This window comes from Jaculus jaculus, chromosome 2 (assembly GCF_020740685.1).
Source record: "Jaculus jaculus isolate mJacJac1 chromosome 2, mJacJac1.mat.Y.cur, whole genome shotgun sequence".
NCBI lineage: Eukaryota > Metazoa > Chordata > Mammalia > Rodentia > Dipodidae > Jaculus > Jaculus jaculus.
In genome coordinates this window covers 133,145,968-133,290,146 of record NC_059103.1, presented here as the reverse complement: position 1 = coordinate 133,290,146, position 144,179 = coordinate 133,145,968, and the positions used below count along the sequence as shown (strand labels likewise).

Here is a 144,179-nt window from a genome sequence, read left to right as displayed (position 1 = left end):
GGCACATCCGTTCTCTCTGTCTCTCTCTCTCTCTCTGCTTCCTTCTTTCTATCTGTTGCTCTCAAATAAATAAATAAACAACAACAACAACAAAATTTAAACTCAAAAAAAAATTAGGTCCATTAACTTTCCCTCATGGGGGAGGGCTCAAAACTCCCCACTTCCCCGAGGATAGATAGACAGTACATAGTGGTTGGGAGAGAGACATTTCCTTCAGAGGCATGGCTGCTCATAAATTTGTCTGTATTTCAGTAAATAACCTCTCACCCACGTACATAGAAGTAACCCCAATTAAACTAATTGGGTCACTAAAGTAGACTTGAATGAAATCATTTTTTGGTCAGTCACTGGTGCCTTTTCTGAAATGAATAGACATTTGTTCATGTCTCCTCAGTAGAAGTTCACAAACTAACTCCACATCAGACCCTTAAGACTCTGAATCCTGGAACAGCCACTTAGCAGCTGATGTGAGTTATTTAGTGCCTTTGATTGGCTTCCCAATCTAGAAACACTATCTGGTAATGAACTACCTCATTGTGTGATGTAGAGAAAACCTACACATAGAAAATGATCACCATACTCACTAGAACATGTGTTCAACCTTGTCAGATCTTAGGTGATGGTGGGAGGTAGGGGTGGAAGTTGATAGTGACATGCTACCATGTGTGCAATGACTCTTAAGGATACATTGCCTGTGTGGACCCCAAAATGACTGACAGAAAATCATTTTTATGACAGACAGGCTGTGGAGTCATAGAACAGGAACCTATATTTTAGCAACATGGCAACTATGAAATCTCCCATCACTCTGGTGTTGTTTGAGATAGTGTCTCATATAGCCTCAGTCTGGCCTTGAACTCACTACCTAGCAAACACTGGCCATTAAACCCTCTGCTGAATAAGACTGTTGATGAGATTTCTCCCTCAGTAGCATTCATAGCACTTTCCTTTACTGTGATAGCTAGATAGCAGGGAAAAGGCTTCCTGCTCAATTACAGTTTGATTTCTTAGTGTCCTGCAACTGACACATGTGTGTCTTCAGAAATACTAGTAATAAATGATAGGTAATAAACAGATTATTCATTTATTTAAATACTTGAAAATTGCACTAAAATTATTTACTTTTGGCTCCATAAACTAAGCTTAGATTAGCTCTCATCACTATTCAACAATTTAAAATCAAATCTCTGGTTAGTCAATTTTTTTCTTGACAGAATCTTATTCTGTGGTCCAGAGACCAGGACCCCTAGAACTCACTAAATAGACCAGGCTGGCCTTTAGTTCATGGCAGTCCACCTATCTGAACTTCTCAAGTGCTGCATATGGCATATGAGATTGTACTTGTGACCCACCATGCCTGGTTAAGCATGTTTTTCTTCTCTACACCAGTTTAATGTCCACTGCTCTTCAGAACTTAATTAACTGGGGCTGGAGAGATGGCTTAGCAGTTAAGTGCTTGCCTGTGAAGCCTAAGGACCCTGGTTCGAGGCTCGGTTCCCCAGGTCCCACGTTAGCCAGATGCATAAGGGGGCGGACGCGTCTGGAGTTCGTTTGCAGTGGCTGGAAGCCCTGGTGCGCCCATTCTCTCTCTCTCCCTCTATCTGTCTTTCTCTCTGTGTCTGTCGCTCTCAAATAAATAAAAAATTTTAAAAAAAAGAACTTAACTGGTGGGTTCTGTACCAAGACTTTCATTATCCAGGTACAATTACCTGCTCCACTAAGAGGATAAAACTCCCATCCATCCATATGCACAGTGAACCAGCATGTGACTCACCACACTGTATTTCAATAACCATTTGTAAATACAGAGAGAGAAGAATTACAATACTCTCCATACTATTCCATAAGATAGAAGAAAGAAACACTATCAAATTCATTTTATGTACCAAGACCAAATTAGGATAGCATAAAAAAAGCAGTACTAATTTTACTGATAAACATAGATGCAAATTTTCATAATAAAATGCTTGCAAATTGAATTCAACAATGCATTAAAAATGAAACTATTTCTTCTAAAATTTGAAATGTATATTTTGATCATAATCCTCTCCTACTCCTTAGTTTTGTCCCTCTTTCCCTTCCTCTGAGCCCTTTCTTCTTTCTAACTAGTTCTTCTATTTTTTTTATTTTTATTAATTTGACAGAGAGAGAGAGAGAGAGAGAATGGGCACACCAGGGCCTCCAGCCACTGCAAATGAACTCCAGATGCGAGCATCCCCTTGTGCATCTGGCTAACATGGGTCCTGAGGAATTGAACCTGGGACCTTTGGCTTTGCAGACAAGTGCCTTAACCACTAAGCTATCCCTCCAGCTCCAAGTTCTATTTTAATATCTATTTTATGTAGTTATGTATGTATTTATCATCTTTCATGATCCATGACAACAGCTGCTATGAGGTCATGAATGCAACGTTTCAAAGGACTCTTCCCCATCCTTTGGCTCTTACATCTTTCCACCACCTATTCTGCAATGTTTCCTGAGCTTTGGAGGATGTGATGGAGAAGATTTTAGCACTGTCATTCTCAGCACTTTGATGAGTTTTTTAGTTTCCCTAGCAGTAACTACCATCTGCAAAATGAAGTTTCTCTGACCAAAAGTATGAGTAGCACTTATCTCTTGGCACAAACATCAATATTTACAGGGAAAAATTGCACAACATACCCATTTAGGCAAGTAACACTATTAGCTTCTGCCCTAGGGCCTATGATCTCCCAATCCGTAGGTTTTTGACTTGGTTTTCAGTTGTAAGCATGAATTCCGTCCTGTGGAGGGGTCCTCAAATCCATTCAGAGAGCAATTGGTTAGAAATACAAACCTTAATGAGATAGATGAGGATGTGTGGTAGTTTTAATGGATGTCTCCCCCAGTAGATTCAGAAATTTATTAAAGCTTTAGATCTCCAGCCACCTGGCTGAAGGAGATTGTCATTGTGGGTGAATCCTAGGGTCCAGCCCTAAGATATGCTTGGGGTCAGATGGTGGAATTCCAGTCTGAGGCATACAGAGTGTTTGAGCTTGGCCTGGGTGGTCCCTGAAATGCATTTTCTTATGGTGCTAGTGGTGATATTTCTCTCTGTGTTGACCTGTGAAAAGGGGTTACCTTCTTCTGCCATGATGGAACTTTCCCGGATATGTTAGCTTAAATAAATCCCTTCCTCACATAACTTGTGTCCAGTTTAGAAGTTCATCCCAGCAACCTAAAGCTGACTGCAACAGAACTGAGTGGGATATTATTGCACAATGAATCTTACCACTTTGATTTTGGGTTTTGTTTGTTTGTTTGTTTGTTTTTCAAGGTAGGGTCTCACTCTAGCCAAGGCTGACCTGGAATTCATTCTGTATTCTCAGGGTGGCCTGGAACTCATGGCAAACCTCCTACTTCTGCCTCCAGAATGCTGGAATTAAAGGTGTGCACCACTATGCCTGGAGATTTTGGTCTTTTGAAACTTTTGTTTTGGAGAAATGGGCATTAACTTAGTACTTGCAAATAAAGACAGCTTATAGAGGGATAAGCAAAGTCTTATAGACTATTCTGGTGAGGATTTTAAGATACTAATTACAGAGAAAATTGTATTTGGCAGCTTTACTTATGAACTTTCTAAAGGAAAGGAAAGACTACAGAGAACTTTGTTGGAATTGGGCTACTGGCATAAGGGCTGTATTCATTCTGCTGCCCATGCCCAGTGAGTTTGATCAAGGTTAAACGTGTGATTGGACTAATGTGCTTGGCTAAAGATATGAAAATTAAAATTTTAAGTTTTGTTGTTGTTGTTGATTTGAGGTAGGGTCTCACTTTAGCCCAGGCTGACCTGGAATTCACTATGGAGTTTCTGGGTGGCCTTGAACTCATGGCAATCCTCCTACCTTGGCCTCCCGAGTGCTGGGATTAAAGGCGTGTGCCACCACATCCAGTGGTTAAAAATTTGAGTTTTAAGAAATTTAAGGTTACTCTCTTTGAAACTAGTTGCTGAAGCTGCTACTGTTAAGGAGATATTGTCATAAATGAGGATGGCCCAACTGCTTAACACTGAAACAGTTTAAAAGAGGTCTGAAAAAAGATGAAGTGGTAAAAGTACAAACACTTCTTTTTTTTTTTCTTTCGAGGTAGAGTCTCACTGTAGCTCAGGCTGACCTGGAATTCACTTTGCATCCTCAGGGTGGCCTCAAACTCATGGCGATCCTGCTATCTCTGCCTCCCAAGTGCTGGGATTAAAGGCACGTGCCACCATGCCCAGCCCCAAACACTTTTGTTTTTTTGGTTTTTTTTTTTTTTGATTTTTCGAGGTAGGGTCTCACTTTGGCCCAGGCTGACCTGGAATTAACTCTGTAGTCTCAGGGTGGCCTTGAACTCATGGTGATCCTCCTACCTCTGCCTCCCAAGTGCTGGGATTAAAGGCGTGCGCCACCACACCCGGGCCAAACACTTTTGAAAGGAGTTGACTGAAAGAAAAAATAAAACTGCTCTTAAAGCTCACAATTTATTTGGTCCCTAAATTAAAAATATGGCTGTGTCCTACACACCTGGTATTGGTTTTAGAAACATAAAAGGTGCATAAAGTGGGTCATAAAGTAGGCACAGTTCCAGGATACACTGCTTAGATGCAACAAGTAAAGCAGGACATGATGACCGTGATAGGCTAGTGAAGCCACTAGAAGATGAATCATAGTTTACAATGGAGACCAAAGAATGTTTATATATACCAGGATGGTACAAGGGCTATCATGGAGCACTGTTGGCCCAGTATGGAAGCTTTCTTTTGCTACTTGGCCTAATTGGAGGGGCAGAATTAAAATATCAGGGAACTGTTAGTCATTGGCTATGATATCTGAATTAAACGACAGAGGTTTGATGTTTGTTTAATGGCTATTAAGTTTACATTGGTCCAGTATTTCCTGGTTATACCTTAAACAGTTGGAAATGATTACTCTGTGCCTTTATATGTTAAAAATGTATAACTTGTTTTGATTTAACAAGACTCACAGCTAAGAGACAATCTTAAATATCAAGATAAGACTTGAGACTTTGAAACTATTTTAAGTTGATAATACTATGAGAACTTTGAATTTGGACTAAAATCATTATACAATTTACAATGTAAGATAGTTATAAGTCTGTGGGGGGCCAAGGGTAGAATGTGGTAGTTTGAATGGATGTCCCCTAATAGGCTCAGGAGTTTATTAAAGCTTTAGATTTCCATCCACCTGGCTGGAGCAGGGGCCACTGGGGCAGATCCTAGGGTCCAGCCCTAAGGTGTGTTTGGGGGAAGATACGGAATTCTAGCCTAAGGTATATAGAATGCTTGATCTCAGCATGGGCATTCCTGGGGTGTGCTTGCTTATGGTGCTGCTGGTGGTATTCCTGTCTGCATGGATCTGGTAAAGATGACCAGCTTCTTTCACCATTATGGAACTTCCCCTGGAGCTGTAAGCTCCAATAAATCCCTTCCTCCCATAACTTGTGCCCAGTTTGGAAGTTTATCCCAGCAAGTATGGCAGTATGGCTTATATTTTTTTCAGTTAGCCCATGTTTCCATGGATAAACACTATTCTTTGCCATAATGAGACAGAGTTCCAACAAAATTATATTTGTTTTTATTTCCAAACATGTATGTTCACATACATAAGCAGATAGGAATGGAAGTATTTTATTAGAGAAATAGACCTGAGGCCTATGAACATTTTCTAAATTAATCTCTAAAAGTGTCACTCAGTGAAATATTTAAAATTCCTTTTAAATGATTCATCAAGTAAAAAGCCATTGAAGGTCTCTTTCAAATTCTGTAAAAAGCAAGAATTTTAAAACATCTAATTTGCAATATGGATCTTTACTCAATCATCCTTATTCTCAGTTATTGGTATTTACACCAAAAAGTCTTCACAAGATGTGTTGAGTGACTATATGGCATCTGTCTCTTGTTCTTTCACTTTTATAAACAACAGAGTTGTTTGTTTGTTTTTTTTTTATATAAGAGCCATTCTAACCAGGGTGAGATCTCAAAGTTGTTTTAATTTGCATTTTCCTGATGAGTAAAGATGTCAGACATTTTTTAAACATTAGTTGGCTCTTTGTCTTTCCTTTTTTGAGTTCTCCATTCACTGCCTTACCCCAGTTTTCTATTGGTTTCATGCATTCTTTTATGGCTTAGTTTTTTGAGTTATTTGTTTATTCAAGATATTAATCCATTATTATATGTATAGCTGGCAATGAATTGCTCTCATTCTCCAAGCTGTCTCTTCACTTGGTTGGCAGTTTCCTTAGCTGTAAAATAGTGTTTTAGTTCCATTAGGTCCCATTTGTTGATTGTCTTATTTTCTGGGCTACTGAAGTCCTATTCAGAAAGTCCTTCACCTATATCTTCAAGTGTTCTCCATACTTTTCCTTTTTCTTCTCATCGTTCAATGGTTTTAGGAATTATATTGAAGGCTTTGATCCATTTGGGGTTGATTCTTGTGCAGGGCAGGATAGAAAATTAGATTTGTTGTTCTACATGTTGAAATCAAATTTTTCTGCACCTATTTTGAAAATGCTGTTTTCTCTACAATGTGTATTTTTGGACTCTTTGCCAAAAATCAGGTAGCTGTAGTTACTGGAACTTATACTTGGATCTTCTATTCTATCAATCCATGTGTCGATTTCTGTGCCAATACCATGCAATTTTTATTACTATGGGTCTGTAGCATTGAAATCAGGTATAGTGATACCACCAGCTGTATTAGTTTGAGGACATTTTTGTTTATCAAAGGACTTTTGTGCTTCCACATGAATGCTAATTTTTTCTATTTCTATGAAGAATGCAGCTGGAATTCTGATTGGGATTACACTAAATCTTTAACATAATTGTGGTAGGATGGCCATTTTTAAGATAATAACTCTTCCAATCCATGTGCTTGGGAGATCATTCCACCTTCTGATGTCTATCCTCCATTCTTTCTTCATGTCTTTTATTTCCCTTGTTAAGGATATTTGGTGTGTGTGTGTGTATTGTGAATGGGACTGTTTCCCTGATTTCTTTTCCAGCATATTTGTCATTGGTATATAGGAAGGATACTGTTTTTTTATGTCAATTTTGTATCCTTACCCTTTTCTGACAGTGTTTGTGTTGCAGCCACTATAGAAATCAGTAAAGAAGTTCCTCAGAAAACTAAAAACAGATCCATCACAGGACCCAGCTATACCACTCCTAGGCATACATCCTAAGGACTCTACAGGTCACTCTAAAGATACTTTCTCTAATCGCAATAGCTTAGAAAGGGAAATCATTTGGCATGCCCAGCAACTGATGAATGGATTATGAAGACGCAGTCATATACAATTGTAGTTGTGTTCAGCTGTGAAGAAAAATGAGATTTTGAAATTCACAGAAATTTGGATAGATCTGGGGCTGGAGATATGGTTTTAGCAGTTGAGGTGTTTGCCTGCAAAGCCTGCATACCCAGGTTCAGTTCCCCAGAACCCACATCAGCCACATACACATGGTGACATATGCATCTGGAGTTTGTTTTCAATGGCTAGAGGCCTTAGCATGTCCATTATAGCATGCCCATTATCTCTCTCTCTCTCTCTCTAATAAAAAAATAAGTAAAAAAAATATTAAAAATTAAAATGGGTAGATCTGGAAAAAGTGTTTTAAGCAAGATAATTTGGGCCAAGAAAGACAAATACCACATGTTCTTATTCACTCATATTCAGACCTTAATTTTGAATATTTCAAAGGGATACACAAATTGAAGGTGTTATTAATAAGTCACATAGAAACCTACTTCTTTGTTAGTTAATTCAGGATATAATTTTAAAGAGAAAGTGAGTTAGAGCTAGGGTATAGAAAGCTGCTTTACCCTGAAACCATTAGTTGATGCAAGTAAATTACAGGTTCAAGAATGGGCTAACCCCTCCAACACACTCCCACATACCTGATTAATGAGATCTTGCTACAAGAGGTCAGTGAGGCCCCCAAAACAATGTAGGCTATTGCCAAAGCTCTTGATTACGCACAAAAACTAGATGGTAAAGCCCAACTGCTTAAGACACTGACTGCATGCTGTTTTCACAGGACATTAAAAAACAACCTGAACCTGACCTGAAAGCCTCCTTCCTGATGGCTAGCTGCCACATCTGGAAAGTGTTGCATAGGCTGCTGGGGGAGAAATGTTATCAAGTCTTTACATGCAGTGGGTATTACAGGCTATACACTCAACTAGTCAGGTAACATGACCCATTGTTGCAATAGTGACATAAAAGTTTTGGGGGTAACCCAATACTCAGTGAATTTGAGGCCTGATCAAGTGGGAGAGAATTTTTGCCTGGTACAGGAAACCAAGTCAAAAGCTTATGGCATAGAAGTACATAGGCCCTAGAGGGAAGCTACCACTGTTCTTTGGCTAAATGGAGATGTTCAGCTCATCAAATTCCTTTCCAAATGAATAGGTTTAAGTCCATTGATTAACATTGTTCTCACATTTTGTAAGAGAAGCTTATTTTGCTAGATTCAGGCAAATACTGGAGATACCAAAGACTCATTGTGGTGAAGTGTTTAGCATTGGACAAGACATCTCTATCACACCCGCCAAGATTCAGGGAACACTCCAGAGGAGTTGGCAGGAAAAATATGAGTGATGCTCTCACTGCTAGGCAGAGAAAGTTCTCTATGGAAATGGTGGTAGACACAGAAGAAACTCAAAATTCATCAAAGCTGAAAATAAGTGTTGAGAGCTCAACACGAAACAAGACATCTCTATCACATCCCCCATATTGAAGAAGAAGAAGTGGTAAGAAGGTAAGAGCCACAGCATGGGGAGGAGTACTTTGGGGCACTTTCTTCTGGACATGAATTTACTGGGGTATTCATGACCTTCCAGTGGTTGTTGTTACCCTCACAAAATCTGAACACACCTTAGCCCATCAGCATTTGAACATGGAGGACAGAGGAGGACAAAAAGAAAGAGACATCAAGATGGAAAAAGAAAGGTTACTTGGAAAAAGAAAGGGGGTCAGTGGAACAGGGGTGAGGAAAGGGAACAGAAGAGAGTAACGAACACGAATATGATCAAATTATAGTGTGCTCACATGTTGAAGTTCTCAATAAAATGTTACAAAAAAAAGAAACAGCAAAGAATTTGGTTAGCAAAGGCACAAACAAGTTTAAGAAGAATCTGATTTCACTCCCTAGGATCATGTTATATCTTGGATCTCAAATATCCCCCTAAGGTTCACATGTTTAAGGGTTGTTCTCAAACTTGTGGTGTTATGAAGATATGATAGAACTTTTAAGAACTGTAGTCTAGTGGAAGAAAGTTAAGTTACTGGGGATGCACACCCATGAGGAGAAACTGGACACTAAATCCTCCTTTCATTCTCTTCTCTTTGTGACTGCCTTGAGATGAGAAGCCTTTCTTTACCACATGCTGATGTCACATCATGATGCTCTGTCCAGCCACAGGCTCAAATAGTAGGAGCAGCCCACCAGAGACTGAAGTCTCTGAGAACCCACCCCCAAAAAACATTTCCTTCTGTAAGTTGATGGGTGCTGGTATTTTGTCATGATGATAAAAAATGGTTTAACACAGATGGCTACTGTGTAACCTTTAAATGTACTTTAAATGTAAAGACCCAAGCATTGTAGGTTGCAATTGTTCCCCAACCAACCAAAAACCAGATATACAGAGAAAACAGCTGTTTCTTTTATTATACATTCAATGCCAAGCAAACATTCAGACACAGTGTAACCATAAGATCTATGTTCAACTAGAATGAGAAGTAGTTTTCCTCAGAATGGCAACAAAAATAGTAGTAAAAATGCCTTCCACATCCCTCAAAACTTAAAAGAAAAAAAAAATAAGAAGAATTAACTAGCCAATAGGTTAATATGAAAGCTCAGTAGCAAGCAAATATCGGACCAGGAACAAGCCATCAGGAATTGCATAGGAACTGTTATTGTTTCAGCTTCCACATGTCCTGAGAGGCCACATAGCTAGAACCAAAGCCCACTGTATACTGCCTGTACCAAACATGACCTCCCTTCATTACCTGCTATGCAAAACCAGATCTGGATCCTTTCCTTTGCCAGGTTGTGCAGTAGTTAACTTTCTCAGTAAGATCCTGTGGAGCGACCTCACAAGAAGTGCTTTTCTCTCCTGGTTGGGGCATGCTTGTTCAAAAGGCTCTAGGAGCACAGCTGGCTCCCAGCACCTGGCAGCTGCAGCATCTTTAGGCTGGATTCATGAGGTGGTCAGTTGTGCCATGGCTACCCCTGCAGCAAAAGGTCTTGGGGAGGCTGGGGCCTTTGTAGTATACTTCCTCCTGTCCTCTAAGATGCTTCCCTCTCAAGAGCTTCCTTGGGGATCAAAGAGCAAATCTCTAACAACCTTCTCCACAGAAAGACTACAGCCACTTCCCCACCACTCAGTGTCCCTCGGCCACACCTCCTTTGTTCTGTTCGCAGGCCAGGGTGGAGGGCCTTCTCTGGGGACTCTTTCTCTGTCCTGAGGGGCATGCTGTTCCACAGATCTGCCATTCCTCTACGTTTGGTGATTTTCTTACTTCTTTCTAGCTAATCCATTAAAATTCTAAATCCTTGTGATAATGAATAATTCTTTAAACTTTACCTGTTGAAAATTTCTGTGTTGTTCCTCTCCTGATAAGACCTAAGTGCAGCTCTAAAATCAGACACTTCCAAAGGGACTTCCCTTAGCTCAGCTACACTAGGCTTTTCAGTTTAAAGGGAACGAAAAGATGCTGTAGTTTCTCTTTTTAAAATATCACTTTGTCTAAGACAAATTAATATTATTTTTAGCAAATTCCCTTATGATTCCAAATGAATTATTCCAATCCACTTAACCTTTCCTCACAAGCTCTTATTCGAATTATTCAGCACTTTCCATTGGCCTTTGGGGATCTCCTAAATGTGATAAGGGGCTGCGTGATTTCAGACAGACTCCAGACATGCTGCTGCACTAACTGCTCTAACAGCTGCATTCTCACAAATTATCAAAAGTGAGAAACATGCTGACAAAGGTGAGATTAGTTTAGCAGGTAGAACATGTACTCATTCTTTCATCTTTATTAAAAAGGGAGGCATGAGAGAGACCACAAATAGGAAAGAAGCTGGAAATGCCCAAACAAAGAAATGCCAACATAGAATTGAGATAAAGGGCTGCATGAAGCTTTGAGATAGAAACTGATTTTTTAAGCATTTCTATTAGCCTTTGAAACTATGTGACACACAGACCCCAAAGTACATATTAACCCATCGTATGAATTAATCCTGTTTTTGTTTTTGTCTTTATTTCCAGCCCAGATAATTCAGTGCATCAAGGTCATTTTCTGTGATAAGGGCAAGAGAATGCTGCAGTCAACGTAAGTCGACTCAGCTGTAATAACAAGAAGCCATCTGCAGCCCTGCATTTAGTATGCAAATGAGAGAAAGCAAAGGTCCCACATTAGCTGCAATATCTTAAATTCTGTACTTCCCTCTTGTTGTTTACCTCTGGTACCATCTGACTCATTCATTCTCTGTCAAATGCATGGTTACTGAGTTTCTGAGTATACAGATGTAAAATGCAATCATAGGCAGAACCAGCTCTAACCACCTGACTCCTATTCCTTTAACCTATCATTCCTGCTTAGATTTACTTGTGTTCCTAAAGAAAAAAAAAAAAAAAAAAAGAACAGATTTATCCAGTTGATTCCTTTATCCCTCAGGCCTCTAAATACTGTGACTATCTCCAAGTGGCCTCTATCCATTCCTATGCTAGCCCATGACTATGTTAGCCTGTGCCACCCATGACTTAATCCAATTTGGCAGAAGCCAGTGGCCATAGAGCATTATAACTGTTACCTTCTTTCCTCTTTGGTGGTTCATCCTGATTTGGCCCCTTTATTCCCTCAACCTCCTCCTTATCTAATCAATGACATATCATAGAAGACCATTCAGAAGTTCTTTAGGAGAATTCCTAATATTGTCCAGGTTTACTGTGTGCATCTTGATGCCTTCCCCCAGTCAGCTCTTCTTGGAGTGATGGCAGTATGTGTTGTAGTCAGGTTCTGTATCACTGGAAGAAATCACCCATCCAAGAGCAGCTTGTGGGAAAAAAGGGTTTATTTTGGCTTACAGACTCAAGGGAAAGCTCCATGATGGTAGGATAAATGATGACATGAGCAGAGAGTGGACATCACCTCCTCACCAACATCAGATGGACAACAGCAACTGGATTGTGTGCCAAATACTGGCAAGGGGAAATTGGCTATAATACCCATAAGCCCACCCTCAACAATACACTGCCTTCAGAAGGCTTTAATTTCAAATTTTTCAACAGCTGAGGACATAGCACTCAGAACACCTAAGTTTATGGGGGCATCTGAATCAAATCACCACAGTATATTCACTGATGTCATCTCATATTGCTCAATGACCTAAGTTGCTAGTAACAGAATCTCCACATCCTGGAGAGCTCACAGAATCTGAGAAAATGCTAGTCATACAACTCTAGAGCTATGTCAGAAAATGCCCAGGTATTTCTCAGAGACTGCTCAGTAAGTAATTGCATACCACCAACCCTGGCAATGAGAAGAGTGGAGAGTGAGGGTCTCATCACCACCCTTGGCACCTGGGAGGATAGAAAGCGAACACTGGGCACCCTGCTGCTGCTTCCAAAAAATCAAATATTGCTGTACTTGTCATCAAAGTAGCTCCCCAACACTCCTCTTATTGCCCAATTTCAAATCCATGTCCAGTACAGATACAGATAAATGTTAAAACTGAAATCATGTGCCTGGACTTTGCCTTCAGGCGAGCCTAGGAATGTGGGTATCCTGAACTCAAGTTCAGGAAGGTTAAATTCCTCAAACTGGGTGAATACAACTATTTTGATCAAAAACAATTAAGCATACCCCTTTAATCCATCTTTCAATAAGGAATGAATTTGTCTCATTCATACTTTAAAAATCACTTCACTGGTTCCCTAACACCTAGAGATTCATAGAAGCTTCTAAAGGGTCATATTAAGCACACTGCTTATCTCTGTCTTCTTTTCAGTTATTATTTTGCACTTGTAGAAAACTCAAGCATGACAAGATTTAAACAAAACAGAATAGAAACTTTAGGGGTCCAGAACTGTTTTTGAATGTGCTTTTCTTTCTATATACTGTTCTTTCCTCTTTCCTCCTTCTAATCCCTATTCAAGGTGCATGTTGCTTCCCAAATCAATGAGTGTCCACAAGAAAAGCAAGATGTCTCATAGGAGGTAGCAGAGTGACAGAGATGCACAAGCAGGCAGGATCAAAGCACAGGGCCACTGTGGGCAGAGACTGGTGCTGCCTGGCATACTGAAGGATCCCATCCCAAGAGTCACGTGGACCCAAATAGGGGGTTAATCACTTATGCTCCAGACTTCTGGGACAGAATCCAAAAGGGCATGACAGGATAACATCTTCAAATATCTGTTCTTGGAGTGGTTTAATGGTTTTGCCCCCTGATGTTTCCCTACCATGCTTCTCCTTTGAAGCAAAGCGCATATGCATTATGGGTTTACTTGCTCAAAATTCTAAACCTTTAGAACTCCCATCATAAGCAAGCCATCAATAGCACATATAAAGTCTACTAACACAATCTGTTTGGTTCAAACACCATGTATTACTTTGGGATTACTTGTTACTATTTTAAAAGTGGCAACTTCATACAAGAATTTCAGTTTTTAACATCTTTTGGAGAACCTGGGGTTTAGCAAATGTCCACATGCTGCAGGGCATCGGTAAGCTACAGCTTGGCAGTGGCTATCTCTGTAAATAGAACCAGACACACCTGCTTCAGTTCTTCATACGCCCTCACCCTGAACACACGTGAATTTTCAGAACATGCCATAGAACAACTTGAGTGATTTCAGAGGAATTATATGGGAAACCAAATTATAGATGAATGTGCAAATTAATATATGCAAATTATGGCTTTTGACCCCATCATAGAAACAAGTCCTCCCTAGCTATGAGGGCAACAGAGGAACAATGAAGACACAGGGACAGCAAGAATGCAGTGCATCTGAATGATCATAGAGATGCTATGAAGCCCTCCATGTAGAAAAGAATGGCTGTGATTCCAGAGTCAGGAAGAATTGAGGACCTGACTAATACCTCCACACCCCAGCAATCACAGAAGCATCAGATAGCTGCTAGACCTGTAGGACCTGTGAGGAAAAAAGTATAGGTGCTTGCCAGAAACTGACAGTAACCCATCATGCCATAGTATAGATTCCTTCCTGGGTCCTTTGACTTTGTAGGCAAGTCCCTTAACCACTAAACCATCTCTCCAGCCCTGCTTTCTTTTTTGACTCCAAGATAGCTTATAGCTGGGTTCCCACAACAAGGAAATACAGACAGAAATTGCCTGGAAGTGCGCAGAAGAAAAAAAAATAGTGAAAATACTTGTTAATATGAGTTTGTGAGCCGTTAAAAAATGTCATAGAGGATATATTAATAGATATTCACTTTGGAACCCAAAAGGGAACAGGTCACTAAATCATAAGCATTGTGCATTTATAGGAGGGCCAGAGGTTTATGTGGTCTAGGGGTCAAGAGGAAGCAGGGACTAAGCGTACAAAGAGAAAAGTATTCAAGAACCTGATCATGGGAGACAGAAAAAGAATGAAGTTTATTCACAGTCAAGAAAAACAATGGTCCCAGCACTTGGGAGGCAGAAGTAGGAGGATTGCCATGAGTTCGAGGCCACCCTGAGACTCCATAGTGAATTCCAGGTCAGCCTGGGCTAGATACCCTACCTCGAAAAGCCAAAAAAAAAAAAAAAAAAAAAGAAGAAGAAAGAAGAAAGAAAGAGAGAGAGAGAGAGAAAGAAAGAACAACAATGAAACAAAAACCTAGGTATTCCACAAGTTAGAGTAAGTGGGAAGGGTATGGCAAATTCAATTTTGGACATACTGACTTTGAGATCTCCAAGTGGCTATGCTACAGAAAATGGGTAAATAAGTATGAAACACAAGAAGAAAATCTGGTTCATCAGTGCACACACACACACACACACACACACACACACACACACACACATGGAGCCATCAACCTACATATAATTGAAGCCATGGCATGGGATTCAATCATTGTTCTATATGTGAAGGTGAGGACATAAGAAAAACCAACACTTAATGATGGTCAAAGAAGAAGAAAATTGTAAAGAGATTGAGAAGGAATGTCTAGAGTAGAAAAGGAAAAGAAGACTTCACCTTGGAAAATCAGAGAAGAGATTTTTCTCACGAAGAGGTTAAAAAAAAAAAAAAAGATGAAGAGCACAGAAAATATGTGTTCTGGGTTTGATGAAATGACTGTATAGTTTTCATAGAAATACCATTAAAATGGATGGACTGTGGGACAGCCACCATAATGCTGTGCACTGAGGAGTGAGTAGACCTTGACAGACTATGTAGACCTGTGTAAATAACTTCAAAGAATTATTGTAGGCATTTGAAGGAGAAAAGAAATGGGTCTTCTGGGCTGGAGACATGGCTTAGTGGTTAAGTGCTTGCCTGTAAAGCCTAAGGACCCCGGTTCAAGGCTCAATTCCCCAGAACCCACGTTAGCCAGATGGACAAGGGGCACATGCATCTGGAGTTCGTTTGCAGTGGCCGGAAGCCCTGGCATGCCCATTCTCTCTCTCCCTCCTTCTCTCTCTATCACTCTTAAATTAATTAATTAATTAATTAAACAAACAAATAAAGGTGTGCACCAACACACCTGGCTTTTAAAATAGGAAAGAAAATAAAAGAGAAGAGAAGAAAAGAAAAGAAAAGAAAAGAAAAGAAAAGAAAAGAAAAGAAAAGAAAAGAAAAGAAAAGAAAAGAAAAGGGTCTTCTAAACCCTGGAGGAGTTTGAGAGTCAATGAAGAAAGCTGATGAAAGCATTGATTAGGGTTGCCTTTACTCCAGCTGCATTGTCTGAATAGAAAAGTGCAAAATAAAAATGTGTGGCTCCTTTCCCAAAAACCAAGAAGAAAAGACCACTAAAGATGGTAAAATTTATCTTTTCTTCCTGCTATCGCCTCTCCCTTGGCTTGTCCTCGTATATGTTTATTTCAGTAAGTATAAACTTTGTATGAGCACATCATGTGTTGGTACCATCATTTCCCTCCTCCCTGTCTCTATTCCACTGAGGGCCCTGCTCAGTGGGATTGCTGGTGTTCACCATGGGGTCATGGGTTATGAGTTAGAGAAGCAGTCACTCACTGTGGGCAGCAATGACTCTGGACATTCCTTCCCACCCTGTGGCTCTTACAATCTTTTTGCCCCCTCTTCTGAAAATTTCTCTGAACCTTGGTGGGTGTGTTTTAAGGTTTACTTTAGTGTTGAGCTCTCAGCAGCTTCTGGATTTCTGCTTTTGTGTGCTTTGAGCATCTTCAGTGTCTGTCTCTATCACCGTGGCACAGGTTGTCAGGCTCACTATGGAAGCAGCACTCTTGGTCACCTTGCCAGGTCCTCTGTGGTTTCTCCTGGGCCCTGGCTGCTGTGCTAGGGGTGGTTCATCTCCCACCAGGGTGTCAACTATATTTTCTTGTCTTATTGATAGATTTTGGTTGTCTTTGGTTCTTTCTGTATTTTGAAAAAGAAAAGCAGATTCTCCAACGAAGATTGAGGTCATCGTAGGCAAAAGGGGATATTCATTGTTAATTAAGAGAAATTCTGACAGTGTAGACTTTCTTTTGGCAAAAGACTAATTGAAGATTTTCACTGGAGTCCATAATCTTGGTATCCATAGGACTCTGACTTCTTTCCCTGTTCTAGCTATGGGTTCCTTTCCACTGAGTGGATCTCTTAGCCAAATCAAAGAGCCATTATCATCAATAGACAGATCATCCAAGCAGAAAACTAACAGGGAAATAATAGATCTTGAGAACATCATAGATCAATTAGGCCTTGTAGCCATATATACAACATTCCACCCCAATTCCACAGAATACGCATTCTTCGTTGCAGCCCACAGAACTCTCTTCAAAACAGATCATATACTAGAGCATAAAGCATGCCTCCATCGATTCAGAAAAACTGGAGTAACTTCCTGTATCATATCAGACCGTAATGAATTAAAGATACAAATTAACAAAAGAAACAACAGAAAAATACACTAGCTCCTGGAGACTGAAAAACATGATAATAAACAATGAATGGGTAATGGAAGAAATCAAAAAGGAAATTGTAAAATTTCTAGAACTGAATGATAACGAAAACACAACATACCAAAACTTATGGGACACAGTGAAGGCAATCCTAAGGTGAAAATTCATAGTATTAAATGTCCTCATAATAAAGACAGAGAGATTTCAAATTTATAACCCATCTAAAGGTGCTGGAAAGCAAGAACAATCCAACTCTAAGAGTTAGTAACAAAGGCCAGTAAGCAAGAAAAGAGATATAAAGGGAAGAGAAAGGAAGGGAGGGGGGTACTTAATAGGATGGCATTATATATGTAAGTAGAAGAATAGATTAACGGGGGTGAAAAGGCCCAAAGTGAGGTCAGGAGAAGAGATTGAGTAAAGGAAAGGTGGAGGTAGGGCTAATCAAAATCTAAGAGGGTGCAAATAAATCATATGGAACCCTCCAGTTTGGGACAATGGAACACTCAGTAGCCATAGATTGCTGTTAGAAAATTTTCAGTGCCAGGAATGGGATACCTCTGGTGAGTTGTTGGCCAGGGAGGTCCCTGATGCCCCAAAAACATTATAGGCCATTGCCAAGGCCCTTGGTTTCCCACCAGTAATAGATGGCAAGACCCTATTGCTGAAGATTCCACATACTTGGGCTGCAAGGCAACTGAGAAATCCTGCTGGATCTGAGCTGATAACCTCCTCCATGTAGACCAGCTGACAGAAAGCTGGAAGAAGCCATTCTACCTGCAGTTCAATGGGAGAAAGAGAAATCACCAGTGAAGATTCTCAACAGTGGACACTGCAAATCAGCCAGGCCAAATGAGCTAAGGGGTGCAATAGTGGCACGTCTGTCATGGTGGAAACCAACTGCCCTCTAATTGGACTGGAGGTCTGCTCCATGAGAGGGAATACATTCCTGATACTGTAAACTTAAAACAGGGTAGTCATGAGCCCTAGGGGTGTAAAATCTGCTGCTGCCTGGCTAAATATATATATTATGCTTATCAAACTGCTCAGTAAGTACTTCTCTTAATGCTCATACCCCTACACTAATGCTACTCTCACTTTTGGTAGAGAATCTTCTCTTTTCAGATGGCAGTGACCTTGGGATGACTCAGAAGGCATCATGGTACTGGTGAAGAAGTGACAGGAGCGCTCAGTACTACAATATCTCTATCATACCTTCCAAGGCTCAGGTTCTATTGCAAAAGAGGTGGCGGAAAGAATGTAAGATCCAAAGGAAGGGTGGGACTCCTTACAGCGCGCTCCCCCAGACACAAAATGGCCTGGATATCCATGACCTCACAGTGCCTGACACTACCTACACAAGACCATCATAATAGGAGGAAAAGATCATGACATCAAAATAAAAGAGAGACTGATTGAAAAGGGGAGGGGATATGATGGAGAATGGAGTTTCAAAGGGGAAAGTAGGAAGAGGGAGAGCATTACCATGGGATATTTTTTTATAATCATGGAAGTTGTTAATAAAAAAAATTGAAAAGAAAAAAAGTGTTATAGAAGGAAAGAAATAATTAAGATCAAGGAAGAAATTAATGAATTGGAAATGAAGAAAACATTTAAGAAATTGGTGAAATGAAAAGCCAGTTCTTTGAAAAAATAAACAAGATTACACACCTAGCCAATATTCTCCAAGAAAAGAAGGAAGTCTAAAAACAAAATTAGAAATAAAAAGGGAATGGTCACAACAGACATCAAGGAAATTGGAAGACTCATATGGATATATTTTCAAAACCACTACTCCACAAAATTAGATAATCTGTAAGAAACCCATAAGCCCCTAGATATATACCATCTACCAAAACTAAACCCAGAGCAGATAAATATCCTTTTAAAAAAACCTATTACATCCATCAAGATTTAAAATGTATTCAAAAACCTCCCCAAAAGGAAAATGTCCTGGTATTTTTTATTTTTATTGATGTCTTATGTCACTGTTTCTGGGCCATGAGAGCACAGAATGAGTAAAACAAATTTACCATGGCCCAGCACTCCAGTGTCCTATCTTAGCATATGTGTGTGGTAACACAGAGCCATGGGACTGAGTTCCCTTCCTGCCAGGCACATAGAGGAGATGGATGACCCCTGTGATTGACCTGGCAGCAGTGGAAGCACAAAATCGCACCAATCACTAGCCAAATGTGCTCTAGCACTACCCACACCCACCTCAAGAAGAGGGAAGACACAGCTACACCTAGGATTTGTGCCTGATCTCTAAGGAAGAGAAGGAGAGAAAGGAGGGTAGGTAGGGTGGAGTGAGAAATGGGAGGAGTGTGAGATGAGAAGCACTAAGGGTGCCATATCAGACCAAGACTCCAAGGTCTAGTATGTTCCCTGTGCCTTTTCTTTAAAAAAATAAATAAATAAAAGGTTTTTTTTGTTTGTTTATTTTGTTGAGAGAAAGAGAGAGAGAAAGAGAGAATGGCCATACCAGAGTCTGCAGCTGCTACAAACTCAGATGGTTGTGCCCCCTTGTGCATCTGACTTATTGTGGGTATTGGGGAATCAAACCTGAGTGCTTTGACTTTGCAGGCAAGTGCCTTAACCACTAAGCAATCTCTCCATTCCTGCTTTCTCTTTTGATATGCATAGTTGAAGGGGTGCCAGTGAGGAAAAGACATATAGACTTGCTAAACCTCAGGACTGTTTCTGAAAATTGAGATCTTTTTTACAATAATTTAGCCTTCATAGAAGAGCTAAAAGGATAAGACATACAGTGAGAAGAAAAATCAATTTTGTATATATCCATCTCTGTCGGATTTTGTCTCTTAGCATGTGCTTCTTTGCCATTTTCAAATTTAAAAAATAAAGCAAAAAAGCCAATTGTGGTGGCACATGCCTATCTATAATGTTAGCACTTGGGAGAGGGAGGCCAGAAGATTGTGGAGTTTGAGACCTGCCTGTGCCAAGTAGAGAGGTCATGTCTAAATGCATACATATATACATGTAAGTCGCTAAAGGAATAGACAAGTTAGTGGCAGGTGAGAAAATTTTCTATAGCTTAAGAAAATTAAGTCCTGTAGTCTCCACTTATCTTCAATTAATACTTTCTGAAGTTTGATTTCTCTGAACCATCAGCTCCCTAAAAGTATTAAATGAGAAACGCTGTAAGTAAACAAGTCATGTGTTTTAAATTGTGCAAAATCTGAGTAGTAAGAAGAAAGCTTGTGCCATCTGCCCTGTTATACCTGGATGTGAGTTGTACCTTTGTCTATGTGTGTAGCACTATATAGTCATGTATCCATTAGTCATAGTAACCATGTCAGTTATCAGATCAACTCTCATGATAGCATACTGCCTGTATTCATGTAAACCTTACTTTACTAAACAATGTACCCCAAACACAGGAATCATAATACAAAAGAGACACCAGCCATAAAACATGGAAAGACAGACTAACTTTGATCCTGTGTGGCAATGCTGCAGGCCATGCAGGAAGTGAAATGTACAAATGCTCAGCACCACCATTGTTGCAAGTCATGCACTGGGAGCTTTGAAATAAGGGGGGAATATAACAGTATAACCTTTAAAATAAAATTTAATTAAAAATAAAATAAATTTTAAAAAGAAGAAAGAAGAGGAATCCACTGTGGCGTTTGCCTGAATTATGTGTGAAGTATACCAGAAACGTGTATAGAACATTGCATCCACTCAGAGTCTTACATCATACCCAGAACTCTGAGCTCATCCTCAGGGAGAAGTGGATTGGCAGAGGTCATGGGCCATGTACATAGCCAGTTTCCATCCCCCCTGGCCAGGCCAGCAGTCCTTTCAAATGAAAGATTATGACAAAGCTCAGTGACAGTTTACTTATCTAGTATGGTAGTTTGATTCAGGTATCCCCCATAAACTTAGGTGTTCTGAATTCTAGGTTCCCAGCTGATGGAAATTTGAGAATTAATGCCTTCTGGAGGCAATGTATTGTTGGGAGCGGGCTTATGGGCTTTATAGCCAGTTTCCCCATGCCAGTGTTTGGCACACTCTCCTGTTGCTATTGTCCACCTTATGTTGGCCAGAGGGTGATGTCCACCCTGCTCATGCCATCATTTCCTCTGCCATAGTGGAGCTTCCCCTTGAGCCTGTAAGCCAAAATCAACCGTTTTCCCACAAGCTGCTCTTGGTTGGGCAATTTCTACCAGCAATGAGAACCTAACTGCAACAGTAAAGTGGTAGGGAGGAGTGAGATTGCTGCTAGACACCTGACTGTGTGGCTTTGGCCTTTTGGAGATGATTTTCAAGAGAAATGTGGAAGAATTTGAAACCTTGGCCTAAGAGATGCCTTGCAGTGCTGTAAGGACAGCTTGATGGACTATTCTGGTCAGAGTTGAAAGACCTGAATGCAGTGAGAACTATGGACTGTGAGGTTTGGTTTATGAGGGTGAGAAACAGCTTTGCTTGGACTAGACTAGCAATTTGTGTGAAAATCTTGCTGTTATGACCATGTCCTGAGAAGTTGTGCAGGGATGTTTTGCAAAGAAATGAACTGGTGTGAGCAGAGGGATATGTCACAGAACGAAAAATCTTTGTGTGAATTGCTGACTGTTCAACTGCAATTGAGAGACTGCAACCTTTGAGATTGGGCCAGCTGACCTGCATTGGGGCAACTCTTTTGAAGGGGTTTGAATGCTCAAGGAGTGTCCTGTTCTTCAAAGTCTGCTTTATTCCCCCCTGGATTAACAAATTGGCACTCTACCTGGTATTATGGAGTATAAGAAATGCAAGAAAGAGAGGGTAATTGAGTTTGCAACATGGTCTTGTGTTTTGGAATTGGCCATGGGCAGTGTGAAGCAGGTTTGCTGGTTGCCTGCATGGAGACCCCATGGGGCCATGAGGATGAACTGTGGCTTGCAGTGGAGACCCAGTGGAGATGCCAGGGACCACGAGATGGCGATAAGGAAAGCTGCCAGCCCCAGATGAAGTTTTCCAAGACTGTGAGTAGCCTTGCTGGAGGGGCGGAATCAGAATTCCAGAGACTTGTTGCTGGTTAGGATAATCAAACTTGGAGACTTGTTACTGACTAGAGTTATTGTACTTGAAGCTACATAGCTTGATGTTTGCCCTGGTTGTTTTAAATCATATATTAGCTGAATTTTTTTTTTTTTCTTTGCTATGCCCAACGCCATCTTCTGCAGTATAAATGTTTATTCTATGCCATCATGGGTTTTTTTGAGGTTATTTGTCTTGGTATTATGGCTCAGTTAAAATATCTTGGACTATGGGTGTGGTGGTTTGATTCAGGTGCCCCCATAAACTTAGGTGTTCTGAATTCTCGGTTCCCAGCTGATGGAAATTTGAGAATTAACGCCTTCTGGAGGCAATGTATTTTTGGGAGTGGGTTTATGGATGTTATAGCCAGTTTCCCCATGCCAGTGTTTGGCACACTCTCTTGTTGCTATGGTCCACCTTATGTTGGCCAGAGGGTAATGCCCACCCTCTGCTCATTCCATCATTTTCCCCTGCCATAATGGAGCTTCCCCTCTAGCATGTAAGCCAAAATAAACCTCTTTTTCCCACAAGCTGCTCTTGGTTGGGTGATTTCTACCAGCAATGCGAACCTGACTGCAACACCTAGTATGTATGGAACTGTAGGTTCAATCCTTAGTATTCCTAAAAAAGGAAGAAAGGGGAGGGGAGGGGAGGGGAGGAGAGGGGAGGGGAGGAGAGGGGAGGGAAGTGAGAGCAAAGAGTGAGAGAGAGGGAGAGAAGGGGGATACAGAGAAAGAGGAAAGAAAGCAAGAAAGAAAACATGAGTACACTGAAGGTATTTGCCTCTGTGGGGGCATAATAACAAACAGAGCAATGATTATTGTGGTATATCAGAGTAACCTCTCAGTAAGCAGGCTTTGACATTCAATCCACCTGAATTAAATCATGTTCCATCTTCCCTGCTTGATAATTCACTCCACTTAGGCCCTAGGGTTTCCTTCATCAAGATGAGTACCCCACAGAAATCCCATACTCTGGAAACACATGGCTGTTCAAGATCAAATGTCAGCAGAACATACATCGAATCCTGCAGCTCTGTATCTGGCATCTGAGACTGGTGATATAGTCCTCTGGTTCTAAAAGGATGTTCTACTTTGTTTCTTGTTTTCCAGGCAGACCCTGCCACCACTACAAGCCAGAGTGGGTAGCTTTCTTTGGCAGCCATTCTGTTATAGGAAATAATTAAGTCAGTGAGCAAAATCAGGCAAAGATTCACTTCAGAGAGAGGGAATGAGCCTTTATTCACACACAAACTTCTGCTAGCTAACACCATAAAGACATACATAAGTCCTTAACTCAGACTGTACTGGAGTTATATACTTTTTATAATCCTTTGAATTTTCCCATGATGAGAGGTGAGAGAGATTTACATCCATGAAGGTAGGGTTTTGCCAAATCAGGTTAAGTACAGGCTGCTATCTTCTGAGATAAGGTAGTTACCTACTGTCCTAAGGGGTCAGGTTCAGAGTCACAGAATTCTTATTAGCTACCATCAGAGGAATCCCCCCCCCCCCATTGCAGTTTCAGAGGACAAAGTGCAACATCTATTCCTTCACTGAAAGGCATAGGCACATTTATATTTCTTTTAAATACATTGATTATATTCCACCTAACAAATATAAGCTAGAAATATTAGAAATATGGTACTTCTTGATTAATCTCAGCATGTCCAAGATTTTTGAATCTCCTTTGTAAATTATGGTTCATCTTTATAGCTCCATGCCATGGTTTTATGGGCCTCCGTGATGGAACATGCATCCTTCATCATATTGTTGCCTCTTAGCAGTTCCTGGAACCATGTGTACTTCATGACCCTCTTTCCTGAATTTCTCGTACTTTCAGTGTTGCATAAATTTGGGGTTAAGTCACCAAGAAAGCCAAGCGCCACTCAGAGAAATGGAGAGCACAAGAATTTATTATTATGGTATTGGGCTACAGGGATGTTTGTGATTCAAAAATATCTCAAGTGCCTGAGACTGGGTCACTATATGTTTTTAGGCAGTTTTATAGAGCTACTTGACTTAGGATGAGTATGGAACCATATGGCACCCTGGGCCAAAGAACAAGCTTGTAAAATGAAGAGGGAGCTGTTCAACCTTACACAGCATATACATAATTGCATGGAGAGGAGGCCTCAGAGTTGTGGTTTTCTCTAGTGTGGATTGGCATAATAGTAGACTGATACAACTCAGGATATGTCTCCTTCTGCTTCCTCCCCTATGACTTTTGAAGGCATAGCAACTTTTGTGTGTCCCTAAGCTCACAGCATAGGAAGGAGATCAGAGTCAGGTCTCTAACTCACAATGTATACTTAATTATCAATTTTTCATCATCAAAACCAGTAACAGGTGAACAACATAGCCAATGTTGTAAATCCAGAGGGAATTTATTCCCCCTTGACCTTGAGGAACAGAAACTTCTTCAGCATTCTTCCCTTAGAATCCCTCCTTTCCAAAGAATTTACATTCTAAGCCAGGCATGGTGGCGAATGCCTTTAATCTCAGCACTTGGGAGGCAGAGGTAGGAGGATTGCCATGAGTTCAAGGCTACCCTGAGACTACACAGTGAATTCCAGGTCATCCTTGGCTAGAGTGAAACCCTACCTCAAAAAACTAAAACAAGAAAGAAAGAAAGAGAGAGAGAGAAAGAATAATTTACATTCTTACTAGTTTGAGCTTTCAGAGGGTCAGGGTTTGCCCTCAGGGCATCATTGCCATTCTTCCAATGCAGAACAGCTAGGCCATCTTCTTTTATTATTGTTTTGTTTTTTATTTATTTGACAGAGAAAGAAGGAGACAGAGTGAGAGAGAGAGAGAGGATGGGTATACGAGGGCCTTCAGCCACTGCTAGTGAACTCCAGATGCTTGTGTCCCCTTGTGCAACTGGCTAATGTGGGTCCTGGGGAATTGAACATGAGTCCTTCAGCTTTGCAGGCTAAAGCCTTAGTTGCTAAGCCATCCCTGCAGCCCCAGCTAGGCCATCTTTAATGGTGGTAATCTCTTTACAAATTGTACCTTAAGTGATATAAATCCAGACTATACGCCTGCAATTTTAAACTTATTTAATTTCTTCTGTGGCAAGCTTTATTTTTCTTTTAAAAAATATTTAATTTGCTTATCTGGCAGAAAGAAAGATGGAAAGAGAGAGAGTGAAAGAGAATGGGTATGCCAGGGTCTCCACCTGCTGCAAATGGACTCCAGATGCATGTGTCACCTTGGGCATCTGGCTTATGAGGATCCTGGGTAATTGAGCCTAAGTCTTTTAGCTTTGCAGGCAATCACCTTAACCACTAAGCAATCCCTCCAGCCCCAAACTATTTTTCAGATCTTTCTGTTTCCTACTTTCTTCCACCAAGTACACCAGTCCAAACTTAACTTTGCAGTCCGGTTCGCATTGCTGGTAGAAATCACCCAACAAAGAGTAACTTCTAGGAAAAAGAGATTTATTTTGGCTTACAGGCTTGAGGGGAAGCTCCACGATGGCAGGGGAAAAAGATGGCATGAGCAGAGGGTGGACATCACCCCCTGGCCAACATAAGGAAGACCACAGCAGCAGGGGGTGTGCCTAACACTGGCATGGGGAAACTGGCTATAAAACCCATAAGCCCGCCCCCAACAATTCACTCCCTCCAGGAGGCATTAACTCCCAAATATCCATCAACTGGGGACCTAGCATTCAGAACACCTAAGTTTATGGGGGACACCTGAATAAAACCACCACACTCAAATTCTCAGGACATGGGCAGAATGAAGGCAGCCTCTCCACAAGTATACCAGTTCCAACAATGCCCTTTCTTTGCCCTCTGAAATCTGCTCATGAGACAAGACTTCACAGACTAGATTTCTTTCTGCATTTAGGTCTTTAAAACTCTCACCAGAATGTTTCATCAAGCTCTGCTTACAACACTGCAAGGCATTTCTAGTCCAAGGTATCAATTATTTCCATTTTCCTCCTGTAAACAAGTCCAAGTTCCAAAAGAATAAAAACCCACTGTAAGGTTCATGAATGACCAGACAATGCATGACCACTGAGGCAGGAGAAAACAGCTTTTTATCCAGGATCTGAGCTACCACACTCTTTCACAGGAAGGGGCAAGAGAGAACAGCTGATGTGAGTCTGGCAAGTTGAGGTTTTATAGAGTTTTCCTTTTTGAGAGGGGGACACAGAAGAGAATAAGACTGAAGAATTCAGGGGAGAGCAGGGACCAAGCTGAGGAAGTAATCAATCAGAAATGGATTGCCATCAGAAGAGAAGCCAGGTTGTCTCATCAGGAAAACTGTGGCTGAGGGCATGGGTAGGTCAGGAAGTAAGGGTTAGGCAATGTAAACATCTTAAGTTGCATTAATCAGGTTGCTGTTATTCTCCTCCTTCATATCAACTCCACCTACTTAACATTCCAGAATTTTATTAAGGGTGGGGGTGGGGTTTCTCATTACCACTCCTGCTGTGAGGGGCCAGGATCAGGTGTCTTAGGGGATGCTGGTATCAGCAGCTGGCAAGTTCCTTTGGAGCAGGTGATGGGGAGCCAAGTCTGATGAGGCTAAAAGTTGGTACTGAGTGGAAGAGGAATAGTTTAGTAGAAGTTGGTTAAATGAGTGATGTGTAAGATTACGTACCTGTTTTGGATGCATTTCCAAATACAGGGTGATATCAAAAGAAATATCCCCATTAATGGCCCAAGTAATGGTAGTAGCCAAGGCCAAATTATTCCAAAGACAGTAGGGCATCAGGATAGTCTATTGGCCAGAGTTTGAATTTTTCATCTCTAATTCTACTTTACCCAATTGGTTTTTATAATAGCAACATTCCTCATTTAGGAAGAGGCAGGTTCTTTCCTTTTTGGCAATGATAAGGATTACTGGTGCCAATGCAGTGAGCTCTGCTTCAGCAGGTGAAGGTCTGTAGCAGATTCCTTAATGGCTGTACTCAGTTCTGGGGAAAGCTTTTGATAAGCGATTAGGCTGTTTCCCAGCCCACCTGCAGCCAGGCCTGTAGCTGCTATAAAGGAGGCAAGGCGTAGTCACATTAGTATAGGTAAATGGACCGTGAATAGCTCAGCCTTCTGGGATGTACGTTTCTTAGGCAACAGACCAGTCTTTATTATTTGGTCATCTGAAACAACAGCATATTTTGTTATTCAGGACCCCTGTGGGTGGCAGAAGAGTTTTAATCTATATATACCATGTGTGGTCAGGGTCAAGCAGGGGAGACAGTGAAATTCTGGGATTGTGGTAGATAAGCTCTTCTAAAGTCTCTAAACAGGAGTGTGTAAGTTGTTTAGGTAGAGATAAAAGGGTAGCTGGGATAAGCAAGGGGCAGGAGTCTAAAGCAATATTTGTGTTGTCTAGGAAAGTAACATGAAAAAGTCAGATGTTAGGGTTGAAGTAGCTTCCACTCGAACCCAGGGTTCTCATTAGTATTTCAGGTCTTACAAGGCAACCCAAGAGACCCATGTAGATGGAATTGGATTGTCACAGAAACATCTGAGTGTGTGCTATCTATATATGACAGGATACAAGGTTAAGATTGTAGTTAAATGCCCAATGTCCCAAAATTAGTGGAATTATTACCAGAAATGATAGCATAATCATAATGAAGATCTAGAAGTTTATCAAATGATGTGGTGTATACCTGTTCTTGTCACAATGAACATGTCTATCTAAAGTTGCAGTCTGTGCTGTGATGATTAAATTTCTAAACTATATCTGACTTTTTAGCTGTGTTTTTCTATTGAATGTTTAAGACCAAGTAGATGGCCAAAGTTTAATTTTATATTGTAATCTTGAAGGACAGTTGTGGCTCTTTAAGGGAGACTTTTAAGGACCTGGAAGGAGCTTTATAGCTCTCTCAGCATTTGTGCCATCTGCTGAGATGAGTCAGAACCAGGCTGACCATGTGGCTTCCCTTCCCTTGGGTTAAGGGTTTTCCCCTCTGTTTTGACTTTCCTTCTACAGACAGGAAATAGATTGGAATCCATTTTTGGCAGGGAGCGGGGGGGGGGTCTCCATGTCTTCCCTGATCAAGAAGATAGGTGACTTACCAAGAACTTTAGGATCCTCTGGAGAAAGGAATGTCCTGTTATCTCTTGAGCCCTTTTGACCTGGAGGAGCTAGGACCAAAATGTTGGGTACCCTTTTAATCCCAAAGTCTTCATTGGTTTTGACTGCTACATTTGATTGTTAAGCACCCTGGGGAAAAATTATAATATAGAGTATGTTTGTATCTTTTTAACAAAATAGATCTAGTTAAAACATGGTACAAAAAAAAAAAAAAACAACATTTTGTTGTTCCAACATTTAACTTATGTTGTCTGATGACATGGTAAGCCATAGCTGAAAGATAGGACGTATGTATGTATGTATGTATGTATGTGTGTGTGTGTGTGTGTGTGTATATATATATATATATATATATATATATATATATATATATATATATAATTTAACATTTGTAAGCACAAAGCATGTTAACAGTCCTGAAGACAATTTTTATTAACAAAAATATAAATATTAACTCTGACTTTTATTTAGTTTTAGTTCCCCGGTGAGAATCATCAGTTTTGTTCCTATACTAGATGATCTAAACTTGAATATGACACAAATAGTAATGGATTTTGTCATTACCAGTAAACCTTTATCAGTGTAATTTTTATAACCATTTCATGTTGTTCTGTCAAAAAATTCAAATGAAGCAATCTGTCAGAAATTAAGTTATTCTAATAAGCACTAAATCCATCTAAATTTTGACCTTTTCATTGAGTCTGTAAGGCAATCTAAAATCAGACTTGAACTTTGGAATTTTTTATACTTAAAAAACCTCTGGGGCTGGAGATATGGCTTAGCGGTTAAGCGCTTGCCTGTGAAGCCTAAGAACCCCGGTTCGAGGCTCGGTTCCCCAGGACCCACGTTAGCCAAATGCACAAGAGGGCACATGCATCTGGAGTTCATTTGCAGTGGCTGGAGGTCCTGGTGTGCCCATTCTCCCTCTCTCTCTCTCTCTCTCTCTCTCTCTCTCTCTCTCTCTGCCTCTTTCTCTCTCTGTCTGTTGCTCTCAAATAAATAAATAAAAATAAAAAATAAATTTAAAAAAAAACCTCTGTTTACTGTTGTAGCAGATATAAACAAGCATTTCTGGTTTTAAAGTTGAAAACCTAGAAATCTATCCTTAGTAATTTAGAATCTCCTTTAAGTATATCTATAGACCTGTGCACATTTTAGTGGCTTTAATCTTTCTGTCTAAACTGGATTAGACACAAACTTAATCCTGATAGAGAAATCTATTATAATCAATCTCATGCACCTTGTTTATGGTTACTTTGATTAACATAAACCAATTTTATGTCTCATTATTCTTGTTATCCATGACTATTAAATGAAGCTTTGACCATATTGATAGTTTATGTTTAAATTACATTGTTTGTATATAACTGGATTTAGCATTATCACTCATTTTGGCCCAAGAATTGTGAATGGAGCTTCTTAAAAATTGAGAAAGTACAGAGTTTACAGTTATCAGAATATGGGGAGACTTCCTATCTCCCTAAGAACAAAAGTTACAATGAATGAAGTTAGATTATATATATATATATATCATATTATATTAAAATATATATATTTTTTAAAGGCAAATGATAATGAAAGCAACAGTAACAGCTTTTTTTTTACATTTATTTATTTATTTATTTGAGAGTGAAAGAAACAGAGAGAAAGATAGATAGAGGGAGAGAGAGAGAATGGGTATGCCAGGGCTTCCAGCCTCTGCAAACGAACTCCACACGTGTGCACCCCCTTGTGCATCTGGCTAACATGGGACCTGGGGAACCGAGCCTCGAACCAGGGTCCTTAGGCTTCACAGGCAAGCGCATAACCGCTAAGCCATCTCTCCAGCCCTAGGTTATATTTTTTATAAAACCTGAGTTATAAACACAATGACTATTTAGTAGAATTAGTTTTATAAAAAATAATCAGTAAAAGATATATCTTTTTTTTAATTTTTTTGGTTTATTTTTATTTATTTATTTGAGAGCAACAGACAGAGAAAGAGACAGAAAGAGAGAGAGAGAGAATGGGCAGGCCAGGGCTCCCAGCCACTGCAGACGAACTCCAGATGTGAGCGCCCCCTTGGGCATCTTGGCTAACATGGGTCCTGGGGAGTCGATCCTCAAACTGGGGTCCTTAGGCTTCACAGGCAAGTGCTTAACCACTAAGCCATCTCATCAGCCCACAAAATATATCTTAATCTTACTAAGTTTCAGTTGTTTAGTAGCTAAAATTTGAACATAGAGTCATTGCCAACTTAAACAGTTTAAGACAGTTTTTTTAACTGTTACCATGAGCAAAACAATATCAGTGAATCAACTCTTAAATTTTATAACATGTTGATTTGAGAAATTTTTATAATCCTATGAAACACATTTTTGGATTTGTACATGTAGGTAAAACTTGATAATTGTCCTGAAGACAATGTAACACATCTGAAAATGGTTTGTTTAGTGCTTACAAATCTGAACTATATTTCTGATTTAACAAAGATTACCTGTTCATGTTGTTAAATCCTAAAATTCTAACTTGTAAAACCTAATTATACCTGGTTGTTGTTTGTTTGCTATGTTTATTTTAAGCCTTCAAATTGTATTCTAACAGGACTTAATAATCTTAGAAAACAGCGAAATTGAGATGGAAATGGAATTATATGCTGCTTGTCATTTTCCCTTTCCCCATCCAGAGGCAATAGGCCAATTTGCCTAAGGACAACATGTGGATGACACATGGTTTTAAATGTGATTGGGGTCTGAGTTTAGGGGGGGCCAACCTATTTCTCAAAATTCTTCTTACCATGAATTTAAATCACATATCACAAATAATATAATCCACATTACAGTGAAGTAGAAATAACCATTAACAAGTATCTTTAAACATTGAGCAAATTTACCAGTCCCTAGGTGTCTGGCTTTTAGCCTTTACCTAGCACACCTGACGTGGGGTCTCTATGTCACCAATCTGTTGTTGTCTGCCGTCTCGCATGGGTCATAGCCTTGCTGTGCTTGTGCATTCCACACACGGCATAGCCTCATACATGGAGTCCCACATGTAGGCTCATGTGCGTGACTGGGCATGTTGGAATCAGTGTCTCACAGCACTGCTGCAGACACAAATCAGCATAGCCAGAATCTGCATTTCCCACAGACTAGCACTGGTCATCAATGTCTGAAATTCAGGTTAATGGTCAATCTTACATTCACGCACAATCATTCAGAGTTTAAATCAATTGTTCCCTAGTTATTTTATTATTGTTTGTTTTATCTAAATAGGTCTAGTCTCACCTTGGCTAGAAGAATCTGGTGAGTAGGGCAAGCAGAGCACAGAGAAGGACAATTTTGTAGAGCAAAAAATATTTGAATATGGGAAATTTTGCATCATTTGCCTGTGCAGTGACAGAAGTTGTCTAAATCAGTAAGAATTTGTAAATCAAAAGTATCATTGTTAGGTCATGTGAATCCCATTGTCCAATTTATATTGAGGCCAGGTCATGCTGTAATAAAAGATTAGATGGTGAGGTTCAATATCATCCTGATGCCTTAATTTCTTTAAGTTTTGAAGAAGACAAGCTACGGGGTGATAGGGACAGTTCTGGAAGCCGTATTTCCCATTTCAGATGAGAGGGAGAAGGAGAGGTTGTAGGGGGAGGCTCTTATAAAGAGGAAAGAAGGAAAGGGAGAAATGAGAATAAGAAAAAAAAACAGAGCTCAAGCTGGTTTCACACAGAAAAACACCAATATGACCTCCTGGCCCATGGGGTAAATGGGTTCTTCACCTCCTACATAAGTAAAGGCTGCTCAGATCAGTCTGACAGCTGTTGAACCTCTTAATGGGGAAGGTAGGTGTCTGTGCTCCTGAAGGAGTAAGCAACTGGTGTGGGTTCCTGGGTCCTCTGGGGCCCAGCCATGGTTCTCCTGAAGGTGTTCTAGGTAACCATGCAGATCAAGGCTGTTTGCCCTGAGAAGAGAAAGAATCACTCCCAGGAGTCAGTTTAGGCGAACAGCTCTACATATATTGTCAGGGAAATGGATTTATAACTAGTTGAAGGCAGGAAGAGGACCCAAGGGAGACTGGTCAGTTCAAAGTTTGCTAGCCTATACCTAATATAGGGACATTCATTCCAGCAACTAGGCAATGGTAAAGGGAAGGTATTCAAGGGTGCTGGCCTATACCATATAAGGAGTTTCCTAGGCTACTGGCCAAAGGCCACAGGGTTATGGGCAAAGCCTAAGTCTTATCTGAATGTCCAGGTATCTCATGCTTGAAGAAGGAGTGGCCTTGCTTCCTACTGATCTCAGGGTCTGAGATTTTTGTCTGGGGTCCAGGCTCACTGTGACCCCCAAGAATAGGGGGAGGAGCTCCCCTGCCCATCCGGTCCTGAGATATGACCAGCTATAATTCAGGCTGCTGCAACCCCTCCATAGCCTAGGGCCTTCCAGGGCCCTGCCAATGCCCAACAAACTGGCAGTAAGTGAAGGATAAGATTTCAAAAGGAGAGGTGAGAAAAGGAAGGCATGCTTCCAAAAGAGTAATTAGCAGTGAAGGATGAGATTTCAGGAGGAGGAGGGAGAGAAGGAAGGTGGTGGCTTACATGTTTTTGCAGGGGGAGCAGCAGAGATGGCAGTAGCTGGGCCACAGGTTACAGATCAGAGCAGCCTGGGAGAACAAGCCAGGAGCATGTAAATCAGAGTGGTTAAGTGCCACTCATGCCTAAGGCAGGTGGGTGCTCAGAACTGAAGCCATTCGCAATATGAAGCAGCAACGAGCATGTATCCGGTGGCTGAGGGAGGTTGAGGAAGCTTGGCAGGGAGGAGGAGGGAGAGAAAGAAGAAGAATGTCAGCTCTTCTTCAAAAATGGATGAGGAGGTTCAGCAAGAAGGAGGAGGAGAGGGAAGGAGGAAAGTGTCCTGAAAACAGAAAACAGAGCTAAAAGGCACCCCTCAGGGCTCAGTGGGCCAGAGAGAGATAGTCAAGACCTGGGGAGCCCAGAAATAAGAGGAGTGGCCTGATGTACCAGTAGGTTTTAGACCAGATAGCAAGAAAGTATAGCAAGAGCAGGCCAGGTCATGAGGGACACTTACCAAGAAGGAGGACAGGAGAAGGGAAGGTGAAGTGAAGCTGAATTATGCTGGATGGGAAAGCTTGTAACTGGCAGGTGGTCCAAGGCCTTCAGAGAGTCAATGGCAGCTCAGATTCCTGTGGGGGGGGGGAGGGATAAGTGGGGGAGAAGGATGTCTGGCCACCCCAGAGGGCAATCAGGAGCCTCCTATCCAAGTCACAGCACCAGATGTAAGGTTCATGAATGAGCAGACCTTTCATAGCCTATCTGAGGCAGGAGAAAAGCTTTTTTATTGGGGCCCAAGCTGCTGGGCTATCTCACAGGAGGACAAGAAAGAGAAGAGCCAGCAACAAGTCTGGATAGTTTGGGTTTTTATAGAATTTTTCTTTTCAGGAGGGGGATACAGAAGGAAAAAAGACTGAGGAATTCAGGGTAGAGCAAAGATCAAGCTGAGGAGATAATCAATCAGAAAATGGATTGACATCACAAAAGGAGCCAAGTTATCTCATCAGGAAAACTGTGGCCGAAGGCATTGTTAGGTTAGCGGAGTAAGGGTTAGGCAATGTAAACATTTGAAGTTACATCAATCAGGCTTCTGTCATTCTCCTCCTTATCTCCACTCCATCTTAGGACTCTTGGGTCCTACCTAACACCCACAATGTCAGTTTTATTGCAGCAATAACCCTACTTATGATACTTTTTTTTTAAATTTTTATTTATTTATTTGAGAGCGACAGACACAGAGAGAAAGACAGACAGAGGGAGAGAGAGAGAATGGGCGCGCCAGGGCTTCCAGCCTCTGCAAACGAACTCCAGACTCGTGCGCCCCCTTGTGCATCTGGCTAACGTGGGACCTGGGGAACCGAGCCTCGAACCGGGGTCCTTAGGCATCACAGGCAAGCGCTTAACCGCTAAGCCATCTCTCCAGCCCACTTTTTTTTTTTTTTTTTGAGGTAGGGTCTCACTCTAGCCCAGGCTGACCTAGAATTCATTATGTAGTCTCAGGGTGGCCTCAAACTCACTGTGATCCTTCTACCTCTGCCTCCTGATACTGGGATTAAAGGCGTGCACCACCACACCCAGCTTTATACTAATTTTTCAAATGTAGTCACATTCTCATTGATGGATCAAAACATTTCATCAGAAGCAGCTTATGGCAGTAAAGGGTTTATTTCCAGCTTACAATCAAAAGGAAAGTGTCACATTGGTGGAGGAAGCTGATTCCTTCATCATACTTCTTAAGCAGAGAAAGAAAGATCAGTCTGAGTGAGCTAGATCTGAACATACACTGTGCTAGAATCAAGATCAACCCCGGTGACACACCTCCTCCATTAGAGCTCCACCTGCTAGGGAATAAGAAGGAACTTTAACCACAAACACTCCAGACTATGGGGGAAACTTACAGTCAAAGCACAATACCTGCAGCTCTTTGGAAGAACTACGGCTTAGGAAACTTTTCTTAATTCAACCCTTGCTACTTACTTCACATACTTGAGTAACATTTGGTCATGAAGTTGCTGACCATGTGGTCATTTATGTGGAAAATATAATAAGCCTCTGGATTATTTCCTGTAATCTCAGATTCTAACTAATCTACTTCTGTTAATTCATGTCTCAAGTTTGCCCCTGTGGAGTCCCTATCTTAATCTAACTGAATATTCTGATATAACCATAAAATCAGCTTTGATTCTCAGATAATTTTGATAAACTATTACTACTTCCAACCTAAATGTATCAAACTTCTAGAACATTTCCAAACCGTTCAGTTTACAGATTGTAATAACAAAGGGGTCATTGTTGAGAAGGGAATGTCTGATCCAATACTCCGAGAAGACTGTCCAATTTTCAAATCTGTTTGAAATATGAGGTGAAGATTGGAAAGCAGAAAGGCCACTCTGTCATCATTTCACCTCCCACTTTCTCCACATACTCTTAAAACAGATTTGAGAGGCTTAGGGCTGTTAACATTTCTCTTTGAAAATGGCAGGTAAAAATTAGTGATTATGCAATTTAAACAAAAATAGCTTTCAAAATCATAGACCTTTACAAAATTGATTGAATTTGTAGGAAAATGCATATCTCTGTATTATCTCTGAACTCAAGGAAACTGAACTGAATGAATGCCTACTTTGAACCAAGAATAGCAATCCATTACACTGTATGAAATAGTACTGATTCTCGTGACTCTTAATGAAAAAATCATTTCTCTCACTCTTAATCCCAAATCACATTCAATTCCCTTACTGTATAGAATGATTGCAACTTGAAGACCTTCATAATCTAAGTGTTTCTGATGACTTATGTGCTAAAATGCTGAACTGTCTCTTCCTTGAGAGAATTGGCATTGGGGTTAACCCAATTCATTCAAAGGCCTGATAACTCTTTCCCTCATCCAACATGCTTAATGCAGGCCATAGGTGGGTTTTTTTTTTCTCAGGACCTTTGAAGTGCACAAGGCTTTGGAGAGCAGCCAGAGCTGCAACACACTGCTTCAGGAATTCCACACATAGGCAAGTGGACAACCCTTTTTTCCAAATGCAAAATAAGGTACAGGAAGGCAACCTCAGTGAGTCACAAGTGCATGACTGGATGTATAGAAGTAGCAAGCTTCTATATCAGCAGGTAGGTATAAGAAATCGTTTGATTTTTGTCAAATAAAAGAAACAACACATGTTCATACTTGATTATCCAACTTTAAATACATTTTGGTCCAAGCCAACTCAGTTTATTATATAAGCATTATAGCTACATATATGTGTATGTATGTATATATATACATATATATAATATAATATATAACTACATGATATGTGTCACCTATTTCCCCTCATAAAAATGATATAAACTAGTGAGTTCACTCTAGTAGTTCTCAAAAGGAATAATAAAGAAGAAATGGCATGGTGGGGCATGTCTTTCATCCCAGCACTTAGGAAGTAGAAATAGGAGGATCACCGTAAGTTCAAAGCCAGCCTAGAACTACAGAGTGAGTTCAAGTTCCATGTCAGACTAGGCTAGTATGATAACTTTACTTGAAAAATTAAAACAGAGAGAGAGAGTGAGAGGGAGGGAGAGAAACAAAAGCCAAAAGCCACACAGCACACTTCAGGAACTCCAGGTGGAAGTAGGCACTTTGCATATCTTTAGATTGGAATTTCAAACCCACCACCACACCTTAAAATCCATCCACTGACACCTCCTCCTGCCAAGTGGCTGCTGATCCAAACTACTAGCTAATGAAACACTGAATATATTAGGGGTCATCTATTCAAACTACCACATGGTACATGTGTTTGGAGTGTGTTTGCAATGGCTGGATATACTAGTATGCCCATTCTATCTCTTGCTCTCACTCACTCTCTCTCCCCTTCCATCTCTTTCCTCTCTCTCTCTTTCTCTCCCTCTCTCTGCCACTATCTCTATCTCTCCCTTTCTCTCTCAAATAAATAAAAAAATATATTTTTTAAAAAAAACAAGCTCAAGGGCTGGAGAGATGGCTTAGTGGTTAAGCACTTGCCTGTGAAGCCTAAGGATCCTGGTTCGAGGCTCGATTCACCAGGACCCAAGTTAGCCAGATGCACAAGGGGGTGCACACATCTGGAGTTCCTTTGCAGTGGCTGGAGGCCCTGGCGCACCCATTGTCTCTCTCTCACTCTCTATCTGCCTCTTTATCTCTCTGTCTATCACTTTCAAATAAATAAATAAAACAATTAAAAAAAAAAAAAACAAGCTCAAGTTGGACCCAGTTGCTCTCTATACCTTAAATAGTGTTTTCATTTTACTTGCAGAAAACCCCATTTCCCTGGTTACTGCCCTGCCCATGTATAACCCTTCTTGCTGACTTTTACCCTCATCCTTCCTCAGCTTCTCACATTCTCCTGATCAAAATTTCCCAGGACTCTTTGCTGAACTGCTTACCTACTTGTTCCATCCTTGATTGCCCCCAAGCTTCTGGCTTCAATGCCATATATTAATTGATATTTCAAATTTATATCTCTCAAACATAACCCTGTCTGAACTTTAGGCTCTGGTATTCAACTAATACCTTGATATCGCCATCTAATCTTTGAATCTTAAATGGCCAACCAAGGCCACAAAACTTATTTGACCAGAAGTCTCTAACAGGCTTATGTGACAGCTTGTGGTGCTATTACAAAAGGGTGGAGTTTAATGGGAGAAAGTTAGGTCCTTAGGGGTATGCCTTGAAGGAAACATTGGGACCCTGACTCTTCTCCATCTTCTGCTTCCCAGTCACCAGGTTTCTCTAGGTACTTTTGCTATGATGTATGGCTGCACCACAGGCAAAAAGCAACAGGGCTAGGAGTCTATGGAGTCAAACCTTTAGACCTGTGAAGCAAAGTAAACTTTTCTTCCTAATAACTTTATCTTAAGTATGTTGTTACAGTAACAGAAAACTGTCTAACATAAACTGTGTACAAAGCATCTCAAATTTAACATAAACATGCTGGAAACTTGGAATTTCCTTCTTTTATAGCTAACTAGTTTAGTTATTATTTCATCCTTTGAAACACAAGGTAAAGACCCTTGGATTGTTTATGACTCCTGCTTCTAACACCTTGTAACTACCTTATCAACAAATTATTTATGTTTTTAATATTTTTTAAAGATTCTATTCATTTTTATTTATTTGAGAGTGACAGAGAGAGAAAGAGAGAGAGAGAGAGAGAGAGAGAGAGAATGGGTGCACCAGGGCCTCCAGCCACTGCAAACGAACTCCAGATGCATGCATCCCTTGTTCATCTGGCTAACGTGGGTCCTGAGGAATGGAGCCTCAAACCGGGGTCCTTAGGCTTCATAGGCAAGCACTTAACTGCTAAGCCATCTCTCCAACCTTCAACAAATTATTTTGACTAATCATCACAATAAAAACAGAATTCCACCATATCCTCTAGAAAGGTCTTCAGCTTTCTATCTGTTCCCAACACTGAAACCAAAGTGGTGGTTTTGGTTTGGTGACCTTGGCTGGTGTTTTGGTGGTCCCACTCTGTAGCCCATGCTGGCTTCAAAATCTTAATATTTATACATATTCCTCTCATGTGCTGGCATTACAGAGAAAACATCATGCTTTATCTAGTCATTCACATCTGTGACCCATGTATGACTGTGGCATCCTCCTCTACTCCAACAGAAGATTCGTCAAATGACTTTTCAGATCACAACACACTACTGCTCAGAACCCTCCAGTGTTTTCACAAATCAGTCAGTGGAACCTATTTGCTTTTGAAGCCTCATATGATCTGTCTGTACACAGGCACACAAGTGTGCACATGCAGATATATACACACTGATACAACACCATTACATCTCAGACCCTATGTTCAACTGCTCTTCTTTTTTTCTTCTACCCTCACCTATACTGGGCTCCTAGCTTCATGACAGACTCAAAAAATTCTCATGCATTCATGGAATCTTACTAGCTGTTCTTCTTGCTCTTCCCCAGATAATCATGGACTCACTCCCTCAATTCCTTTGCTGACTCCACTTTCCCACCAGCCCTGGTCACTATACTTATTGCCCCCCACCCAAAAAAAAAATAGCCTCCAACTCCCAGAACTCATAAGCCTGCTGCTGTGGTCTAAATGCTTGCATCCACTCACCCTTCATAGGTTGAAGCTGAATTCTCAAGGTAACAGTATTAGGACGTGGTGTGGTGGAAATGTAATTAGGGTAGAGACACTCTGACTGGTATAAATGCTTTATCATAAACAAAGACCTCAAAGAAATCCATTGTTCTTTCTTTATGTGAGGACCTGGCTAGATGGAAACATCTACTGTCCAGGAACTATGTAATCATGAACCTCGTATTTCTCACTTTCCAGAATGGTCTGGAATAAACTTCTGCTGTGTGTAAGCACAGTCTGCAGCATGTTGTTATACAGCATTTCAAGTTGTCCAAAGGCATCCTTGTTTTCATTTTTCTCTTAATTTATCAGTTTAAAATATATTTTATATGTTATATATTGAATTTTTTCTCTCTTTCCCACTAGAATGTACATTTCATGTGGGAAGAAGTTGAAGTTGTCAGTTTTTTACTTACATAGCCTCTGTATCTATAAATTCGACCTCTGTAGATTCAACCAAAAATGTTCTTTATAAAAGAAAAAGCTATCTATATGCTATCTACACACTATACAGGCATTTTATCATTATTATTTAAACTGGCAAAGAACTATTTACACAGTTCTTATATTCTAGCATGTACACATAATGTACACATAATTTAATGTATACAGAGGATTGCCACATGTTATACATTAACACTATGCCATTTTGTGCAAGGGTGTGAGGATCTGTGGGCTTTTCATGCAAGGAGATTCCTGGAACCACTGCCCTTGACCCTGAAGAGTGGTATCTTTTTTTGTTACTGAGGACAATGTCTAGCAGAACACAGTAAATTATTGCTAAAGCAAATTCAAATGTATTTCTTCATGTTCCTGGTATATGTGGCATGATGTGTGTGTGTGTGTGTGTGTGTGTTTGTGGTTTGTATGCACCTGTATGTGTCAATGGGATGTCAGCTTGCCTGTGGTATCTAGTGAAGATTATAAGTTGTCCCTCTTCATTATTCACCTTCCTGTCTTTACTTGAAATGGAGACTCTTACTGATTCCAGAGTTGGCTATTTCCTAACTTTAGTGATTATCTGATTTACATTACCCACAGGACTAAGGTTACAGATGTGCATGACTACACCTACCTATGTATGTAGAGATTTGAACTCAGGAAGTCTTAGGCCCCCTCAGTCCCTCATGCTTACACAAGAAAGCAACTTAACAACTGAGCCAACTTTTTAAACATATTTTATTGTTTATTTTTATTTATTTATTTGAGTAAGAGAGAGAAAGAAAGAAGCAGATAGTGAAAGAGAATGGTTTGGCAGGGTCTCCAGCCACTGCAAAGGAACTCCAGATGGGTGTGCCACCTTATGCATCTGGCTTATGTGGATCCTAGGGAGTTGAACCTGGCTCCTTTGGCTTTTCAGGCAAATGTGTTAAACATTAAACCATCCCTGCAGCACAAGTGTAAATTTTAAACAGTTAATATGGTAGTAAATAATTTGGGAAAAATTTTATTTTATCAAATTTGAATGTTTTAAAAGTTGTAATCTAGGGCTGGAGAGATGACTTAGCAGTTAAGCACTTGCCTGTGAAGCCTAAGGACCCCGGTTCGAGGCTCGGATCCCCAGGTCCCACGTTAGCCAGATGCACAAGGGGGCGCAGGCGTCTGGAGTTCATTTGCAAAGGCTGAAAGCCCTGGCGTGCCCATTCTCTCTCTCTCCCTCTATCTATCTTTCTCTCTGTGTCTGTCATTCTCAAATAAATAAATAAATAAAATTTAAAAAAGTTGTAATCTACTTTAATCAATTTTATACAAAGGCTTCTTTCAGTTACACATCAGAAAAAAACATAACTATATAACAAAGATTAGAGCTAAAAACAGTAATTATCCTTCATTTTCTTTGGCCTAATTTTGTATCTTTTTAGAAGTCAATACATTGATTTTTTTTTTATGACCTAAGACAGAATTTCATATATTAACTCCAAACATTTTTTGGCTTCAAAATGTCTCTTTCTCATTTAACAAAAGGCTATGAAAACCTAGAACCTCTTGCTCTCAAGCTATAACAATGGACAGTCATGAAGATTGATACAGTTAATAATAATTTAGTTTACTTGAAGACTGTTCCATAAATTTGTCTGCCAATCAACCTAATTGAATTATTGTTATGTAATTGAATGCATGTTGAATGCTGAGCTAAATACTCATAAAGCACTGTGCAATTATCTAAAAATCAATTACCAACTGTTTATTTATTATACTTACTGCCTGGATTGTGAAACCAAAATCACCAAGATTTTAGTCTGTCTCTCTCACATGTACACATACATGTACACCCAAGCATAAGCACAAAAGATTGAGAACTTTTACCAGAAAAGGGGAATATTTAACTCCATTTTGCAAGAGTTGATCATAAAAAATAAACTGAGTTCAAATTTAGAAGGGAAATTAAAGACATAATAGATCCTTTATCTGATTTTCAGCCTAATGTTCAGTCAGTCCATGACTAGAAAACATGTTTTTCTTTCAAGCATAATATAAATTAAAAGAGAAGACAATTATATCAAAGAGCCTTCCACACTGCCATTATTTCCCACTTACCCATAGGCACAGACACAGTGGCCATCAAAGTATAGAAAAGTAAAAACCCAAGTGACTACCTAGAGGAGAGTTTCTGAGGATTTCTAAATACCTAGATATGGAAAGTTGTATCTGAAACTTGTTCTAGGAAGTTTTGTTCCATAGATGCATAACTATAGGCTTGATAGTGTTTTAAATCTAAGACATCTTGCTAAAACATTCTGCAGATAAGGACTGATCTTTTTTTAAGTATATTTTTTATTTTATTTATTTATTTGAGAGAGAGAAAGAAGCAGAGAGAGAATGAGAATGGGCACTCCAGGTCCTCCAGCCACTGCAAATGAACTCTAGATGTATGTACCCCTTTGTGCATCTGGCTTACATGGGTCCTGGAGAGTTGAACTGGGATCCTCTGGTTTTGCGGGCAAATGCCTGAACCACTAAGCCATCTCTCCAGCCCAAGAGCTTTTCTTTTTAAACTACTACTGAGCTACAGAGATGACTCGGTGGTTAAGGCACTGGCTTGCAAAACATGATAGCCCAGTTCAATTCCTAAATACCCACATAAAGCCAGATGTACAAAATGGCACACACATCTGGAGTTTGTGGTGGCAGGAGGCCCTCGTGCTCCCATTCTCTTTCTTTTTCTCTCTCTCCTTGAAAATAAATAAATAAAAATATTATTGAAACAAAAAATACGATTACTTAGGCTGACAATTAACATGTCTACAAGGCACTCTATTGGGTCTCACCTTCTCTCCTGAGCACACAGGCTCCATCTCTATCAAGAGAGAGGAAGGGCTGGAGAGATGGCTTAGCGGTTAAGCGCTTGCCTGTGAAGCCTAAGGACCCCAGTTCGAGGCTCGATTCCCCAGGTCCCACATATGCCAGATGCACAAAGTGGTGCATGCATGTGGGGTTTGTTTGCAGTGGCTGGAGGCCCTTACATGCCCATTCTCTATCTGCCTCTTTCTCTCTGTGTCTGTTGCTGTCAAATAAATAAAAATAAACAACAACAAAAAAAAAGAGGGAGAGATCACAGACCACCTTCATCTTTCTGGTGGTGACCTGTGAAAAGGCTTATGGGAAACAGCAGGGCCTACTATTACACAGGCATGGCTGGTGACCTCCCAGCATTTACCACTTGAACCTTAAGCAAATATAGATAAAGTATCTCACAGGTCTCTGGAGTTACTATCCATATTTTTGAACAATGGAGGGGTGGTAGAGAATCCTTCAAAGCCAAGTAGGACAAGTTTAAAATAGCATGACTGACCATCAGACAATGCCAAAAGACAACCAAAGGTAGTCAGGATTGTTCCAATAAAGATAAAATAACAAACACTATTGTTATCTATAATTATTTTCCAGGGAATTATGCTTGAACATGTACTGCACCTATTCTGTACTTTTGTTTTTTCCTGAGGAAAACTTATTGTTGTTAATATTACTCAAATTTGATGACTTCTTTGGGAATGGTTAAGCTGTCCAGATGCTTTGTCAAAACACTTGCAATGTCCAGATTATAATACTAAAAATTGCCCTTTTTTTAAAGGATGCTATAGCCATGCTGGGGTACAGGGTATATCCTACACTCTAATCATTTTCCTAAAGTTCTCCTATGCCTCATAAAGAGCAAATTAAGCACATAGATCTTTTCTTTCAAGAAAAAATATAATTTAATAGCGTCAACAAACTGAGAAATCAACAGAATGTTTCGGTGTCCCACACAGAACTGACAAGTGTCACTAGAATGATTATACTACAGAAGGATGTTCTGTCTGTGACTCAAGAAGACCTGGACTCATTCTGCCAGTTGCTACCTGTTGGGCCCTGGTACCCTACTCCTTTTTCTGGATATCATCATCTTGATGATGCACAGGTCCATCCAAGTTCTAGGATCATGGAAAAAATACTCAAGATAAACTCAATCAAACAATGGGTGTGGTTGATTCAGGTGTCCCCCATAAACCTAGTTGTTCTGAATGCTAGGTTCCCAGCTGATGGAGATTTGGGAATTAATGCCTCCTGGAGGGAATGTATTGTTGGGGGTGGGCTTATGGGTATTAAAACCAGTTTTCCCTTGCCAGTGTTTGGCACACTCTTCTGTTGCTGTGGTCCATCTTATGTTGGCCAGGGGGTGATGTACACCCTCTGCTCATGCCATCATTTTCCCCTGCCATCGTAAAGCTTCCCCTCAAGCCTATAAGCCAAAATAAACCTCTTTTTCCCAGAAGCTACTCTTGGTTGGGTGATTTCTACCAGCAATGTGAACCGGACTGCAACAATGGGCATTCATGAATCTGGTGTGATACTGTGTCACTAGGTTCCAAGATCTGAAAGACAGAGTATATATTTTCATATACTCAAAAAAACTGCCTTTCAATTATCACAACTCATAATAATCAGTGCATAGTGGAAGTCCATGAGGCATCTTGGTTCTTGTATGTCAATATATAACAGGGGTCCATGGTTTGGATGGGGTTTGTTCCTCAACTCTTCAAATGTGTGTAGTTTCCATGTGGTGGTAATGGAGTACATCACCAGGTATCGCCTGGTGAAAAGTCACAGGGGTTGTTGCCCTCAGAAGGGATTAAAAGACCTCTTCTTGCTGGAGTGTTGTTATCTAGGGACAAGATGACCTGGGTATGATGATGTACCATTGTAATCCCATCACTTGGGAGATTGTGGCCAAAGATGCACAAGTTCAAGGCCTGCCTTGGGTATATAGAAGGACCCTGCCTTTTTTTTTTTTTTAAAGCAAGACTGTCCACTCTTCACTCTTCTCTCTAGATTCCTGCCTCACTCTGTGATCTCCCTCAGTCATCTCATCACTGTGATGACACTCACTATGAAGCAGCATACCAGGAGGGCCCCGGCAGATGGCTAGCACAGAAGTTTACCAGACCTCACAGGCTAAGTCTGAAACCATGAGCTAACTAACCCTTTTTCTCATATGCTATCTGCCCTCAAATACTTTGTTGTGCAACACAGAATGACATAGTATTTTAGAAAACCTTGAGCCCTGGCATTAGCATTATGTTCAGTGATCCACTACATAAAATATCCCAATAAGTGTTCTCCTTTTTTTTTTTTTTTAAATTTTATTTATTTATTTGAGAGCGACAGACACAGAGAGAAAGACAGATAGAGGAAGAGAGAGAGAATGGGCGCGCCAGGGCTTCCAGCCTCTGCAAATGAACTCCAGACGCATGCGCCCCCTTTTGCATCTGGCTAACGTGGGACCTGGGGAACCGAGCCTTGAACCGGGGTCCTTAGGCTTCACAGGCAAGCGCTTAACTGCTAAGCCATCTCTCCAGCCCAAGTGTTCTCCTTTTAATGAGATAAAAATATAAGATAAAAGTCTTGTTTGCCAGAAGAAGAATAAAAAACTTTCAAACCCTACAAAAGAAATATTCAAAACTCTCAGAAAGTGTACTCATGTACTCTCGTGAGATGCTACCATCAGAAGCTGAGCTAATTCTGTAAACACTTGAGAGCCCAGAGTTTGTGCATGTCTCCCTCTGCCATGGTGCACCGCAGACCAGGGATCTTCATGCTCTAAGCACAGGAATCCTGTCCCCATTCCCACCCGAAGCAGAGAAATATCACTAAGGAACAAGGCTGCTAAACCTGGAAACTGGTACAGCCTAAGCTGACTGCGGGAGTTATGTAATTATTTTTTCTGACTCTAAAAATAAAGCGCAGGGTAAAAATCCAGCTTGAGTCTTTTTATAACACCTCATAATGGAAGAAACATTTGAATTTTTTAGCTGGTGCACAAGTGAGAGGAAGAAAGCAAGATGGGTAGAGATTTAAATTCAATTCTTCTATTGTGTAAGACTACAGCATCAACAGCTGGCAATTGAGAGAAGAGATACATTATTATACTTATTTATAGCATTAACTATTTTACATTCATCCACAAAAGTAAAACTGTAAAAAAAAAAAATGATAAAGGGACTGTGCTTCTTTCATTAGCTTGTCTGTAATACGGATTGGTCCATAAATTAATGTGTATAAGAGGATGGGGTGGGGAGAATTCAGAGCTTTGCCGTTGTAATTATAGCTCTTTAAATATCAAAAGACACAAAGAAAGATTCCTTTTGAAAAGCCTACCAACTCTCTTGGCAAGACACTATTAATTACTTGCATAAATCTGCAGTTTGCACACCCAGAGCTATGGGTGACATTATTACATTATCCAAGCTTTTAACCACCCCCATTGGTCTCAGTGTGTTTCTTTGAAATTCTTGTTTACCAAGTGATCCCTCTGTCAACTTCAGCTTCTTGCTTGGAGAGGAGTAGAGCTCTGGGACAACAGGTAGCACTGAGTCCCTCACACAGTGTACAACTCACACGATTCAATTAGAGGACTGTACTGCATCATTTATTAAATTAGGCTGGAGATTGCCATGAGCAGTAATAATATCAGAAACTTATTTAAAAAACAAGACATAGAGCTTCTGTAAACAAAACCAAACCACATGGGCAAATAGAAAATATGAAATGGGCCTCCTATCTAAATTAATGCCTAAGCCCCCAAGAAAGAAGTACTTATTGCTTAGAAAAACATTTGCCTCCCAATTTTTTTTTTAATTTTTTTTTTTTTTATTTGAGAGCGACAGACACAGAGAGAAAGACAGATAGAGGGAGAGAGAGAGAATGGGCGCACCAGGGCTTCCAGCCTCTGCAAACGAACTCCAGACACGTGCGCCCCCTTGTGCATCTGGCTAACGTGGGACCTGGGGAACCGAGCCTCGAACCGGGGTTCTTAGGCTTCACAGGCAAGTGCTTAACCGCTAAGCCATCTCTCCAGCCCCCAAATTTTAGCTCTTATATGTGCACTCAGCCAATGGTTTTCTTTTGAACATCCATGGCACAGGCACGTTAGTAGAATTAAAATTTGTTCTGCCACTGCTTTTGTAATAAGTACAGACTCTATATTATTCAGGAGAAGAGAGAGGAGCATTTTGGTTGATAAAACGAAATCCTAAATTCAAAGCTGCTAATGTGTCCCCTGCTGTGCCAAAGTGCCAACTTGTGCAAATTTTTGAAAAATGAAAATGGATTTTTGACCAAGCTGAATCAGTCTGCATCATCTCTTTGGAGAGAGCAACGCAGCTGTAAGCAGGCAGCAGGTCAAAACCTAAACTTCCTGAGGCAGCGAAAGAAAACGGCGGGTGTTCGTGCTCACCGTCTACACAACACAAAGCCAAAGCTGAGACTTCGCTCAAGTCAGACCACTGTAAAGACTGTGCATAGGGAAGACTTAAGAACAGATCTGAGAGGTAACCTCACTCACCCAGCCATTAAACCTAATGTCACACCATTTAATAACTCAAGTTGTTGAATTACTTTTAATTAGCCAGCAAGCCAATTAATTACAAGTCTTGGCAAACAACCAGAGTCTATTGATACCTGGAAGCTGGATCATGCAACAGAGTACAGAGCTCCTACTATCATGTGAATGTCCTCACCAAAGCTGACGTTGTAGGGCATGAAAGAGGTGAGTCCAGGTGTGGCCTTAAAGAAGTGATCAATCCATAAAAGCTTTCTCATAGGAATGGATTGCCCATTCATGGACTAACAAATGGAATGTTTCTTGATGAGTCTATTCCAAAAGGTAGTTTGGCTCTGTTTTCCCTAGACACTCCCTCACCATGTGGTACTCGGCAGAGTATCCATCAGTGAGAAGACCTTTGCCAGATGCAACCTCCTAACTCTGACCTTCAAGCTTTTAGAATCATAAGCAGAAAAAAACCTTTATTTCTTATAAATTACTCAGTCTATAGTATTCAGTTATAGCAAAGAAAATGACCTACAGCACTCTTTTGCATTATCATCTTAAAATGCGCAGCCAAAAGGCTGACTTGTCCATACAAAGACTTTGTTCTGGGAAAAGCAGGGAACACGCTCTGGAATATATGGGCCAGGACAATTCATGAGCAGATCCTAGGAAGCAAACCAAGGTTAGGTTTGTTGTTGTTTTGGTTTTTTGAGGTAGAGTCTCACTATGGTTCAGGCTGACCTGGAATTCACTATGTAGTCTCAGGGTGGCCTCAAACTCACATCAATCCTCCTACCTCTGCCTCCCAAATGCTGGGATTAAAGGCATGTGCCACCACACCTGGCTAAGGCTAGGGTTTTTTACATATAAAACGAATAAAGTTATTTAACTTCTGTAACAATTGTGTTTGATTGCAAGGATTACTAACAAGATGATATGTGCATGTTTCTGGAACATTCAGTTACTGGCTGACATCCTTGTAGAAGTCAATTTTATGCAAGGTTGTGGTGAACTTCGTGCAAGGTTGTAACTCTAATGCATTACTAAAATAGCTGTCTTCACAGGCATGCATGTTTGAGGGTCCTCTTGCCTCCTCCTGTTTGCTAGATTTGACATAAGTGATTCCATTTTGGTATTGGTAACTTTTAAACCCTCTTGTGCTTCAGTGAGATATACATAAGCACAGGAATATTTTGAGATTTGGAGACATGAGAAAAGCCAACAGCATGCATGTACACGTGTCTCTAGACAAAGCCATGTGCATACAGACTAAGCCAGTAATAGAGATTATCAGATGAAAGTGAGGCTGTAAAGAACTTGCGATAAATATTCTAGTGCCTCCTGGAGAAACATTGCAAAATTTTTCACCTGATCAATATTTTGTCAAGGGTTCTGCAAATAGGAAGGATAAGTTGATAAATATTTTCCTCAAACCTAAACACTGGGGGAAGGAAGTGCCATCATAGCCATGGTCTAGCACAGAAAACATATAGATATATAAAAAAGAACTCAAAACTAAGCATGCAAGGATGCATATGGTGTAGGAGATGTAAAGAATAACAAGAAAAAATAGTAACACACAAAATAATTGTGGGTATAAAGTATAAGAACAAACTGGGAATGAAATATGGAAAAGAACTATGGGAATATTTCTTATGGCCCTTACAAATAACTATTTTGAGATCATTATTGTAAGATGCCAAATTCCTTATTTGTAACTTGCCCGAAGTTAATGTTACAACTATATAATCCATCTTCGTAAAGAAATGTGACTAAGGGCTGGAGAAATGGCTTAGCGGTTAAGCGCTCGCCTGTGAAGCCTATGGACCCCGGTTCAAGGCTCGGTTCCCCAGGTCCCACGTTAGCCAGATACACAAGGGGGCGCACGCGTCTGGAGTTCGTTTGCAGAGGCTGGAGGCCCTGGTGCACCCATTCGCTCTCTCTCCCTCTATCTGTCTTTCTCTATGTGACTGTTGCTCTCAAATAAATAAATAAAAAATGAACAAAAAATATTAAAAAAAAAAAAGAAAGAAAAAGAAATGTGACTAAGTTTCCTCTGCCTTGGTGGACCTTTAGCCTGAATAGCACAGACAACCAATATTGACAAGCAAGGTTTAGAGATGCTGACTGATTTGAAGCTATGCTCCTTGCCCAATTTCCTCAATGATTGTCCCTCCCTGGACATAAGATGATTGGGCTGAATTTCTGTCAAGTGCCCTCTCTAAGAAATGGGCCCTCTAGGTATTACCCAAACAGAAAACACAGCCCCCACGTCTAAATCCTGACAGATGCTCAGTCTTCCTACCGTGCTCCTGCTTGCTCCTCACCTTCAGTGTAAAGAGAGCTCTCCATGGGTTCATGTCCTCTTATGCTGCTCCACAAGCTGGGCTTGCTTCTCTCCTGTACACACACTGACACAGGAGGACGCAGGAGTGGGCAGAGTTGACTGCTTTGTCTTGCCAAACATGCATGTGAATTAAAACATTTAGACAACCATAGTAAGCTACCTAGTATAACAAAAAAATTGCTATTTATTTAAAGATATCATTAATTCTTAAACTAAGTATTTTATTTTTTATTTATTTGTTTACTCAGATCCTGGGGCTGGAGATTGTGTGTGTGTGTGTGTGTGTGTGTGTGTGTGTGTGTGTGTGTGTGTGTGTTGTTACAAAGAACATAAAAGCAAGATAGGAAAAAGTGATAAATGGACTGAGTTGAAGGTTGAAGGTAGGCAGGTCCCATAGGAATGTTTCCAGAGTGTCCTGTACATGAGGTAACTTTGAGAAAACACTCAAGAGGGAGCAATCCATGAAGCTATCTGTGGAAAATGACAATCACTCTCAGAGAATAAGAAGTCCAGGGCTGGAGAGATGGCTTAGTGGTTAAGCACTTGCCTGTGAAGCCTAAGGACCCCGGTTCGAGGCTCGGTTCCCCAGGTCCCACATTAGCCAGATGCACAAGGGGGCGCACGCGTCTGGAGTTCGTTTGCAGAGGCTGGAGGCCCTGGCGCGCCCATTCTCTCTCTCTCCCTCTATCTGTCTTTCTTTCTCTGTCTGTCGCTTTCAAATAAATAAATAAAAAATTAAAAAAAAAAAAGAAGTCCAATCGTGTGTCTGTGACATATCAACCATACTTCCTTGTTTTCTGTGTTCTATTATCCTGGCATTTGAGCCTGGCTAAGCCAGGAGAGACTACTCTTCCAAGGTTACCTTGTTTCTAGACACAGAATAGAAGCCTATCTTTGGACTTTACCATGCAAACCTACAAGAAAAAAAAGAAATATACTGTCACCTTCATCTTAGTCTTTGATAAAAATCATCCAAATTTCATAAATGAGATTTCCGTTAAGAAAGATACAATCCTACCTACAACTGCTTCTGGCAGTTGGTCATAAAATTTTAACACTGGAGAAGAATTTAGTGCTTTTTTAATTTCAAATATCTCTTTCCTAGGTGAACACAGCTGTGGTAGTTTGATTCAGGTATCCCCCATAAACTTTGGTGTTTTGGATGCTTGGGTTCCCCAGCTGACAGCAATTGGAAATTGAAGCCTGCTGGAGGCAGTGTATTGTTGGGGGCAGGCTTATGGGTATTATAACCAGTTTCCCCATGCCAGTGTTTGGCACACTCACCTGTTGCTATTGTCCACGTTTTGTTGGCCAGAGGGTGATGTCCACCCTCTGCTCCATGCCATCATTTTCCCTGCCATCATGGAGCTTCCCGCTCGAGCCTATAAGCCAAAATAAACCTTTTTTTTTTTTTTTCCCACAAGCTGATCTTGGGTGGGTGATTTCTACAAACAGTGTGAACCTGACTGCAACACCAGCTCACATGATAAGCTAAGAGAAGAATTAGACATCAGAATTAGACTGAAGCTTCCATCACATAATCTTGGGATTTTTTTCTCTTGTTTCATTTGCTTTCATATTCAATCAATATTTTAAGATACATATAGTATACAGAAAGCTGAAACAGCAGGCTGGATAGATGGTTTTGCAGTTAAGTGTGCTTCCTGCACAAGCATCAGGGTCTGAGACTATATGAGCTCAATTCTCCAAAACAGCTGAGTGTGGTCATGTGCATCTGTGACCCCAGTTATGTGGGACAGTGGAGACTGGAGAATTATTGGAGCTCACAAGCAGAAAGCTTCAGAATCGGTAAGAAACTCCATTGCAAGGAAGAACATGAGGATATGTGACAGCAGGTTTCACCCCGTGTTTTCCTCTGGCAGCTATAGGCCAGCCCTGATGGATGCTGCACCAGCACATACTCAGGCACACACCAATTACACATCACCCACCACACTTACTATGTACATGCAAAAAAGTGGAGCGATATTAATGTTACTTTTATGTTTTCACCCAAAATGTAAAGTCTTCTGATGCCATGGCCCGGAGGAATGACACCAAAGAGCGCTAGCAGGTGAACAAATGAGGTTCCATCATGAGTACTGAAGTGGCAGTAGTCAGACATGTTGGTACTTGACCAAGTATTTGACCTTGGTATAGAAGTAAAGAAGCCTGCCACAATGACCTAGCCCCTTACTAAGAAATGTTAGCAAGCCCTAGACCAATCTCACCTCCAGCCTCTTGCTTTTCCCATTCAAATGGAGTCATTAAAAATCTTGAAAGGTGAGCTGGAGAGATGGCTTAGTGGGTAAGCGCTTGCCTGTGAAGCCTAAGGACCCCAGTTCGAGGCTCGGTTCCCCAGGTCCCACGTTAGACAGATGCACAAGGGGGCGCACGCGTCTGGAGTTCGTTTGCAGTGGCTGGAAGCCCTGGCGCGCCCATTCCCTCTCTCTCCCTCTATCTGTCTTTCTCTCTGTGTCTGTCACTCTCAAATAAATAAATAAATAATGAACAAAAAATATTAAAAAATCTTGAAAGGTGAACTGGAGAGATGACTCAGCAGTTAAAGGTGCTTGCTTGCAAATCTCGCCCATCAGAGTTCAATTTCCAGTACCCAAGTAATGCCAACTGCATAAACTGAAACTTGTATCTGGAGTTCATTTGCAGTGGTAAAGGCTCTGGTGAGGTCATTCTCCCCATCCCTATTCTCTGTTTCTTTCTCTCACTGTCTCTCCAAATAAGTAAATAAAAATAGTTATGGGCTGGAGAGATGGTTTAGCGGTTAAGCGCTTGCCTGTGAAGCCTAAGGACCCCGGTTCAAGGCTCGGTTCCCCAGGTCCCACGTTAGCCAGATGCACAAGGGGGCGCACGCATCTGGAGTTCATTTGCAGAGGCTGGAAGCCCTGGCGCGCCCATTCTCTCTCTCTCCCTCTATCTGTCTTTCTCTCTGTGTCTGTCGCTCTCAAATAAATAAATAAAAATTAAAAAAAAATAGTTAAAGGAAATTCTCTGGGAGGTGGTGGAGGGTTTTGAGGTATGGTCTCATTCTAGCCCATGCTGAACTGGAATTCACTCTATACTGTCAGGTGGCCTTGAACTCACGGCAGTCCCCCTCCCATGTCTCCAAAGAGCTAGGATTAAAGAGTGTGCTACTACACCTGGCACCTTACTTACTTTTTTTTAACAGATTATACTCTTTTATTTCATCTTTCCTGTCTCCATTATCCTGGGGCCCTTCTCTGTAGGATTATGGGATTCACTGTGGGGTCATAAAGGCTTCAGTCAGTGCCAATGGAATAGTGGGGGGACTGTGCCTCAAGGTATTCCCTCCACTCCCAGAGCTCTTACAGTCTTTCCACCCCATCTTCTGCAAGGTTCTCTGAACGATGGCAGGCCTATTGGCATGGCAGTCTGATTTAGTATTGAGCTCTTTGTAGCCTCTGGATTTCTGCTTTGATAGGCTTTGCTTCATCACTGTGTCTGCCAGCATCATCCTGAAGCTGGTTGTCAGGCCAGCAGTAAGAGCAGTGTTCATGCCACCTCAAGTTCTCCAGGGTCCTGGCAAAGGTGGAAGTGGTGGCAAGTCTCCTGGTGGGCAGTCAGCTATCTTCTTGTCTTATTGTTGGATCTTGACTATCTGTTTTCTCTGCTATCTATAAAATAAACCGGGTTCTCAAACAGAGAGAGAGAACGAGAAAGAGAGAGAGAACAGCTTGGGTTAAGTGTGTATGTAATTAATTAATTATTTGAGAAATTTTTGGTGTGCCAGCCCACTCTCCTTCTCCAAAGAAAAGTGGGGGCTTCTCTCTGAAGTCTGAGTTTCCTGGCTGTCGAATTCTGACTTGGTTTCCAGTACCAGATATGAGTTCAATCCCATTGAGCAGGCCTCATTTTCAGAGAACAGTTGGTTACCCTCAGAGGCTGTGTGCCACTATGGCAGAATTGTGTACTTCTTGTCAAGCTGGTTGACTTTGTTGTCTGCAGGGTCCCTGCTTATTCGTGCTGATGGTGACCATTTTCTTCCAGCAGTTCCCTTCGTGCTTTCTGGCACTATGATGTCTAGCCATGGGGGATCTAATTTCTCTTCTGATTTCAGCATGAGATTCCAATGCCCTATGACCACACCCTGTGGTGTCTCCAGCAATAGCATCTGACCCTTTGGCTCTGTAAGGTAATCAAGTGTTTTGGCAATGGCCTAGATTGTTGGGGGGATGCCATGGGTCCTTCTGGCTAACAGCTTACTGTGGAGGGGGGACCTCAACTCTGGGCCTCAGAATTATAGGCCAGAGTTCATGGTTTTAATAAGGTTAAATGCTGTCCACCTTCTGTACACACCGCCCCCCCCTTTATTTGTGGTTATATCTTGTAGAATGCTAGGCAAAATTATATTAATATGGAACTGATTCAAGATCTCCTTACCTCTAATATCCTGCCCTCCCCAAACTTGTCAGGTAACTTCTCTCCACTCTCCCTAGTTCTTCTCTTTACTTGTTGCATTCTAGTTTTATGCCCATATTTCTAGTGCTAAGCTGATTATTATTTGCATTCATCTCTGATTGATTCCAGTTAGGAACAACCACAGATGAGAGGACATGTGGTGTTTGACTTTCTGTACCTGCATGACATCACTTAGCATGACTTTTTCCAAATCTGCACATCTGGAAATTTTATTATTTCATTTTTCTTTACAACTGAGTAGAATTCCATTGTGTATATGTACCACACCTTTATTACCCATTCATCAGTTGATAGGCATCTATCTGGATTGATTCCAGATTCTAGCTATTGTGAATAGAGCAACCACAAACATGGCTGAGCAGGTAAAGAGAGGGATCTTTAGGGTCTATGCCCAGATGTAGCTGGATCAAAAGGTACTTCTATTTTCATCTTTTTCAGGAGTCTCCACACTGATTTTCATAGTGACCATACAACTTTGCACTCCCACCAGCAGTCGGTTAGGGTTACTCTTTCACCACAGCCTTGCCAACATTTGTTGTCATTCAACTTTTTGATGAATGCCATCCTGATTGGAGTAAGGTAGAATCTCAGAGTTGTTTTGACCTGCATTTCTCTAATAATTAAGGATGTTGAACATCTCATTAAATGTGTAATGGCCATCTGTATTCCTTCTTATGAGAATTTTTGAAATCTCTACCTCTTTTTGATTGGGTTACTTGATTTCTTTTTATAGTTTAGTTTTTTTCAGTTCTTTGTAAATTTTATATTTAGACTTTTGTCAGAAGTATAGCTGGTGAAGATTTTCTCCCAGTCTCTGGGTTATCTACTGACTCTGTAAGTAGTACCTTTCTAGTTTCAAGAGGTCCCAGTGGCTGAATATTGATCTAATTTCCTGTACTACTGGGTCTTATTCATGAATCTTTCACTACTCCTATATTGTGGTGTGTGCTCCCTGTTTTTACTTCTAGTTGTTTTATAGTTTGAAGTTTCTATTGACGTCATTAGGCAATTTAGAGCTGAGTTTTGTGCAGGGTGAGAGAAGTAGGTCTAACTTCATCCTTGTACATGCATCCATCCAATTTTTCCAAGAGCATTTGTTGAAGATGCTGTCTTTTCTCCAGTGTGTATTTTTGGCCCCTTTGTCAAAGATGAGATATCTGTAGTTGCTTGAGTTTAGGGATGGGTTTTCTATTTTATTCCATTGGTCATAATATCTATTTTTGTGCCAGTACCATGCTTTTTAGTTGCTATGGCTTTATAGTATATCTTAAAATCAGGTATGGTGACACATGATATTTCTTCTGTTGAGGATATTTTTAGCTATCCAAGGCCTTCTGTTCTTCCATATGAATTGTCAGAATATTTTTTCTGTCTCTGTGAAGGACATTTCAGGAATTTTTATTGGAATTGCATTGAATTTAGATAATCATTTTGGTAGGATGGCAAATTTCACAAATTAATTCTTCTAGTCCATGAACATGGGAGGTCTTTCTATCTTCTTATATCCTCAATTTTTTTTCCTCAGTGTTTTTATGCTTTCATTATAGAGCATTTCCATTTCCTTGGTGAGGGATATGCCATGGTATTTATTTTTTTGTGGCTATTAAAAATAGGACAGTGTCACTTATTTCTTTCTCCATATGTTTATCTTTGGTGTATAGGAAAAATACTGATTTTTATGTATTGATTTTGTATCCTACCACTTTACCAAAAGAATTTATCACTTTTAGAAGTTTTTATGGTGGAGTCTTTTGGGTTACTTATATATAAAGTCATGCCATCTGCAAATAGGGATACTTTGAGTTCTTTCTTACCAACTTGTATTCCTTTTATTTGTTTCTCTTGTCTTACGGCTTGAGATAAAACTTCAAATACTATGTTGAAAAGCAATACTGAGATTGGGCACCTGCATCATTTTCCAGACGTTAATGGGGACATTTAAAGTTTTTCCCCATTTAGTGGGACCTGGGTCTTAGGTGCTTTATAAATAGCCTTTGTTATGTTGAGATATGGACCCTCCATACCAAGTCTCTCCAGTGTTTTGACCAGTAAGGGGTGTTGTATTTTGACAAAGGCTTTTTCTTCATCTATTGAAAATAATCGAGTGTGTGTGTGTGTGTGTGTGTGTGTGTTTAAGCTTATTTATGTGGGAAATTACATTAATTGATTTCCTTATGTTGAACCATCCCTGCATTCCTGGGATAAAACCTACTTGACTGAGGTGGATGATGCTTTTGATGTGTTCTTGAATTCAGTTTGCAAGGATTTTATTGACCATTTTTCTGTGTAAGTTCATTAGGGTTATTGGTCTATAATTTTCTATTTTTGTTTGGTCTCTGTCTGATTTAGGCATTAGAATAATGCTGGCTTCATAGTTTGGGAGCATTCCTGGTTTTTCAGTTGTGTGAAATAACTTGGGGGGAGAAGTGGTTTTAGTTCTTTTTTTTTTTTTTTTTTGGTTTTTTGAGGTAGAGTCTCACTCTGGTCCAGGCTGACCTGGAATTAACTCTGTAGTCTCAGGGTGGCCTTGAACTCAAGGCGATCCTCCTACCTCTGCCTTGGTTTTGGTTCTTGATTCAAGATTGGGTAGAACTCAATGGTGAATCTACCTACCAGCACCTGAACTTTTTTGGAGATTTCTAATTACTTTCCCATTCATTTAAAAGTAATCAGTTTTGTTAGGAAGTCTATCTGTTCTGGGTTTAGTTTTCAAAGGTGATAAGAGAAAAGGAATTTATCCATTCCTACCAAATTTTCTAATTTTGTGGAATATAAGTTCTTGACATATGTCCTAATGATTCTTCCAATTTCATTATTGTCAGTTTCATTTCTAATCTTGCTGATTTGAGTCATTCATTTCTTTTTCTTGTGATCAAATTGGCTAATGGTTTATCAATCTAGTTTATTTTTACAAAGAACCAGATCTTTGTTTCAGCAATTGTTTTAATTGTTTTATTTTCAATTCATTGATTTCTGCTTTGCTCATTTCTTTCCATCTAGCACTTTTGGGCTTAGACTGTTTTTGCCTTTCCAGTGCCTTAAAATGCATACTTAAGTTGTTTATTTGAGATCTTTCTGTTTTTGTAATGTAGGCATTTAGTGTTATGAACTTTCTTCTTAATATTACCCTCATTGAATCCCATAAGTTTGGGTACATTTTGTTTTCATTGTCATTCAGCTCAATTAATTTATGGATTCTTTCCTGGTTTCAACAACCCATTCATTGTCAGAGAGTTGTTCAGCCTCCAGGAGTTGGTGTGTTTTCTGTTGTTGCTGACTTCTAGGTTTAATGCATTGTGGTTGGATATAATATAGAGAATTATGACAATTTTTCTAAATTTGTGGAGAAATGCTTGATGCCATAATATATGGTCTATTTTGAGGAAGGTTCCATGTACTGCTGAGAATGTGTATTTAGTATTATTAGGGTTGAATGCTCTATAGATATCTGTTAAGTCAATTTGATCTATGGCATTGTTTATCTTTATTGTTTCTTTGTTTATTTTCTGCTTAGAGGATGGATCTACGGATGATAGTGGGGTGTTATAGTCTCTTACTATTAGTTTATTGGGATTTATATGTTTTATTATCTAGTAAATTTTGCTATGTAAAATGAGATACCCTTGTATTTGGTGCACATAAGCTTATGATCTTCATGTTGAATTGTTCCTTTAATGAGTATGAAGTAGCCTTCTTTTATCTCTTTAAATTACTTTTGATTTAAAGTCAATTTTGTCCAAAGTAAGTACAGCTACTTCTACTTGTTTCATATTTCCATTTGCTTGGAAAACCTTTTTCTACCCTTTCACCTAAGAAGGGCTTAATTGTAAGGTGGGTTTATCATAATTAGCAAATGGATGGATCCACCTTTCTTATACAGCTGGTTAACCTGTCTTTTATTTATTTATTTATTTATTTATTTTGGTTTTTTGAGGTAGGGTTTCACTCTGGTCCAGGCTGACCTGGAACTAACTATGGAGACTTAGGGTGGCCTCAAACTCATGGCAATCCTCCTACCTCTGCCTCCTGAGTGCTAGGATTAAAGGCGTGTGCCACTATGCCCGGCGTAACCTGTCTTTTGATTGGGGAATTGAGGCCACTTATGTCCAGAGTTACAATTGTGAGGTGTGAGTTAATCCCTGTCATGTTGATGGTTTGGTGGAGTTTGGTGTTGTGTCGGTCTTTGCATGTTTTAAGACTAATATATTTCTGATTTTTTTCTTTTTTTCCCTGTTGTGCATGTTGGTTCATCTCCTGAATGTGGAGTATTCCATGCAGCATTCTTTGCAGGGTTAGTTTGGTACTCATGCAATCATACTGCTGGTTGGTATTGTGAAAGACTTTTTTCTTTCACTTTCTATTAGGAGGGATAGGTTTTCTGGGTATAGTAGCTTGGGTGGCAAGGATGGTCATTTAATTTTTGAAATACTCCATTCCAAACTTTTCTGGTTCTAAGAAGTTTCTATTGAATAATATGAGATAATTCTTATGGGCTTACCTCTATATGTTGCAAGCTGTTTTTCTCTAACAGCTTTTAGTACTCTCTCTGTTTTCTGTGTTTAGTGTTTTGATTATTATGTGTTGCGGGGTGTCTCTTTTGTGGGCCTTGAGAGTGACAGAGAGAGAAAGAGGCAGATAGAGAGAGAGAGGATAGGCACGTAACCACTAAGCCATCTCTCCAGCCCTGTTCTCACTTAAAAAAAAAAAAAAAAAAAAAAACTTGAAAGTGTTTTAGGAATCTAATTCTTCTGTATTGTCCTCAGGTTCTGAAAATCTGTCTTTCATATGGTTTACTCTGTTGTAAGGCTTTCTTGGGAGCCTTCAAGGAGGGTTATTACATTGCTGTTTTCTGTTATCTTTTTCTTCAGCATTTCCATACCTTGATTGAATTTGACCTTTAAAATTTTTTTCATTTATTTTTATTTATTTATTTGAGAACAACAGACAGAGAAAGAAAGAGGCAGATAGAGAGAGAGAGAATGGGTGCACCAGGGCCTCCAGCCACTGCAAACGAACTCCAGACGCACGCGCCCCCTTGTGCATCTGGCTAACGTGGGACCTGGGGAATCAAGCCTTGAAGCAGGATCCTTAGGCTTCACAGGCAAGCGCCTAACTGCTAAGCCATCTCCCCAGCCCTGAAATTGACCTTTTTATCATCTCTTTATATTCATTCTGACACTTGAGCTTGTTCTATCGGTCCATGAGTTCATCTATTTATTGGTTCCCTCAAATTCTTTTAGCTTTCTGTTGATATCTTTTTGATTGCCTTCAATTTCATTAAGCCATCTATGGAGTTCTGTTTCCTGATACTCTTTTGTTTCCTTCAGCCATCTATTGAAATGTTCTTGTTGATTATCTTTCATTTTCTTAATCCATCTTTTGAGTTCTTTTTGTCTTTCTTCCAATGTATTGAACCAACTTTTGAATTGTAATTTGAATTCTTTGTGCCAATTTTCTTCTATTTCCTTTAGCCATTCTTGCAGTTCCTATTTGATTATTTTTTGTGTCATTTCTTCCCATTCAACAAGCCATTTGTTCATGGTTTCATTAAATTTATTTAAAATTCTTGTTGAGATTTCATTCTGGGCCTCTCTGCTTTGGTGTTCCTCAAAGCTTTAATTGGAGGCTTCCATTGTGGGAGTAGGTAATCTTGGTGGGGATTTCCTTTTGGGTGTTGTTTGTTGTTTGGTTTGTGTTGGGTTCTGCCTATCTTGAGCTAAGTTGTCTCACTGAAGATGCCAACATAACAACTCTTTATAGCCTGGTCTAAATTAATCAAGGTGGGTGTGTGTTTGAAGACTGTTCACTGGATTGGGGTAGGTGCACTTGACCCTGAACAGAGTCTACTTTGAGTGTAGCTCCTCTGAGAAAATCTGATAAGACCTTGGGAGACTTTGCTTTCTTAGTATATAAGCTGGGTGGGTTTGATACAGTCTTATTTTCTGTCTGGCTTTTTGGAGGGAGATCAGCTCCAAGCTTCTCCTGAAGCAGGTACACAATTGCCCTCTACTTCAATCCTTTTTCAGATAATATTTCTTTTGGGGGGGTGGGGTGGGCTTGGAAGGTGAATGTGAGAAGTATGACCCACGTTAGTTGGCTGCTTCCAACCATTCTTCTGCTGGCTTTGCCTTCCCAGGCAGCTGCTCAGGAGTGGCTCTACCCTCAGTGCATAACCCCTAAGTTCTGCCCTATCTCATCATGGTGTGTGGTGTGGCCCTGCTCCCAGCTTCTCTTAACGCTGGTTTTGCTCTCCCAAGTAGCCACTCAGGGATGGCTGTAACCTTGGTATGCAACCCTTCAGCTGAGCTCCATCTCACAATCTAAAAGAAATTCTTGGAATGCCATAAAGCATTATTAAGTTATAGTGACTGTTCTTACCTGAAGGTTGATATTTATATGTTACCCATATTCAAATGCTTGTAAAATCTTGCAAAAAGTTGAAGCCATATTTTTAAGTCATTGAAATAAACAACATGTAAGAGATAATTTTGCTGATCTGAGAAGCCCCCCAAATTTAATTTTAAAGCTTAATAAAGTTAACAAGATGTTTGTTAAAATATCTGCCCATGATCATACTGTTTTCCATAGTGTTCTATAAAATTTGTCTTTAATATGTAAAATCAGTTACATTTTCCAGAAATGCCTAGTTATCATCTTCATTTAATTATTGCTACTAATCATTTGTGCTTGAACACAATCTATGAGGCAATGAAGCTCTTATCTGTCTGGTTTACCTTTCTATCTCAGGGCATAGCAAGATCCTAGGAACTAGTAGAAAGTAAACAAGTTTGCTGGAAACTATGGTCTAGATCAGCAATGTACCCCCGGAGACCTTGTGTTCCATGCTTGGTGTCCAGGGCAGCAATGCACAGAGTGGGGTCATTAAAAGAAAATAGAATCATGAAGGCTCTCACCTCATCAATGGACTAACGTATTGATGAATTCATAGCTTAATGTGCTCTTCAGAGATTGAGCTGAGCTGAGCTGAGGATGCATAATACTAAGGCTATGACTTTAAAGGGTATATTTTCTACTAGACCTTCTGTATCAGAAATACAAGAAGTATCAGTAACACAGTAAGTAGTTCATGAAAAGGGAGAGGCATGGTGTAGGGACAGCAAGGACTCCAGTCCCAGAGGGGAGAAAGGGAGTTCGGTGTGATCCGAAAGCAAGAAGGCAGTCAGGGCATTGAGAACAGTCTCCTGCAGGCTTAGTGTGGGTTGGGAGGGCGAGATGAGCTCCAGCCCCATGTGGCTACCTTCAGCTTCAGCCTTGCATGGCTATTAGTCTGTGTCTCAGATCCTTGCACATCCTCATGTGCCCCTGACCACTTGCAGTGGTAATTGCTGTGGTTTGGATGTGGTTTGTCTCACCATGCCATGGTGTTATGGTGGTAGGAATTGAAGAGATGGGGCCCAGTGGAGGTAATGCTGATCTCCTGGAATGATTTGGTTCTCATGAAAGCAGATTGCTATAAAGAGTGAATCTTTCCCTTCCCTTATGTCCTGATTCCCATCTTCCCATGTGATCCTTTCCTAACAACCTTCTGTTATTGAGATGGTATTCACTATGGGGCCCTTACCAAAACTGAGCAGACAATGTATTGAGCTAAATAAACTATTTTCTTTATAAAATCCCCTGCTTCAAGTATTTTGTTAAAATAACACAACATGAAATGAGACAATAGCTTTTAAATACCTCCTATCACTCATTTCAACTTAGTTAGGTCTAGACCTAAATGTTATACAAGTGGAATTCTGGAGTACTATTATTGTTTTACCTGGTGGTGGTTATTTAGGTATGCATTCCCATAAAATAAGATTTATGTTTAATATTGGTGCACTTTACTTTGTGCCTGGAATACTCAATCTTGAAACTGAGAAGAAGAAGAAAGGAAAGCCCAAGAGACTTACTGGGCTGTGTGTCTCATGTACATGTTTCTGTGGGTGTGAATAGAGGTGACATTTGAAACAGAATTCTATAAGCTTGGGAAATGCTAGGTTAAATCAAGTGCACACCACTGCATTCTGCAACACTTCCTCGAGACTTGCTGTATCAGTAAGCATCACGAATCTGCGAAGCACGATGAATCTCAGAATTTCTCACATCTTTTCTGGAGGCATATTTCCAATAGCTCAAACATTGACTTGCTGTGGGAAATTTTTCTGGCCTAAACATTGTGGGAAAATGGATTTTGTGAAATAGAGACCTGATTCATCTAGATAAATAATTTCCTGGCCCACTTGAAATTTAAGATAGCAATGCACAAATCCTTCAGGCATCAAGCCATGCAAGTGAAATGCAGGAACAGCATTCACAACTCCAACAGATCCAGGGTTACGTTTTGAGCTCTCTTACCTATGAGTGATATCTAAAGATATATATATATATTACATCTCCCATGTCGACATGTTCAAGGAGATGTCCTCAAGGCCCATGTGACAAATAAAGAAGTATTTTTAGACTGACACAAGCATAAAAATGTTCCTGCTGAACAGAATGGTGCATGATTGTGATCCCAGCACTCCAAAAGAAGAAGCAGAAAAAGCATGAGTTCAGGGCCAGCATGAGCTACATAATGACCCTGTCTCAGAAGACTTGGGAAGATTTTGCACACTTTAAACAAACACATAGTTCTCAAATAAAATCCTTCTGCAAGTCTAAAAATCTCTCTTTATAAAAAGAATAAGGCTGCTGAGCAAGCATTTGTAGCTTGTACAATGGCAGAATGGACCCAAGCTTAGTGTTGTGACCCATTTTGAAAATAAAGTATCTTGAAATAAAAAAATAAAATAAAATAAAAAATAAAAAGAATAAGGTTTGCATATAGTTTGTTCTCTAGAGGCAACAACATTTTCAAATATTTAAGACATTAAACATTTTAGTACAGTAAACATTTTAGTACATTAAACATTTAGTACCTTAAACATTTAGTACGTAGTATATTTTAGTACAGCTTTATAAATATAGCTGCATTATATTGAGATTTACAGCAAAAAAATTATATATAAAGTTAAAAATTAAATCAAATGGTTAAAATAAAAAGTAGCCAAGAGAAAATACTGAAGTGAAAAAACTTTGCTAATATTTAATGGAATGCTGTAAAAAAAAATTTTTATCATGCAAATGAGACTCCAATAAAGATCTTGTTTCTTCCCGCTGACTAATCTGGGAGCAACAGAGAATGTCATTCATTTTAACTATCTTTTAAAAAGATCTTGTAATATTGCCATCTGTTGGCATATGACAGACACAGCATTTCAACCACACAGATAATGAAGCAAAAATACAAAAAATTAAAGAGGCAGATGTGGAAAATTCACACACTCATTTGACTTAGCATTTCACATCTGTTCTCTCTGAAGCCTTCCCTGAAAACACCAATATAATTCCTGGATTCAGCACCTTGAAATGTTATGCTATGCACCAAGTAGCATACCTATGATTAACTGAGGATCCACTCATTCCAACATATCATGATGTGTTTTCTCATCTATATTGAGAGACCTGCATCCAAAATTCAGTTTCTGTTGTAAAGGGAGAATCCATATAGGTCTATATAGGTTCATATTATATCCTACTGATCCATGCTTCTATAAAATTGCCTCCTTGGCCTTTGAAGTCAACTCTAACAACAAAAAAAAGATCATCAACTATATTTTTAATATACCAATCTAAGGTCTTATGCACTTTTTATTGGCAGAGAGATGCAAATAGCACAAATATTAATCAATTCCTTTATTGTATATAAGCCTATTCATTTACGTATGAAATAGAGGGGATAGACAAATTGTAAGAGTCAGAAGGTGGGAAAGAGTATCCTGAGGCATCCCCCCACCCTCAACACACACAGAGACTGATTGGAGCATTCATGACTCACAGTGAATACTAATAACCCCACTGAGGAGGACTCTCAGTGGAATGAGGGCTAGAGAGAGGGAACATAAGAGTGCAACCAATGGAAGTATTGGAGAGACTGCTCAGTGGTTAAGGCCTGCAAACACTAAGGACCAGAGTTCGATTCCCAAGTACCCACATAACACCAGATGTACAACATGGTGCATGCATCTGGAGTTTGTTTGCAGTGGCTAGAGACCCTGAATGCCCATTCTCTCCCTTTCCATCTGTCTCTCTCTATTTCTCTCTCTCTTTAAATAAATAAATAAAATACATTTTAAAGTATAGCCAATGTGAATATGACCAATATACAATTGGTTAAAATAAATAAATAAAATTTTAAAGATAAACTAAAATAAATATGAAATTGAATGTTGGAGACATATAACTACATTTTCTATTCAATTTAATTTTAAAAGCAATGAAATATTTAACTATTTCACAAAACTTGACCCACACTACAGTAAAATCCCTTTACTATGGCCCTTCCCATTACTGGGGCAGTGCTGTGAAGATCAACATTGGAGAAATCATGATTCCCCAATGTGGAGCTTCAAAATATTGGAGCTCCAACTCTATTCTTGATAGTGTAAAGATTCTTAGCAAAATATTTAGATTTTGCATCTCCAGTGGAGTAATCATTTTAAAGGAAGGAAAGCATGTTTTAAATCATTTGAATAATAACCTTATAACTTAATAAAGCCAAGAAACACTGTCTATCCTGTAAACATGTCTGCCCAGGACTGGATGTGGGGTGCACACCTGGATTGTGAGTGTGGAAGAGGCTGAGGCAGGAGGATTCTAAGTACAAGGCCAACTGCGCTACACAGCAAGACCTTGTCTTAAAAGAACATATATGGTTCTGCCCACTACTTGCCTATGAGAACTTTGGCAAAGTGCTTGACCTGGTCTTTGTTTTTCTTGATCTGCTGGCTCCAAGCAGTTCTGCTCCTAAGACATCAAGGGAAGTGAACCTACTATGGGGACCTTGCTTCTCAGCCAAATGAAGGGTCTGTGACATCCCAAATTGCAGGCAGCGAGCTTACAGAGTTCCCATGGAGACAAGCCACAGGAGAATTACAGTCACATTCAGGCTGGTGTTGGAGCCACCTCACCCCACCCCCATTCCAGTCAGCATCGCATTTGCAACGTCAACAGTGAAGCTGTGACAGTTCCCTCGGGGCCTAGTCAAGCTTCAGTTTGCACAAACTTATCAACATTTAGCAAAAATGCTGTAGCTCCATGATGGAGACACAAGCGTTGTCTTCTGAGCAACTTGGGTAGAGAAGGGTAGGTGGTTAGTGGGGGTAGGCTAAGAGATGGCAGAGGGCGGTGAACATGATTAAACAACATTATATGCATGAGTGAAAACGAGACCCTCGGTTATATAGTTAATATATACTAATGAAAACTTAAAATTAAAAACATTCTTTTTCCCTGCAAGCTCAAGAAAAGCACCTGTGTGCCGCTGTGACACTGCGACCTGGCAGCCTGCTTTCCCGCGGCTCTGGCCCTTTCTGGCGGTGAGCTGCAAGCTAATCACCGGAACCTGTGTCTTGACTTCGACCTTGGCCATAACCGCAAGCAGCCTGCTAGTTCGGCAAGAAGTTGAAACGTGAAGAAGACATCCAGAGACTGAACCCAGGATTTGTTTCCTAATTCAGCCATCCTTTATTTTCTACCAAATCAATTTGGACTAAAAGCTACTGAGCTAATTTTCCAGTGAGATATTTGAATTTCCTTGGGATAATCAAACTACTAGGAACTGACCACTGTCCTACAAACTCCCCTTCTGGTGGCGAGAGCAGGCAACGTTTCCACTAGGTGGCGCTACTCCCCAGACAGCAACCAAGACCTTGTGACAGCAGCCTTCCTAATGGTGAGCCAGCACCCTCAGCCAGAACGCCTCTGATATACCTGAAACTGAGGCAGTCCTTGTCACTGTAGTGATCAAAGCACCAGTGATAGTACTATGCGCTCCAACAGCTTCCCCAGGCAAAGCAGAGGTGACTAACTGCTAATAAGAAAAGCAAATAAATAAACCTACCTAATTCCTCCACCCCAGCCTCTCTGATCTTCTGGAAGTCACAAGCAGAACAGGGTCAGTGTCTTATCTTCAATTGCATGACCTGAAGGGAACTGAGGCAAGCAGGCTTGAGTCTATTGTTTCCAAGAGCAATGTGAAAAGTAAATAGTTGGCTGGAGAGATGGCTTAGCGGTTAAGCGCTTGCCTGTGAAGCCTAAGGACCCTGGTCCGAGGCTCGATTCCCCAGGACCCACGTAAGCCAGATGCACAAGATTGTGCATGCATCTGAAGTTCATTTGCACTGTCTGGAACCCCTGGCGTGCCCATTCTCTTGCTCTCTCTCTCTCTCTCTCTCTTTTCTCTGTCGCTCTCAAATAAATAAAAATAAACAAAAAATTTTAAAGTAAATAGTTATGAATTTGTGTGGCTTTTTTTCCTGAAAAAAAAAAATGTCTCTATGACCATGTGCCTTGTGAAACTTTGGGAAGAAAATAAGGAGTTGATACATGATGGATGTGGAGCTCACACTGCAGACTTCACTCTGTCTCACTGCACAACAGGGAGATATACTTCTCTAGACTATCATATGTGACAAGTATGCACTGACAGTGAATCGCTTTTATTTCTTGTCATTAAATTGCTCTGCATCAGTATAGTACATAATAATGGTCCATGAGATGGATGGCTTAGACTGGCTGACTTTCAGTGAAGGGGAGAAAGAAACTGTGATGTGGAGATATTAGTGGTGATGATGAGGAAGAAGAAGATGAGGCAGTATTTTTAGAGTGTCTTCTTGCAAAGAGCTAAAGGCATTCACTAAAATAGTGAGTGAGATTTCCAGTCATTTTATAGAAAATTAACCTTTGCAGAGGGGTGGGTGGTAACTCAGTCAGTAAAATGCTGGCTTGCATGAGGACTTGAATTTGATTCCCAAAACCCATGTAAACACTTCCACATGTGGTGGCATGCACTCGTAACCCCAAAACTAGGGAGGCCGAGCCCAGGTGGTCCCTAAGGCTTGCTGCCTAGCTAGTCTAGCTGACTTAGCAAGTTCCAGACAGAATATCTCAAAACTAAGGTGGATGACGCCTGAGAAATGACATCCAAGGATGTCTTCTGACCTACATATGCATGTACACACATGTGCATCCACACCCACACATGTGTAACTGCACACACACATAAATGAACATGTGTAACAATGTGCAAACACATACATTCCCTAAAAGATAAAAACTAAACTCTTGCAATATACCATTTTCCCCCATCTGACTTCTTCAGGATTCCTACTAGCAGCACGAGTCACAATATGGACGAACATATCCTTCACCAGGAGCAGTCAACTGTGTTCCCAGTGATGAATGGATGCATGGAGGCAGGTTAGGGTGATGCAGCCTGGGTATAAGCTCTTACCTAGTGTTCTCCTTTTCTCACCCATAGTGCCAGGTCCAGATTCATAGCAATAAAGTTACATCTCTATATCACATCCTGCTAGCATTTATGTCAGTCTTGTCATTCTTGGTGCTGGGAACGATCCGTAAAAGATGCAAGTCCCAAGGGGCTTAAAATCAATTGCACTACTCTCTGCAATGCAGTGTACTAAGTGTGGCCATAGGGTTAAGTGTGAGGTCTTGTGTGAGCACATAAGATGTGATCCTAACATAGTTATATCGGGTCAAGGCTCACAGGTAGAACATTTGCCTAACACATACAATGCCCAGGATTCAATATCCAACTCTGAACAAAAGGGGATCAAGGGCTGATCGCTCAAGGGAAATGCCGCTGAAGCTGAGACCTGAGAGTTGCCTGGGAGTTATCCAGGTGAAAAGGGAGTACACAAGAAGAACATCTTAGGCCAAGGGAACATCAGACACAGAGTCACCAATGTAAGAAAGCCAGATTCTGCTTCAGCAGCTGTAGGCGATGAGAAAGGCAGAGTAGTCAGAGATGACCAGACAACTAAATGTTTGGATGTGCCCATTACTATACTAGTGACTTGGCAAAATAGATTGGAGGATGATGTGAAAGTTAGATTTATCCAGATACATTGTTATCAATTATTTTCTCATTACTATGAACAACTACCTGACCAGAAGTAACTGATGGGAGGAAAGGGCTTTAACTGGGCTTACAATTTTGAGGGGAAGTTTCATCATGGCCAGGAAGGCACGGGCAAGTCAGAGTACAGTTGTTGCCACATGGCCGTGGCAATCAGGAAGAAGAGAAGGAACATCAAGTGGGGCTGCATGATGAACAAATGTCAAGGCCCACTTCCAATGACCCACTTCCTCCCTCCAGGTTCCACCTTCTAAAGGGTCTACAACCTTCTCAAACAGCGCCACCAGCTGGGAACAAAGGGTTCAAGCACATGAGCCCATGGACACTTTTCATGCACAAACTGAATAGAGCATATGTCTCACTGGACTTTTCTTGCATCATTTCATTTAACTCATTCATTTTAACCATTTTAAACTGTAGAATTCAGTAGCTCTTAGTACACTTACAAAATGGTGTGACTTTTATCATTATCTGATTCCTGAACACTTTTATCATTACAAAAAGAAATTTCAAATTTCATACCTACTGCAAAATCATTTCCCATCCTTAGTTCCTTCCAGACCCTGGCAACCACTAACCCATTTGCTATCATTATGTATTTGTCTTACTTTAAATCATTCATGTAAATGTAGCCACATGTGATAAAAACCAAACAATGAATATTATTCAGCCATGGAAAGGAATGAAATTCTGACATCCAGTAAAACATGTTTGAACCTTGAAAACATTATGCTAAGTGGAAGCCAAGCCACCAAAGCCACATCTTTTATTATTCCATTTTTGTAAAGTATCCCAAATAGGCCAATCTGTGGAGATAGAAAACAATTTTGCACTTGCCAGAGGCTTCAAAAAGGGGGAAAGAGGAAATTGTCCTGTAAATGACACAGGATTTTTGCTTGGTATAATGAGAAAGTTTCAGAAATTGATAGTGGGTACCTAATTGTGAATGTATTTAATGTACTGAGCTTCACTTTTAATGTGTAAATCCCCTGGTATTGATTTTTTCCGCAGTCAAAGAAAACAGGAGTGAAGACCTAATGCAGGGTCTCTTCCTTTGAAGAGTAGAGGTGCCCTCTGGTGGGTGCCACAGCCTTGGAGACCAGTTCCTGGCTGGCAATCATTGCTCTGTGTCTATCCACTGGCTTTATACCCTTTCCAACTCAGCCTCTGCCTATAAAATGAGAATAATAACAGGACTGACATAGGGAGAGAACACAAAGGTTATGCCAAGTAGCAAATATGCATGTTAGGCATAGTGCCTGCCATATAGAATGTGTCCTACAATGGCATAGCTATCTCTGCAATTGCCAGTATAGTTACACAGCCATAGTGCTGTCCCTGTCTCGAGCCCCCATGAACTGGGAAAGCTTGTGCTAGGCCCTCATTCACTTACCACTGCCCCAGTGCCTCCCACTACTGTCCGCCATGGCACACCCCCAGGACATGCCCTGTGCCAAATCTCTTTCCCAGGATACCCCTGCCAAAACACCAACACCCAAAAAGGCTGATGCCTGATGCCAAGTGAGGGAACAGGCCAAAAGGCAGACAAGCAGATGCTTAGCATTTTCCAAGAAGAGAACCTCAAAGTGGTACTTTTCAGTTGTCACCCAGACCCCTCCCTGCAGATTCAAAACATGAAATACCTAGTAACCCTTTAGAGACAGGATGCAAAACTGTAAAGAAAGGAGACTTCCCCCAACTCATCTCTAGTTGGAGCCACAGTGGCAATGTGGTACCAAAAGTGCGATTTTAATAGTCACCAAGATCAAAAGAGCCATGCAGGGGATGTCTGACAAGGGAAGTCTGGAGAGCAGGGTAGTTTAGGACTCTGGGGAATGTGAAGGACACCTGCATTTACCCCCTGGCCCTCAGTATAAGGCAGTTTCCCCATACATCAAAACCCTGGTCTGTCTCTAGCAAATGGGAATGACAAGAATCTAGAGTCACTTGATCTTAGCCCAAAGGCTGAGAAGTGATAAGAATATAGAGTCACATTCACATGATGTGCATATCCCCTGCACAATACTGATACTGCCTGCTTCTACTCAAACTCATTAAAAAATCATGCCAAGAGAGGTGGCACAAACCTTTAATACCAGCACTTAGGAGGCAGAGATAAGATGATCACTGTGTGTTCAAGGTCAGCATGAGATTACATAGTGAATTCCAGGTCAGCCTGGGTTAGACTGAAACCCTAACTCAAAAACAAACAAACAAACAGACAGACAAACAAAAACCATTATCTGGAGAGATTGCTTAGCAGTTAAGGCACCTTGCCTATAAAGCCTAAAGACATGAACCTCCAGGTCCCACATAAACCAGACACACGTGTGATTCACACAAGGTCGAACATGCACACAAGGTGGTGCACGCATCTGGAGCTGATTGCAGTGGCTAGAGGCCCTGGCACACCAATTTGCCAATTCTCTCTCCTGTGTGCTCTCTCATTAAAAAAAAAAAAAAAAGAAAGAAAGAAAGAAATCATTATCCCTTTTTTTTTTTCTTTGGTTTTTTGAGGTAGGGTCTCACTCTCGTCCAGGCTAACCTAGAATTAACTCTGTCATCTCAGGGTGGCCTTGAACTCATGGCAATCCTCCTACTTCTGCCTCCTGAGTGCTGGGATTAAAGGTGTGTGCCACCACACCTGGCTCATTATCCCATTTTTAAGTGGCATCTAGAAAAGTTGATGAAGCTCAAAGCAGAATGCTGGTCATGAGAGACCAGAAAGAATGGGCAGGGACAGGATAAGGGGTGGATCACAAGATATAACATTATTGTCTGAAGAGAGGCATAAGCTCTGATGTTCTATGGCATAGCAGTATGAATGTGATTAGCCAAAACACAATATAGATCTCAATTTAGTTAAAGAGGAATGTGAGTGTACCACTAGAAAGAAATGGTAATAGTTTAAAGTGATGGATATTCTAATTACTCTGAAGTGATCAGTTACATTGTATATATAAATGAAAACATCATACAGTACTTCATAAATGTGTATAAATATTATGTCATTCAAAAATGTTTAAATGTAAAAACTATCAATCCATTACACTAAGTAGATGAAAACCTAATTTTTTTTTTTAATTTTCTATCCATTTATTTATTTGAGAGAAAGAAAGACAGAGAATGGGCATGCCAGAGCCTCTAGACGCTGCAAACAAACTCCAGACACATGTGCCACTTCGTGCATCCAGCTTTATGTGGGTACTGGGGAGTCAAACCTGGGTCCTTTGGCTTTGTCGGCAAGTGGCTTAACTGCTAAGCCATCTCTCCAGCCTGACAATTTGCTTTTCTAATTAAGATCCTTGAATCAGACCACATGTCCCAGGAGAGCTAGGATACCCACCCACGCTCATCTCAGGGACTCCACTCTCAGCACCCAACCAACATCATGCCTGTGCTCAGAGCTGCCTTGGGAAAGATCTGGCAGTGGAGGGTCCTCTTCCCCAGGGATAGATGAAGCCTGGAAGGAGAATCAAGAAACCTCTCACTGTCAGCAGGTAATGTCTCTTTTCTGTCTTCTACTCTGCTGTCTACACACACAAGTCAGCCCATTCTTCAGTCCTGAGGAACACAAGCTCCACTAGCAGCTCTTCACCTCAGCTCCCATTTCCTTCCTCCTCAGCTGCCCTTTCTCCCTCCTCAGCATTCCTTGTTGCATTTATGCTTTCAATAGTAAATAGCCTCAGGGAAGGGACTTTCCTATCCATTTTTTCTCACTGTATGAGGGTACTTACACTTTGAATACATTGATAAATATAAAAAATATCATATTACTCAAAGAATAATAATTTATTTTTCACTTCATTTTGGAGTAGGGGCTCTTTAAAATTCCTCTTTCCTTTTCATTCTACATATGCCTTCTCCATTACTCAGATTTCACCTCTTTTTTGTTTTTATTTTGCTTTTCTGTGCTGCTGGCGATTGAACTCAGGTCTTCGCACTCTGGATAAGTGCACAAGCTCCACAGCAGTGGTTTTAGTGCTCAAGCTCAGCCGTTTCATCTCTCCTGTTCCTTCATTTTTCTGTATCCTTTTTTCTTCCAGATCACTATCCTCACAAATATCCATCCCCACACCTTCTGGGGATCCTCCAGGTGGGAAACACACTTGACCTGTCACCCCCAGTGCACAGGACACAGGAATCTGGCTTTTCGCTCCCTATGACATAGACTACTCCCTCAGAGCATACCTGTTGTACTGACTTCATTATGTTTTTATTATGTTTACAAACTGTCCTTTATTTCAGAATATCCTCCCAATCTTTGGGGTGTTGAAATGCCATATATTTAATTAAATGATTGTTGGTTTTAATGTACTTGCCTAAATAAAATATTTGCGACCAAATGCTATCCCTTGAAACTTTTATTAAATTTTCCAAATACACAAAAGCCAGCCAAAGGCTGAGTGTATTAGGACAATGATATGGGAAGCATTCCCACAGGAAGGAGGAAACATTCAGGACAAAGGGGCTGCAGCACTCTGAGGGCCAAGAAGAGGTTACACAGAAGGGAAAGCTGCAGCCAGGCAGGTGAGGGCTTTGGACACTCCCACCTCCAGTCTCCACTTCAGAGAGGCTAAAGAAGAGGACTAAAACCACTGAGCAGGAGCGACAACAGCCTCACAGTCGTGAGGATCCCAGGACACGATATAGATGACCCCAAGCAAAGAGTAGGAGCAAAATTTATTCCCTCCTCTGGAAAGGAACAGTGAAATCCCCTGACACAGAAATCAGTTAAAGAGGCCAAGCAGTAGCCAGTCATGGTGGTGCACACCTTTAATCCCAGCACTTGGGAGGCTGAGGTAGAATGGCCGTCTACAGTTTGAGGCCAGCCTGAGACTACATAGAGAATTCCAAGTGAACCTGGGCTAGAGTGAGACCCTACCTTGAATAACCAAGGGGGGGAAAAAAGCCAAGCAACTAAAGAACTATAACATCAGTGAGTCACCAATCATCATGTGTCCATGCTTATCTGTCTAGAGAGGGTCATGTGAAAATTTAATTCTATTTTGATGTCAGCTATGGAACTTAACTTCAAGTAATTAAGACTTTTTTTAAACTCACTCTTTTTCACCTGAGCTAACTCTGCCACTGTACCCTGACAGTATAATTAACACTAGCCTGGGGGGAGGAATTGCTCTGCATTAAAAAATAAGTATTGTAGACAGGTACTTTTAGATCTTGTGTGGCTGAGAAAGAATTGGTACACAGAGCATGAAGTCAAGGGAAGTCAAAGAACAAAAGAAAAGGAATGCTAATGAATCCTCAGATGTGTTGGAAACCTGTTAAGTCTTAGGTTTGACACTCAATGTAGAGTTAAGTGATGCTTAATTTTTTTAATTGTAATTTTAAAATTGAATGTAATCCAAGAATGCTGTCTGTCACTTTACAAAACTTCCTGTATTGAGGGACATATTAACTCCCATCAAAGAGCTCCCACAGCCGTCAGTCTTCTAGGAGTTTAAGACCAAGGTTATCCTCTGTGAAAGTGTGAATCTGTGTTCTTGTGGGTATTGTTATGCATGTTTGTGCATGAATGTGCATTTTCATGTGTCTGAGGAAGTGTGTGTGTGCATGTGCAAGCAATGTAAATGTGGAGACCAGAGGACAATCTCAGATGTCCTCCTGAGGACCACTATCCACCTCCTTTGACCTGAACTGTCATTGGCTCAGAGTCCACCAGTTAGGCTCAACTAGATGGCCAATGAGCCCAAGGGATCTGCCTGTCTCTATTTCCTCAGCAGTACGATAATAGGAACACACCACAGAGTCCTGCATTTTCAGTTAGGTATAGAACTCAGTTACATATGCTTGCAGGGCAAGCATTTACTGATGGAGCTAGTTCCCCAGTCCTCTTCTTGTATTTTTTTTTTTTTTTTCCTGAGGTAGGGTCTCACTCTAGCCCAGGCTAACCTGGAATTCACTCTGTAGTCTCACGGTGGCCTCGAACTTGTGGCAACCTCCTACCTCTGCCTCCCAAGTGCTGGGATTAAAGGCATGTGCCACCGTGCCCAGCTCTTCTTGTATTTTTTATAATACATGTGTATATTTAAATTTTTTATTTATTTATTTATTTTATTTAAGAGTGACAGACAGAGAGAGAAAGAGGCAGATAGAAAGAAGGAGAATGGGCATTCCAGGGCCTCCAGCCACTGCAAACGGACTCCAGATGCATGTGCCACCTTATGCATCTGGCTTACATGGGTCCTGGGGAATCAAACCTCAAACCGGGGTCATTAGGCTTTATAGGCAAATACTTAACTTCTTAGCCTTTTCTTCAGCCCTCTTCTTGTATTTTTTAATGTGCAGGTTCTTTTTATAAAGAGGGCCATTTTCAAAGTAATAATCAAGGTTCTAGAGGTGGAAAGGGACATCACCTAGTACAATATCTATGTTTATACATCACAGAAATGGGTACATTACAGTCTAACAACTAGTCCGTGACACTCAAGGTGAAACCCAGTCCCTGTCGATCTTGGCCCAAGACTTAGCTGTCTCATCACTAGACAGCTCCTGGACTCAAAGGTCCATGTATTAGTTGCTTTCTTCATTTCTGTGACCAACTGTTGACCAGAAGCAGCTTAAGAGAGGAAGGGTTTGTTTTGGCTTCAAGTTTAAGAACAGATACAGTCAGCCCACCGTGGTAGGGAAGGCATGTTGGCAATAGCAAAAGAGAGCTAGTCACAACTCATTCATATTCACAAAGCAGAGAAAGCAAGGACAGGAAGCAAGGCCAGGCTATAAAACTTCAAGGTCTATGACAGGGACTCACTTACTCCACCAAAGTTCCACCTCCTGAAAGTACTACAACCTTCCCAAAGAGTGTCATCAGCTTGAGACCAAGTGTTTAATAATGTGAGCCTGTGGGGGACATTTCCAAAACTATGACAATCCTCTTGAGACAATTATGCCAAACTATTATCTTTCAGATTGTCTGTCAAATTTAGTAGTAATAAAATGCAACCCTTCACAAATTCATAGCTTTTTAATCAAATGCTATTTCTACCAAAAGATTCACATAACAAAGTAAGAGATTTAGAGAAGTATTTCTTGAATTAATATTCTGATTGAATACCAATCTACCACTTTTGATTTTAAAATTAGATCATATTTTAAAAGGCATTGGAAAAACAAGAATAAACCTACCCAAAAAAGCTGCAGACAAAAAGAAATAATCAAGATCAGAGCAGAAATGCATGACTTGGAAACTAAGCAAGCAATTAAGGAAACTGATGAAACAAAGAGCTGGTTCTTTAGGGGTTTTTTTTGTTGTTGTTTGTTTGTTTTTATTTATTTATTTATTTTTGGTCTCACTCTGGCTCAGGCTGACCTGGAATTCACTATGTACTCTCAGGGTGGACTCGAACTCACGGCGATCCTCCTACCTCTGCCTCCTGAGTGCTGGGATTAAAGACGTGTGCCACCACACCCGGCTTTTTTGTTTATTTTTATTTATTTGAGAGCAACAGACAGAGAGAGAAAGAGGCAGATAGAGAGAGAGAATGGGCACACCAGGGCCTCCAGCCACTGCAAATGAACTCCAGATGCATACACCCCCTTGTGTATCTGGCTAACGTGGGTCCTGGGGAATCAAGCCTCGAACCGGGGTCCTTAGGCCTCACAGGCAAGCTCTTAACTGCTAAGCCATCTATCCAGCCCAAGCTGGTTCTTTTAAAAAAAATAAACAAGATTGATTAAACCCCTGACCAATTGGATCAAGGAAAGAAAAAGAGATGCTTCAAATGAACAAAATTAGAAATGAAAAAGGAGAGATCACAACAGACACGTGAAATTGGAAGAATCATCAGGATTTAGTTCCAAAACCTCGACTCCACAAAACTGGATAATCTGAAAGAAATGGGTAAATTCTTAGACACATACCACCTACCAAAGCTAAACTCAGAGCAGATTAATCTCCTAAATGGGATCTCAGCTGAATTCTACCAAATTCTATCAAACCTTCATGGAAACCAATTTTCCTCCATTGTTCCAAATAATCAAAGAAAAGGGAAAGCTCCCCAACTCTTTCTATGAAGCTAGTATCACCTTAATACCAAATCCAGACAGAGATACAACAAGAAATGAAAACTATAGGCATATATCCGTGATGAACTTAGATGCAAAGATCCTGAACAAAATCCTCACTAACCAAATTCAATGACACATCAAGAGCATTATCCACCTTTATCAAATAGGCTTAATCCCAGGAACAAAGGGTTTGTTCAACATATGTAAATCTGATAATGTAATACACCACATAAATAAGCTTAACCACAAAAAACTCATGACCATTTCAATAGATCCAGAAAAGGCCTTTGACAAAACACAACATCACTTCATGATCAAAATGTTGGAGAGAATAGGCATGGATGGTTTATATCTCAACATAATAAAGGTTATATATAAAGCACCTAAAGCACAAAGAATACTAAATGGGGAAAGACTCAAGGAATTCCCGTTGAGATCAGAAACAAGACAGGTGGTGCCCACTCTCACCTCTGCTCTGCAACATAGTAATAGAAGTCTTAGCCCAAGCAATAAGACAGGAGGAAGAAATAAAAGAGATCCAAAGTAGAAAAGAAGAAGTCAAGTTAGCCCTATTTACAGATAAAATGATCCTATACATAAGTGACCCAAGAACTTCCATCTCAAAACTCCTAAAGGTGATTAGTTCCTTTAGCAAAGTAGCAGGATACAAAATCAAGACAGGAAAATCAGTAGCCTTTCTATACATAAAGGACAAAGATGTAGAGAAAGAAATTAGCAACACTGTCCCATTTTCAATAGCAACAACAACAACAACAAAAAAATACCTTGGAATAATAATAACCAAGAATATGAAAGACATATATAATGGAAACATAAAAACACTCAAGAAAGAAATCAAGAAGAACTTGAAATGATGGAAAGACCTCCCATGCTCCTGGATAGTCAGAATTAACATTGTGAAAATGGCAGTCCTACCAAAAGCATTATACAGATTTAAGGCAACACCAATAAAAATCTAGCATCATTCTTCAAAGAGATAAAAAATGATCTCACAATTCATATGGAATGAAAGCAGGCCTCAGATATCCAAGCATCTCAGCAAAAGAAACACTTCTATAGGTACCACCATACCTTATCAAAAGCTATATTACAAAGCCATAGTAACAAAACCAGCATGGTCCTAGCATTAAAAACAGGGGTACAGACCAACAGAACAGAATTGAGGATCTGGACATTAGGTCAAGTAACTACAGCTACTTGATCTTTGACAAAGGCCCAAATAACATAGACTAAAGATAGCACCTACAGGTATGGTGGCGCATGCCTTTAATCCCAGCACTTGGGAGGCAGATATAGGAGGATTGCCGTGAGTTCGAGGCTACCCTGAGAATCCATAGTGAATTCCAGGTCAGCCTGGGTTAGAGTGAGACCCTACCTCAAAAAACCAAAAAGGAAAAAAAAAATAGTATCTTCAACAAATGGTGTTGGACAAACTATAACCATATACAGAAAAATGAAATTAAACCCACATATCTCACCATGCACAAAAATCAAGTCCAGGTGGACCAAACTCTTCTACTACTGGAAGAAAAACTAGGAGGAAGTCTCCAAGATATAGGAGTGAGGAAAGACTTCCTGAAGAAAACCCCAGTACCTCAGGAACTTCAACAATCACTCAACCAATGGAATCTCATGAAGCTGAAAAGTTTTTGAACAGACAAACATACCATGAGCAGAGCCAAAGTTTACCCACAGAATGGGAGAAAATTTTTGCTGGCTATGCAACTGACAGAGGCCAAATTTCTAGAATCTACAAATAACTCAAAAATATAAACAATAAAAAAATCAAGCAACCTACTCAAAAATGTGGCAGAAAATTGAATAGGGAGTTCTCAGAGGAAGAAATACAAATGGCAAACACACACTTAAGAAAATGTTTAACATCCCTAACCATTAGGGAAATACAAATTAAAACAACTATGAGATTCCACCTTACCCCAGTAAGAATAGCAAACATTAAAAAATCAGATGAAAACAAACGTTGGCAAGGATGTGGAGAAATAGGAACCCTTATTCACTGTTTGTGGGAATGTAAGCTGGTACAACCACTATGGAATCAATGTGGGGACTCCTAAAAAGGTTGAATATAGAATTATCAATGGATCCAGTTATTCCCTTACTGGGCATTTACCTTACAAGCTCCATGTCTCAATTCAGAGATATTTGCTCAACCATGTTTATAGATGCTCAATTCATAATAGCTAAAAACTGGAATCAACTCAGGTGCCCATCATGGGACAATGGATAACCAAGATGTGGTACATCTACCAAATGGAATTCTATTCAGCAGTAAGAAAAAAATGACACAATGAAATTTGTAGAAAAATGGTAAAACTTGGAACAGATCATACTCAGGGAACTCACACAATCACAGAAAGACAATTGTCACATGGTCTCATTCATTTGTGGTTCCTAATCTGGATCATCCCAAGTTGCTGACATATCTAATAGGCATCTCAAGGCCTGGACAATAGGGAGGAAAGGGCTTGAGGGGAGGGGAAGGGTATGGGGGGGGGACACAAAACTGTACCCAAATGGAACAGGTACCATCTAATCCTGTATCTGGGAAGATAGACTGTAAGGTTGAACACTCAATAGGACCTTAGGAGGAACACCTGAGTCAAAGTGCCCTGGAGAGGAAGAGATGAAACCTAATATTAAATTTCTTCTCTTTCTTTCTTTTTCTTCTTCTTCTCCCCCCCCCCCCTTGGCACTGTCCTGTAACTCCCAGTACCAGGATGTGGTTAATATCCACAGTGAGTTGTTGATCAGAGAGACCTAAAACGTTTCCCAAAACAAGACAAACTTCTCTCAGAGCACTTGGTTACCCACCAGAGATTAAGGTAATACCCTACTGCTGAAGGAACCATATGCTATCAGTACAGAACATGGAGAGATGTGGCTGGAATCTGAAGAGGGGGAGTCTAGTGCTAGAAGGTACTACATGAGCTACTGGGGGAAAGTGGCCAACATCAGTCTGAGCAAGTTGAGGTCTAAGCTACTCAGAAGTGAACAACCTCACGTGATGCTCACACAAGTGCAATAGTGGCACACAGCCATGGTGGGTAACCACTGCCCTTGAATTGACTAACAGATCCACTCAGTGGAAAGGAACCCGTATCTGGAACTGGGAAATAAGTCAGAATATCCAGATAATGATTTTGCTTTCCAATAGCAAGCTCCCACTAATCTTGGGTTACAAGAGTGTTAACACCCTTTAAATTCTTCCTAATTAATAATGGTTATTCCACATAACCAGTGCTAACTTCACTGTCCATTGGAGATTCTGCTTCATTTTTGCAGATGGGAGCTGGTCCTGAGGACAGAAATGACCCATCACACTTCACCCTGGCCCCAGCTGAAACCTCAGAGGAATTGGGAGAAATGAGCAAAAGTGCTGCTTTCTCGGTGAACATGATATCAGAACAAGGGTGAAGGAGATAGACACTGAGGACATTGAACAACTACCAAACCAGAGATCCAGAGGCTCCTAAGAGCCCATCACTGAAGTATACTTAAAATGTATCCAACATGGCTCAGGGAATTTTGCAGAAGCAGGGTGAAAAGACTGTTAGAGCCACAATTTGGGACATTATACACAGAGACATTGTCTCTTCCCCATAACTGATGGCTGCCCCCACAATGCATGACCCACAATCCCCATGGGGATGACCGGCATCCTCAATGAGGAGGGGGTCCCTTGGTGGGGGGTCAGGGATGAGGGAAAGAATCATACCAACATGAAAAGTTTACATACAAAGTATGTCCATAACTAATAAAAATAAAATAGAAAAAGATGTTTGAGGGCTGGAGAGATGGCTGAGCAATTAAGGCGCATGCCTGTGAAGTCTAAGGACCCAGGTTTGATGCTTCAGGTCCCATGTAAGCCAGATGCACATGGTGAAGCATGTGTCTGGAGTTTGTTTTCAGTGGCCCTGGCATGCCCATTCTCTCTCTCTCTCACAAATAAATAAAAATAAAATCTAAAATAATGTTGGAAGTGCTATATTGCTGTTATTGTTATTATTAGTTCTGTTATTTTCATATTTGAAAATGGGAGTTGAAGAGATGGCTTAGCAGTTAAGCCTTTGTCTGTGAAACCTAAGGACCCCAGTTCAAGGATCAATTCCCCAGGACCCATGTAAGCCAAATGCACCAAGTGGCACATGCATCTGGAGGGGGTTTTTTTGCAGTGTCTGGATGCCTTGGCGCACCCATTATCTGCCTCTATCTCTCTGTCTGTTGTTCTCAAATAAATAAATAAATAAAAATAAACAAAACAATAAAATGGTCTAAGACCTATAATGAAATAAATACTAATTCATACTAACTTAGAGAGAACAGTCTAAATTATGTTTTTTATTATTATATACATCAATTATACTCATGAAGTCCATAATCTAATTCACTGTTACTACTGCTCACAGTGCAGCTGAACTCAAGTTTTTTTTTTCTGTCCTACAAGATAAAATCATTTCTCCTTGAAATTTTGCGCATCATACTATGAGTAATATGCTAGTCTTTTCAGCATCATTTATCCTGTTAATCATTACAAATATGTCTATATATGTTAAAATCTCATTAATCCAGATTTCCAATAATTCAGATATTAAGCTCATTTTCTGTGTCAGAGTAAAGTGCACCTTTCTTTCCAGACATGTAAAGCTGTGTTTCAGCAATAGATGAGCTGAACTGATGAAATTCAGTCTTTGGAAAGAAACTATTTGAAAAGCCTTTAAAAATCTTACATTGCTGCCATCTGGTGGTCAAATGAAGTTCTCAACTATTTTTTCAAAAACTAGTTCCATTGCTTAACAGTTAGGTCCAATTCAACCAAAATGTGCATCCTGTTTCAAACAAATACACTGCCATAAATAAATTACCAATATGGAGTTAACTAACTGATCTTCAAATGGATATTTTTATTATACACAATTTTATACATCCAAAGAAAAGCTCCTCTTAAATGTGGCCTACAGTGGGTTATTAGTTACCAGAACAAGGACTCAGCTTAGTGCATTTAACCATAGACAATGAGGGCTAGACTTTGCTCAGTATACTCCATGCTACCCTGTTAGGGTGACACAGAACATAGCAGCAGTGTGGTTTTCAGTTCCATTGCCGTAGGTCCCAGCTTATGATACCACATTTTAGTAGTTACATGACTTTGGCCAAGTGACCTAAGTACTCTATACTTCATGTCTTTGCCACAGAAATGGGAGTACTAATACTTAAGACTTTTTGTGCAAACTAACATATCTGAATCTCCACGGTTCATATATATATATATCAGCAGGAATCATTAGCATTCCCATCCTGAATAGTAATGTGGGTTACATGCAGCTTTGGTCTCTACCCTAACCCTGAATGTCTACTTTCCTCTACCTTTTTCAAGCAAGCTTCAGGAGAATTTTCTTTGCAAATCGACCAACTGTGAGTTTTACTTCTTGAAAGGCAAAGTATTTCCTGATATTTTCAAAATAGTCAAGAATATAAGAATCTCACACCTAAACAGAATTCCCTGAGATGTATCCACAGATTCGACATATACCTTCAAAGAATTTCCTAAAGGACAAAGTCCTAAGTCCAAGGGCATTGTTCCCATTAATCTAATGCCACAATAAAGTGGGCCATCTCAACCTTAATGACCTTCTACCTGTCTTGACACTCTGAAATATAAGGTGACAACTATCTGGTCAGTTGTTGCCCCCTGCTCCTTCCTTCAATAAGAAATACTTTACTTGCCCAAAGCTAACACTGATTCATTAGAAATTGTTTTGTACCTTTAGCTTCCAAGATGACTTTGGAATTGGTATGAAAATGCCTCATAGCAGAAAAACTGCATTAAAAGTTTTATCTTATCAATGTAGGCTCACTCCAGTGGCTGGCATAACTCCACCCAGGACAGTCTACTCAGATGGCTCTCCAAACCTGCAGGTCCATAATTTTCACTACATTCTGTGTGAATATTGTCTTGACCACTAGGATAGGTGACAAAAATTGGGCAGAAACAGTCAAATCAAGATATAATCTCTAATTTTAAAGTGCCTGGTTTATAGGATCCAAAAACAGCAAGAGAGAAATACTTGAAAGTACATTAATATAATGCAAAGTGAACTCATGGTTCTTTGCTACATGAGTATAATATCATTGTTCATTGACATAGCTTGAATCTTAGAGTGACACTTACTCAAAATAAACATGATTATCTGGCACACAGCATACTCCTGTATGCAGCTAATTCCTAGCCTGCATTTGGTTCCCCCTCAAAAAAGTTTATAGTTAACTAATTTAAAGAAAATTTTATTGGTCAATAATTATGTACATGGAGCCTCTGAAACAATACAATGTAATTTTCTTGTTGTAGGTGCATAAAAATAGAAATTGCTTTATAAACTTTAATAAGCTTCAAAAAGAACTAGAAAGGGATTAATGTACAATTTAGACATGTCGTAACCAAGTCCCAGATGTGAAAGTCTAGACAGGCAATAATAAAGATTAACAATCTTATCAGGATTATGAGCCAGCAAATTATTGGAAAAGCTTTGATTTATTATGGTCATCAAAAGAATTATTCCCAAGCTATAGAATGACGTGAGTCAAATTCCAGAGGAGACAAAAAAGAATCTATTGTTAATCATGGAAATGACTTAAATCTTGGTATCTCAAAAATTATTTGAAAAATACAACAAAGAAATTAATTTTGCCAGTGTTAGAAAGGACAATTTAACACATTTAAAGAGCCTGAACCACATCAGACCATGTCATGTCTCTTTGACAGAACTGAATGAGGACATAGGAACACCAGAATAATGGCAACCTATTTAGACTTTAACAAAGCACTCTGCCTTCTTTATGATGAAAATCCAGAAAAGTCTATAGATATATGGAAAAGTAGACATAGTAATTAGATATGTGTTTTTGAGAAGGCTTGGATAAATAACAGTGCCATTGTCTACTACCGTTCTTCTTGAGTTCCAATGGCAACACAGGAATTTTTTTATGTGTCCCACTTTATAGCAGTTACCTTCTTGCTGCTGGGATGAAACACCAAACTGAAAACAACATATGGAACAAAAGAGTTTATTTCAGTTTATAATCCTCAAGGGGAAGTTTCATCATTGTGGAAAAAGCATGGAAGAGCAGAGGCTGGGCATCACATCTTGTCACAGCAGCTGATAGCCAGCAGCAAGAGTGATCTAGCTAGCGCTGCCAACCTGGACTAATAGCCTCAAGGTCTTCTCCCAGTGACACACCACCTCCAGCAAGGTTCCACCTCCCAAATTACTACCAGCCCAGGACAGAATATGAGGCTTACTCACAAACACATGAGGCTGTGGGGAACATTTCACAACTACCACATAGCACCATAAAGTTAAAACTGATCTTGAAGCACCTCAACCCTCAGAGCATGTGGTGCATAAAAGAAAAGATATAAGGCTGGAGAAATGGCTCAGCAGTTAAGGTGCTTGCCTACAAAGCATAACAGCACCTCAGTTTGATTCCCCAGTACCCACATAAAGCCAGGAGCACAAAGTGGTACATATATCCAGAGTTCGTTTGCAGTGGCTAGAGACTTTGGTCTCTCTTGCTCTCTCATTTCTCTGCTTGCACAACCTACTACTTTCCTAGTGCTTAGAAGTGTTCAGTAGGTGGTTGTTGAATGAATGGTAAATATGATGAGTACACTCACTGAAGTGATGTATCTGTGGGGTAAAAAAGTGCATACTTTTAAATCAGCAGCTTTTTTATGTAATAATAATAAACACTTATAAATGTAAATGAAAAATATTCCATTCACAAGAGTAATATAAACCATCATGCATTCACAAAATCAGCACAATAATTATAGAAAGAATAGTTAAAAAAAACACACCTTATTTGGGGGTATAAAATAAAACAGGAACAAATGTAAATGTAGCTCAGTGTTAGGGGTGGGGCCAGGGGTATATCCTGGGGGTAGAGTGCTTGCCTAGTATTTCTGAAGTGCTAGATTCGATCTCCAGTATTGTGGAGAGGAGACATATTGTTGAATGGGAAAATGATAAGAATGTCAGATCTCCCCAAAGGAAGGAGTAAATCGATACAATTTAATTAATATCCTCAAAGAATCCTGTATTTCAATACATTTATCCTGAATATATAAAAGAATAGTTATCATCACTAGCCTCAAAAAAATGTCTTCCAGATCTATTGATAGGATCCCACACCGCCAGCCCAGGTCCATGGGGCAATGGCTCCACCTGGATGCCAGGAACACTGCCCACACACGGACAGCACAGAGGCAATTGCAGTCCTGTGCCCACAATATGAGGAGATGCTAGCATACCACTGTGCTGTCTTTCACTTCCTTGGTCTCCTCAGACCCTTCTACATGTCATATCTCAAAGGCCAGTGACATTCAGAGATGTGGTCATAGACTTCTTCCAGAAGAGGAACGGCTGCATGCCTGCTAAAAGATGTTTGTGCAAATGTGAAATGCTAAAGTTCTGTAGTCCTCTAGCCTCACTGGTTGATTCCATCCCCTAACTACTGGGGATAATGCCAAAATGTACACAGGATGGCCAGTGTCTCCGCAATGAACCATGACTTAAGACCAAGAGACTTGACAAGGGAGAACATAGATCATCCCACCTCTGCCCTCAAATTCTCCACTTTGATTTTACAGGAGAGTGAAATAAATATCTACTCTACTAAAAGCATAATGGCAGTTGGGAGATAGTCTATAAAGCCATTGTAATAAAGTCTGAATGGTATTGATGTAAAAACAGATTAAAAATAATAAATCATTGAAATAAAATAGAACCCAGAAATACATCCCAGTGTGAATGTGGCAAAGGGATGTATTAATTTTGTGAGTGAAGAATTGATTATTTAATAAAGAACACTAGCTCAACATTGGGAATAAACTTGCTAGATCTCTATTTTCACTATATACAAAGCAACTCCAGGTTTATAATTTAAATGTAAAATAATTAAAACAAACTAAAAGTTAAATGTAATAAAATACATATGAAATTCTAAACTCTTGGTATAGAAGAAAAAATCAGAAAATCCAAAAGCTTAAAGAAACAAAGAAATAGGAAGAGAAGAAAATGAAGGAAGGAAAATACTTAGTAATACAATATTTAATTTGGGTGTAAACAATACAAACAAACTCCATAGATAAAGCAAATGCTGCTTTGGCAGGGAACACTTTGCACATCAGAATACCATCAAAAATTGTTACTGGGGGACTAGAGGGATGGCTTGGCAGTTAAGCTTTTGCCTTCAAAGCCAAAGGACCCAGGTTCGATTCTCTAGGACCCACATAAACCAGATGCACAAGGAAGTGCACACATCTGGAGTTCATTTTCAGTGGCTGGAGGCCCTAGCACGCCCATTCTCTCCCACTCTCCCTCTCCCTACCAGTTTCCATCTCTCTCTCTCAAATAAATACATACAAACAAACTATTTAAAAAAATTGTTTGTTACTGGCTGTGGAGGAGCATGCCTTTAATCCCAGCACTCAGCAGAAAGAGGTAGGAGGATCACCGTGAGCTCGAACCGAGCCTGCAACGTAATAGTGAATTGCAGGTCAGCCTGAGCTAGAGCAAGACCATACCTCACCCCCTCCCTCCCAAAAAAGCTGGGTGTGGTAGCACACGCTTTTAATCCCAGCATTTGGGAGGTGAAGGTAGGAGAATTGCCATGAGTTTGAGGCCACCCTGAGACTACGTAGTGAATTTCAGGTCATCCTGGGGTAGAGTGAGACCCTACCTTGAAGAAAAAAAAGAACAAAAAAAGAAAAGAAAAAAGAAAAAGAAACCAAAAAAAAATATTGTTGCTTATAATATATGGAAAGCTTTTACAAAATAATATACAACAATATTGGTGAAGGATATAAATAGGCAGTTCACAGAAGAACAAATTTAAGCAGCTATAAACATGTAAAGAGACTCAAAAGCATTAGTTGTCAAATACATGCAAACAAGTAATAATGAGATATCATATTTGATAAAACTAAAGCAAAATAAAATCCCAATACAAGAATATGGAAGAAAAGACATTTCCCTCCATGACAGGGTGAAATGTCAGTCTTCTACTCTTCTTAGAAAACAACCCAGAAACATGTATTACAATGTACTTAACACCTCAACCTAGCAGTGCTACTGGCAATGAACGTGACATTTGGTATTGCACAAAAATAAAGGCAGGGTGTCTCAATGCATGCAAGGGCTTACTGCTGAAAACGGTGAGCAATAACAAGCAGGTGGGTGTGCAGCAATTTGGTGGGCTAATTTATATCATGAAATATTGTATGTCACTTTGAAAATAAGACTCAATTTGCCCAATACTTGGGGAATTTTCTTTAGGGTTTTTTTTTGGGGGGGGCGTGAGAAAAGAAAAAAAAACTGGAGAGGTAGAAAATATAATCCCATCCTTAAAAATTAACAGAGCCAGGCATTGTGGCTCATGGTTTTAATCCCAGCACTTGGGAGGCAGAAGTAGGAGGATCGCCATGAGTTCAAGGCCACCCTGAGACAACATAGTGAATTCCAGGTCAGTCTGAGCTAGAGTGAAACCCTACCTCGAAAAACAAAACAAACAAACAAAAGTCAACAGAAAGATTTATTTTGTTTGTATACTTGTGCATGTATAAATATGTCTATAATTAATTGTTTTACAATTATGAGAGCATGAGGAAAATTAAGATTCCAAGGAGTTAGGGCTTCCTGAATTGAGGAAGAAGAGCAAGAAAGTGCTAACAGAGGATGAAAGAAATTAAAACAGTTTTTAAAAAGTGGTAGAATGCCATGTAAGTATTTATGGGCAACCATGCACCATGGGTGCATGTGTGTACGTAAAGAAAACCTTAATATTTTAATTTATTTATTTTTAAATTTTTCAAGGTAGGTTCTCACTCTTGCCCAGGCAGACCTGAAATTCACTGTGTAGTCTCAGGGTAGCCTTTAACTCACAGTAATCCTCTTACCTCTGCATCCCTAGTGCTGGGAATGAGGAAAGTGAAGGGGAAAAAGAGGAACAGAGAGAGATGTAGAGGAGAATGTGAAGCAGAAACAAACAGAAACGGGGGAGAGGGCACTAGATAGATACCAGCCTTGTCACCTACCTACTATCAACTTTCCATTACATTCTATTGTGGCCAAATTTAATATTGACACTTTTCTCCAATATCAAATACTAAACAACTTCAATTTAAAATATGAGGGAGTTTAAGCTTTTAGATTCCCCTTTTCTTTATCTTTCCCTACTGCTATGGTTTGAATCAAGATCAGCTCTGAAACTCATGTTGAAATGCAATCCTCATTATTAGATGTTAAGAACTGGAACCGAGTAATAGCTTCAAGAGATGATTAAAGCTCTGACTTCATATTTAGATTAATCCATTCATTCAATTAATGGATTCATGGGCTGATTGGTTATCTAGAGAGTAGGTCTCTACTCCCCGCCAAAATAAAAATGCTATAAAAGCTAGTTTGGCTGGGTCTCTTTTACACTCCTGGTCTCTTCATGAGGTGCTCTGCACCATGTCTCAGGACTTTCCTGATATTAAAATAGCTGGGTGTGGTCACTCAATCTTAAAGCAGAACAATGAGACAGAATAAGTCTCCTTTTCCTAATAGTTGCCCAGTCTGTGGTACTGTATCATTTGCAATAGAAAATGGACTAAAACAACCCCATAACTCATTCTTTTTCAGAAGCCAGTTAAGACTGCCATATACATGCCTTAGAATGTTACCTAGCCTTATGGAATCCCTTAGGCTAACAGACCTACTTTTGCTTTTTATGCATTTTATAGCCTTATGAAATCTAAAATAATCTATTAGGTCAGAGAAATCTCATAAAAGAACACTGGTCAATCCCCCAAAAAACTTGCTTTTGCAGAACAACAAAATCTTTAATATCTTCTGTTAAAAGTCCAGAGGCTATTTCTAACACAGAAGGAAAAATTCTTAAAACACTTTTAATAAATCTCAGTAATTGTTTAGACACCTAAAGACAAGCCCAAAACAAAGAAGAATATCAATTTCTCTAAAGATCAAGGTCAAATTTTTTTTTTCAGACATTCAGCAATGTAAAATGAAATCAAATTTGTCACCAAATATCTTAGGAAGGTAGTGACAGTGGACTTACTCTGAAACTGGGTTAGCATAAGGTGTCACCAAAGAATTAAGAATGATGGCAATGTAATGGGCTTAAAGACAAAGGATGAGGCATACAAATAATGTGCAAATAGGTTTAATGACAATCTGTTGAGCAAAAACTGACATAAAGCCTGACTTCAGTTTAATATACAAATGATCTATGCCCCTTAAAACTTTATATTTGGGGCTGGAGAGATGACTTAATGGTTAAGCACTTGCCTATGAAGCCTAAGGACCCCTGTTGGAGGCTCAATTCCCCAGGACCCACGTTAGCCAGATGCACAAGTGGGTGCAGGCATCTGGAGTTCATTTTCAGTGGCTGGAGGCCCTGGTGCACCCATTCTCTCTCTCTCCCTCTCTCCCTCTTTCTCCCTCTTTCTCTCTCTGTTGCTCTCAAATAAATAAATAAAAATAAACAAAAAAATTAAACTCAGGCTAAAGAGATATCTTAGCAGTTAAGGTGCTTGTCTGCAAAGCCAAAGGACCCAGGTTCAACTCTCCAGGACTCATGTAAGCCAGATGCACAAGGTGGCACATGTATCTGAAGTTCATTTTCAACAGCTGGAGGCCCTGGCATGACCATTTTCTCTCTCTCTCTTTCTTTCTTTCTTTCTTTCTTTCTTTCTTTCTTTCTTTCTTTCTTTCTTTCTTTCTTTCTGTCTCTCTCTCTCTCTCTCTCTCTTCCTCCCTCTCTCTCTCTCTCTCTCTCTCTCTCTCTCTCTCTCTCTCTCTCTCTCTCTCTCTCTCTCCCTGTTTCTCTGTCTCAAACAAATAACAATAAAATATTTTTTTTTAATTCATTCAGTCTACTTCTCCCATCTTGTACTACATTAGAATGAATAGCAGGTTGGGTCTAAGGTCCTCTTAAAGAATCTCAGCTTCCTTTACTTCAGCTCTTCTATAAGACATACCTTACATATCTAGTTCATTTAAAAATAATAGAAATCTTATGAACTAAGTATTTATTTTGCCATCTTATGATGGGGAAACATAGTCTTGGAGGGGTGTGATGACTATGACCAAGGTCAAAAAGCTAGTAAGTAGCTGAACAGAGGTTCCTAGTCCTTCTAAATAAGTACTTTTCTCCAGCAGTACTATGGCTGTCTTGTAAAGTCCATCCTGTCCAAGGGATATCCTCACAGAGAATCCATTCTAACCCAAGCTATCTAGCTTAGAGTCACTGACTCAGCATTACTCATATTAGCATTGTTTGTAATGCATCCAACCTGTGTGTGATGTGACAGCGTTCAAAGCTGTCTTCTCAATGAGCCTCTTCTTCCTTGGACACCTAGCTGATACGATGATAGCCCATGTACTTATTCCAATCAATGGGCATCTCCAAAACCCTCTGCATTAGCTCATAACTTCAGTAAATGACTCACGAGCCAACCTTGTGTCTTCTTTTCTTAGAAAACACGTTCTGGCCAGGCGTGGTGGCACACGCCTTTAATCCCAGCACTTGGGAGGCAGAGGTAGGAGGATCGCTGTGAGTTCAAGGCCACCCTGAGACTAAATAGTAAATTCCAGGTCAGCCTGGACTAGAGTGAGACCTTACGTCAAAGAAAAAAAAAAGAAAGAAAGAGAGAAAAGAGAGAGAGAAAGAAAACATGTTCTGCTCTCCTGGATTCACCCAATGTCTGAGGAAACCTGTTGAAACAAATGAGGAAGTAAAACCAGGACTCAGAACCTGATCCCCGAGGACATCATGGGCATAGCAGATCAGAGATGCTATCACCTAAAGAGCTCAAGTCCAAATCTTTTATTTTGCAGCTGGGAAAACTGGGCTTAAAGAGGGGGCATTTCAGGAGGGCCTTCTTGAGCCAACCCTCGCTTACTCTCTATCCACAGGTCATGCCCTCTGCCATTTTCTGTACCTCAACTGTACACACAACTCAGAGAATAGGAGCTAAGTACAATGAGGAGAAATGCTTGGTGGCCCTAGACCTCCATTGCCTCATTTTCAAAGCACAGATGATTCTATTTCCAGATCTTGGACACATTTTTATTGAGAATTGAGAGTATCAGGAACTTTATACTCAATAAGCTTGTTATGAGGATTAATTTCTTCAAAGTAATTAATGAGGAATGATTTCCATGTAAAAATCTTAACGACTGATACATAGCAACTTCTCCATATATGCATGTATGTATGTACACAAATATGTACTATTGGTAGTAGTATCAGTTCTTATCGCACCTGTGCATATGGGTGCACATAGTCCTATCTGCTTGAAATGCCCTTCTCCAGTATATTCAACTTCAAACCTCACTTTCCTCTCCTCTGTAAAGTATCCCTTTACTTTTCTAGGAATTATCACTTGCTCCTTCTCTTGATCTTGGATATTTTTGTACATATGTCAGTTATAGAAATGTTCATGTTTTACTGTCAATACTTTTATAACTCTCTTTTCTCTTTCTCAGACATTGGGCTCTTGAAGACAATGGGGAAATTATATATGCACAATACTGGTTACTGGTTCCTCATTTTGCACAATGTCCCATCAAATACTAGGCAATAAATGACTTTCCTGAGCTTATACGGTCACTTGGTCATAACATCAAAAGCCTCTGGATCCCTTATTCCTGGACTCAGGTACCTTTTCTCTATAGAGAAGTTTCTCTGAATCACTGGGAGAGTGTCAGTGATGGGCTGGTGTGGAGACCCTCCAGGGTAGCCTCCCTGCTTTGCAAGGTAGGTATCTTAGAGGTCTCCAACCAACTGTACATAATTATACATTAATTTAAGCAGGATATTTTTAATATAAAGAATTCTCGTGATATAGAAGTAGAAAAAGACTTCCTGAACAATATGCCAGTAGCCCAGGAAATTAGACAATCACTCAACTAGTGTGATCTCATGAAGCTAAAAAGCTTTTGCATGGACAAATATACCATAATCAGAGCCAAGAGATTACCTATAGAATGGGAGAAAGTCTTTGCCAGCTATCCCACTGACAGAGGCCTAATGTCTAGAATCTACAAAGAAGGCAAAAAACTAAACAATTAAAACTCAAACAACCGCTCACAAAATGGGGCAGAGAACTGAACACAGAGTTCTCGGAGGAAGAGATGTAAATGGCTAATATACTACTAAGGAAATGTTCAACATCCTTAACCATCAGGGAAATACAAATTAAAAGAAATAGGAGATTAAAACTTACTCCAGTCAGAATGGCAATCATAAAAAATCAAATGACAATAAATGTTGACGAGGATGTTGGGAAAGAGGAGCCCTCATTCACTGTTGGTGGGAATGCAAACTAGTACAACCACTACGGAAATCAATATGAAGACTCCTGAAAAAGATGAAAATTGAACTACCAATAGACCCAGTTATTCCCCTATTGTGCTACAGAGATATTTGCTCAACCATGTTTATAGCTGCTCGATTCATAATATCTAAGAACTGGAATCAACCCAGGTGCCCATCATTGGACAAGGGAAAAATGAAGTTGTGATACATTTACACAATGGAAATCTACTTAATAGTAAGAAAAAAAGATGTGATGAAATTTGTAGGAAAATGTACAGACTTGGAACAGATCATTCTCAATGAGCTCATACAATCACAGAAAGGCAAACAGCACATATTCTCACTCATCTGTATTTCCTAACCTGGATCAGCTTGAGTTGCTGGCATATGACAGGCAACTTGAGGCCCAGGCAATAAGGATGGAAGAGTTTGGGAGGAGGTGAAGCGGAGATTGGGGGAAAATAAACACAAAAATTAAACCAGGGGATGGAGAGATGGCTTACTGGTTAAGGCACTTGCCTGAAAAGCCAAAGGACCTCGGTTCGAGTCCCCAGGACCTATGTAAGCCAGAAGCACAAGGTGGCACATACATCTGGAGTTTGTTTGCAGTGTCCAGAGGCCCTGGTTCGTCCATTGTTTCTCTCTTGCTCTCTTTTCCTCTGCCTCATTCTCGCTTTCAAATAAATAAATAAATAAAACTAAAATATTTTTTAAAAATAAAATAAAGCCAAAATGAACTGTGTGGTGGTTTGATTCAGGTGTCCCCCATAAACTTAGGTGTTCTGAATGTTAGGTTCCCAGCTGATGGAGATTTGGGAATTAACGCCTGCTGGAGGTGGTGTATTGTTGGGGGCAGGCTTATGGGTGTTATAGCCAGTTTCCCATGCCAGTGTTTGGCACACTCTCCTGTTGATATTTTCCACCTTATGTTGGCCAGGGGGTGATGTCCACCCTGCTCATGCCATCATTTCCCCTGCCATCGTGGAGCTTCCCTTCGAGCCTGTAAGCCAAAATAAACCTCTTATTCCCACAAGCTGCTCTTAGTTGGGTGATTTCTACCAGCAATGAAAACCGGACTGCAACAGTAAAGTGGTACCGAGGAGTGGGATTGCTGCTAGACACCTAACTGTGTGGGTTTGGCCTTTTGGAGCTGATTTTCGGAGGAGCACAGAAGGATTTGAAACCTTGGCCTAAGAGATGCCTTGCAGTGCTGCAAATACAGCTTCATGAGCTATTCTCGTCAGAGCTGAAAAACCTGAATGCAGCAAGAACTATGGACTGTGAGATTTGGCTTATGAGGGTGAGAAAGAGCTTTGCTTGGACTGGGCTAGCAGTTTGTGTGGGAAGCTTGCTGTTATGCTGGATCCTGAGAAGTTGTGCAGGGCTGCTTTGCATAGAAATGAACTGGTGTAAGCAGAGGGATATGGCACGGAAAGAAATCTTTAGGCCAAAATTCTGCCCATTCAGCTGCAATTGAGAGATTACAACCTTTGAGATTGGGCCAGTTTACCTGCACTGGGGCAACAGAAAGAATGTAGACTCTTTTGGAGGGTTGGAGGGGCCTGAGTGCTCAAGAAGTGTCCTGTTCTTCAAAGTCTGCTTTATTCCCCCCCCCCCTGGATTAACAAATTGGCACCCTACCTGGTATTGTGGAGTATAAGAAATGCAGGAAAGAGAGGGTCATTGAGTTTGCAACACAGTCTTGTGTTTTGGAAATGGCCATGGGCAGTGTGAAGCAGGTTTGCTGGATGCCTGCATGGAGACCCAATGGGGCCATGAGGCTGAACCGTGGATTGCAGTGGAGACCCAGTGCAAATACCAGGACCACGAGATGGCTGCTAAGGAAAGCTTCTGGCCCTGATGAAGTTTTCCAGGACTGTGAGTAGCCTAGCTGAGATGGGGGGTGGGGGGCCAGAATTGGAATGCCAGAGACTTGCTGGTTAGAATTATCAGACTTGGAGATTTGTCACTAACTAGAGTTGTTGGACTTGAAGCTACAGAGTTTGATGTTTGCCCTGGTTGCTTAAAATCTTATATTGGTTGAATATTTCTTCACTATACCCAATGTCATCTTTTGCAGTGTTATTTTCTGTGCCACTATGGGTTTTTTTGAGGTTATTTTTTGATATTATGGCTCAGTTAAAAGACCTTGGATTATGGGGATGTATGAACATCACTGGGATTGATAAAAACTACGGGGACTCTTAAAGTTGGACTGAATGCATAGCACATTACTTCATGGATGGTTATCAGTTTATGGGGGCCAGGGGTAAAATGTGGTCGTTTGATTCAGGTGTCCCTCATAAACTTAGGTGCTCTGAATGCTAGGTTCCCAAAAGATGGAGATTTGGGAATTAACGCCTGCTGGAGGTGGTGTATTGTTGGGGGAGGGCTCATGAGTGCTATAGCTAGTTTCCCCATGCCAGTGTTTGGGCATACTATCTTGTTGCTATTTTCCACCTTATGTTGGCCAGGGGGTGATGTCCACTCTCTGCTCATGCCATCATTTTCCCCTGCTATCATGGAGCTTTCCCTCAAGCCCGTAAGCCAAAATAAGCCTCTTTTTCCCACAAGCTGCTCTTAGTTATATGATTACTACCAATAATGAGAACCGGACTGCAACAAATTGGTACCAAAGAAAACTTTCTTCTTGAAGGTAGACTGAAAGATTTAATCCTCTATAGTACCAGAAATCAATTGCTATCCACATTGAGCTCTTGACTGGAGAGATCTATGAGGTCCCCAAAACAAAACAGGCTTCTGCCAAAGTTCTTCATCACCTGCCTGAGGTAAAAAGTAAGACCCTACTGTGGAAGACACCACATGTTGCTGACCCAGAACACTGACAGACCTGGCTGGAATCTGGAAGAGATCCAGTCCACAGATGGTTAGCCTATCTAGTGTTGGAAAGCATCACATGGACAACTAGGAGAAAGTGGCCAACAAAGGTATGAGCAAACAGGGGATCTAAGCTACTCTGAAGAAAACACCCTGACAAGATGTACACACTGGTGCAATCATGGCACACAGCATTGAGGAGTAACCAATGGCTTTCTGATTGGCTAAGAGGGAAAGAACCAGTGTCTCAGTGAAAATTTACCTAGAACTAGAACTGCAAACTAGGTCAGAATCCTATGGAGACCAAGATCATGGACTCCAATGAGAAGCTCCCACTAATCATTGGTCAAAAGAGGGGCTACATCCATCAAAATCGCCCTAAATTAACAATGCTTATCCCATTTAACCTACGCTTACTTCATTCTCCATTGGGGAATTTGTTTTGCTTTTTTAGGTGGTAAAACCTGATGAGATAAACCATCTTTCACACTTCAGCCAAGGCTCAAATGAAACCACAGAGGAACTGGTGAGATGTCCAAGAATGCTGTTTTCATGACAAGCCTGACAATCAGCACCAGGGTGAAGGAGACAGACACTGAGGATACTCAACACCTACCAAAGCAGAAATCCAGAGGCCCCTGAGAGATTATCACTGAAGTTGACTTAAAACACACACACCATGGCTCAAGGAATTTTGCAGAAGAGAAGGCAGAAAGATTGTAAGAGCCACAAGTTGGGTCATCAAACACTGATGCACTGTTCCCCCCACCCACCCACCACCCCAGTTACTGACTGCCGCTCTCACCACTCAAAACCCACAACCCCATGGGGAATACCAGCAACCCCGCTGAGGAAGGCCCTCAGCAGGATGGGGGCAGGGAGGAGGAAAAAGATAGTACCAACACAAGATGTATCCATACTAAGTATATATATATATATATATATATATGTATATATATATATATATATATATATTTTAATATTTTATTTTATTTATTTATTTGACAGAGAAAGAGAGAGAGAGAGAATGGGTGCTGCAGGGTCTCCAGCCACTGCAAATGAACTCCAGACACGTGTGCCCCCTTGTGCATCTGGCTAACATGGGTGCTGGGGAATCAAACCTGGGTCCTTTGGCTTTGCAGGAAAATGCCTTAACTGCTAAGGCATCCCTCCAGCCCACAAAGTATAGTTTTAATAAAAAAGAATTTATAAGTTCTGGTTTAAGGGTAACTTTAATTTTATGAAAATTTGGCATGATATCTTAGAGCTGAGATTGTCTTCCAGGATGGGCAAACATGCAACCCCATGGCTGGGATGAAAACCTCACTGGAGAAGGTATAATTGTTCCCTCTCTTGCTGGCAGTGAACTCTGCCAGGGTAAGCAGGAAACAAACATGTGTGCTTTGGGCGAACAGTGATTAATGCACAAACCATAGGCAAGCATGGGGACTGGGTCTCCGTGCACACAAGAGCTCTTCACTAGGGTTGCTCCTGAAGATGAGCCCTCGATGAGGGCAGAAGAGGAGGGAGTTGAGAACCTGTGACGCAGACACCTCCAGTGCTTCGTCTGTGACTGTCAGCCCAGAGGCAGGCCTGCAAGGTCACTGAGGAACCCTACATGCTGTGCTCATGGCTGGGGGCAGAGTACCATTGAGGCCCTCACTCCCACACTGCAGCCACAAGAGTAGACAAAAAAAAAAGTCCTTTCCTCTTCCAATATCCTTCCAGTGCATTCTATGAGAAAGCTTCACGTCATGTTCACTGACAAGAGTAAATGCATGAAAGCAGCCTTCTGTTATTACAGAGCAGCTAGCTGACAGTCAACAACAAATAGATAGGTGACTCAGAGCCACATGGAAATCTAAGAGCGTAATAATTGCTCATGCTGACTCTGTTAACCAATCAGTTAAAATGCTGATTAAAAGGAAATACAGGGCTGGAGAGATGGCTAAGCAGTTAAGGCACTGACCTGAGAAACCAAAGGACCCAGGTTCAGTTCCCCAGTACACATATAAGCTAGCTGTGTGTCCATTCTGTCTCTCTCTCTCTCTTTTATTCCTCTAAAATAAATAAATAAAATACTTCTAGATCATCCTGGGTTACAGCAAGATCCTATTTTGGAAAAAAAAAAAGTGAATACAAATTGGACATGATGGCTCACACCCATAATTCCATGAGGCTGAGGTAGAAGGATTGCCATAAATTTGAGGCTAGCCTGGAAATACAGATTGAGTTCTACACCAGCTTAAACAAGAAGTGATACACTGAGTTAAAAAAAAAAAGGGGGGGGGGGACACAACAACAACAACAAAAAAAAAACTCATGACTGTAATCCCAGCACTTGGGAGGTGGATAAAGAAAACTCAAGGGCATCCTCAGCTATACAGCAAGTTTGACACTATCCTTGGCAACATGAAACAATGTCTCAAAAAAAAAAAAAAAGATGCCATAAAATGAACTTTCAATTAAAATTGTTACCTAGACCCCTTATTAGCTGTATTAATTATCTATTGATATGTAATAAAGTATCACAAAACCTGGTGGCTTACCATGATGTTTATTTTCTCCTTTTCTGTGCATCAGGATTCCTGCCTCAGCCTCACTGGTCTTCAGTGTCACAATCTCTCATAAGACCCCAGAAACAATGCTATCTAGGGTCATGGTCTCCATTGGGGGAGAATTTGCTCCCAAGCTCACAGAGATGGTGATTAGCAAGATATAGTTCCTTAAGAACTGTTCCTTAAGAGCTGTTGAACTATGACTGAGGTTCTAGCTTCATGCCAAAGTGTCTCCTTGACAAGCAAGGTGAAATAAAATGGTGGACAAAGAGCCGTGGGTTTCCAGTGGTTTGTGACAGGAGGTTATTTTCAGTTCTTTATCCCATAGGCCTTTCCAGTTTATTTTGTCAGAAAATATACATGAAAATAAAAAGCCGAAGTCACTAAGAATGTGGTTCTGCCATGTTTGAGGCTTCCCATTTATTAGGAGCTGGGGAATAAATGGTCACACACATGACTGGGGGACACTTCACAGTCAAACCACACCAGACAGGAATGCCAGGAGCTAGGATGATGGTAAGAACAGTCAGAAATTATCTGCATATTAATGGAGAAGTATATCTTAAAAGTTTTAATGGTAAAAAAAAAAGTGATTTCATAGCCAATAGCAAAAGAAAAATAACTTTTACAACTGATCCACTGGCCACAGAACCTTTGCCAAAACTGTCATTTGAAACAAATTATGAAATGTTTCCCAGAAAGTTTCTAAATTTATTTTGTAGACAGATAGATACAGTGTATATTAACATTTACCTATATCTATATATCTACTTGTTATGCATGTCTATTATGTAAAGGCAGTTCCCAACTTACAATTGCTTGACTTATAATTTTTAACTTCAAAATGGTATGAAAGCAAGAATACTTTCTCAAGGTAGGAATTTTTGATGCAATACTCTTTTAATGAGTTTTAAGTTCATGAAATTGTAGTGTATTTCTGCTCATGTTTACAGTAGGCTACACTAAGCTATAATTTCAACAAACTGGATATAGTAAATGCAACTTTGATTTATAATACTTACAACTTGGGATGGATTTATTGGGATATAACCCCATCAGCCAAGCTGCATCTGACTAGTAAAAACACATATTTTCCAATCCTATGCACTTATAAATTATCTCTCAAAATTTTGATTTGTGGGGCTGAAGAGATAGGTTAGTTGTTAAGAGCTCTTAGCATGTAAGCATGAGGGCCTGAGACTGAGTCTGATCCCTCATCCATGTAAATACCTGGGTATGACCATGCATCCTATAACCTCAGTCCTATGGAGGGGGCAGGCAGAAACCAGAGAACCCCTGGGGCTCACTGGTCAGCCAGTCTGACAAATCAGTAGCTCTAGGCACAGTGTGGGACACAGTCTCAAGGAAATAAGGCAGAAAGCAATACAGGAAGCCACCCAACATTCTCTGCTGGCCTCTGCATGCATGCACACAGGGTCCATACATCTGCTCACACACATGCATGTAACATACCACACACAGACATACAAAATACAGTTTTAAAAAGTGATTTGCAGACTGAATAGATGGCTCAACAGTTAAAACCACTTGCTTGCAAAGCCTGATTCCCCAGTACCCACATAGTGTCAGATGCACAAAGTAGCCCATGCATTTGGAGTTCGGTTTCGTAACAGGAGGTCCTGGTTTGCTTGTATTCTATCTCTCCGTGTGTGCCTTTTTCTTTCTTTCTCAGATAAAAAGATTAAAAATTGATTTGCCATTTTGTATTTATGGGTGTCCAATATAATTCACTACAAAGCATTATTGAGCTGGGCATGGTGGTGCATGCCTTTAATCTCAGCACTTAGGAAGCAGAGGTAGGAGGATCGCCATGAGTTCAAGGCCACCCTGAGACTACATAGTGAATTCCAGGTCAGCCTGAGCTAGACTGAGACCCTTCCTCAAAAAAAAAAAAAAAAAAGTATTATTGCACTTTATCACCACAATGAGAGAATGTATGTTAAGTTTTTTTTTTATTTTATTTTTTTTTTGGTTTTTCGATATAGGGTCTCACTCTGGCCCAGGCTGACCTGGAATGAACTATATAGTCTCAGGGTGGCCTCGAACTCATGGCAATCCTCCTACCTCTGCCTCCTGAGTGCTGGGATTAAAGGCATGCACCACCACGCCTGGCTATGTTAAGTTTTAAATTATGCCTGTACTGCAGATATGCATGTAATGGAATTAGTTTCTAATATTTTGCATTCTAAAAGTCATCTACTGCAACAAAACAGGAATCTTATATTACACTTTCTTATCTACTCAGAGCACCTGTCCAGGGCCAAGAGATTTCAGAAAATTAATTAAAACATTGTTTATTCAAAAAATGTTTGTCAAGTGCCTGTTCTGTTCCAGAAACCACAAGAGGCACTAGGAATACAGTATCAGAGGAGAAAAGTAGCACCCAAGGTACTAAGCCTCTGTACTGGGATAGCTAAATGGATAAACAAATCAACAATAAAGTTATAAACCATGCTGCGTGCTACAAAATAAATCAGTGTAGTTATGTAATTAGACAGGGGTTCCCTTATTACAGAGGTCTAGAAAGACCTTTTTGAGAAGGTGATATTTGACCTGAGATTAAAGAATGAACATGAACTAGGCTAGCTAGGATAAGAGTATCCCAAGTAGTGGGAAACCTAAGTACACAAACACTTTGCAGCAGACAATTTTGAATGGCTAAGATAAGAGATGGTGTCCTTGCTATGGGGGTGGGAGAAGTACTAATGAGCCCACAGAGGTCAGTAGACACACCAAATGTGCTGGGCTCTATAGGCCAGATAATGCATTTTTAGATGTAAATATAGAAGTAACATAAACTATGTTTTTAATATCTCTCTTACTATTGTGTGAGCAGAGGAGTGCCTAAACTCGGCAGTAACATCAGAACCAAGTAGGAAGTTATCGAAGGTAGACAGGGACCAGACAATGCAGGCTTCTCCTCAGATGTCTGGCAGTAGAGTTGGAAAGAATTGAGTGATTTTGGGAACTATGTCTCAAGGTTTAGATATGAATGGTGAGAATGAAGGAAGATTCAAGGCTGATTCCCAGGGCAAGGGGAGCATTTACTCGTTCTGATTAGATAAGGGCCAGTGACTTGTACAAATGAGAAACTTTATTATTGAACTAACTAGGATTGATAAGGTTGTAGCTCAAGGGACAAAACCTGGCTAGAAATTTCAATTCTAAGGTAGTCCACAAATACATGGTATTTTGAATCCTAAGAGCCAGTGAGTTGCATGTGGAGAGACTATAGACAGCGAAGAATGCCTAGGAGCAAGCCCTGGGGTACTGAATCACATGGAGACTAAACCATTCACAAGATGAGGAAGAGGAATCGACAGTGAAGGTAAAGTCAAAGGAAGCAAGCAAGCTGTGATATTAGGGAACCTAGGAGAAGGCAGCCTTCAATCTTAGCATTTGGGAGGCAGAGATAGGAGGAGTGTTGTGAGTTCGAGGCCACCCTGAGAGTAAATAATGAACTGCAGGTCAGCCTGGGCTAGAGACACTACCTTAAAATAACATAAACAACAACAAAAAAAGTAATAACACCAATTTCTATCCATTTTTCTGCAAATTTCATAACTTCATTTTTCTTTACCGCTGAGTAGAACTCCATTGTATAAATGTACCACATCTTCATTATCCACTCATCTGTTGAGGGACATCTAGGCTGGTTCCATTTCCCAGCTATTATAAATTGGGCAGCAATAAACATGGTTGAGCATGTACTTCTAAGGAAATGAGATGAGTCCTTTGGATATATGCCTAGGAGCGCTATAGCTGGGTCATATGGTAGATCAATCTCTAGCTGCTTTAGGAACCTCCACACTGTTTTCCACAATGGCTGGACCAGATTGCATTCCCACCAGCAGTGCAGAAGGGTTCCTTTTTTTCCACATCCCTGCCAACATTTATAATCATTTGTTTTCATGATGGTGGCCAATCTGACAGGAGTGAGATGGAATCTCAATGTAGTTTTAATCTGCATTTCCCTGATGACTAGTGACGTAGAACATTTTTTTAGATGCTTATATGCCATTCGTATTTCTTCCTTTGAGAACTCTCTATTTAGCTCCTTAGCCCATTTTTTGATTGGCTTGTTTGATTCCTTATTATTTAACTTTTTGAGTTCTTTGTATATCCTAGATATTAATCCTCTATCAGATATATAGCTGGCGAAGATTTTTTCCCATTCTGTAGGTTGCCTCTTTGCTTTTTTCACTGTGTCCTTTGCGGTGCAAAATCTTTGTAATTTCATTAGGTCCCAGTGGTTAATCTGTGGTTTTATTGCCTGAGCAATTGGGGTTGTATTCAGAAAGTCATTGCCAAGACCAATATGTTGAAGGGTTTCCCCTACTTTTTCCTCTAGCAGTTTCAAAGTTTCCGGTCTGATGTTAAGGTCTTTAATCCATTTGGACTTAATTTTTGTGCATGGCGAGAGAGAAGAATCTATTTTCATCCTTCTGCAGATATTTATCCAGTTTTCAAAACACCATTTGCTGAAGAGGCTGTCTCTTCTCCAATGAGTATTTTTGGCATTTTTATCGAATATCAGGTGGCTATAGCTACTTGGGCTTACATCTGGGTCTTCTATTCTGTTCCACTAATCTACATGTCTGTTTTTGTGCCAGTACCAGGCTGTTTTTGTTACTATGGCTCTGTAGTATAGGTTAAAATCAGGTATGGTGATACCACCAGCCTCTTTTTTGTTGCTCAGTAACACCAATTTCTAATTGTTTGAATTATAAGCCATTCATAAGGACCCAAATCCCTGAGTACTGTCCTCATACCTAAGTCAAGGACATGGGTGCTTGTGAGAGAACTAGTAGGAACTAATATAGGATCTAAGTAGCTTGAGGAGTAAATGAGGGCTAAAGAGTAGAGACAAATGATCTGAGGGATAGCGGAGTGAAGGCAGCCTTGAGTCAGTAGAATTACTTTAGTAGCTCACTGGATACAAAGTTCATAAGTAATAGGTGGAGTGTGATCAGTACTAGTTAATGATAATGTTCATTTCCTCAATGCATATTTATTAAATACTTTATTGTGTGCTGATCAATAATGATATTATGTCAATCAAAAGTTAATCCATTGTAGTTCCTATCACCTGGCAGTCACTAGTTTCTTTATACAGATAGGAACAGTACCTTCAAACACAACAGGGAGTGTCCTTGCTAAAGTTGAGCCCAAAGATAAACAATCATGGAGTTCTTACCATATACCAATCACACCTTCAAACATACTGCAGATAGCCTCTCATCACTCACTTATTCTGACAACAGCTAGGAGTTATTATTATAGCCATTTCACAGACAATAAAACAAAGAAACAAGTTAAACATCTCAAGATCATACACCCTCTAGAGGCTGCAGCCAGGATTCAGGATCACACACGAGACATCCAAGTCTGACCTCTACAATGCTACATCTTCACCATCACTTCTCAAGGTGTGACCCCCCTAACCAGTGGCATCACCATTATCTGAACACTTGTGAGAAATGTAAGTTTGGGGCCCTATAAGGCATGATACAGCAAAAATTGTGGAGCAGCCAGGCATGGTGGTGCACACCTTTAATCCCAGTACTTTGAAAGCAGAGGTAAGAGGATCACCGTGAGTTCAAGGCCACCCTGAGAATACATAGTGAATTTCAGGTCAGCCTGAGCCTGTGGAGGCAGCAGTGTTCCTTTTTTTTTTTTAATTTTTTTTTGTTATTTATTTATTTATTTGAGAGCGACAGAGAAAGAGGCAGATAGATAAAGGGCGCGCCAGGGCTTCCAGCCACTGCAAACGAACCCTAGACGCGTGCGCCCCCTTGTGCATCTGGCTTATGCGGGATCTGGGGAATCAAGCCTCAAATTGGGATCCTTAGGCTTCGCAGGCAAGCGCTTAACCACTAAGCTGTCTCTCCAGCCCAGCAGTGTTCCTTTTAATAATTTTTCAGTCATTATAATGCATGCTAAAGTCAGTGAGCCACTATGGTTCTCCATACTGTGTCTAGAAGATGAGCAAGGGAAGATGGCCTAGAGCAGGCGGCTGTGAGCGGCGCTCGAGGCTCGCTGGGCTGGGAGCCGAGCTGAGCCAGCGGGCCGGCGCACACGGGGCGGGACGGGCGCGGGGGGTAGGGGGGCGCAGGTAGGGCGCCCACGACCAGAGGTCGCTGTTAGGGCCGCTAGGCCGGCAGCACATGAGACATGTTCAGGAGCACAGGCCATGTGGCCTCTAGGTAGCCCTGGCTGAAGGAGAAAAGGTGACCTGACTTGATCCCCCTCCAGAAAGTCCGCACACTCGAGGAGATCACCCCTGCTGGCTGCTGCTCACATGGTTCTGGGCCCCTGGCACTCCGGTGGTGCCCTGGGCAGGGCACAGGGACATGGGGCCTGACATGGAGCTGCTCAGCCACTCAAAGCAGTTCCTGCTACAGCTGAATCAGCAGAGGACCAAAGGTTTCCTGTGTGATGTCATCATCATGGTGGAGAACTCCATCTTCCGGGCCCACAAGAATGTCCTGGCTGCCAGCAGCATCTACTTCAAGTCCTTGGTCCTGCATGACAACCTTCATCTACACAGGCAAGCTGCTCCCCAGCGACCAGCCAGCTGAGCCCAACTTTGGTACTCTCCTCACTGCCGCCAGCTACCTCCAGCTGCCTGAGTTGACAGCCCTCTGCTGTTGGGAGCCGGCAAGCCCTTTGGCCCTGGACGGGTGGGGGCTGCTGGTGTAGGGCGCTCACCCCGCAGTCAGCAGCTATCTACAGCATCTGTCATCCAGGCTCGGTATCAGGGCCTTGTGGATGGGCACAAGGGACACCATGCTCCCCAAGAGTTTCCCCAGAGCAAAGGGTCAGATGATGAGCTTTTTCTTGGCAGCTCCACACAGGAGAGTACACATGGCCTGAGCCGGAGAGTCTGTCCAGCCAGTGGGGAGGGGGTCTTAGGAGGCTGCAGTAGTAGCACCAATGGGAGCAGTGGGAGCTGTGAGCAACAGCTGGGCCTAGACCTGTCCAAGAAGAGTCCGCCTCTGCCTCCCAGACCCCTGCCCACACCTCACTCCTGATGACCCAGCCCAGTTGAGCGATGGCCGGCATGACTCACCCCCCTCGGCTTCTGTCCCACCGGTTGCCAACAGCTCCTCTTACACCGAGAGGACAACCATCTGAGTCTGCTGGAGGGCCAGGGTGGGCAGCCCCTGAGGATCCTCTGACATTCAACCGGCAAAGAGGAACCTGTGACTGGGTCCTCCTTTGATCGGAGAGAAACCGGGCCCAAGGGCTCCTGTCCTGAGGAAGAGAATGAGGGGCTGGGGGATAAGGTTCCCAATGGCATTTTGGCCAGTAACATTGGTGGAGGTGGCCCCAGTGGGCCCTACGGGGAGCCCCCATATCCCTGCAAGGAGGAGGAGGAGAATGGCAAGGATGGCAGTGAGGACAGTGGGCAGAGTGGCAGTGAGGAGGGCAGTGGTCATGCCAGTGCCCCCTAGTATACCCACAAGAAGGCTACGAGATGGTGTCCTATGGAGACAACCTGTATGTGTGTATCCCCTGTGCCAAGGGCTTCCCCAGCTCTGAGCAGCTCAATGCTCACATGGAGACGCACAGAGGAGGAGCTGGTCATCAAGGAGGAGGGGGCTTATGAGACAGGCAGCGGAGGGGCAGAGGAGGAGGCTGAGGACCTGTCCGTACCCAGCGCAGCCTATGCTGCTGAGGCCAGGCCCTTCAAGTGTTCCATCTGTGAGAAGACCTACAAGGACCCAGCTACTCTTGGGCAGCATGAGAAGACACACTGGCTGACAAGGCCCTTCCCCTGCAACATCTGTGGCAAGATGTTCACACAGCGTGGCACTATGACACACCACATGCGGAGCCACCTGGGCCTAAAGCCCTTTGCCTGTGATGAGTGTGGCATGCGTTTCACCCGCCAGTACCGCCTCACAGAGCATATGCCTGTGCACTCAGGTGAGAAGCCTTATGAATGCCAGCTCTGTGGGGGCAAGTTCACCCAGCAGCATAACCTCATCAGTCACCTGTGCATGCACACCTCACCTTCCTAGAAGCCAAAGACCGGACAGTGCCCTCTGCAGACTTGCACTTGGGAACCCATGGAAGGAGATCCCTGAGGTCCAGTGCCGGCTCTTGGCAGCCCCTCTGGCCCAGTCTCCCCACACCCAGAGCTTTAATCAATGGTCTGTATCAAGGGAAGCCAAGATGAGAGACGCCGGTTGGTCCAGTCCTGCGCCTGTGGTGCTGGTGACCATTCTACCTCCCTCTCCCACTTAGCTCAACAGTGGGAGTGTGTCTCCTGGGTCTTACGGGGACCTTGTCCCTTTCTTGCAGGCTGGGCTGGAGGAGGGGGAGGGGGACTTGGCTGTCTGTGGCCAAGGGTGGTGACTGGAGCAAGCCCTCACCCGGCAGGGACCGTGTCTGTGTGCGTGCATGTGTGCTGGTGTCTGTGCGATGCAGTGCTGCCCTGGCTCTTAGGGAGCAGGTGCTGGGGGCAGTTTCTTCTTCCCCAAGCTGCGACGGCACTGCTCACTGGCGCTGGCACAGTCAGGGTGACCCCACAGCCTACCTCTCTACAGCTAAAGAGCCCCTGTGGGCTGTGTTGCTGTTATGCCTACTGAGTGTTCTCTCTCCCTCTTCCTTCCTCCCCACACCCCTCGTTTTTTAAACCAAAACAACAATATTTCCCTTCTGCCCTTTTGGGGCTGAGCCTGGGTCTGCAACTGAATGTAAGCGGGGCAGCTGCTCTTCCCTGTAGATCCCTCAGTACTAGTGCTATGTGTGGGCACTCTGTAAACCTGCCTCTCTGACACCCTAGAAACCCTTCTTGCCCAAAGGCTTCCCTGATTTTGAGTCCACCCTGGGCCAACTCAGGAGATCTTGCTGTCCCTGTAATTTCCAGGACTGTTGTTCTTTGTTAGAGGGTTTTTTTTTGTTTGTTTGTTTTTTTTGAGGGAACTCTCCCACCTTTATATCATTTTTGGGACTGTTGGAACTGAAAGGTATGGGGTTGATGGGGGCGGGAGAAGGCTAGACTCACTACAGGGGCCATCGGTACTCTTGTTTATTGGTGCCTGTGTGCAGGCATGTGCATATCTGCACGTTGTATGCACATTAGATGGCTTCATTTCCTCCTCAGACAAGGTAGAGACATTTCTGACCTTTACCTTTTGCTACCTCTTTTTATATATATATTTTTTTTTGTTCATTGTTTATTTATTTATTTGAGAGTGACAGACACAGAGAGAAAGACAGATAGAGGGAGAGAGAGAGAGAATGGGCGCGCCAGGGCTTCCAGCCTCTGCAAACGAACTCCAGACGTGTGTGCCACCTTGTGTATCTGGCTAATGTGGGTCCTGGGGAATCAAGCCTTGAACTGGGGTTCTTAGGCTTCACAGGCAAGTGCTTAACCGCTAAGCCATCTCTCCAGCCCCTTTTGCTACCTCTTGAATTCAAGACAGCAGTACACTTGAGGCTTTCCTGCAGCAGAAGTAAGCTGGGCTTGGGCTGGCCAGAGCCATGCTCATGGGCTCCAGTGCTTTCTGAGGGACATCTAAGGCTCAGGACACGGTGAGAGGTAATGAACTCTGCATGTGGAACAGGTGCTGGGGCTGGGCACCTGAGGAACAGAAGCCAAAGGAGGAAGCCGTTTCCTGCTAGGGCCAGGGTGAGGTGCAAGTGAGCCCCCTCCCATCCTGTCCCCTCCTGATCCATGAGGTGTGTTCAGGAGCCTAGTGCAACCCCAGCAGTGATGTTTGCCCTTCAAGTATACCTCACCCTGGCCACTCAGGTGAGAATTGATCTTCACTCAAGAGCTTAGCAAGTCGGGAGTTCAGCTACCCCTTACCACAGGTTTCTCAGCCATGGGGCTAGCCAGAGGCAAGGCAATCACATTACCTGTGCTTCGGATCCATGTCCATGGCCTGCGCAGCCGCAGGACTGGGCCAGTGAGTCTTCATTGTCTTCATTTTACTTCATGCTTTTTCTTCTTTTACTTACTTCCTCCCCCCCCCCCCCCCCCCGAGGTGAGGTTTCGCTCTAGCCCAGGCTGACCTGGAATTCGCTAGGTAGTCTCAGGCTGGCCTCAAACTTACAGCAGCGATCCTCCTACCTCTGTCCCTGAGTGCTGGGATTAAAAGGTGTGTGCCACCATGACTGGCTTTTCCTTTTGATTTTAAGTTCAGACCAAAAATTCCAGTCGTCCCCAGGCCCAATGCTTCTAGAGACCCTGTAGCTGGAAACAGCCCATGTTCAGGGACCCCATACTGAGTGGCACATTCTGGGAATGAGGCCACCAGGGCACTTGGCCAGGCCTCCACATGGTGCCCCAGCACTGAGCTGGCTCAATGCCCATGGGTGGGAGGTGAGAACTGGACCTGGGTCTCAGTTCTTTGCACCATCAAATTTGAGTGGAGAAGACCTCTGGGCCTCATCCCAACCAAGGAGGTTACAGGGTGTGCCAGACCCTGCTCCTGCTCCGCCCATCCCACCCTGCCAGCACTTAAGCCACACGACACAAAGTCTGTACCCCAATACCGCATGGGAACTGTGCACGTGCCCTGTGGCATGTGTGGCCTCCCAGGCTGTAGGCAGCCACATCTGTGAGGTGACTCTTCTACAGAACTTCAGGGATGGGGAGCAAAGCCCCCTCACTCAACTACGTCTGTGAGACATAGTATTGTACCCACCTTAGTATTGTATCAGGCCTTTTCTGTATTTTAATGAGAGCAAAACACTAGTTTCTTATTTAAGATTTTAAGGGTTGTTGGGGCCGGGCGGGATTGACATATTTGGTTTTGTTGTCTTTTTCCTTTGTTACCATGTGAAGCATGCTTGCGAGAGAGAGAGAAAGAGAGAGAGAGGGAGAGGGAGAGGGAGAGGGAGAGGGAGAGGGAGAGGGAGAGGGAGAGGGAGAGGGAGAGGGAGAGGGAGAGGGAGAGGGAGAGGGAGAGGGAGAGGGAGAGGGAGAGGGAGAGGGAGAGGGAGAGGGAGAGGGAGAGGGAGAGGGAGAGGGAGAGGGAGAGGGAGAGGGAGAGGGAGGGGGAGAGGGAGGGGGAGGGAGGGAGGGTTGGTTTGTGTGTGTGGAAATGTTAGAGCCTCACAAGTAAATCAGGCAGTAGGAGGCCAAGGAGGCTTACAGTTCTCTGCTTTAGTCACTTAATTCCTGAATGTTTCAGAGAAACAGGAAACAGAAAATAGCAGATAACACGTAGGAAAGAGAATGAACAACAACAAAAAAAAAAAAAAAGGAAAAAAAAAAGCTCATACCCAAATTCACAAAACCTATTTTTTAAACCAAAGCACATTTTGAATGAATATGGAACCTCAGTGGGCTCAGAAAAAAGATACTAATATATTTATCTCATTGTTTACATAAACTTTTACAGTTTCAGACCTCAATAGCTGTGAGGCCAGGCCCAGGGAACTCTCATCTTCCACCTGTGTCCTTCTGACTTGGCTCTTGAATGGCTCTGGGCAGAGGCTGTTCTGGAGGCTGGAGAATGGGTGGAAGCTTCGCTCCACTCCTCACCTCCACTGGTTTCACCTGAGCCCTCATCTCCTTTCCCAGTGCCTCTCTCAGCCCAGCTGGCACCAAAGAACTTGCACCATGCTGACCGGCCCCCAGGCTTTTTGGCCAGCAGGCCCAGCAGGGGGTGGCCAGTCAGCTCTGGCCGCAGGAGTCTGGGCTTTGGTCCCCCTGTTCAGCCCGTGACCCTTTGGGAGTGGTTTGACCTGAGGGTCTCTCTCAAGCCAAAAAGCAGGGATCTTTGCACAGCTCAGCTGCCTCCTGGGGCTTTCCTCTTCCCCATCTCCCTAGGCAGCAGAAGCTGACTTGGGCCTGGTCCTTACCAACACCAACGGTGCATACCCTCTTACCAGTGTTGTTTTTTGCATCAACGTTTGTGCAGCGATGAATGTATTTATTTCTCAGACCTGGGGCATGCGGGCGGCAGCAGGCCCAGCTCCACCACTGCCCGCACCACCGAGCCGCAGCCAGGGCTCCTCCAGGACTGCAAAAAAAAAAAAAAAAAAAAAAAAAAAAAAAAAAAAGAAAGAAAGAAAAAAAAATGAACTTTTAGACAAATAATCTCAGAGACTCACAGCATAGCCATACACCACAGCGTGTGAAATGAACAACACCCAAACTACAGACCTCACTTAGCCAAAGATATTTCCTGGCCACCACCCCTGGGCACTTGGCCAGTGCCAACTGCCCCCCACTGTCAGTTCTCACTGGACCCCAGGCCTCCTTTGGGGGCAGGAGTGCGATCTGCTGGGCAGGTGGCAGACACACCCCTGCCCTCCTGAGTGGGGGGGGATGTCTGGGCAGCTGGGAGGTCATGGCTCGGGAAGCAAGTGCTGCATATGTTCCTCCTCAGTTTGGGGGGTGGCATGAAAGGAAAGGGGCTAGGCCTGGAAAGAAAGATAGGCTCCTGAACCTTGTGCCCCATGAAGGGACCAGCATTCTACTCCTCAAGTCACGGTGGGTGGTGCCAAAGTTGCTGAGCCTGTGAAGTGATGCCAGGAAGGAGGGATGTAAAGGGACCTGACCAGAGCATCAGGCTGATATTCCAAACTGGGGACAGGTGGGAGTTGTGGGAACTGAGGCTGCCCTAGACCCCCTTCCTAGGATGCCCCCAGTTTCAGTCACCCCACTTTAACTTTCTACCAGGTGCCCCTCCCCCTACCTCATCTTGCTATTTATTGCTGGAATTTACTGACCTCAAAAATGCTGCATAACAGACCTCATTTCGGATAGGGAGGGTTCCCAGGATCCCCCACCCCCACCACTTGATAGGGCCCTGTGGGGCCAGGTGCTGAGGGGAACCTCCCTGTGTCCCATCTTCACTTGTTCCCCGTGCCCTAGCTTGGGCTCCAGCCCTTTTGCAAATACCTCAAGGGGGATGGGGTATTTCTGTTTTGTTTAATTGGAACTTGAAGAGGGTGTCCTTGATGCCCTTCCCAAAGCAGAGGATGGACACTGGGATTGCACTCCTGTACTGGCCATCACCGTTGTCACGTGTCACATTTGAGTTTACTCCCTCCAGAGTTTGGATACATTCAGGTTGGAGCTGCAGGTGCGCCATGCTCCAGTGTCAAGTGATTCACTCATGGCTCACCTCTAGAAGTGTGCAGTCTTCATGTACAGTGACAAACTGTTATTTTATGATCTTTTCATTAAAAGCTTGATTGAAAAAAAAAAGAAGAAGATGAGCAAGGGCTGGAGAGGTGGCTCTGGGTTAAGGATCAAGGTTTGATTCCCCAGCACCCATGTAAAGTCAGATGCATATGGTGGCAAGAAAAAGAAGCAACCAAGCATCACTGTGGAGATTCAAGGAAGGTTAAAACTTTTAAGACACATTGGATTACTACCACAATAAGAGTAACTGGTAGCTGGGCAAGGTGGCCAGTTACTCAAAGCCACCCTGAGACCACATAGTTAATTCCAGGTCAGCCTGGACCACAGTGAGACCCTACCTCAAAAAACAAAAACAAACAAACAAAAAGAGTAACTGGTGACTTCATTGAAACCAGTTACCTTGTTGGTATAGAGGGAACCACATGGCAGGATGCAGGGGTAGGAAATTAGTATTTTGAAGAAGTCTATCTCTACTAAACTTCCTTGTCATAGAAGAGCCAGCAATAGGAAGATAGCTGAAAGCAAGCAGAGGACAATGTTGATTTCTATCATGGGCAAAAAGTTAGATACTTGTAGGCATTTTTGAGCCCAAAGAAAGGGAGAGACCAAAGGCTAGAAAGGGTGGGGCAAGTGATAGAGTGAAGTCTCTGCACAGAGAAGACCAAGCACACTCCTGCTGGAATGTCTTGGAAAGAAAACTGATTGGATTGCAACAAAACGGAAGGAGAAATAGGTGGGGAAGCCACAGTGCATGGGGTGAGAGGTGATGATAAGCTGACAAATGCATTACCTTGTGATTTCTATGTCCTAAATGAAGCAAGAATAAAAGTCATTTGCTACAGGAGAGAAAAAAAAACAACAACAACAAGAGGATGTGAGTGAGGAGGTATGAGTAAGCACTGAGGTGAGAGGCTGTGATATAATGGGAAAGAGTAGAGTCAGCAGAACATGGAAATCTTGGTAGGATTCCCCATTTTTATTTCAATTATTTATTTATTTATTTATTTACTTATTTATTTTTTGAGGTAGGATCTCACTCTAGCCCAGGCTGACCTGGAATGCACTATGTAGTCTCAGGGTGGCCTCGAACTCATGGTGATCCTCCTACCTCTGTCTCCCAAGTGCTGGGATTAAAGGCATGTGCCACCACACCTGGCTCAATTATTTATTTTTTAAAGTAAACTACAATGTTATTTTCTGTATTACCTCACATTCCCTCAATTTGACAAATACATGAAGTAATTTTCTGGGTTATGTTCTAATTTTGCTCTCTCCTTTATGACCTGTAGTCTGGTATAACCCATCAACCTCCAATTGGCTACATACCAGTTACATACACCACCATTCTCCTGGGCGTAAAGAATGTGTTAACTAAGAATTCAGCCACAGCATTCATTTTGTAACTCCAAGCAGTTTGACATCAAATGCAATTTCAAAAACAATTTCATTCTTACAAGCATTAAAACAATAATAAGTCAATTCTGCATCTCTTAAGAAAGATACTGTCCACCTGGTCATAAATTATCATTGCAGTGGGTCCTAAGGAAGTTTGGGTACATTTGCTTTCTTGGGAGGCATTGGTAAGATTTTCCATCATATTCAAATACATCTCTTACTGTCTGTATGAACCAGTAAGGTCAGCATAATGGACACTTTCTCAGAATCAAAAGAGCAGGAAATGTGGTTACCCATATCCTAAGCCTTCCCTGTCATTGCCATCAGGGTTTTCCACAAAGTGCTTTCTCACTCACTCAACCAGGTACAGGATGGAACTAGAGATGGGATAGTGAAGGGAGTTTCATGAATTATATTTCTGTAAGAATTTCTGAGAAATGCTGCGAAATCCAGAAAGTCTGTTGTCCCTGTAATTCTAGGTCATTTTGTATATAACTTATCAGAGCAGGAAGATAAAACATACTCCAAACTGATTTACCTTGACCAAAGACTTTTAAATATTAAAATGTAGCTGCTCATCTGTCCACTGTTCTCCTGCCTTGGACTCCACATAGGCTGGAGTCCACCTCTATGTCATCTGCATCAGATCATATGATGCCCTATCCCAGCAGCTTGGGGTTGGCCTCTCCAAACTATCTTTGGATACTGGTATTGCTGCTTCTGGAACCATCTGAGCAACTGAAGTTCTAGTCTTCCCAGATTCAGAAAATTCTCTCTGAGCATGTGGCTCCATACACTGGGAACTCTGTTCATCCTAAAAATGCTTGGTGGCCTTTGGCACCAGGCACAGCAGTCACTCTTTTGTTCCTGGCTGGAACCAGCAACTGGCACTTGAATGAGGCCTGAAAAATGGACTCCCTCCGGAAGAAACAGCCTCTTCTGGGACCCTCCACACATTACAGGATTCAAACTCAAATAGAGAAACTCATATTCTCTCTTCCTCTCCTTTCTTGAGAAAAAAATTCCCATTTTTCCATACTCTATCCTCCAGTGCCCTTCCTCTCATTGATTTTCACTACAAGCTGTCACCAATGACTTATCTAACCATTTTTCTATGTCCTTATGTTCTTCCACTTGTAATTTTAGTTGAAAAGATGAAACCCAATTGATACAGTCTTAGAAACTAGGGGAAAAAATCTTTACGATCATGTAATTGGAAGTTTCCACATGGCAACATGAGCGACTCAAGGGCTTTTGTTACCTTGTAATGGCTCCCAAATATTTCTCTTATTACAAGTTCTGATCTTGAGTGTTCTTTTATCCATTATGTGGTGGTTTGAATCAGGTGTCCCCCATAAACTGAGGTGTTCTGAATGCTAGGTTCCCAGCTGATGGAGATTTGGGAATTAATGCCTCCTGGAGGGAGTGTATTGTTGGGGGCGGGCTTATGGGTATTAAAGCCAGTTTCTCCTTGCCAGTGTTTGGCACACCCTCCTGTTGCTGTGTTCCACCTTATGTTAGCCAGGGGGTGATGTCCACCCTCTGCTCATGCCATCGTTTTCCCCTGCCATTGTGGAGCTTCTCCTCGAGCCTGTAAGCCAAAATAAACCTCTTTTTCCTAGAAGCTGCTCTTGGTAGGGTGATTTCTACCAGCAATGTGAACCGGACTGCGACACATTATAAATCCAACTGTATTTTCATAGTTCAGCATGGATTAGATTCTTGTCATTATTAAAATTTTGGATAACACTTCACAACTGTAAAATGATATACTAATGGAAGACTGAGTCACTTTAATGTAGTCCGAGGAGACTGTCACAAAGGAGAAATGAGTTTACACCATGGCTTCTTCCAAAGCTCGCTAATACATTTATACCAGGTATTTTCACAAATATGTTTCCCCACAATACTTAGAGAAATCACTTTTGAACTCTTTTCATTTTATGAGAATGAGCAAGAGAAAACTCTAGATGCATGCACAATCTAGTGTATGTGTGCAACCTTGTGCTTGTGTAACCTTGTGCATCTGGCTTACAAGGGATCTGGAGAGTCAAACATGAGTCCTTAGGCTTACAGGCAAATGCGTTAACCAATAAGCCATCTCTCCAGCACACTTCTGAACTCTTAAGCCGGGGGAAAATCTGTTTGCAAGGTATGATGGTTAAGTTTTGTTGTCAACTTGATCTGTTTAGGAATCCACAGACATTCCTCTTGAGTGGGTCTCTGAAATTGTTTCCAGGAAGGATTAATTGAAGGAGAAAAGTCCTCCACCCAGGGTGAGCCCTTAGAGTGGGCAGCTCCTCTTGGGGGGGACTTTATCTAAGGAAACTCTGGGGAAAAAAAGAATCCCTTCCTACATGGATACATGCTAATTGCTGCCTTTCAGCATGGACTAAAAATTATCTTGAACTAAAGACCAGCATGGACTGAAGACCAGTGGCTCTCCAGGAAGCCACCAGGCTTTCAGTGCTGGTCTGGGACTTCTGAGACAACCAGTCTCATGGACTCAACAGCTACCAGATTCCTTGACTCTTGGGCCTGCAAACTGCTATTGTTGGATTGCTAGAAGACAATCCAATAAATTCCTTTTTAATACAATTCATTCTATCAGTTCTGTTCCTCTAGAGAGCCCTAATACACAAAGTTAATTTACCATCTGAATTACTTTAATATATTATGCCCCTTCTCTAGTAACATATATTGCTTTTCTATTGTGTATGTGTGATGTATGTGTGTGTGTCCCAGGCACACACACGTGGAGGCCAGAGGAAAACACTGGGTGCTTGTTTCCACTTTATACCATTGAAATGGAGTCTCAAACTGGCTGACCAGTGAGCCCCAGTGATTGTCCTGGATCCATGTCCCATAGCTCTGAGGTTTAGGCATGCCTGGCCACACTTATGGTTTTACATGGGTACTACAGATTGAAATCAAGTCTTCACGTTTCTACTACACTAGTTTTTCCATTATTTATATGAAAACAATCTATTTTAGTTGCTCTTGTTTTTTCATTCGTTTTTTCCCCTTTTCTTCTTTATTAAACATCTCTTCTTCTATTAACCCTATAAGATAGCAAAACTGTTTTCAAATGGCATAGAACAATTTAAGTCAGCTGGTGGGAAGACAAATAATGAAAATAACTTCTGAAGACAATTTGAAAGGTCTAATGGATCTGAAAATGTTCATTCCCTAATCTGCAGTGATTCTATTTTCTTCATTGTTCACTAAAGAATACTCTTGTACTTTTACATGGAGACATGCACAAAAGTACTCAAATAATTCTTATCTGAAATAACAAAATAATTCAAGGTAAACTAAATGTTAAAATTAATATTGCAATGTATTCATATACTACAAAATTATGTAAAAGTAGAATTTAAAAAAAAATTCTTTTATTAGAGAGAAAATGGGCATGCCAGGGCTCCTAGCCACTGTAAATGAACTCCATATGCATCCACCACCATGTGCATCTGGCTTATATGGGTACAGGGTAGTTGAACCTGTGTCCTTAGGCTTTGCAGGCAAGTACATTAACCACTGTGCATCTTTCCAGCCCTAAACATAGAAATGTCTGGTACATTTCTGAATGTGGAGATGGTAAAAACAAAAAGCCCCTGCAGGAAGTGGGCCACTAGGGTTGGAAACTTGAGGTTTTATAGCTTGAGCCCACTTCCTGTGCACCATTTGCTTCCTGCTTCCCATGTGACCAGCTGTTTCACACTCCTACCATGTTCTCCCCATCATGAAACTTCCCAAATATATATATTGACTATAGGCAAAATATGTTTTTCTTTCCATCACTTACTCTAAGTTGATGTAAATTATTGTTTCACCACTGGTCACCATTCCTGAAATTCATTCTTCTGCATGGTCTTGTTTGTTAGTGACGCTCTCTGTTGTTTGATATTCGACTGATTATTTCTTTCATTTTAGTTTCAATTTCTTTTTTTTTAAAAAATTTTTTATTTATTTATTTGATAGTGACAGACTCAGAGAGAAAGACAGATAGAGGGAGAGAGAGGGAATGGGCACGCCAGGGCTTCCAGCCTTTGCAAACGAATTCCAGATGTGTGCGCCCCCTTGTGCATCTGGCTAATGTGGGACCTGGGGAACCGAGCTTTGAACCGGGGTCCTTAGGCTTCACAGGCAAACACTTAACTGCCAAGCCATCTCTCCAGCCCAGTTTCAATTTCTTTATTGAATTTATCCTCTATGTTTTGGACCTTCTCTACCCATTTGATAAGTTTCATTCACACTGGACACTGACTTGTCAAGGTCTTGGATACATTTCTTTAGTTCATTCATCTGCTTATTTGAGGCTACATGAGACTTCTAAGGTCACTGATTCTTTTAAAAACTAGAATTCTGTATTCTTTCTCTGATGTTTCACCTATTTCCTTGGTTTGGCTTCCACTAAGGGGAAACTGCGAGGCTGGGAACAGGGTGTGGTGGATTGACATCTCTTATTCTTGGTATATCCTTGTTGTGTTTTGTCCATCTGTTGGAATGGATATGTCTTCCAGTTTAACTTCTCATTGTTTTACCTAACTCCACTAAGTTAGTTGTTTTATCTTCTATGAGTTCTCCTAATGGCTACTTCCCTGGAAATTGAAATAACTAGGATCAAACGATCTACTCAAAAAAATGGGCTACAGAATTGAATACAGAGTTTTCGAAAGAAGAAATACAAATATCTAAGATACATTTTTTAAAATGATCAACATCTCTAGCTATCAGACAAATGTAAATTAAAAGTGCTTTTGAAATTACATATCAATTTTGTCAGAATGGCTATCATGAAAATATCAAACAATGGGCTAGAGAGTTTGCTTAGCAGTTAAGGCACTTGTCTATGAAGCCTAAGGATATATGTTTGACTCTCTGGGTCCCATGTAAGTCAGATGCACAGTGACACAAATGCACAAGGTTGCACATGTGCACAAGGGAACACACGTGTCTGGAGTTTGATTGCAGTGGCTGGAGGCCCTGGTGAGTCAATTTATTCTCTCTCTCTCTCTCACATAAAAGAGTGACAGTCTGTTGGACTTGCCTCTCAAATGATAATAAATACTGGAGAAGGAACTAGGAAAAGAGGAACCTTTACTCATTGTTGGCTGGAATGTAAACTGGTATATTATGGAAATCAGCGTGGGGTTTCTGAGATAGCTAAAATTAGATCTACCACATGACCCAGCTATACCATTCCTGGGTGTATAAGAACTTTACACTTTACTATACATATTTGCTCATTTATGTTTATTGCTGATCTATTCATAATAGTCAGGAAATATAATCAGTTTAAATGCCCATCATTGGTAAATGGATAATGAAATTATGGTACATATGCACAATGGAATTTTATTCAGCTATAAAGAAAATTAAATTATGAGTTTTGCAGGAAAGTTGATAGGTCTGGAAAAGACTATACTAAAAATTATATTAAAATATTACATCTAGGGTCAGAAATTTAAATGCTACACATTCTCATGTGAGGATCCTAGTCTCAAATCCTAGCTTAGATTTGTATGTGGGTTGGAGCAACAGTAAAAAACAGCAGGAAGCTAGAAATGAGGAGCAACGAGGAAGGAGAGGGGAAGGCATAAGAAGAAGGTATAGGAGATATGTTCAATAGAGGGTCAGAATACTAGGGGTAGAAAGGTCAAAGTAAGGTTAGGGGAGGGGAATGGAGGAGAGGCCAGAGTAGAAAAGGGTCAATACAAACTAAAGTTACTACAAATAATCCACATGGAAACATACTTGTTTGTTAGCTAACAAGAACTAGAAATGTGAAAAAAATAGTATGAGTCTTCAAAAACTCCTAATTATCTAGCAACTGACCCAAGGGATACTATTGTGAAAGAAATTCTGGGCAAAGAATTGAAAAGAGGGAAGTGATGCAAGCATAGACCATGGACCCCAAGGCCTTCCAGCACAGGCATGGGAGGCGTGGTTAGTGGTGTAGATTGGTGCCACTCTGTGGTGTTCCGGGAAATCATGTTGTGGGTGGTTCAGGTCTTAGCCAAGAAAGCCCTGGTAGAAGCAACGATCTCCTTTCTTTTCTCCAGGCTTGAAGCATAGACCACAGGTTTGGAAATGGGAGGAAAAGTGGAAGCTGGCAGGTCTTTTGGGATGCTATACCCTGAGCCTGGTGAACCCTCAGTACATCACTGCCTATGTGACATCATCATGAAGGCAAGCACATACTTCTGAGCCACACCTGATGTGCTAATTTCTCCTCAGCTTCTTGGCTGAGATATAAGTTGGAGGAATTATTTTTTTTAATTACCAATTAATTCTAGGAAAATACAAAAACACACCCGAAAATAATGTAAAGAAGATACTGAAGAATGTGAATGAAAAGTTCAATAGACATTTAGAGACAGAGCCAAACAAGTATTAGAAATCTTAACAAATCAAATAAGACCTTGATAGAAACCATTACTGATATATTAGACAAAGCAGAAGAGACCATTGCAGGATGAAAAACAGCACTGATGGATTAGAACATTCAGATGGTTAAAGATAAGTAAATACACTTCTGGCCAAGATGGCGACTGCCTAGCAGCGCTGCAAACCCCAGGGAGAGGCAAGACATTAAGGGTTTACTGGGTCTTTTTGTCAGTGGGAGGGCATGGGGGGGGGAGGGGACAGGGAATTGCGGATCCCCTCGCTGGTGGGTAGCCCACCCCTCCCACCAAATAGCCAGTGCGCCCAGTGCCGCTGCTGCCGCACTCCGATCGCAGGCCGCTTGATCTCTACGTGCTTAAGCTTAGACTGCTCTGCACACTCGCTCACATTACTGCTCCTGCTGCTGCACGTTCAGCAAGCCCATTCCCACAGCAACTGCCACACAAGCCCAGACTGTGTCTTTCGCTTGTGCCAGCTCAGGTGCCAATCCCTACCTGTCTGATGCACCTGCGATCTGCCATTGCCCTGTGGCAGGGAGCACAGACTGTTTCCGGGTCCCAGTGTTCCCAGCCGGAGTTTGGGGTGCTTCAGTGCTTGGTACCTCAGTCCCCCTCCAAGCTCCAACAAAGGCAGCTTGGAAACATTACTGCTTGAGAATTCAGGAAACTTTGGCACCCCTGCCAGGCAGTAGATAGGTGGCTTTGGCAAGAGGGAGCCAATGCCCAGGCTGCTTGGCAATTGCCCCAGGCTGCCTCAGATTCCCATTGCATTACAGCCCAGGCTGATTCACCCACCTACATGCCCATATGCTGCCATGGGCAGATCACAGCGCAAAAGAAATAACATGAAAAATCAAATGCAAGAAAATCCAGTTAGATCACCCAGTCCTACAATGAATACATCTAACCAAAACACAGATGAGGCATTAGGATCAGAACATCAAATTGAAGCTATGAGCAATGCAACCCTGACCAATGAACTGGTAGAACTTGCAGGAAAGCAACAAAGGACCGATAATCACGTGGATGCTGACATCACTAAGCTAGAACAAATAGATGAGAAATTGGAAGGAGTTCAAAGAGAGCTAATAGAATGGAGAGTGAAAAAAAAAACAAGACCTTAAAAATCAGCTGACCATGCTAAATGAAGACATAAAGAAATGCAAGGATGAATTCCAAGAATCAAGAAAATCAGAAAATTATGTGAAAAGGGAGTTGGACAGAGGGATGGAAATTCTACATAGAAAAGTACTATAAAATGCAAACTTAATTGAACAAGTCCAAAACTCTCTAGAGGCTCTCAAGAATAGAGTCAGTGAAGTGGAGGATAGAAACTCTGATCTGGAAGACAAGATGGAAGAAACAGTTTGAGAGTTCAAAAATTTCAGTAAGTTCAAAAGTTCCTGTGAACAGAACATGAGAGAACTATGGGATACACTTAAATGTCCTAATATCAGAATCAATGGAATACCAGGAGAAGAAATTCAGACCAAAGGCATGGATAACTTATTTAAAAAAATAATTGAAGAAAACTTCCCCAGTCTCTTAAAAGAAAGGCCCATCAAGATATAAGAAGCCAACCAAAACTCCAAATAGACTGGACCACAGGAGAAACTCTCCAAGACATATTATCATTAAGACTCTAAACACTGACACTAAAGAGAAAATCCTAAAAGCAGCTAGGGAAAAACAGCACACCACTGTCAATGGTAACCCCATCAGAATTACTTCAGACTTCTCAATGGAAACCCTGAATGCTAGAAGGGCCTGGAAAGAACACTCCAAATTCTAAGAACCTATGGCTTCCAACCCAAACTACTCTACCCGGCAAAAGTATCCCTCATAATAGATGGTGAAAGAAAAAACCTTCCACGACAAAACTCAGCTTTACAATTATATGAACACAAAACCAAACCTACAGCGAGTATTTCAGGAAAATCTCCACAGAGAAGAAATAAATAACCAAACTCAAATGCCTACAAGAAGCAGATCACAATAACCAAACTCAGAGTAGGCACAAAAAGCTTCAAAACCCATGAAAATACCAAAACACATCTACCATCACAATATGGAAGGAATCAAATCAAATCTCACAGTCATTACCCTAAATATTAATGGCATTAATTCACCCATCAAGAGACACAAGCTAACAGGATGGATCAAAAAAATTAGACCCTTCAATCTGTTGCCTTCAAGAAACCCACCTCACCAGACACCTCCTCAGGGTGAAAGGGTGGAAAACAATATTCCAATCAAGTGGGAATAAGAAACAAGAAGGTGTAGCTATATTAATATCGGATACAAGAGACTTCAAACCAAAAACATCAAAAGAGACAAAGAAGTCTACTTCCTACTTATCAAGGGAATGATCCATCAAGAGAATATTACAATCATAAATCTGTATGCACCAAACACAGGAGCACCACAGTTCATGGAACAAAACCTACTTGACAATAAAACAGAAATAACCACCAACACCATCATAGCTGGGGACTTCAATATACCATTATCAGTAATAGACAGATCATCCAAACAGAAACTCAACAGGGAAGTAAGAGAGCTCTAAAAAACCATAGATCACTTACACCTCACGGACATACATAGAACTTTCCATCCCAAATCCACTGACTACACACTCTTCTCAGCAGCCCATGGAACATTCTCAAAAATAGACCATTTACTGGGTCACAAAGACTACCTCCACATATTTAGGAAGACTGACATAATTCCTTGCATGATATCATATCACAATGCTATATTGCTAGAAATCAACAACAAAAGACCCACCAAGAATCCCAATGGCACCTATAAACTGAACAGCACACTTTTAAACAAATGGATAGTGGATGAGATAAAAAATGAAACTGCAAAATTCTTGGAATTGAATGACAATGAGAATACATCATACCAAAACTTATGGGACACAATGAAGACAGTCCTCAGGGGAAAATTCATAGCACTCAATGCCTTCATAAAAAAAGCAGAACTATCCCAAATCAATAACCTAACCATCCACCTAAAGGCACTGGAAAAACAAGAAAAATCCAACCAAAAGAGCTCCAGAAGGAAAGAAATAATTAAAATGAGAACAGAAATTAATGAACTAGAAACAAAGGAAACAATTAAGACAATTGACAGAACAAAAAGAGCTGTTTCTTTGAAAAAATAAACAAGATTGACAAATCTCTGGCCAATTTGATCAAGCAAAAAAAGGAGAAGCTTCAAATTAACAAAATTCAAAATGAAAAAGAGATCTGCTGGGCGTGGTGGCGCACACCTTTAATCCCAGCACTCGGGAGGCCTAGGTAAGAGGATTGCCCTGAGTTCAAGGTCACCCTGAGATGACAGAGTTAATTCCAGGTCAGCCTGGACCAGAGTGAGACCCTACCTCGAAAAATAAAAAAAATAAAAAAAAAAAGAAAGAAAAAGAAGAGATCACAACAGACATAAGTGAAATTGGCAGAATCATCAGGACTTATTTCAAAAACCTCTACTCCACAGAACTGGATAATGTGGAGGAGATGGATAAATTCCTCAATGCATACCATCTATCAAAGCTAAACTCAGAGCAGATTAATCACCTCAATGAACCCATCACACTAATGGAGATTGAAAAGCAATAAAATAAACCCACCCCAAAAAGAAGAGTCCAGGACCAGATGGCCTCTCAGCTGAATTCTATCAAACCTTCATGGAAGCACTCAAACCAATCTTCCTAAAACTGTGCCACACAATTGAAGAACAGGGAAAGCTACCCAACTCCTTTTATGAAGCTAATATCACCCTTATTCCAAAACCAGGTAGAGATACCACAAGAAAAGAAAACTACCAGCCTATTTCCCTAATGAACTTAGATGTAAAGATCCTGGACAAAATCCTCGCAATCCGAATCCAACAACACATCAAAAGCATTATCCACCTTGACCAAGTGGGATTCATCCCAGGAACACAGGGGTATTTCAACATATGGAAATCTGTCAATATTATACACCACATAAACAAGCTTAAACATAAAAACCACATGATCATTTCAATAGATTAAGAAAAGGCCTTTGACAAGATACAAGATCACTTCATGATCAAAACATTGGAGAGAATTGGCATGATTGGTTCATATCTTAACATAATAAAGGCAATATACAAAGCTCCAAAGGCCCAAATAATAAATAATGGAGAGAGATTGGAGGAATTCCCATTAAGACCAGGAACAAGACAGGGTTGTCCTGTCTCACCTCTGCTTTTCAACATAATACTGGAAGTCCTACCTCAAGCAATAAGACAGGAGAAGGAAATAAAAGGGATACAATTTGGAAAGGAAGAAGTTAAGTTAGCTCTATTCGCTGATGACATGATTGTATATGTAAGAGACCCTAGAGACTCTATCCCAAAACTCCTGAAGGTGATTAATTCCTATAGCAAAGTAGCAGGATACAAAATCAATGCACAAAAATCGGTAACATTTCTACATGTAAATGACAAAGATACAGAGAAAGAAATAAGGGACATAGACCCATTTTCAATAGCAACAAAACAAAAAATACCTTGAAATAACATTAACCAAGGAAGTGAAAGAACTATACAATGAAAACATAAAAACACTCAAAAAAAAAAAAAAAAAAAACCTGAGGAGGACTTGAGAAAATGGAAAGACCTCCCATACTCCTGGATGGCAGAATTAACATTGTGAAGATGGCAATCCTACCAAAGGCAATATACTGATTTAATGCAATTCCAATTAAAATCCCTACAGTGTTCTTCACAGAGATAGAAAAAAATGATCTCAAATTTCATCATATGGAAAGGCAGAAGGCCTCGCATATCCAAACATATCCTCAGCAAAAGAAATACCTCTGGAGGCATTACCATACCTGATCTAAAGCTATATTACAAAGCCATAGTAACAAAAACAGCATGGTACTGGCATAAAAACAGGAGTATACACCAATGGAATAGACTTGAGGACCTGGTCTTTGGGTCAAGCAACTATAGCTACTTGATATTCGACAACAGCTTGAACAATATAGGCTGGAAAAAAGACAGCATCTTCAACAAATGGTGCTGGACAAACTGGATAACCACATGCAGGAAACTGAAACTTGATCCACACATTTCACCGTGCACTACACTCAAATCCAAATGGATCAAAGAACTTAATGTAAGAGCAGAAACTCAAATAGTACTGGAAGAAAATTTAGGAAGTACTTTCCTTGATATAGTTATGGAAAAAGTCTTCCTGAAAAAAACCCTAGTAGCTCACGATCTTAAATAGTCACTCAACCAATGGGATCACATGAAAATGAAGAGTTTCTTTATAGACAAGCATACAATAAGCAAAGACAATAGATTACGGACAGAATGGGAGAAAATATTTGTGGGTTATCCAACTGACAGAGTTCTAATCTATAGAATATACAAAGAACTCAAAAATGTAAACAGTAAGAAGTCAAGCACCCCACTCACAAAATGGGGCAAAGAACTGAACAGGCAGTTCATAGAGGAAGAAACACAAATGGCAAACACACACTTATGAAAATGTTCATCATCCCTAATCATCAGAAAAATGCAAATTAAAACAACTATGAGATTCCACCCAATAAGGATATCCCCAATAAGGATAGCAAACATCAAAAAATCAAATGAAAATAAATGCTGGCGAGAATGTGGAAAATAGGAACACTCATCCACTGTTGGTGGGAATGTAGGATGGTACAACCACTTTGGAAAGTAATATGGAGACTCCTGAAAAAGCTGACTATAGAGATAACAACAGACCCCGTTATTCCCTTACTGGGCATCTACCCTAAAACCTTCAAACCACAGGCCAGAGAGATTTGCTCAACCATGTTTGTAGTGGCTCCATTCGTAATATCTAAGAGCTGGAATCAATCCAGAGGTCCATCACTAGAAGAATGGATAACTAAGATGTGGTATATCTATACATTGGAATTCTGTACAGCAGTAAAAAAAAAAAAAAAAAAAAATGACACAATGAAATCTGAGTAAAAATGGTTGAACCTGGAACAGATGATTCTCAATGAACTTAGCCAATCACAGAAAAAAAATCACCACATAGTCTCACTCATCTACAGCACCTAAACTGAATCTACCCAAGGTACCTTACATACCCTGCAAGCATCTCATGGACTAGACACTAGGATGGATGGGGAGGAAGGGGAGGGCATTGAAGGGGTGGGAAACACTAATCTAGACCCAAATGGCAATAGTACCATAAAATTCTACTTCCTAAAAGGCAGACCAAATGGCTGAACATTCACCAGGCCCTTACAGGAAACACCTGAACCACAAGACAGTGGAGAGGATAGGATCAAGTCTAACCTGTTAATTCTTCTACATCTTCCCTCCCTCCCTCTCTTGTCTCTCTAACTCTTGTATATTAGTTATATTAGTTATCTTTTTCCTCAGGGCACTGACCTGTAACTCCCAGTACCAGCATGGGATTATCATCCACAATGAGCTTTTGATCAGAGAGACCTACAAAGTTTCCTAAAAGAATGAAAGATTTCTGTCAGAGTACTTGATGACCCACCAAAGGTTAGTGGTAAGACCCTACTGCTGAAGACATCATATGCATCTGACACGTAAAATGGAACGGCATGGCTGGAAGCTAGGAGAGTTAGTCCCCAGACAGCATGTCTAGTGCCAGAAGGTGCTACATGGGCGACTGGAGGAAATGACCATTATCTGTCCAAGCAACTCATGGTCTAACCTACTTAGCAGCAAATAACCTGGTGTGATGCCTACACAAGTGCAATAGTGGCACACAGCCATGGTGGGGAAACAACTGCTCTTGATTTGGCTAACTGATCCCCTCAGTGGTATGGAACCCATACATAGCTGGAGCTGGGAAACAAGTCAGAATCATCTCCAAACATAAGCCCACTCTCCAATATCAAGCTATCATCAATCATGGGCTACAAGAAGGCCTACACCTATTAAACTCTCTATAAAAAAAAGGGTTATCTCATTTGTCCTGGTGCTAACTTACTCTCCATTGGAGAATCTGCTTCTCTTTTTCAGATAGATGCAGATCCTAAGAAGAGAGCCACTCCATCATACCTCAAAAGGGCCCCGGCTGAAACTAAGGAAAATTGGCGAAACAAGCAAGGCTGATGTTTTCCTGATGAACCGGATACCAGCACAAGGGGGAAGGAGACCAACACAGAGAAAAATCAACTCCTACCAAATCAGAGAGCCAGAGCCTCAGAGGCCCCTAACACCTCATCGCTGAAGCAGACTAAAAATAAACCCAACATAGCTTAGGGAAATTTTGCGGAAGAGGGGGCGGAAAGAATGTCAGAGCCACATGTTGGGTCATGATATGCATTTATCATATCAATAACTGTGGGCTAACTCCACAATTCATGACCCATATACCTCAACAAGGACAGGCCAATGGGGAGGGGTAGGTCACAGATGAGCCTACTAACGATAACAAATTGCCTGTATTTGCTGAATACAAAACAAATAAAAGAAAAAAAAAAGTAAATAAATTACAAAGAACAGAAACAAAGATATTTGAAATACAATTAAAAAACCAAGCTTATATATTTTGTCATTTCCAAGAAGGTTTAGTAGCATAGACTAAAAACATAGAAAACTTATTCGATAAAATAACAAAATATTCTAAATATTAAGCGTGGTAGTTTGAGTGGATGTTCTGCAATACATTCAGTTTATTAAAACTTGTAATTTGGATGTCCAGTTACCTGACTGAAGAAAGTGTCACTGAGGGTGGTTCTTAGGGTCCAGCCCTAAGGTGAGGGATTTGGAATTTCATTTTAAAGATATGCAAAGTGATGGAGCTTTGATGGATTTCCGCCTCATGCCTTCTTGCTTGTGTTTGGTGGTAGTTGTTTTCTCTTTTTCTACCTATGAAATTGGGCCAATTTCTTCTGCCACTCTGTGTCTAACTTTAAATATTTTTTTTGTTCATTTATTTATTTATTTATTTGAGAGCGACAGACATAGAGAGAAAGACAGATAGAGGGAGAGAGAGAGAATGGGCATTCCAGCCACTGCAAACGAACTCCAGAAGCGTGCGCCCCCTTGTGCATCTGGCTAAAGTGGGACCTGGGGAACCGAGCCTTGAACCGGGGTCCTTAGGCTTCACAGGCAAGCGCTTAACCGCTAAGCCATCTCTCCAGCCCCTGTGTCTAACTTTAATTAAGTCCCCTCCACCATAACTGTGCTTGGTTTGGAAGTTCATCCCAGTGACCTAAGCTGTCTTGGTACCAGAGTGTGGGAAATGCTGGGATGAATCTGGATTTTGGTCTTTTTGAACTTATGTGCTGGAAGAATGGGAAACTTGGTACTTGCAACTGAAGACACCTTCCACAGCAATAAGCCAAGTATTACAAACTATTCTGATGAGAGTTTAAAAATGCTAAGTACATAAAAGTTGTATTTGGATATGGCCTGGATAGCCATGGCCTCGCAGTGCCTGACACTATATGCATAAGGCCACCATAAGAGGAGGAAAAGATCATGACATCAAAAGTAAAAGAGAGACTGATTGAGATGGAAAGGGGGTATGATGGAGAATGGAGTTTCAAAGGAGAAAGTGGGGGAAGGGAGGATATTACCATGGGGTATTTTTTATAATCATGGAAGTTGTTAATAAAATATAAAAAAAAAACTGTATTTGGAGGTTTGGCTTATGGACTTGTAAGGAAAAGGGAAAACTACCAAGGACTTTGTTTGAACTGGGCTACTGATATAAGCGCTGGCTACATTCTGGTGCCCAGACTCAGACAGTGTGATCAGGTTAAATTTGTCTAATGGACTGATGTGCTTGGCTAAAATTACGGGACTGAGAGATTTAAGATTTAAAGTTAAGCTTCAGAGCACCAACTTAAACAAAACAACCAATCCTAGTACCCTTTATTCTCAATTGTCAAATTTTGATAAAACATGTGCCATTTTCTTTGGTAAGAGAAAGCAGGTCTTAATGTCTGCCAGAACACAATTTATATGCCTAATTATTGGCTCCATTAAACTTTTTAAAAACTTGAAAAAAAAAAAAAGATTTAAAGTTAAAAAATTCATACAAGTTTAAAATTTACTAGCACAGAGACTGATTGTAGGTTACTGAAGCTACTATTGTCAAATAGATTAACAATTTTAAGGAAGATGGCCCAACTGCTTTACTTTAAAACAGTAAAGAGAATGTCTATGGTGATTTCACCCCAACATGACTAAATGGTAAAAGTACACTTTTGAAAGATCTAAAGGAAGAAACATGCTCTTTAAGATCGTGATTTATTAAATACCTGATATTGATTTTGTAAACATGAAAACTGCATGGAATGTTCATGAAGTGTACAGTGTTCCAGGAGCCACTACTGAGATGTGGCAAGAGGCAGGGTGTGATGAATCTGATAGGCTAACAAAGCCATTGAAACATGGACTATGGTTTGCAGTGGAAATCCAATGATGTTTTGAATATACCACATGTATGCAAGAACTACCATGGTGCACACTGTTAGCCTGAGATGAAAAAGTTTTCAAGGCTCAAAAGGCATTTAAAATAACAAAACAGAAATAACAAGAAGAGAATATCCCTGTGTAATATCATAATTAAAATGCCAAGAACAGAGAACAAAGAGTATTGAAAGCTCTAAGACAGAATTGACATCTCCCATATAAAGACAAACCCACAGAACAGATTTCTCAACAGAGACTCTACAAGCCAGGAAGGTATGGAATGATATATTTCAAGTCCTGAAAGTAAACACCTTGAAACCCAGACTTGGAAAGCTGAGGCATGAAGGACAGAAAACTGCTGCAAATTCATGTCCAGCTTGAGCTACATAATGAGTTCTAGGCTAGCCTGGGGTGCGCAGTATAACACTGTTTCAAGATAAAGAAAGTAGCCGGGCGTGGTGGCACACGCCTTTAATCCCAGCACTGGGAGGCAGAGGTAGAAGGATTGCTGCAAGTTCGAGGCCACCCTGAGACTCCATAGTGAATTCCAGGTCAGCCTGGACCAGAGTGAAACCCTACCTCGAAAAAACCTAAAAAAAAAAAAAAAAAAAGAGACAGAGAAAAGGAGGAAGAGGAGCTCAAGGAGAAGGAAAAGAAAAGGGAGCAAGCAGAGGACAGGAAGAGGACAAGAGAGGTTGAAGGAAATACAGGAAGAGGAAGATAATCCACAAATACAACATCAAGGACGCAGGAAGGAATAAATCCCACCAGAACAATACAAAAGCAAATAAGAACAAGAAATGAATCACACATGAGAAATAAAACAAAACAACAGGAACTAGTTCAAAATTGCCCATTGGAACAGTAAATGCTCTTAATTTGCCAATTAATATACAGATTAGCTGACTGGAATAGAAAACATGATCTGAACTGGGAATGGAGCCCGGTTGGACTACTTGCCTAACATGCACAGGGGCCTGGGGTCAATCTTCACCACTATACAAACCAGATATGCTAGCATATACTGTCAATCTCAGCACTTGGGAGGTAGAAGCAGAAAGATCAGAAAGTTCAAAGTCAACCTCAATTACATTGAAGCCAGCCTTGGATATCAAAATCCATGATACAAAACAATTCTAAGAGGGAAATTTATAGTTATCAGTGCTTATATTTAAAAGAATCAAGCTAGGTGTTGTAGCACATGCCTTTACTCCCGGCCCTTAGGAAGCAGAGGTAGGAGGATCGGTGTGAGTTCAAGGCCACCATAAGACTACAGAGTGAATTCCAGGTCAGCTTGAGCTAGAGTGAAAACCTACCTTGAAAAAAAAAAAAAAAACAAAAACAAACAAACAATGAGAATACCTTGATTTCTCACAAGAGCTCAAGAACAAGCCAACCTCAAAGCCAGTAAAAAGAATAAATATCAGACCTGAAATAGTCTAAAAGAGCAATACAAAAGATAAACAAAGCAGAGACCTAAATGAATAGACTTGGAGCTTAGAGAATTTGGAGATGAACAGTTGATATTAAAACTAATACCAATTAAATCCAGATCATGACTAGGAGTTATTTTGAAAACTTACATCCCAATAAATTAGAAAATTCAGCAAAAAAAGAATAAAATTCTACATACATGACTGGCCTGAAGTGAATCAAGGATTTAAAATAAATGAAATGTAAGGGTTTGAGAATCACTGAAGAAAGCCCCCAGACTCAAATAGCATGTAAAAGCAAAGAGTGTTTATTCTGCAGCGTCAGCCAGCATGCAGGAGTCAACCATTCATATAAAAATGGCGACCCCAAGAGGAGCTCACAGGCTCTTTTAAGCATAACTAATGAAGGTTCTGATGGGCAATTAGTTCTACAGTTTGACTGGATAATTTGAACAAGGATTGCATTTGATTAGTCTATTATATCTATATATTTTGGATTGGTTGGGGCCAAGACCTTGAATTTCCAGGAAATGACTCAGCTTTTCTGTGGTCAGGACAGTCACTGATTAATGGCCCTTTGTTCTAATTTTAGGCCTAGCCTAGGAGGTGTTTGGCTGAAGCCTATCATGCCAATAATTAAATTCTTTCAGAAACATACCAAGTACATGTAACATGAATGATGCAGTAGTATAATTTCCCCTCCAAGAAAAGCCCATGACTAGATGGAGTAACTACTGAATTTTTACCAAATTCCACAATGTATTAAAAAGATCATATTCTGGGCTGGAGAGATGGCTTAGCAGTTAAGCACTTGCCTGTGGAGCCTAAGGACCCTGGTTCAAGGCTCTATTCCCCAGGACTCATGTTAGCCAGATGCACAAGAGGGCGCATGCGTCTAAGAGTTCTTATGCAGAGTGGCTGGAGACCCTGGCGTGCCCATTCTCTCTCTGCCTCTTTCTCTCTGTTTGTTGCTCTCAAATAAATAAATACCAAATAAACAAAAAAAATTAAAATAAAAAAGATCATATTCCATGAACAAGTTGGTTTCGTGCTGGTTGGTATGTAGGGAAAAGGAACCCTAATTTTGTAGGTAGAAATGTAAACTAATGCAGCCACCATGATAATTTGTATGGACACTCTTCAAAAACTTTTTTTTTTTGTTCAGTGGGTACAGTGCTTACTGCAAGCATGAGGGCCTAAGACCACCTGAGTTCAATTCCCCACGACCCACATAAAAAAACTGAGTGAAGCCAAGCTCATTTGTAACCCTAGTCTTGTGGGGAGTAGAGACGAGAGAACTGCTAGGGCTTATGACAAAAAACAAAACATAGTGCTGCATTGAAAGAGACTCTGTCTCAAAGAAATATTTAGATGAGAAATAAAGGAAGGGCACCCAACACCCTGGCTTCCAAGCACAGTGCACATCTGCACACACATGTGCATATGCCATATATACCACCATTACACATACTACATGTTAGGAAATATCCTAAAATTAGAATTTGCATGTGATACAGACATACTTCTCATAAAAGCCTTTGTCTCTAATGCATCTATCCTTTTCCACTGTACACAGCACGGGTAGGTCCGTGACCCTTCTTCTGTCTCTCTACTTCTTGTTCAAACCGTGAAAATAGCCCCACCACACCTTCTTGTGCCCATGTTGTCCTTCCCAAGGGCATGGTATTATGAGCTGAACCATCTGAAACCATAAGCCAAAATAAGTCCTTCCTTTTTGTGCCACCATGTGCATTTAACTTACATGGGTTCTATGGAATAGAACCTGGGTCCTTAGGCTTCACAGGCAAGTACCTTAACCACTAAGCCATCTCTCCAACCCCTCCCTCTCCTGAATAGTTTCTAAGAGGTATTTTGGTCATAGGGACAAAAAGTCTAATATAAATCCCATTGGTACTTTCATTTTGCTTAAAAAATCCCTTTAGCCAAATTGTGACAAAATTATGACTACAACTTACAAGATGTGTGATATTGGGAAAGAAACCCAATTTTCTTTTGTATGAATTGTTGCACTTACTGATAGGACTATTGATACCAGCGACAGGACCTGGAAAGGGATGCAATATATGCAGTGAACACATGCCAAGAGCTATAACAAGTTCACAATTTTTTGCTAAGCTTTCTGATTTTAGTACCATGGGTCACCTTTTTCTCTTCCCTTCTCCATGCCAACTTTCTCTCTATGCTTACAGACTTCTGTAACAATTTCCTTAAGGTCTTTCCTGTTACCACTCATCTCAATGTTAAACCTGCATGTGTTAAGTTTTTGTTATATCAATTCTAAGGAAACAACTTGTTTTGGTTTCTAAACCACCACAAAATGTAGAGACTTAAGGAAACAATCATTTTATTATATCTCACTATCTTTCTGGCTGAGCTGTCAGCAAAGAAATTCTGTTATGGGGTTAGACTGAAGCTAGTTAGGCATGCTTGGACATTTAATTTGGGCCTGGTTTTCTCCCCATGCATTTACCTGTGACTTCTCTGTAGGATAACCAGACTTTTTCATACAGCCAATTTGGGCTCCTCAAACTACAAAAGTGGAAACTCACAAATACTTTAAGGCTTAGACCCACTTAGGTAAGCTTATCCTGACCACAGGTGTTCTGGTTAAACAGTAACAAGGCAAGCCTTATTCAAGGTATGTTCTCAAAATAGGAAGTGAGGCATGACAAAGGAACCAAAGCCATTTGTATTCAGCCCAACTAGGTGAATAAAAACATACCACAAAAAGCATTTGCTAGCAGCTACATAACTTGACTGGTTGACTTCATTAGCAAAGGTTTTGCTGTGGTGATGTGGACAGGATCTGGCCTCTTGGCTGTATGCTAGGCTCTTGCAAAACTTGTGTTTCATGGAAAACAGATTTTACTACTTCTATTTTATGCAGACACATTTTCTCCAACTCATTTCCCAAGATAACTATCTTAGACACGAAGAAAATTGTACCTTTAACTTGTTCTTAGGGGCATAAGTGGATAAAGCTTAGACCAGAAAAGACACCACCATCCTGGTTGCTAATGAAGAGCACTGTCAACAGAGTCTGAAAGTCAAGCCCAGCACACTGCCAACTCTTTACTAGAGGAAATGAAGGCAGGCAGCACTGAGTTTTTGTAGGATCTCTTTCTGCCATGCATTTCACTCACCTGGATGTGACACCACTGCACATGATGCAGGACTAGGTGCCAGAGCATTTCCCAGAGAAGTGACTTCTCAGAAGCCTGTCTCTGTGACATAAGCATCTAGATGCTTCTCAAGTAAAAGAAACAGTCTCATTATGTCACATTACATAACACACAACTAGAAGATATTTGAAAGCATCAAACCTGGACCAAAGACATGGATTGATTCACTCATCATTCAAAAATCCAAGTTGACATGATTCTGACTCAGGGCAAATGCTGCTTAAAAATTTCAAAATAAAAGCATAGTAAAGGCAGCACTGCAGAATATCCCCCTTCACAGAAAGGACTGACACGGTTGAAGTTGCTGGACCACCTACTTTTCCCAATGCAGCACTACCACCAAGTTGACCACTGTTCTCTGCTTCCCCCTGGTTACATAAAATTGTGGCCAAGAGAGGCCACATAAAAACTCTGGCTTTCGGACTGGCTTAACAGTTAAGCGTGTGTCTGCAAAGCTAAAGGACCTCGGTCCAATTCCCCAGGACGCACATAGGCCAGATGCACAAGGTGGCACATACATCTGGAGTTCGCTTACAGTGGCTGAAAGCCCTAATGTGCCCATTCTCTCTCTCTCTCTGTATGTGTGTTATGTTTCTCTCAAATAAATAATAAAATATTTTTTAAAAAAGAAAGAAAACCAAGACTGGAGAGATGGCTTAGCAGTTAAGGCACATGCCTGACAAGCCTAAGAACCCAGGTTCAACTCTCCAGGTCCTATGTAAGCCAGATGCCCATCGTGGTGCACATGTCTGGTGTTCATGTGCAATGGCTAGAGGCTTTGGCGTGCCCATTCTCATGTTCCCCCCATCTGTCTCTAATAAATAAATAAATAAAAATAAAACCTTAAAAAAAATCATAACAAAAGTACAAAGCACCTGACTAGTTCATAGAATTTTCTGTGCTCACTGCCTGGAAGCTAACATTAGATTCATCATAGCCAAGCCACTAGAAAACTACAGTATCATCCAGTCAGGATTGTGCATTCATCTCAATTATCAACAATCAGGATAAGGTTTATCATATTGGATGGTGTAAATGGAATTACAAGAATTACAAAAAATGACTGTCTCTCCTATCCATTATCAGTCATCTTGATAACTCCTGTAAAGGTGATTGCTATAGGAACAGCTTCGAGTGAACGATGCAAAAGCCTGAAGAAAAACATCACTCCATGGCAGAAAAATGTGTTGTTTCAATGAGTATTACCTCATTTTTCAATAGTGTCAAGACTCTTAAAAATGGGATGGGGGTGTTTCCCAAGTATTCCCCATGTTTTAAAGATATGGTCCCTGAGGTAGCGCTTTCAGAGGAGGGTGGAATCTGAAATTGGTGGGCCTAGGAGGAAGCCCTTGGGACAGTGAGAGTGACCTCCTAAAACCGGCTTCCTCTTTCTTTCCTGGCCATGAAGTAAGCAACTTACAATACACTCCCCTCCTCTACCATCAAGTATCTCCACCACACTGCATCTATAGAACTAGGTACTCAGGACAATCGCTTGAGCTGAGGAGCTAGGCTCTAACCTGGGCAAGACACAGAGACCCTGTCTCAAGCAAACAAAAATGATCAACTAGGGCTGGAGAGATAACTTACTGGTTAAGGTGCATGCCTACCAAGCCTAACCACCTGGGCTCAATTACCTAGTACCCATATAAGCCAGATATGCAAAGTGGCACCTTCATCTGGGGTGGCTAGAATGCAACCATTCTCTCTCCCTGCTAATAAATAAAATATTGAAAAACTAAAACAATACAGAACATAATTGAAGGTAATGCATAGAGCAACAGACCTTGATAACACTGATTTGTGTTAATGGAATCAACTCATTTCTAAAAAGTTCAATCCTGAAACAATCAGTACTTTCCCTATATTAATCACCTTTACAGGAGTTATCAAGATGACTGATAATGGATAGGAGACAGTCATTTTTGTAATTCTTCTAATTTCATTTACACCATCCAATATGATAAAACTTATCCTGATTATTGATAATTGAGATGAGAAAGCCTAAGTCAAATCATACTTTTAAAACAAAGCAAAAGCCAACAAATACATGGAGAATGTAACCAAATCTCAACAACTCCCTCTGCTGGCCATCTGTGTGATTTTTAAAATCTTTTTCTAACTACTCACTGTGAGCTACTCATTGTGGATAGTTATTAAGAGTAGGGTTAATGAAATCCTCTCCACTGTGTAAAGTTGGAAGAACGTCTATTTTATAGTGACTTTTTTTAATCCTGTATGCTAAAGGTGTAAGGAGGTAAGATTAGATCTCTGATGAGTGCTATCTATGCTTGAATGTCAAGGAACCACCCTATGCTAATTTAAAAAGTAAATTTTTTAAAGTTTTACTTATGTAAATAATATTGGTCCCATGAAAGCTGAAATGCCACTGGCTTTGAGAACTGGTGGGATCTACATCTGAATAGAGAAGGAAAAGGCAGCAGCCAAATTAGGGTGGTGATGTAGGGAGCACTTCCTTCTTACTGAAGATGGCAAGGCCAGGGTTGAAGGTAAAATGTCCCCACACCAAATACTCAGCTTGGTGGTGCTGTTCAGGAAGACTGTAGAATCTTGGTCCATGAAATGTCACTGGGGGAGGTCTTGAGGCTTTTTACCCTGACCCTATTTGATGTTCTCCCCCTGCTTCTGCCATGCTTTTTCTGCCAGGATGAACTTTACTCTCTGGAACTGAAAGCCAACATTAACTCTTCCTAAATTGTTGCTTATGGTCAGGTATTTGTTCAAAGTAACTGATGTACCAGGCAAAGGAGCTTTGCTATGAACTCCCTGAACACTTCTAAAGAAAGCTGTTCTCTATTTCACAACTAAAAAGAACAGATGCAGGCACTTGTTTAGTCAACAATTCAAGAATAGTTTAGGGCACAAACTTGGACACATTTGACTTTCAAACAGGAACTAGAAAACTTAAGCTGAAAGCCCCATTGGTGTCATTAACCGAGAGATACACAGGACTGAGACAAATCCGAACCTGAAGGTAGTTATGTATTTTTTTAAAGGTCCCTGGATGGCTAGGGGGATGACTTAGCAGTTAAGGTGCTTGCTTGCAAAGCCAAAGGACCTAGGTTTGATTCCCCAGGATCCATGTAAGCCAGATGCACAAGGTGGCACATGCATCTGGAATTCGTTTGCAATGGCTGGAGGCCCTGGCATGCCCATTTTCTGTCTTGATCTCTCTGCTTCTCTCAAATAAATAAATAAAAACAAAAGTACTTTTTAAGGTCACAGAAACATGCGGATTAGGCTGGCCAAGCTGGTAAGTCTCATGCTTTACAGGGTAGATTGCAGAAAATTATTCACTCTGGCAGATTTAGCTCCTCACATAAAGTATGCATGACAATCTGTCAACAACATCCTTCATTTTGCCCACTATGAAGCCATTTTGATTGTTGTTAACAAAGGCCTGGAGAAATGGCTGAATAGTTAAGGTGCTTGCATGCAAAGCCAAAGGACTCAGGTTTGATTCTTCAGGTCCCAAGTTAAGCCAGATACCAAGGTGGTGCATGCATCTGGAGTTCATTTGCAGTGGCTAGAGGCCTGGTAACCCCAATTCTTTCCCTCCCTTTCTCAAAAAATAAAAAATTAATAAGAACAAGACTAATTTTTTTCTTCAGATATAAAATACTACATACATACACAACCTCTAAACATACAAATTTTTTGAAACATGCACATTTGGAGGGCATCTACATTCCCAAATATTCCAGAGGCTGTCAGGAAGATCACCTGACCCCAATATTCAAGGATGGCATGGACAACGCAGTAAGACCATCTCAAAAAGAAACAAAAATACAAATAGAAACATGCTTGTACTCTTACAGGACATGAAGCACAATAGGTGATGGAACAGTTTGAAGCTAAAGGACAGAAGAAAATCTATCACAGATAACTAACTACAGGCAGGCTCAGTATATCCTACATAATGAATATGCCTACTGAGATGTAAATTTAACTGTGTAGCAAGATCAGGAAGGAAGGAGGGCTGTGCATCAGAGGTTTGGAGGGCCAATGTGAGGAAGGGTTACCAAGAGATGGCTGTCTAAGAAGGGGCACGAGAGAATCTCCTATGGAACCCCATTTATACAGAAGAGCACAAACAACAAGGAGTCCAAGCAGTTCTCAAAGCAAAAGGCACTGGGAAAAAAAGAAATAACTCACTTGCTTTCACTAATACACAGAATTTTCCAAGGAAACTGAATTCAGAAAAGACGAAAATCTACCCTTTCTCTGTCAAATAAAACAGTGAATGTTTTAATGTTTTAATTTCTAATATATTGAATGTGAGAAGCCATAACCTATATGAACAAAAAGATCTTTCTTTTGCTCAATAGCCTGTGTATAAAGAGGTCCTAAAACTAGCTAATTAATATTGAAGAATATTAAGGTTTGTATCATCATACACTATATAAATACTATAAATGTAACAAATTATTTGGAGCTAAGATCAGAGTCTAGGACAGTAATCTGTATCAAAACTACCCAGACAGCCAGGGGTGGTAGTGCACACCTTTAATCCCAGCACTTGGGAGGCAGAGAGGATCACCATGAGTTCGAGGCCACCCTGAGACTACAAAGTGAATTCCAGGTCAGCATGGACTAGAGTGAAACCCTACCTTGAAAAACCAAAAACTACCCAGAGATCTGGAGAGATGGCTTAGCAGTTAAGGTGCTTGCCTGCAAAGCCTAAGGACCCAGGTATGATGCCCCAGACCCCATGTAAAGCCAGATACACAAGGTGGCACATGTGTCTGAAGTTCATTTGTAATGGCTAGAGGCCCTGGTTTGCCCTCTCTCACTCCCTCTTAAATAAGTATTTTTTTTAAAAAGGCACCCAGAGAGTAATTAGCAGAAGATGGAGTTAAGGGTCTGGAGAGATAGCTTAGTGGTTACGGCATTTGAGAGACAGCATAGTGGTCAAGGCATTTGCCTGCAAAGCTGAAGGATACAGGTTCGATTCCCTAGGACCCACATAAGCCGGATACACTGGGTGGTACATGTGTCTGGAGTTCATTTGGAGGCCTTCGCACACCCATTCTCTCACTCTATCTGCCTTTTTCTCTCTCTCTCTCAACAATAAAAAAAATAAAAATAAAAACTGCAGTGTGTTACTATACATAGTTTTCTGATCTCATGGAAACATGATGGTTTAGTGACAAAAATAAAGTTTACAAAATATATATATATAAAAAAAAGGTACCCAGAAACCAGTGAAAGGCAGGATATTTTGTGTTGTACTCAGCCTATGCAATACCTAGGACAGTTCAGTACTGGTTTTTTTTTTAAGTTTTATTTTTATTTATTTGATACAGATGGGAGAGAAAGAGTGAGAATGGGCACTGACCAAAATTAATTTCTCTCTATAAAGTATGTATTCCATTCACTTATTTTTATACATGATCTTTAAAATTTTTATTAGCATATTCCATGATTATAAAAAAATATCCCATGGTAATTCCCTCCCCCACCCCCATGCTTTCTCCTTTGAAATTCCATTCTCCATCATATTACCTCCCCATCACAATTATACATGATCTTAAAAATACTACCTAGAGTCCAGCATGGTGGCACACACCTTTAATCCTAGCACTCGGGAGGTAGAGGTAGGATAGCTGTGAGTTCAAAGTCAGCCTGGGCTAGAGTGAGACCCTACACCAAGTTTAAAAAAGAAGAAAAGGAACAGACCAGGACATTGAAAACAAATCTGGTTGGAAAATGAGGCTGTGTGACTACAAGATAGAAGAAACTCAATGGATAATTTCCTCTTCCTGGGCAGTTGGTTTTTTGTTTGTTTCCCCTTATGAAAGAAAATGAAGCCAGGCGTGGTGGTGCATGCCTTTAATCCCAGCACTCGGGAGGCAGAGGTAGGAGGATCGCCATGAGTTCAAGGCCACCCTGAGATGACAAGAGTTAATTCCAGGTCAGCCTGGACTAGAGTGAGACCCTACCTGGAAAAACCAAAAAAAAAAAAAAAAAAAAAAGGAAAAAAGAAAATGAAAGAGTGGGATGGAGGGTGGCTTCTAAAGCTCTGGGTAAAAAACAAGAGAAACAGCCTAGTTTCTCAAGGCAATCCAGCACACTTGCTATGATCTTCATGAACCCCTGCCAGGCAGGTTTCCTCTCTCCAGGATCCAGGATTAGGTGTGTGAACTCAATATATAAGGGGCCAGCATAGTATACTTTTCTAAATGGCATGAACACTTTTCTATTTAGTGCATTTACTTGAAAAGATGCAACAGTTTATAATTATACATTACACAAGCAGCCATGTACAGAAAATGTTTAATGTAAAGGAAAATAAAGCCTTGGGCCTTGTAAAGAGTGTAACTGAGGCTAAAATTTGAACAATGAACAGTGTGAAAGAAACATATAAGAGTGACAAACCGTAAACAATCTTAAAATATACTTAAATTGCATTAGTTGGTACAAGTTCAAGATATTTTATTTTGAATAAGGAATCTGCTGACCTGAATTTCTTGATAAATTTATCTTTGACCTACACTTCCAAAGCATCACTTCAGATTTCACAGCAGGATGAGAACTGAAAAAAGCCCTTGCAAACCAAGTACAAACATTTAACTGTTATGATCTTCCCTCCAGTTTTTAGTTTTCAAGTTTACCTACATCTCACTTGTTCAGGTATTTCCAAAGCAGCTAACTTCCTTTTATGAGAAACAATTCTCTGTAGGACACATTTCATCAACTTACATATTTAGATGGTCTAATGATCAAGACAAGCACAAGTGACCCCTGGGAAACATCTGAGTATGGGTCACCAGAAAACAGCTACAAGTACCCATGGAGGTTGCTTCAGGACTCCTCATGGAAACCAAGACCTGAAGATAGTCAAATCCTATATAGAAGAGCAGGCTCACACCTTTGGTCATCTTAAAACCATCTCTAATGCCAGATACGATGTGAATTCTAGTGTTGCTTAAGGAGTGACAAGGAAAAGTCTGTGTAGACAACCTTCTTCCTAAATACTTTGAATGGCTGGATCTGAGTTGACTGGCTTAACTAGCTTCATCTGATCTTTACGTAATGAACTGTAACTGTACCCCATAAATATGTACAAAGGCTACTGATAAAAAGTGATAAAGCCAGGCCTGGTGGTGCATGCCTTCAATCCCAACAATTGGGAAGCAGAGGTAGGAGGATCACTGTGAGTTGAAGGTCACCCTGAGACTACGTAGTGAATTCCAAGTCAGCCTGAGCTAGAGTGAGGCTCTCCCTCAAAAAAACTAAAAAGGTGATAGAAAGATCTGGGCATGGTGGTGCATGCCTTTAATCCCAGCACTCAGGAGGCAGAGGTGGGAGGATCCCTTTGAGTTTGGAGGCCAGCCTGAGACCATATAGTAAATTCCAGGTCAGTTTGAGCTAGAGTGAGAACCTACTTGGAAAAAAAGAAATTATAAAAAGTCCATTAAAAAGATGCTACATGCCAGGCATGCTGACGCACACTTTTAATCCCAGCACTCGGGAGACAGAGGTGTAGGAGGATCACCATGAGTTCAAGGCCACCCTGAGACTACATAGTGAATTCCAGGTCAGCTTGAGCTAGAGTGAAACCCTATAAAAAAAAAAAATTAAAAAAAAAGGTGCTACACTATTTTAAAAATGCCCCAATCTAAATTTCTATCTTGAGTTTTTCCTATTCCAGAAAAGCTGAATAATTACCTGTTCCTACCTATATATAATATATAATACCCAGATTTCCCCTACAGTCTACATGTTATCTATTACTACATCTGCAACCTCTTTCACAGAATCATTGCTTCTCTACAAATACAACTAGGATTAAAGGAGGAGATAAGAGGCTTTATTTAAACTCCTAGATTTTAATTGTCCTCTTCAAGAAAGTGGAGAAAGTGAAGGAGGCATGTTTCTTTAAAACAAAAAACAAGCACAAGAGATGTTGGGGAAAATGGCCAACAATGTTGTGAACAAGCAGGGGACACTGCGACATGAAAGCAACCAGCCTGACAAGATGTACATACTTGTGCAATAGTGGCACACAGCCTAGGTGGGTAACTACCTAGGCTACCTTGGTGGCTCTCTGAATGGCTAAGGGATCTGCTCAGTGGAAAGGAACCCATAGCTGGAAATGGGAACCGAGTCAGAATCCTATGGAGACCAAAATTATGGACTCCAACAAGAATCTCCCACTAATCTTTGGCCAAAAGTTGGGATTACTCCCATCAAAATCTAAATTAATACTGCTTATCTCCTTTAACCTATCCTGATCTTACTCTCTTTTTGAGAATCTATTCTGCTTTTTCAGAAAGCAGAGAGGACCAAGAACAACCAAAATTTATCAACAAGCCAAGAATAGACAGTAGCAGTAGACGAACCATCTAGCACAGTATCTTGGACCCAGGTAAAACCTCAGAGGAATTGGTGAGATGGGAAAAAGTGCTGCTTCCATGGCAAGCCTGACAACTGGTGCCAGAGTGATGGAGACATACACTGAGGGTACTCAAAATGCACCAAAGCAGAAATTCAGAAGCTGCTGAGAGCTCAATACTACAGTGGACTTAAAACACACCCACAAAGGCTCAGAGGCATTTGCTGAGGAGGGGAGAGAAAGAAAGTTAGAGCCACTGAGAGGAAGGGAATATCCAGAGGCATCCCTCTGACCTCCAAAATGACTGACTACTGCTCTCACAATTCCTAACCCACAATTCCATGGTGAATACCAATCTACTGAGGATGGCCCTCAGTGGAATGGGGACAGGGAGGAGGGAAATGATAGTACCAACACAGAATGCATCCATACACAGTTTCTACTTAATTTAAAAGAAAGACATAAGTAACAGGGAAATAGGTTAGCACAAGCCTGCTAGTATAAGAAGAAATAAGATTCCTATATGTTGCAGTCAGGTTTGCATTGCTGGCAGAAATCACCCAACCAAGAGCAGCTTATGGGGTGGAGGGAGAAGGCTTATTTTGGCTTACAGACTTGAGGGGAAGCTCCATGATGGCAAGGGAGAACAACGGCATGAGCAGATGGTGGGCATCACCTCCCAGCCAACATCAGATGACAACAGAAACAGGAGAGTGCGCCAAACACTGGCAAGAGGAGGCTGGCTCTAATACCCATAAGCCCACCCCCAACAACACACTACTCCTAAGAGGATCCAATTCCCAAATTGCCACCAGCTGGGAACCTAGCATTTGGAACACATTAAGTTTATGGGTCACCTGAATCAAACCACATTCCATACCTTGCCCCATAAACTGATAACCATACATGATGTAAGATGCAAAGTATTCACCCAACTTTAAAAGTCCCCAGAGTTCTCACCAATCCCAACGATGTTCAAACATCCCCACAGTCCAAGGACTTTAAATGAGCCATAATACCAAAAAACCCATAATGACACAGAATAAACATTCACATTGCAAAGGATGTCATTAGAAGAGCAAAGAAATAACCAATACAAGACTTAAACAGGACAAACATAAAAGTATGTAGCTTCAAGTCCAATAACTCTAGTCACTAACAAGACCCTTAATTCCAGTAATTCTATGAATGTTAAGTCTCTGGAATTCCAATTCCACCCCTCCAGCTAGGCTAATCACAATACCAAAAAACTTCATCTGGTACCAGCAGCTCTCTTTGGCAGCCATCCCATAGTCCTGGCATCTCCACTGGGTCTTCAATACAACCCATGGTTCATTTCCATGGCTCAAGGGCTCCATACAGGTAATTTAACAAGTCGGCTTCACACTGCCCATGGCCATTTCCAAAATACAATACTGTGTTGCAAATTCAATGACCCTTGTTTCCTGCATTTCTTATACTCCATAATACCAACTTTTCAATCAAGGAGGAAATAAAGCAGACTCTGAAGAACAGGACACTCCTTCAGTATTTGGGCCTCTTCCAGAAAAGAGTCTGCATTCTTCCTGTTGTCCCTGTGCAAATCAGCTGGCCCAATTGCAACGGTTGTAATCTTTTAATTGCAGCTGAACAGGCAGCAGTTTCAGCCCAAAGATTACATTTTTTCCTGTGTCATATCCCTCTGCTCACACCACTCCACATAATACAACACTGCACAAGTTCTCAAGACACAGTAAGCCTCTCACACAAACTGCTCCTATCCCAATCCAGGCAAAGCTCTTTCTCACCCTCATAAGCCAAGTCACCATCCACAGTTCCTACTGCATTCAGGTCTTTCAACTCAGACCAGAATAGTTCATTAAGCTGTACTTACAGCACTGCAAGACATCTTTTAGGCCAAGATTTCATAGTCATCCACATTCCTCCTGCAAAACAGTTCCAAAAGGTCAAAGCCACAGAATCAAGTCTGTAGCAGCAATGAGCCCAATTCTCAGTACCAATATTACTATTGCAATCAGGTTCACATTGCTGAAAGAAAACACCCAACCAAGAACAGTTTGTGGGGGTTAAAAATGGTTTATTTTGACTTACAGACGAGGGGAAGCTCCACGATGGCATGAGCAAAGAAAGGGTGGACATCACCTCCTGGCCAACATCAGATGGACAACAGCAACAGAAGAGGATGCCAAACACTGGTAAGGGGAAACTGGCTATAATACCCATAAGCCCACCCCCAATAATACACTGCCTCCAGGAAGGTCTAATTCCAAATTGCCACCTGCTGGGAACCTAGCATTCAGAACACTAATTACCACACTGTATTTCCCTTAAAAATTACAAGGTTCTGAGTGCACAGTCTCTCTCAAATGTAGATCTTTACTTTCTCCTGAAGAGTACAGTATTAAAGAAAAAGACAAAGTAACCTGCTGGGTAGTTGTGACATATGCATGTAATCCCCGCACTTGGGTGGTGAAGGTAGAAAAACAGTGTATTTAAGTTATAAAGATTGTGTTGATCAGACCCTTTCACTGCCATTTCAGTTGATCATAGCCCTCAAGGTAGAGCAAAGCAGTTCTTGTCATGGTAGCTTATTGAGAAATCCTGCCAACATTCATAATGGGTTTTCTTTTTGTTTTAATCCTCCCAGAATACCCTCAGAGACACAACCAGAAGTATGCTTTACTAATCTCACAGGTACTCAATCCAATCAAGCTGACAATTAATATTAGCCATCAAATTCTGTCTCAAAAGCCAATGAGCTGGGCATGCAGCTCAGTTATAGTGTACTTGAAAAGCATGTGCAAGGCCCCTCGGTTCAATCCCCAGCCCGACACTCACTGAAGAGTAACTTTACTATATGACAAACACCATCTCATCGAGGTTATCAAGGTTCATACCAACAATCATACAATGTGATAGTACGCATGCTATATATGACAGAAAAAAGATCTTTACATATATGGTCCTTCTCCCCACAGCTCACAGCCCATCTAAGCCTAAGAAAACAACCAGACTTCAAAGGAGGAACATTTTATTTAGTAGCTATTATCAACATCAAAATCAAGCTGCCAGGCATGGTGACACACACCTTTAATCAATCTGAGCAGAGATAGGAAGATTGATGTGAGTTTGAAGCTAGCTTTGAGCATGAGTTCCTCAAAAAACTAAAGAGATTAAAAATTTTAAAAGCCTATAAAATCATTACTGCCAAGAGGAACAAGGAAACTACGACAATCAATGTGGTATTCTCATCTCAAGATCCTGAATCCAAAAAGATAGGTAAAAACTATAAGAAAACTCTGAAAAAAGTATACCTTTCAGCAATGAGGTTATCAATACCAGTTAGTTTGTAAGATGTTAGGAACTGAGAGAGGTGGATGCAAGGTATGTAAGAATTTTTCTTATAGTCATTCCAATTTTTCTGTACAACTGTTCTAACCTTATGAAAAATGTAATAATATACATGGCAGTAGAAACAGGTTTCAGTGGGTGTGGTGATACACACCTATAATCCCAGCACTTGGGAAGCATAGGTAGGAGGATCATTGTGAATTTGAGGTCAGTCTGGGACTAGAGTAAGTTCCAAGTCAGCTTGGGTTAGAGTGAGACCTTACCTTGACAAAAGAAAACAGAAGAACAACAGTTATACCTTTGGGACACTTATTCAATTTTCAGCTTTAACTCAGAAGAATACTATATGGCAACTACTAAAATCCATACTGTTGACCCAACTTACTTTCAAAAAAGCAAACAGTTGGGATGCAAATGGCTCAGAAGTTAAGGCATTTGCCTGCAAAGCCAAAGGACCCAGGTTCAACTCTCCAGGACCTACATTAAGTCAGATACACAATATGATGTATGCATCTGCAGTTCATCTGCAGCAGCTGAAGGCCCTGGCACACCATTCTCTCTATTTATCTGCTTCTCTTCCTCTCTCAAATAAGTAAAAATAAAATAAATTACAGCCGGGCGTGGTGGCGCACACCTTTAATCCCAGCACTCGGGAGGCAGAGGTAGGAGGATTGCCGTGAGTTCAAGGCCACCCTGAGACTCCGTAGTGAATTCCAGGTCAGCCTGGGCTAGAGTGAGACCCTACCTCGAAAAACTAAAATAAATAAATAAATAAATAATAAATTACAAAAAAAAAAAAACCCACTAAAAAACTCACTAAGGTAAATTGTTGCCCACAAAGCTAATTATCTACTCTGTCACAAGATCTCAAATGTGCAAAGAATCTTAGATGAATTCCACTGGAACCTTTGATTTCTATAAACACATTAATAACAAAAGAAACTTGCTCTGTGTCAATATACTACTTAGATGTAACTGAATCAGTCTTCCTTTTCTAAGATCATAAACAGAAATTCCATTCTGCATCTCTTAGAATTATACAATATGTACATTGACATTTTAAAATAAATTACTTGGGCTGGAGAGATGGCTTAGCAGTTAAAACGCTTGCCTGTGAAGCCTAAGGACCCCG

At 41.0% G+C, this 144,179-nt stretch overlaps 1 protein-coding gene across 1 annotated transcript; it reads left to right on the top strand.

Annotated features, from left to right (window-relative positions):
* The first annotated feature begins 46,405 nt into the window (after positions 1–46,405).
* Positions 46,406–104,365, top strand: LOC101599042 (HIC ZBTB transcriptional repressor 2). Its single transcript, XM_045143542.1, is given in 10 exon segments — positions 46,406–46,685; positions 50,137–50,165; positions 102,594–102,669; positions 102,672–102,873; positions 102,875–102,984; positions 102,987–103,344; positions 103,346–103,455; positions 103,458–103,787; positions 103,790–103,910; positions 103,912–104,365. Coding segments are annotated over 10 exon segments (2,070 nt in total).
* The last annotated feature ends 39,814 nt before the right edge of the window (positions 104,366–144,179 follow it).